Source organism: Scyliorhinus canicula, chromosome 9, assembly GCF_902713615.1.
Source record: "Scyliorhinus canicula chromosome 9, sScyCan1.1, whole genome shotgun sequence".
NCBI lineage: Eukaryota > Metazoa > Chordata > Chondrichthyes > Carcharhiniformes > Scyliorhinidae > Scyliorhinus > Scyliorhinus canicula.
Window position 1 is genome coordinate 156,507,081 of NC_052154.1, and position 144,179 is coordinate 156,651,259.

At 48.5% G+C, this 144,179-nt stretch overlaps 2 protein-coding genes and 1 pseudogene across 2 annotated transcripts; 2 read left to right on the forward strand and 1 right to left on the reverse strand.

Annotated features, from left to right (window-relative positions):
• Positions 1 to 4,046: 4,046 nt before the first annotated feature.
• Positions 4,047 to 85,849, forward strand: si:ch211-210p4.6 (malignant fibrous histiocytoma-amplified sequence 1 homolog). Its single transcript, XM_038806061.1, has 13 exons — positions 4,047 to 4,081; positions 14,531 to 15,416; positions 49,310 to 49,604; positions 50,397 to 50,583; positions 53,081 to 53,141; positions 53,176 to 53,250; positions 55,702 to 55,999; positions 56,095 to 56,198; positions 58,270 to 58,424; positions 61,598 to 61,760; positions 65,021 to 65,137; positions 72,697 to 72,794; positions 85,054 to 85,849. Exons 1-12 carry the CDS (start codon positions 4,066 to 4,068, stop codon positions 72,740 to 72,742), a joined length of 2,403 nt encoding a protein of 800 aa, XP_038661989.1. The 5' UTR covers positions 4,047 to 4,065; the 3' UTR covers positions 72,743 to 72,794; positions 85,054 to 85,849.
• On the forward strand, positions 50,018 to 50,219 carry LOC119972025 (annotated as a pseudogene).
• A 22,503-nt stretch (positions 85,850 to 108,352) lies between the features above and the next one.
• On the reverse strand, positions 108,353 to 135,593 carry irf7 (interferon regulatory factor 7). The gene is made up of 9 exons (XM_038808013.1): positions 134,977 to 135,593; positions 128,951 to 129,125; positions 126,759 to 126,871; positions 123,198 to 123,252; positions 121,051 to 121,188; positions 118,618 to 118,779; positions 115,290 to 115,658; positions 113,502 to 113,614; positions 108,353 to 111,514 (listed from the first exon to the last, which is right to left on the reverse strand). The coding sequence occupies exons 1-9, from the start codon at positions 135,139 to 135,141 to the stop codon at positions 111,347 to 111,349; spliced, it is 1,458 nt and encodes a 485-aa protein (XP_038663941.1). The 5' UTR covers positions 135,142 to 135,593; the 3' UTR covers positions 108,353 to 111,346.
• Positions 135,594 to 144,179: the final 8,586 nt, after the last annotated feature.

A 144,179-nucleotide genomic window follows, 5' to 3' on the forward strand; every position in this document is an offset into this window, starting at 1 on the left:
TGGGGGGGCGGAACAGCACAAACAGCATGTGTTCGAAACTCCGATGAATGCAGCCCAGGGGGTAGGTAGCTGGTGGCCTCAGTGGCCAGGGCACCCGGCCATGGCGGCTGGTATGGGTGCCAGCATGTGGGATTCGACCGTCCCCCAGGGGGGAGGGGCCGGGTTACAGGTGTGTGGGGGGCAGGGTTAGTGCCAGAGGTCCCTGTGCTACCTACTCAACCTGGACACCCTGAGGAGGTTGTGGAGTTTCTTCTGGCACTGCATGCCAGTCCGGACAATGTTGCCCACGGAGCTCACCAACTCTGCTGCCTGCGCTCAGGCGGCGTCTGGCAGCCTCCTGCCCGGGCTGGGGTGCAAGGTCATCCGCCGCCCCTCCACCGCGTCCAAGAGGGTGTGAGGTTCTGCGTCCGTGAACCATGGCGCTGCTCTCCTTGCAACCATCTTGTTGGCTCGGATGGTGAGTATGGGGGGAGGATCATTTATGTGCGGCTGCAGCTTGTCAGCCTCCTGAGTGTCAATCACGGACCCAGCGAATCCGGCACCGGTTTCCATTCGAATTGATTGTGTTCCACGTGACGCCGGTGCTAGCCCATTGATATTAGCAGAATCGGTGCAGGTCTGGCGACGATCTTTCCGTCATGAAAGTCCACGAATTCTCCGTTGGTGTCAGCATTTAGGGCGGGATTCACTGTTGGCCGACGCTGAAATCATGAAATGCGATTGGGCGGAGAATAGTCCCCGACGCCAAAATCGCGATAGGCGCAGGTTTGATGCCAAATCGGGATTCTCCGGCACCCAAAAAATGGCGCACATGTGTCGCTTGCTGCACGCCGTTTATGTCCTGTTGGCATATCATTAGCGGGCCTGATCCTCTCTTCTCTGTGGCCTCTGCGATTCACAGCTGCCGATTTGCCGAGTTCCCAACCACCCGGTTCACTTGTCGTCTCAGCGGGCGGGAACCCGACGTGGAGGCTACGGAATGTGTCCGGCGCCGCCACAGTGGGCCGGGAGCCGTGCTGCTGGCCGGCGGGGGGTTTCTGCGAGTGTTGGGGGGGGGGGACTGGTGGGGAGCGCTATTTGGAAGGTTATGTCTACGCATGTTTTACTGTGCAATCACTGTCGGTCGCGCCATGCAACCCGGCAACTCTCCAGCCATTTATGTCATGGGAGCCGGGAGTTTTACTCGGCAGGTGGCTAGCCCCCCACTGGTCAAGGGATCGGTGAGGGCTCGGCGCCGGTCTTTCCGTCGTAAAATGCCACAGTTCCCACGCCGGCGTCGGCACTTAGCCTCCAAAATGGAGAATCCAGCCCCAGGTTTTAGCGGAAGAGTGTTTGGTGCAGAGGCTGCAGGAGGCAGGCGGGGGGCACGATTCTCCGACCCCCACGCCGGGTGGGAGAATCGCGGGAGTGCCGGGCGATTCCCGCCACGCTGCTCTGGCACCCGCACGCGATTCTCCCATCCCCCCCTAAACGGCGTGCCGCGTTTCATGACAGGCCGCTCGGAGAATTGCCGCTCGCCGTTTCTAACAGGCGAGCGGCGATTCTCCGGCCCGGATGGGCCGAGCGGCCTGCCCAATCCAACTGGTTCACACCAGCGCCAACCACATCTAGTTGCTGCCGGAGTGAACAGCGCGCGAACGCTATGTGCGCGACGGGGGATGATCGAGCACCATGGGGGGTGCTCAGTAGGGGTCTGGCCTGCGATCGGTGCCCACCGATTGGCGGGCCGGCGTCTCTAAAGGACGCACTCTTCCTCCGCCGCCCCGCAAGATCAATCCTCCATGTCTTGCGGGGCGCCCGCAGGGAGGACGGCAACCATGCATGCCCGGGTTGGCGCCGACCAACCTGCACGGGTGATGTCATTTAAGCACCGCCGGCCATATCATTTACGCGCCGCCGCTTTGACGCAGCGCCAAGGCGCGTAATTGACACAGCGCCGCTCCTAGCGCCCTGGGGGTGGGAGAACAGGGGGCGAGTAGCGGCCTCCGACGCCGGAGTGAAACACATCGGTTTTCACTCTAGCGTCGGAACTTAGTCTCCAGTTGGGAGAACTTCGGCCCTAACTTTGGGTGTTGGGTTGGGAAGTGTCCGTGGCTGGGTGAAATGTCGAAGGGTTAAAGTTCTCTTTAACATGGAGATGAGGCTGCAGCTCTGAGCTGTCTGATCTGCTTATATGTCAACTCTGGCCTGATCCAGTGTCAGAAGTATAAAAAAGGAAGAAAATGCTGGTGATTTTGGCGGAGTTGGGAATTCCCATCACCATGGGGCAAAATTCTCCCAACGGGAGACTAAGGGCGGAATTCTCCGCTACCGTGCAGCATCGGGAAGGCCGACGTGAATTCGGCCGAGTTTCACGACGGCCTCGGAGGCCGCTCCTCACACCCTATTCACCCCCCCCCCCCCAGGGGGCTAGGAGCGGTGCTCCGTAAATCTTGGCCGCTGGGTCTTGACGCTTGCATCAAGGCGGCGCGCCGAGAATGACGTGACAGTGGTGCCTAAGTGATGTCAGCCACGCATGCGCAGGTTGGCCGGCTCCATCCCGCGCATGCGCGGCTGACGTCATGACGGCTGCCGGCTCCAACCCGCGCATACGTGGTTGCCATCTTCCCCTCCACTGCCCCGCAAGACATGGCGGCTTGATCTTGCGAGGCGGCGGAGGGGAAAGAGTGTGTCGCTTGGAGACGCCGGCCCGACGATCGGTGGGCACCAATCGCAGGCCAGTCCCCTCACGAGCACGGCCGTGGTGCTCACTCCCCTCTCCGCCCCCCACAAGCCACAAACGAAGATTTGGCGCCATTTTCACGACGGCAGTGACCAGGTGTGGTTGCCGCCAGCGTGAATAGGTCGGGAACGTCAGGCTGCTCGGCCCATTTGGGCTGGAGAGTCGCGTGAAAAACGGCGAGCGCCGATTCTGCGAGCGGGGGGGGGGGGGGGTGGGAGATTCGGGGGGGGGGGGTGGGAGATTCGTTGGGGTGGGGGGTGGGAGATTCGTGGGGGGGGGGTGGGAGATTCGTTGGGGTGGGGGGTGGGAGATTCGTGGGGGGGGGTGTGAGATTCGTTGGGGTGGGGGGTGGGAGATTCGTTGGGGGGGGGTGGGAGATTCGTGGGGGGGTGGGAGATTCGTGGGGGGTGCCAGGGCGGCGTGTCGTGAGTCGCCCGGCCCTCCCGCAATTCTCTCACGCCGCGCGGGGAGTGGAGAATTCCGCCCTAAGTGCCGACGCCGGAGTGAAAACCGTTCCTCGCCCCCCATTCTCCCACCCCCAGGGGGCTAGGAGCGGTGCCGTGTCAATTACCAGCGCCGGGCCTTGGCGCCGCGTCTCGGTGTGCCGCGTAAATAACGCGGCCGGCGGCGCTTAAATGACGTCACCTGCGCATGCGCCGGTTGGCCGGCGCGCGCCCCGCAAGACATGGAGGGTTGATCTTGCGGGGCGGCGGAGGAAAAGAGTGTGTCCTTTAGAGACACCGGCCCGCCGATCGCGGGCCAGACCCCTACTGGGCACCCCCCTGGTGCTCGATCCTCCCTCCCCCCCACCACAGGCCGCACACGCAGCGTTCACACGCTGTTCACGCCGGCAGCAACCAGGTGTGGCCTGAGCGGCCTGTCGTGAAACGTGGCACGCCGTTTTTGGGGGTGGGGGAATCATGCGCGAGCACCAGGGCGGCGTGCCGGGATTCGCCCGGCACTCCCGCGATTCTCCCACCCGGCACTCCCGCGATTCTCCCACCCGGCGTGGGGGTCGGAGAATCGCGCCCATGGCATATTCCTGCAAATTAGTGAATTGCCTCTGTGAGTGAGGAAATAGGAGGGCAGGTCTGCTCAGACTGATCATTTTACCCTCTCTGGGGTAATTTACCCTCTGATAATTTTACCCTTTCTGGGGAAACTTACTCTGATAAATTTACACTCTCTGGAGCAGTTTACCCTCTCTGTGATTTGATCCACACTGGTAGAAGGTCTCTCTCTCCGTGGGCTGGATTTGGTGATTGGCAGTTTGCCACATTATCTTCCTGGGCTCTCCCTCCACGTCAGAAATTCTTTCAGTTTCGTTTCCTATTCAGAGCAGAATGGCCGGGAGAGTGGGTGAGTAAACCAGCTTCGTCCTTCTGGTCCCCTGCCTGTCCCCCTCTCCCCTGCCTGTCCCCCCTCTCCCCTGCCACCCCTTCTCTTCCCCTCTCTCCCCTGCCTGTCCCTCTCTGTCCTGCCTGTCCCTCCCTCTCCCCTGCCTGTCCCTCCCTCTCCCCTACCTGCCCCTCTCCCCTGCCTGCCCCCCCTCTCCCCTGCCTGTCCCCCACTCCCCTGCCTGCCCTTCCTCCTGCCTGCCCCCCTCTCCCCTGCCTGCCCCTCTCCCCTGTCTGCCCCTCTCTCCTGCCACCCCCTCTCTCCCCTGCCTGTCCCCCTCTCCCCTGCATGTCCCCCTCTCTCCTGCCTGTCCCCCTCTGTCCTGCCTGTCCCCTCTCTCCCCTGCCTCCCCCTCTCTCCCCTGCCTGTCCCCTATCCCCTGCCTGTCCCCCTCTCCCCTGCCTGTCCCCCTCTCCCCTGCCTGTCCCCCTCTCCCCTGCCTGTCCCCCTCTCCCCTGCCTCCCCCTCTCTCCCCTGCCTCCCCCTCTCTCCCCTGCCTCCCCCTCTCTCCCCTGCCTGTCCCCCTCTCTCCTGCCTGTCCCCCTCTCCCCTGCCTGTCCCCCTCTCCCCTGCCTGTCCCCCTCTCCCCTGCCTGTCCCCCTCTCCCCTGCCTCCCCCTCTCTCCCCTGCCTCCCCCTCTCTCCCCTGCCTCCCCCTCTCTCTCCTGCATGTCCCCCTCTCTCCTGCATGTCCCCCTCTCTCCTGCATGTCCCCCTCTCTCCTGCCTGTCTCCCTCTCCCCTGCCTGTCCCCCTCTCCCCTGCCTGTCCCCCTCTCCCCTGCCTGTCCCCCTCTCCCCTGCCTGTCCCCCTCTCCCCTGCCTGTCCCCCTCTCCCCTGCCTGTCCCTCTCTCCCCTGCCTGCCCCCCTCTCCCCGGCCTGTCCCTCTCTCCCCTGCCTGCCCTCTCCCTTGCCACCCCCTCTCTCCCCTGCCACCCCCTCTCTCCCCTGCCACCCCCTCTCTCCCCTGCCACCCCCTCTCTCCCCTGCCTGTTCCCCCTCCCCTGCCACCCCCTCTCTTCCGTGCCCACCCCTCTCTCCCCTGCCTGCCCCTCTCTCCCCGGCATGTCCCTCTCTCACCTGCCTGCCCTCTCCCCTGCCACCCCTTCTCTCCCCTGCCACCCCCTCTCTTCCGTGCCTCCCCCTCTCTCCCCTGCCTGCCCCCCTCTCCCCTGCCTGTCTCCCCCCCTCTCCCCTGCCCCTTTTCCGTTGATTGACCCCTCTCCCTTGATAGCTCTGGCGTCTCCCAGTTGCGCTCGATTCTCCCCGTGCCAGTTTTTTCCCCAACTCTGGGCTCTTCCCGCACAAATATCCCTGGCCAGTGCCGGGTGTCCCGGGTCAGTGCCGGGTGTCCCGGGTCAGTGCCGGGTGTCCCGGGTCAGTGCCGGGTGTCCCGGGTCAGTGCCGGGTGTCCCGGGTCAGTGCCGGGTGTCCCGGGTCAGTGCCGGGTGTCCCGGGTCAGGGCCGGGTGTAGCTGGTCAGGGCCGGGTGTAGCTGGTCAGGGCCGGGTGTAGCTGGTCAGTGCCGGGTGTCCCGGGTCAGTGCCGGGTGTCCCGGGTCAGTGCCGGGTGTAGCTGGTCAGTGCCGGGTGTCCCTGGTCAGGGCCGGGTGCCCCGGGTCAGGGCCGGGTGTCCCGGGTCAGGGCCGGGTGTCCCGGGTCAGGGCCGGGTGTCCCGGTTCAGTGTCGGGTGTCCCGGGTCAGGGCCGGATGTCCTGGCTCAGTGCCGGATGTAGCTGGTCAGTGCCGGGTCTGCCACTCTGCTTTTCATGCTGAGCGAGGGCAGCCAATGGGCAGGGGACTGAACTCTGTCCGTGCATCATTTACAGTGAAAGGAATTTTGCCACTCATATTCCGCAGTTTATCCCCGTGCCTCCTTATAGTTCCACAGGGATGGATCCAGTTTGTGGCACATTCAGTGTCTGTCCCTCCCTGTCTGCCAACTTAATAACCCTCCCAGCCTCGCCAGCTCTCTCTCTCTCTCTCTCTCTCTCTGTGGCCTGTCTCCTGCTTCCTGATTTAACAAAGACAACTTTCATAATGGCAACTTGATCAAATTCCTAGCTTGCCAGGATCCCGGATTACTGACGGGCAACTCCAGAGAGAGGGAGTGAGGAGTGCGATTAGTTGTTACTTCAGCAGAACAAGAGTAAGGGACAGAGCAGGAGGAATCTGGGAGTGTTTGGTTAGAGAAGAGAGAGAATGTGTCAGAAGAAACAGAAATAAGGCAAGAAAAGGCAGAATGAGGAGGTATAGGAGAGGGGGAGTGAGGAGACAGAGGAGGGGATATAGGCAGTGAGGAGATAGAGCAGGAGGAGGTAGAATGTCAGGAGATAGAGAGGGAGACAGGAAGTGAAGAGATAGTGGACAGCGAGACGGAGTGAGGAGATAGAGAAGGGGGATTTAGGGAGTTGACATTAAATAGGGGAGATAGGGTGTGAGGTGATGGAACAGGGGGAAATAGGGACTGAGGAGATAGAGGAGGAGGGAATAGGAAGTGAAGAGATAGAGGAGGGGCAGATAGGGAGTGAAGATATAGAGGAGGCGGAGATAGGGAGTGAGGAGATAAAGGAGGGGGAGATAGGGAGTGGGGAGAGAGTGGGGGAGATAGGGAGTGAGGAGAGAGTGGGGGAGATAGGGAGTGAGGAGATAGAGGAGGGGGAGATAGAGGAGGGCGAGATAGGGAGTGAGGAGATAGAGGAGTGAGATGGGGAGTGAGGAGATAGAGGGGGAGATGGGGAGTGAGGAGATAGAGGGGGAGATAGGGAGTGAGAGGATAGAGAGAGATAGTGAGTGAGGAGATAGAGAGGAAGATAAGGAGTGAGGAGATGGAGGGGGAGATAGGGAGTGAGGAGATAGAGGGGAGAGAAGGAGTGAGGAGAAAGAGAGGAAGATAAGGAGTGACGTGATAGAGGAGGGGAAGATAGGGAGTGAGGAGATAGAAGAGGGGCGATAGGGAGTGAGGAGATAGAGGGGGAGTGAGGAGATAGAGGGGGGAGATAGGGAGTGAGGAGATAGAGGGGGAGATAGGGAGTGAGAGGATAGAGTGAGTGATAGGGAGTGAGGAGATAGAGGGGGAGATAGGGAGTGAGGAGATAGAGGGGGAGATAGGGAGTGAGGAGATAGAGGGGGAGATAGGGAGTGAAGCGATAGAGGAGGGGAGGTAGGGAATGAAGAAATAGAGAGGAAGATAAGGAGTGAGGTGATGGAGGAGGAGGAGATAGGAAGTGAGGAGATAGGGAGTGAGGAGATAGAGGGGGAGAGAGGGAGTGAGGAGATAGAGAGGAGAGAGGGAGTGAGGAGATAGTGGGGGGGATAGGCAGTGAGGGGATAGAGGGGGAGATAGGGAGTGAGGAGATTGAGGAAGGGAGATAAGGAGTGAGGTGATAGAGGAGAGGGAGATAGGAAGTGAAGAGATGGAGGGGGAAATAGGGAGTGAGGAGATAGAGGAGGGGGAGATTGGGAGTGAGGAGATAGATGAGGGGGAGATAGGGAGTGAGGGGATAGAGGAGGGGAGATAGGGTGTGAGGAGATAGAGGAGGGGGAGATAGGGAGTGAGGGGATAGAGGGGGAGGTAGAGAGTGAGGAGATAGGGAGTGAGGAGATGGAGGGGGAGATAGGGAGTGAAGAGATAGAGGGGAAGATAGGGAGTGAAGTGATTAGAAGAGGCTGAGGCTCAGCCAGTCTTCACTCAGCACTACCCACCTGAGTCTGGCTGAATGTGTTCTCACATTATACAACTTCTCCTTTAACATCATTCACTTCCTCCACATGAAAGGTGTTGCTACAGATATCCAGAAGGGTCCTAGACTTGTTCTTTGTGGGGTACGTGAGAACATTCCTTGTTCCAGTCCTACTCAAGCTCCCTCTCACCTCTTTTCAGATGATGTATTGATTCCGCTCTCACTAAGAACTGGAAAATTAAATTCCCTATGTTTCTACTTCCGCTCTTTGCCTGGTTCATCTCTGGCCCTTCCCTTCCCTCTTTGACTGTGCTGTCTCCATTTCTAGGGATAGGCTATCAACCTGCACTGTCTATAAAGACTACTGACTGTCACAGCCAGCTCGATTACACTTCCTCTATTCTATTCCATTTTCCCAGTTCCTCAGTCTCTATTTTGGGGAAGTGGTGGCATAGTGGTATTGTTACTGGCATAGTAATCCAAGGACCCAGGGTAACCTCACTCCAAATCCCACCACAGCAATAAAAATCTGGAATTAAAAGTTTAATGGTGACGTGAAAACATTTACGACCATTGTCATAAAACCCATCTGATTCACTGATGTCCTTTTAAGGGAGGAAATCTGTCACCCCCTAATTTATGTTCATTGATATACAATCTCTGATTTACAGTGCCTGATTGCACACTATTTATTTACACTCCCTGATTTACACTGCCTGATTTACGCTCATTGACTTGCACACCCTGATTTACGCTCACTGATTTGCACACTCTTTATTTACACTGCCTGATTTATGCGCTCTAATTTACACTCACTGATTTATGGTCATGGATTTGCACACACTTTATTTACACTCGCTGATTTACACTCCTGATTTACGCTCGTTGATTTACACTCCCAGATTTATGCTCATTGGTTTATGTTCCCTGATTTACATGCTCTGATTTACACTCTCTGGTTTACACTCACTGAGTTACGCTCAGTGATTTACACTCGCTGATTTATACTCACTGATTTTACGTTCACTGACTTACAGTCACTGTTTACACTCACTGATTTATGCTCTCTGATTTACACACTGATTTATGCTCTCCAATTTACACTCACTGTTTTAAACTTTCTGATATCCACTCTCTGATGTACACTCACTTGTTTACACTCCCTGATTTACACTCACTGATTTGCGCTCCAATGATTTACGCTCTCTGATTTACACTCACGGATTTATGCTCCCTAATTTACTCTCACTGATTTACACTCACTGATTTACACTCACTGATTTACGCTCCCTAATTTACGCTCTCTGATTTACACCCCCTGATTTATGCTCCCTGATTAATGCTGTCAAATGTACGTTCTCTGATTTAAGCTCCCTGATTTATGCTCCCTGCTTTACACTCAATAATTTACGCTCTTTGATTTACACTCCCTGATTCGTGCTCCCTGATGAACGCTCTCGAATTTACGTTCTCTGATTTAAGCTCCCCGATTTATGCTCTTTGATTTACACTCACTGATTTATGTGCCCTGATTTATACTCACTGATTTACACTCCCTGATTTACATTCACTAATTTACACTCATTGATTTATGCTCCCGGACTTACACTCACTGATTTACATTAACTGTTTATACTCACTGATTGACAGTCACTAATTTACACTCACTGATTTATATACTTTATTTGCAGCAACTGATTTACACTTTTTGATTTACACTCTGATTTATGCTCCCTGATTTACGCTCCCTGATTTACACTCTCAGATATACACTCTCTGAGTTACACTCTCTGAGTTACACTCTCTGATTTAAGCTCTCTGATTTACATTCATTGATTTATGCTCCCTGATTTACACTCTCTGATTTATGCTCTCTGATTTACATTCCCTGATTTGTGCTCCCTGATTAATGCTGTCAAATTTACGTTCTCTGATTTAAGTTCCCTGATTTATGCTCCCTGATTTATGCTCCCAGATTTGCACTCCCTGATTTACGCTCTTTGATATACGCTCCCTGATTTGTGGTCCCGGATTAACACTCTCTAATTTTTTATGCTCATTAATTTATGCTCAGTGATTCATGCTCCCTGATTTACACTCCCTGATTTACGCTCCCTGATTAACGCTGTCAAATTTACGTTCTCTGATTTATGCTCCCTGATTTACACTCTCTGATTTACACTCTCTGATTTACACTCTCTGATTTACGCTCTCTGATTTATACTCCCTGATTTGTGCTCCCTGATTAACGCTCTCTAATTGTCTAATTGATTTATGCTCATTGATTTATGCTCAGTGATTTACACTTGCTGATTTATGCTCAGTGATTTACACTCCCTGATTTACGCTCTCTGATTTCTGCTCCCGGATTTACACTCACTGATTTACGCTCCCTGATTTATGCTCCATGATTTACGCTCCCTGATTTACGCTCTCTGATTTGTGCTCCCGGATTTACACTCCCTGATTTACACTCCCTGATTTACATTCACTAATTTACACTCCCTGATTTACATTCCCTGATTTGTGCTCCCTAATTAATGCCGTCAAATTTACGTTCTCTGATTTAAGCTCCCTCATTTATGCTCCCAGATTTGCACTCCCTGATTTACGCTCTTTGATATACGCTCCCTGATTTGTGCTCCCTGATTAATGCTCTCTAATTGGATTATGCTCATTAATTTATGCTCAGTGATTCACGCTCCCTGATTTATGCTCAGTGATTTACGCTCCCTGATTTATGCTCCCTGATTTATGCTTCCTGATTTACGCTACCTGATTTACCCTCTCTAATTTGTGCTCCCTGATTTACACTCGCTGATTTACAGTCACTGATTTACGCTCCCTGATTTACACTCTCTGATTTGTGCTCCCTGATTTACGCTCCCTGATTTACACTCTTGATTTACGCTCCCTGATTTACGCTCTCTGATTTACGCTCTCTGATTTACACTCCCTGATTTACGATCTCTGATTTACACTCTCTGATTTACACTCTCTGATTTGTGCTCCCTGATTTACGCTCTCTGATTTATGTCCCCTGATTTACGCTCCTGTTTTACGCTCTCTGATTTACGCTCTCTGATTTACACTCCCTGATTTATGCTCCCTGTTTTACACTCTCTGATTTACGCTCTCTGATTTACATTACCTGATTTGTGCTCCCTGATTAATGCTGTCAAATTTACATTCTCTGATTTAAGCTCCCTGATTTATGCTCCCTGATTTATGCTCCCAGATTTGCACTCCCTAATTTTTGATATAGGCTCCCTGATTTGTGCTCCCTGATTAACCCTCTCTAATTGGTTTATGCTCAGTGATTCACGCTCCCTGATTCACGCTCCCTGATTTACGCTCCCTGATTTACGCTCCCTGATTTACGCTCCCTGATTTACACTCACTGATTTACACTCCCTGATTTGTGCTCCCTGATTGACGCTCTCGAATTTACGCTCTCTGATTTAAGCTCCCCAATTTATGCTCCCGGATTTACACTCCCTGATTTATGTGTCCCAATTTATACTCCCTGATTTACACTCCCTGATTTACATTCACTAATTTACACTCATTGATTTATGCTCCCGGATTTACACTCACTGATTTACATACTTTATTTGCAGCAACTGATTTACACTCTTTGATTCACACTCTGATTTACATTCCCTGATTTACACTGTCTGATTTACACTCTCTGATTTACACTCTCTGATTTACACTCCCTGATTTATACTCCCTGATTTATACTTACTGATTTACATGCACTGATTTACACTCCCTGATTTATGCTCCCTGATTTACACTTATTGATTTACACTCCCAGATTAACGCTCGTTGATTTACACTCCCTGCTTTATGCTCCCAGATTTTCGCTCATTGATTTGTGCTCCCTGATTTACACTCTCTTACACACACTCACTGATTTATACTCCCTGATTTATGCGCCCTAATTTACACTAACTGATTTACACTCATGGATTTTCACTTGCTGATTTACACTCCCTGATTTACACTCACTGATTTACGCTCACTGATTTACGCTCACTGATTTAAGCTTACTGATTTACACACTCTTTCTTTGCAGCAAATGATTTACGCTCTCTGACTTACGCTCTCTGACTTACGCTCTCTGACTTACGCTCTCTGACTTACGCTCTCTGATTTACGCTCTTTGATTTACACTCTCTGATTTACGCACCCTGATTTACGCTCTCTGATATAGACTCACTGATTTACGCTCTTTGATTTACACTCCCTGATTTACGCTCCCTGATTTACGCTCCCTGATTTACGCTCCCTGATTTACGCTCCCTGATTTACGCTCCCTGATTTACGCTCCCTGATTTACGCTCCCTGATTTACGCTCCCTGATTTACACTCTCAGATATACACTCTCTGACTTACACTCTCTGATTTACGCTCTCTGATTTATATTCCCTGATTTATGCTCCCTGATTTACACTCTCTGATTTACGCTCTCTGATATACATTCCCTGATTTGTGCTCCCTGATTAATGCTGTCAAATTTACGTTCTCTGATTTAAGCTCACTGATTTATGCTCCCTGATTTATGCTCCCAGATTTGCACTCCCTAATTTTTGATATAGGCTCCCTGATTTGTGCTCCCTGATTAACCCTCTCTAATTGGTTTATGCTCATTTATTTATGCTCAGTGATTCACGCTCGCTGATTTACGTTCTCTGATGTACGCTCCCTGATTTACGCTCCCTGATTTACATTCCCTGATTTGTGCTCCCTGATTGACGCTCTCGAATTTACGTTCTCTGATTTAAGCTCCCCGATTTATGCTCCCGGATTTACACTCACTGATTTATGTGTCCCGATTTACACTCCCTGATTTACATTCACTAATTTACACTCATTGATTTACACTCTCTGATATACACTTTCTGGTATACACTCTTTGATATACACTCACTGATTTACACTCTCTGATATACACTTTCTGATATACACTTTCTGATATACACTTTCTGATATACACTCACTGATTTACACCCTGATTTAGATTACCTGATTTACACTCCCTGGTTTACATTACCTGATTTACGCTCACTGATTTACACTTGTGGGTTTTCACTCGCTGATTTGTTTTCACTAATTTACACTCTCTGATTTGCTCTCACTGATTTACACTCACTGATTTACCCTCCCTGATTTACACGTACTGATTTCCACTGACTGATTTATGCTCCCTGATTTTCACGCACTGATTTATGCTCCCTGATTTACACTCCCTGATTCATTCTCACTAATTTATGCTCACTGATTTATGCTCCCTGATTTACACTCCCTGATTTACACTCCCTGATTTACACTCCCTGATTTACACTCACAGATTTATGCTCACTGATTTGTGCTTACTGATTTACACACACTTTATTTGCAGCGACTGATTTACACTCCCTGATTTTACTCTCACTGATTTACACTCACTGATTTACACTCAGTGATTTAGATTCACTGAGTTATGCTTACTGACTTACATTCACTGATTTACAGTCACTGTTTACTCTCGCTGATTTATGCTCCCTGATTTACACTCATTGATTTATGCTCTCGCATTTACACTCACGGATTTACACTCACTGATTTACACTCACTGATTTACACTCACTGATTTATACTCTCTGATATACACTTTCTGATATACACTTTCTGATATATACTCACTGATTTACACCCTGATTTACATTGACTGATTTACATTACCTGATTTACGCTCCCTGATTTATGCGCCTTGATTTGCACTCACTGATTTACACTTGTGGGTTTTCACTCGCTGATTTGCTCTCACTTATTTACACTACCTGATTTACACACTCTGATTTACACTCTCTGATATACACTCACTGATGTACACTTTCTGATGTACACTCACTGATTTACACTCCCTGATTTACGTTACCTGATTTACACTCATTAATTGACGCTCCCTGATTTGCACTCAGTCATTTACACACTCTGATTTACTCTTACTGATTTACACTCCCTGATTTTCACTCACCGATTTACACTCGCTGATTTACACTCGCTGATTTACACACTGATTTACACTCGCTGATTTACTCTCACTAAATTTACACACTCTGATTTACACTTACTGATTTACGCTCACCAATTTAAACTCACTGATTTACACTTACTGATTTACTCACCAATTTAAACTCACTGAATTACACTCACTGATTTACGCTCCCTGATTTACACTCGCTGATTTACTCTCACTGATTCATGTTCCCTGATTGTTGCCCCGATTTACAATCTCTTTATTTACACTCACTGATTTACAGTCACTGATTTACAGTCACTGATTTACACTCTCTGATTTACTCTCACTGATTTACGCTCCCTGATTGATGCCCCTGATTTACATTCACTTTATTTACACTCACTGATTTACACTCATTGACTTACACCCCTGATATTATCCTCCTGATTTAAACCCCTCTCCCATCCCAAATTTCATCCTCAACGTTTTGTCAGTTAAAAGTATGACTGGTTGAGGGGATACATAAACAGCTCATTCACTAAAAAGCAATATTCTTGTGGCTAGGAAAGTCAATGTGTTCCTGCGTATTTGTCTTGAACGTGTAACTAGGCAACCTTTATTAAATGTAAGTAAAATGAATTGGGGGAAGGAACATGCTGAGAATTATATCACAGAGAAATTCCAGTTTTATATGAACTTTTGAAATGTGATTGTTTCCCAGAGCAAAAACAGACAGCTGAGCAAAACCCAGAACAAGTTGTGGACTTGTCCAGGCAACGTCTGAAGGTGCTACCTGCAGATATCCTGAAAATGCCATACATTAGTCAGCTCATTTTAGATCGCAACAGACTGAAGAATGTCACAGACCTTCGGAAGTTGAGCAACCTGAAGACTCTCATCATGTCTAAGAATGAGCTGGTGGATTTTCCCTCGGATATTGGCGCACTGCGACACCTTGAAAAACTACATTTAAACCAGAACAAAATCCAGCAGATCCCAGAGGGAATTCTCTCCCAGCTCCCTCGCCTGAAACAGCTTAAACTTAACAACAATCGCTTGACCGACTTCCCAGGAGATCTCGCCTGTTGCAAGGAGCTGGAATACCTCAACCTCTCTCACAACCTTGTAGAGGAAATTCCGGAAACAGTTGCCGCACTCGGAAAACTCGAGGAATTTTACGTCGACAACAACAAGTTGTGTAAACTCCCGTGCGCGCTGTTTGACGGTGGGTGCCTGAGGAAGTTTACTGCTCGGGCAAACCCGCTGAGGGAGCCTCCTGATGAGGTCTGTGCTGGTGGGTTGCAGCAGATCCGCAGTTATTTCAAACAACTCCAGACCAACGAGTCCTTTGAGGACAAACGTGTCAAAACCATGTTTCTCGGAGCGTCCATGGCCGGAAAGTCAACATTGTGTAAAAGCTTGACCAAACGGGAATTGGTGACAATTGCAGAGAACGACAGGACAATCGGCATTGAAATCAATGAGTTTCAAACTGACGATTTCTCCTTCCTGTGCTGGGATTTTGCTGGGCAGCTGGAGTATTATCTGACTCACCACGTCTTCATCACACCACAGGCCCTGGTTATATTAGTTATTGATTTGCACAGGTGAGCTGACGGCCAGGATCAACGCATCACCAGATGTCTGATTTGCTCCGGGCATTGCTTTATATTTAATAGTATTAATTATTTTACATAAGGTATTTTCAGGCACCCCAATACTTCAATGAGTGAACGCAGCTCACTGCATGATACCAAGAATCAGAAACCAGGAGTGCCTCAGCTTCACTTAAAAAAATTCAAGTAATTTAATCGCTTGAGTTAGGTGAAGTAGATCAGCCAGATCTCCTGATGCTAATCAGAATCCCAGTGACCCGTGGTCATTATTCTCTCTCGTCTCATCCTTTTCTCTCTCACTGTCACATGCCTTTCCCTCTCTCCTGGCTCCATTCGCTCCTTCACTTCAGTCCCTTTTCTCCCATCTTCTGTATTTCCTCTACTCACTTTACTTTTATTCTCCGCCAACATTTCTCATTGCCTTCCTCACATTACTTCCCTCACTGTGCTAAAATAAACTGAACTAATCCCATTTCAATCATTTTCAATGTGCATGCGCGTTTAATATTTGCGATAGCCGTGTTCCAGTGTCACAGTCTGAGCATCAATGTTTCCGTGCCCCATTGTTCCTGTGTTACAGAGTGCCAGTGCCACATTGTTCCTGTATTACAGAGTGCCAGTGCCACATTGTCTCTGCGTTACACAGTGCTAGTGTCACATTGTCTCTGTTTAACACAGTGCCAGTGCCACAGTGTTCCTGTGTCACAGAGTGCCAGTGCCACATTGTTCCTGTGTTACAGAGTGCCAATGTCACATTGTTACTGTGTTGCAGAGTGCCAGTGTCACATTGTGTCTGTGTTACAGAGTGCCTGTGTCACATTGTTCCTGTGTCACGGAGTGCCAGTGTCACATTGTTCGTGTGTTAGAGTGCCAGTGTCACATTGTTCCTGTGTTACAGAGTGCCGGTGACACATTGTCTCTGTGGAACACAGTGCCAGTGTCACATTGTCTCTGTGTTACAGAGTGCCAATGCCACATTGTTCCTGAGTTACAGAGTGCCAGTGCCACATTGTCTCTGTGTTACACAGTGCCAGTGCCACATTGTCTCTGTGTTACAGAGTGCCAGTGTCACATTGTCTCTGTGTTACAGAATGCCAGTGTCACATTGTCCCTGTGCTACAGAGTGCCAATGTCACATTGTTACTGCGTTGCAGAGTGCCAATGTCACATTGTTCCTGTGTCACAGAGTGCCAGTATCACATTGTTCCTGAGTTACAGAGTGCCAGTGCCACATTGTCTCTGTGTTACACAGTGCCAGTGCCACATTGTCTCTGTGTTACAGAGTGCCGGTGCCACATTGTCTCTGTGTTACACACTGCCAGTGCCACAGTGTTCCTGTGCCACAGAGTGCCAGTGTCACATTGTCCCTGTGCTACAGAGTGCCAATGTCACATTGTTACTGTGTTGCACAGTGCCAATGTCACATTGTTCCTGTGTTACAGAGTGCCAGTGTCACATTGTGTCTGTGTTACAGAGTGCCAGTGTCACATTGTTCGTGTGTTAGAGTGCCAGTGTCACATTGTTCCTGTGTTAGAGTGCCAGTGTCACATTGTTCCTGTATTACAGAGTGCAAGTGTCACATTGTGTCTGTGTTACAGAGTGCCTGTGTCACATTGTTCCTGTGTCAAAGAGTGCCAGTATCACATTGTTCCTGTTTTACAGAGTGCCAGTGTCACATTGTTACTGTGTTACAGAGTGCCTGTGTCACATTGTTCCTGTGTTACAGAGTCCCAGTGTCACATTGTCCCTGTGTCACGTTGTTCCTGTGTCACAGAGTGCCAGTGTCACATTGTCTCTGTGTTACACACTGCCAGTGCCACAGTGTTCCTGTGCCACAGAGTGCCAGTGTCACATTGTCCCTGTGCTACAGAGTGCCTGTGTCACATTGTCTCTGTGTTACAGAGTGCCGGTGTCACATTGTCTCTGTGTTACAGAGTGCCAGTGTCACATTGTCCCTGTGATACACAGTGCCAGTGTTACATTGTTACTGTGTTACAGTGTGCCAGTGTCACATTGTCCCTGTGTTATAGAGTGCCAGTGCCACATTGTCTCTGTGTTACAGTGTGCCAGTGTCACATTGATCCTGTGTTACAGAGTGGCAGTGTCTCATTGTTCCTGTGTTACAGTGTGCCAGTGTCACATTGTTCCTGTGTTACAGAGTGCCAGTGTCTCATTGTTCCTGTGTTACAGAGTGGCAGTGTCACATTGTTCCTGTGTTACAGAGTGCCAGTGTCACATTGTCCATGTGTTACAGTGTGCCAGTGTCACATTTTCCCTGTGTTACAGAGTGTCAGTGTCACATTGTTCCTGTGTTACTGTGCGCCAGTGTCACATTGTCCCTGTGTTACAGAGTGCCGGTGTCACATTGTCTCTGTGTTACAGAGTGCCAGTGTCACATTGTCCCTGTGTTACAGAGTGCCGGTGTCACATTGTCCATGTGTTACAGTGTGCCAGTGTCACATTGTTCCTGTGTTACAGAGTGCCAATGTCACATTGTTACTGTGTTACAGTGTGCCAGTGCCACATTGTTCCTGTGTTACAGAGTGCCAGCGTCACATTGTTCCTGTATTACAGAGTGCCAGTGCCACATTGTTCCTGTTTTACAGAGTGTCAGTGTCACATTGTTCCTGTGTTATAGAATGCCAGTGTCACATTGTCCCTGTGTTATAGAGTGTCAGTGCCACATTGTCTCTGTGTTACAGAGTGCCAGTGCCACATTGTCTCTGTGTTACACAGTGCCAGTGCCACATTGTCTCTGTGTTACAGAGTGCCGGTGCCACATTGTCTCTGTGTTACACACTGCCAGTGCCACAGTGTTCCTGTGCCACAGAGTGCCAGTGTCACATTGTCCCTGTGCTACAGAGTGCCAATGTCACATTGTTACTGTGTTGCACAGTGCCAATGTCACATTGTTCCTGTGTTACAGAGTGCCAGTGTCACATTGTGTCTGTGTTACAGAGTGCCAGTGTCACATTGTTCGTGTGTTAGAGTGCCAGTGTCACATTGTTCCTGTGTTAGAGTGCCAGTGTCACATTGTTCCTGTATTACAGAGTGCAAGTGTCACATTGTGTCTGTGTTACAGAGTGCCTGTGTCACATTGTTCCTGTGTCAAAGAGTGCCAGTATCACATTGTTCCTGTTTTACAGAGTGCCAGTGTCACATTGTTACTGTGTTACAGAGTGCCTGTGTCACATTGTTCCTGTGTTACAGAGTCCCAGTGTCACATTGTCCCTGTGTCACGTTGTTCCTGTGTCACAGAGTGCCAGTGTCACATTGTCTCTGTGTTACACACTGCCAGTGCCACAGTGTTCCTGTGCCACAGAGTGCCAGTGTCACATTGTCCCTGTGCTACAGAGTGCCTGTGTCACATTGTCTCTGTGTTACAGAGTGCCGGTGTCACATTGTCTCTGTGTTACAGAGTGCCAGTGTCACATTGTCCCTGTGATACACAGTGCCAGTGTTACATTGTTACTGTGTTACAGTGTGCCAGTGTCACATTGTCCCTGTGTTATAGAGTGCCAGTGCCACATTGTCTCTGTGTTACAGTGTGCCAGTGTCACATTGATCCTGTGTTACAGAGTGGCAGTGTCTCATTGTTCCTGTGTTACAGTGTGCCAGTGTCACATTGTTCCTGTGTTACAGAGTGCCAGTGTCTCATTGTTCCTGTGTTACAGAGTGGCAGTGTCACATTGTTCCTGTGTTACAGAGTGCCAGTGTCACATTGTCCATGTGTTACAGTGTGCCAGTGTCACATTTTCCCTGTGTTACAGAGTGTCAGTGTCACATTGTTCCTGTGTTACTGTGCGCCAGTGTCACATTGTCCCTGTGTTACAGAGTGCCGGTGTCACATTGTCTCTGTGTTACAGAGTGCCAGTGTCACATTGTCCCTGTGTTACAGAGTGCCGGTGTCACATTGTCCATGTGTTACAGTGTGCCAGTGTCACATTGTTCCTGTGTTACAGAGTGCCAATGTCACATTGTTACTGTGTTACAGTGTGCCAGTGCCACATTGTTCCTGTGTTACAGAGTGCCAGCGTCACATTGTTCCTGTATTACAGAGTGCCAGTGCCACATTGTTCCTGTTTTACAGAGTGTCAGTGTCACATTGTTCCTGTGTTATAGAATGCCAGTGTCACATTGTCCCTGTGTTATAGAGTGTCAGTGCCACATTGTCTCTGTGTTACAGAGTGCCAGTGCCACATTGTCTCTGTGTTACAGAGTGCCAGTGTCACATTGTTCCTGTGTCACAGAGTGCCAGTATCACATTGTTCCTGAGTTACAGAGTGCCAGTGCCACATTGTCTCTGTGTTACACAGTGCCAGTGCCACATTGTCTCTGTGTTACAGAGTGCCGGTGCCACATTGTCTCTGTGTTACACACTGCCAGTGCCACAGTGTTCCTGTGCCACAGAGTGCCAGTGTCACATTGTCCCTGTGCTACAGAGTGCCAATGTCACATTGTTACTGTGTTGCACAGTGCCAATGTCACATTGTTCCTGTGTTACAGAGTGCCAGTGTCACATTGTGTCTGTGTTACAGAGTGCCAGTGTCACATTGTTCGTGTGTTAGAGTGCCAGTGTCACATTGTTCCTGTGTTACAGAGTGCCGGTGTCACATTGTCTCTGTGTTACAGAGTGCCAGTGTCACATTGTCCCTGTGATACACAGTGCCGGTGTCACAATGGCTCTGTGTTACAGAGTGCCAATGTCACATTGTTACTGTGTTACAGTGTGCCAGTGCCACATTGTTCCTGTGTTACAGAGTGCCAGCGTCACATTGTTCCTGTATTACAGAGTGCCAGTGCCACATTGTTCCTGTTTTACAGAGTGTCAGTGTCACATTGTTCCTGTGTTATAGAATGCCAGTGTCACATTGTCCCTGTGTTATAGAGTGTCAGTGCCACATTGTCCCAGTGTTATAGAGTGCCAGTGCCACATTGTCTCTGTGTTACAGTGTGCCAGTGCTACATTGTTCCTGTGTTACAGAGTGCCAGCGTCACATTGTTCCTGTGTTACAGAGTGCCAGCGTCACATTGTTCCTGTGTTACAGAGTGCCAGTGCTACATTGTTCCTGTTTTACAGAGTGTCAGTGTCACATTGTTCCTGTGTTAGAGTGCCAGTGTCACATTGTCTCTGTGTTACACAGTGCCAGTGTCACATTGCCCCTGTGTTACAGAGTGCCAGTGTCACATTGTCTCTGTGTTACAGAGTGCCAGTGTCACATTGTCCCTGTGTTATAGAGTGCCAGTGCCACATTGTTCCTGTGTCACAGAGTGCCAGTGTCACATTGTTCCTGTGTCACAGAGTGCCAGTATCACATTGTTCCTGAGTTACAGAGTGCCAGTGCCACATTGTCTCTGTGTTACACAGTGCCAGTGCCACATTGTCTCTGTGTTACAGAGTGCCGGTGCCACATTGTCTCTGTGTTACACACTGCCAGTGCCACAGTGTTCCTGTGCCACAGAGTGCCAGTGTCACATTGTCCCTGTGCTACAGAGTGCCAATGTCACATTGTTACTGTGTTGCACAGTGCCAATGTCACATTGTTCCTGTGTTACAGAGTGCCAGTGTCACATTGTGTCTGTGTTACAGAGTGCCAGTGTCACATTGTCCCAGTGTTATAGAGTGCCAGTGTCACATTGTTCCTGTGTTAGAGTGCCAGTGTCACATTGTTCCTGTATTACAGAGTGCAAGTGTCACATTGTGTCTGTGTTACAGAGTGCCTGTGTCACATTGTTCCTGTGTTACAGAGTGCCAGTGTCACATTGTTACTGTGTTACAGAGTGCCTGTGTCACATTGTTCCTGTGTTAGAGTGCCAGTGTTACATTGTTACTGTGTTACAGTGTGCCAGTGTCACATTGTCCCTGTGTTATAGAGTGCCAGTGCCACATTGTCTCTGTGTTACAGTGTGCCAGTGTCACATTGTCTCTGTGTTACAGTATGCCAGCGTCACATTGATCCTGTGTTACAGTGTGCCAGTGCCACATTGTCCATGTGTTACAGAATGCCAGTGTCACATTGTTCCTGTGTTACAGTGTGCCAGTGTCACATTGTTCCTGTGTTACAGAGTGCCAGTGTCTCATTGTACCTGTGTTACAGAGTGGCAGTGTCACATTGTCCATGTGTTACAGAATGCCAGTGTCACATTGTCCCTGTGTTACAGAGTGCCAGTGTACATTGGTCCTGTGTCACAGAGTGCCTGTGTCACATTGTTCCTGTGTTACAGTGCACCAGTGTCACATTGTCCCTGTGTTACAGAGTGCCGGTGTCACATTGTCTCTGTGTTACAGAGTGCCAGTGTCACATTGTCCCTGTGTTACAGTGTGCCAGTGTCACAATTGCTCTGTGTTGCAGAGTGCCAATGTCACATTGTTACTGTGTTAGTGTGCTAGTGTCACATTGTCCCTGTGTTACAGAGTGCCTGTGTCACATTGTCTCTGTGTTACAGAGTGCCAGTGTCACATTGTCCCTGTGATACACAGTGCCAGTGTTACATTGTTACTGTGTTACAGTGTGCCAGTGTCACATTGTCCCTGTGTTATAGAGTGCCAGTGCCACATTGTCTCTGTGTTACAGTGTGCCAGTGTCACATTGTCTCTGTGTTACAGTATGCCAGCGTCACATTGATCCTGTGTTACAGAGTGGCAGTGTCACATTGTTCCTGTGTTACAGTGTGCCAGTGTCACATTGTTCCTGTGTTACAGTGTGCCAGTGTCACATTGTTCCTGTGTTACAGAGTGCCAGTGTCTCATTGTTCCTGTGTTACAGAGTGCCAGTGTCACATTGTCCCTGTGCTACAGAGTGGCAGTGTCACATTGTCTCTGTGTTACAGAGTGCCAGTGTCACATTGTCCCTGTGCTACAGAGTGGCAGTATCACATTGTTCCTGTGTTACAGAGTGCCAGTGTCACATTGTCCATGTGTTACAGTGTGCCAGTGTCACATTTTCCCTGTGTTACAGAGTGTCAGTGTCACATTGTTCCTGTGTTACTGTGCGCCAGTGTCACATTGTCCCTGTGTTACAGAGTGCCGGTGTCACATTGTCTCTGTGTTACAGAGTGCCAGTGTCACATTGTCCCTGTGTTACAGAGTGCCGGTGTCACATTGTCCCTGTGTTACAGAGTGCCGGTGTCACATTGTCCCTGTGTTACAGAGTGCCAGCGTCTACATTGTTACTGTGTTACAGGTGTGCAGTGCTCACATTGTTCCTGTGTTACAGAGTGCCAGCTGTCACATTGTTCCTGTGTTACAGAGTGCCAGTGCCACATTGTTCCTGTGTTACAGAGTGTCAGTGTCACATGGTTCCTGTGTTATAGAAGTGCCAGTGTCACATTGTCCCTGTGTTATAGAGTGCCAGTGCCACATTGTCTCTGTGTTACAGAGTGCCAGTGCCACATTGTCTCTGTGTTACAGAGTGCCAGGGTCACATTGTTCCTGTGTCACAGAGTGCCAGTATCACATTGTTCCTGAGTTACAGAGTGCAGTGCCACATGGTCTCTGTGTTACACAGTGCCAGTGCCACATTGTCTCTGTGTTACAGAGTGCCGGTGCCACATTGTCTCTGTGTTACACACTGCCATTGTCCACAGTGTTCCTGTGCCACAGAGTGCCAGTGTCACATTGTCCCTTGTGCTACAGAGTGCCAGTGTCACATTGTTACTGTGTTGCACAGTGCCAATGTCACATTGTTCCTGTGTTTACAGAGTGCCAGTGTCACATTGTGTCTGTGTTACAGAGATGCCAGTGTCACATTGTTTCGTGTGTGTAGAGTGCCCGTGTCACATTGTTCCTGGTTACAGAGTGCCGGTGTCCAACATTGTCTCTTGTGTTTACAGAGTGCCAGTGTCACATTGTCCTGTGATTACACAGTGCCGTGGGTCACCAATGCTCTTGTGGTACAGTAGTGCCAATGTCACATTGTTACTGTGTTTTACAGTGTGCCAGTGCCACATTGTTCCTGTGTTTACAGAGTGCCAGCTTCACATTTGTTCCTGTATACAGAGTGCCAGTGCCACATTGTTCCTGTTTTACCGAGTGTCAGTGTCACATTGTTCCTGTGTATAGAATGTGCCAGTGTCCAGACATTGTCCCTGTGTTATAGAGTGTCAGTGCCACATTGTCCAGTGTTATAGAGTGCCAGTGCCACATTGTCTCTGTGTTTACAGTGTGCCAGTGCTACATTGTTCCTGTGTTACAGAGTGCCAGCGTCACATTGTTCCTGTGTTACAGAGTGCCAGCGTCACATTGTTCCTGTGTTACAGAGTGCCAGTGCCACATTGTTCCTGTTTTACAGAGTGTCAGTGTCACATTGTTCCTGTGTTAGAGTGCCAGTGTCACATTGTCTCTGTGTTACACAGTGCCAGTGTCACATTGCCCCTGTGTTACAGAGTGCCAGTGTCACATTGTCTCTGTGTTACAGAGTGCCAGTGTCACATTGTCCCTGTGTTATAGAGTGCCAGTGCCACATTGTTCCTGTGTCACAGAGTGCCAGTGTCACATTGTTCCTGTGTCACAGAGTGCCAGTATCACATTGTTCCTGAGTTACAGAGTGCCAGTGCCACATTGTCTCTGTGTTACACAGTGCCAGTGCCACATTGTCTCTGTGTTACAGAGTGCCGGTGCCACATTGTCTCTGTGTTACACACTGCCAGTGCCACAGTGTTCCTGTGCCACAGAGTGCCAGTGTCACATTGTCCCTGTGCTACAGAGTGCCAATGTCACATTGTTACTGTGTTGCACAGTGCCAATGTCACATTGTTCCTGTGTTACAGAGTGCCAGTGTCACATTGTGTCTGTGTTACAGAGTGCCAGTGTCACATTGTCCCAGTGTTATAGAGTGCCAGTGTCACATTGTTCCTGTGTTAGAGTGCCAGTGTCACATTGTTCCTGTATTACAGAGTGCAAGTGTCACATTGTGTCTGTGTTACAGAGTGCCTGTGTCACATTGTTCCTGTGTTACAGAGTGCCAGTGTCACATTGTTACTGTGTTACAGAGTGCCTGTGTCACATTGTTCCTGTGTTAGAGTGCCAGTGTTACATTGTTACTGTGTTACAGTGTGCCAGTGTCACATTGTCCCTGTGTTATAGAGTGCCAGTGCCACATTGTCTCTGTGTTACAGTGTGCCAGTGTCACATTGTCTCTGTGTTACAGTATGCCAGCGTCACATTGATCCTGTGTTACAGTGTGCCAGTGCCACATTGTCCATGTGTTACAGAATGCCAGTGTCACATTGTTCCTGTGTTACAGTGTGCCAGTGTCACATTGTTCCTGTGTTACAGAGTGCCAGTGTCTCATTGTACCTGTGTTACAGAGTGGCAGTGTCACATTGTCCATGTGTTACAGAATGCCAGTGTCACATTGTCCCTGTGTTACAGAGTGCCAGTGTACATTGGTCCTGTGTCACAGAGTGCCTGTGTCACATTGTTCCTGTGTTACAGTGCACCAGTGTCACATTGTCCCTGTGTTACAGAGTGCCGGTGTCACATTGTCTCTGTGTTACAGAGTGCCAGTGTCACATTGTCCCTGTGTTACAGTGTGCCAGTGTCACAATTGCTCTGTGTTGCAGAGTGCCAATGTCACATTGTTACTGTGTTAGTGTGCTAGTGTCACATTGTCCCTGTGTTACAGAGTGCCTGTGTCACATTGTCTCTGTGTTACAGAGTGCCAGTGTCACATTGTCCCTGTGATACACAGTGCCAGTGTTACATTGTTACTGTGTTACAGTGTGCCAGTGTCACATTGTCCCTGTGTTATAGAGTGCCAGTGCCACATTGTCTCTGTGTTACAGTGTGCCAGTGTCACATTGTCTCTGTGTTACAGTATGCCAGCGTCACATTGATCCTGTGTTACAGAGTGGCAGTGTCACATTGTTCCTGTGTTACAGTGTGCCAGTGTCACATTGTTCCTGTGTTACAGTGTGCCAGTGTCACATTGTTCCTGTGTTACAGAGTGCCAGTGTCACATTGTTCCTGTGTTACAGAGTGCCAGTGTCACATTGTCCCTGTGCTACAGAGTGGCAGTGTCACATTGTCTCTGTGTTACAGAGTGCCAGTGTCACATTGTCCCTGTGCTACAGAGTGGCAGTATCACATTGTTCCTGTGTTACAGAGTGCCAGTGTCACATTGTCCATGTGTTACAGTGTGCCAGTGTCACATTTTCCCTGTGTTACAGAGTGTCAGTGTCACATTGTTCCTGTGTTACTGTGCGCCAGTGTCACATTGTCCCTGTGTTACAGAGTGCCGGTGTCACATTGTCTCTGTGTTACAGAGTGCCAGTGTCACATTGTCCCTGTGTTACAGAGTGCCGGTGTCACATTGTCCCTGTGTTACAGAGTGCCGGTGTCACATTGTCCCTGTGTTACAGAGTGCCAGCGTCACATTGTTCCTGTGTTACAGAGTGGCAGTGTCACATTGTTCCTGTGTTACAGAGTGCCAGTGTCACATTGTCCATGTGTTACAGTGTGCCAGTGTCACATTGTTCCTGTGTTAGAGTGCCAGTGTTACATTGTTCCTGTGTTACAGTGTGCCAGTGTCACATTGTTCCTGTGTTACAGAGTGCCAGTGTCTCATTGTTCCTGTTTTACAGAGTGTCAGTGTCACATTGTTCCTGTGTTATAGAATGCCAGTGTCACATTGTCCCTGTGTTATAGAGTGTCAGTGCCACATTGTCCCAGTGTTATAGAGTGCCAGTGCCACATTGTCTCTGTGTTACAGTGTGCCAGTGCTACATTGTTCCTGTGTTACAGAGTGCCAGCGTCACATTGTTCCTGTGTTACAGAGTGCCAGCGTCACATTGTTCCTGTGTTACAGAGTGCCAGTGCCACATTGTTCCTGTTTTACAGAGTGTCAGTGTCACATTGTTCCTGTGTTAGAGTGCCAGTGTCACATTGTCTCTGTGTTACACAGTGCCAGTGTCACATTGCCCCTGTGTTACAGAGTGCCAGTGTCACATTGTCTCTGTGTTACAGAGTGCCAGTGTCACATTGTCCCTGTGTTATAGAGTGCCAGTGCCACATTGTTCCTGTGTCACAGAGTGCCAGTGTCACATTGTTCCTGTGTCACAGAGTGCCAGTATCACATTGTTCCTGAGTTACAGAGTGCCAGTGCCACATTGTCTCTGTGTTACACAGTGCCAGTGCCACATTGTCTCTGTGTTACAGAGTGCCGGTGCCACATTGTCTCTGTGTTACACACTGCCAGTGCCACAGTGTTCCTGTGCCACAGAGTGCCAGTGTCACATTGTCCCTGTGCTACAGAGTGCCAATGTCACATTGTTACTGTGTTGCACAGTGCCAATGTCACATTGTTCCTGTGTTACAGAGTGCCAGTGTCACATTGTGTCTGTGTTACAGAGTGCCAGTGTCACATTGTCCCAGTGTTATAGAGTGCCAGTGTCACATTGTTCCTGTGTTAGAGTGCCAGTGTCACATTGTTCCTGTATTACAGAGTGCAAGTGTCACATTGTGTCTGTGTTACAGAGTGCCTGTGTCACATTGTTCCTGTGTTACAGAGTGCCAGTGTCACATTGTTACTGTGTTACAGAGTGCCTGTGTCACATTGTTCCTGTGTTAGAGTGCCAGTGTTACATTGTTACTGTGTTACAGTGTGCCAGTGTCACATTGTCCCTGTGTTATAGAGTGCCAGTGCCACATTGTCTCTGTGTTACAGTGTGCCAGTGTCACATTGTCTCTGTGTTACAGTATGCCAGCGTCACATTGATCCTGTGTTACAGTGTGCCAGTGCCACATTGTCCATGTGTTACAGAATGCCAGTGTCACATTGTTCCTGTGTTACAGTGTGCCAGTGTCACATTGTTCCTGTGTTACAGAGTGCCAGTGTCTCATTGTACCTGTGTTACAGAGTGGCAGTGTCACATTGTCCATGTGTTACAGAATGCCAGTGTCACATTGTCCCTGTGTTACAGAGTGCCAGTGTACATTGGTCCTGTGTCACAGAGTGCCTGTGTCACATTGTTCCTGTGTTACAGTGCACCAGTGTCACATTGTCCCTGTGTTACAGAGTGCCGGTGTCACATTGTCTCTGTGTTACAGAGTGCCAGTGTCACATTGTCCCTGTGTTACAGTGTGCCAGTGTCACAATTGCTCTGTGTTGCAGAGTGCCAATGTCACATTGTTACTGTGTTAGTGTGCTAGTGTCACATTGTCCCTGTGTTACAGAGTGCCTGTGTCACATTGTCTCTGTGTTACAGAGTGCCAGTGTCACATTGTCCCTGTGATACACAGTGCCAGTGTTACATTGTTACTGTGTTACAGTGTGCCAGTGTCACATTGTCCCTGTGTTATAGAGTGCCAGTGCCACATTGTCTCTGTGTTACAGTGTGCCAGTGTCACATTGTCTCTGTGTTACAGTATGCCAGCGTCACATTGATCCTGTGTTACAGAGTGGCAGTGTCACATTGTTCCTGTGTTACAGTGTGCCAGTGTCACATTGTTCCTGTGTTACAGTGTGCCAGTGTCACATTGTTCCTGTGTTACAGAGTGCCAGTGTCTCATTGTTCCTGTGTTACAGAGTGCCAGTGTCACATTGTCCCTGTGCTACAGAGTGGCAGTGTCACATTGTCTCTGTGTTACAGAGTGCCAGTGTCACATTGTCCCTGTGCTACAGAGTGGCAGTATCACATTGTTCCTGTGTTACAGAGTGCCAGTGTCACATTGTCCATGTGTTACAGTGTGCCAGTGTCACATTTTCCCTGTGTTACAGAGTGTCAGTGTCACATTGTTCCTGTGTTACTGTGCGCCAGTGTCACATTGTCCCTGTGTTACAGAGTGCCGGTGTCACATTGTCTCTGTGTTACAGAGTGCCAGTGTCACATTGTCCCTGTGTTACAGAGTGCCGGTGTCACATTGTCCCTGTGTTACAGAGTGCCGGTGTCACATTGTCCCTGTGTTACAGAGTGCCAGCGTCACATTGTTCCTGTGTTACAGAGTGGCAGTGTCACATTGTTCCTGTGTTACAGAGTGCCAGTGTCACATTGTCCATGTGTTACAGTGTGCCAGTGTCACATTGTTCCTGTGTTAGAGTGCCAGTGTTACATTGTTACTGTGTTACAGTGTGCCAGTGTCACATTGTCCCTGTGTTATAGAGTGCCAGTGCCACATTGTCTCTGTGTTACAGTGTGCCAGTGTCACATTGTCTCTGTGTTACAGTATGCCAGCGTCACATTGATCCTGTGTTACAGTGTGCCAGTGCCACATTGTCCATGTGTTACAGAATGCCAGTGTCACATTGTTCCTGTGTTACAGTGTGCCAGTGTCACATTGTTCCTGTGTTACAGAGTGCCAGTGTCTCATTGTACCTGTGTTACAGAGTGGCAGTGCCACATTGTCCCTGTGTTACAGAATGCCAGTGTCACATTGTTCCTGTGTTACAGTGTGCCAGTGTCACATTGTTCCTGTGTTACAGAGTGCCAGTGTCTCATTGTTCCTGTGTTACAGAGTTCCAGCTTCACATTGTTCCTGTGTTACAGAGTGCCAGTGCCACATTGTTCCTGTGTTACAGTGTGCCAGTGTCACATTGTTCCTGTGTTACAGTGTGCCAGTGTCACATTGTTCCTGTGTTACAGAGTGCCAGTGTCTCATTGTTCCTGTGTTACAGAGTGCCAGTGTCACATTGTCCCTGTGCTACAGAGTGGCAGTGTCACATTGTCTCTGTGTTACAGAGTGCCAGTGTCACATTGTCCCTGTGCTACAGAGTGGCAGTATCACATTGTTCCTGTGTTACAGAGTGCCAGTGTCACATTGTCCATGTGTTACAGTGTGCCAGTGTCACATTTTCCCTGTGTTACAGAGTGTCAGTGTCACATTGTTCCTGTGTTACTGTGCGCCAGTGTCACATTGTCCCTGTGTTACAGAGTGCCGGTGTCACATTGTCTCTGTGTTACAGAGTGCCAGTGTCACATTGTCCCTGTGATACACAGTGCCGGTGTCACAATGGCTCTGTGTTACAGAGTGCCAATGTCACATTGTTACTGTGTTACAGTGTGCCAGTGTCACATTGTCTCTGTGTTACAGAGTGCCAGCGTCACATTGTTCCTGTATTACAGAGTGCCAGTGCCACATTGTTCCTGTTTTACAGAGTGTCAGTGTCACATTGTTCCTGTGTTATAGAATGCCAGTGCCACATTGTCCCTGTGTTATAGAGTGTCAGTGCCACATTGTCCCAGTGTTATAGAGTGCCAGTGTCACATTGTCCCTGTGTTATAGAGTGCCAGTGCCACATTGTCTCTGTGTTACAGAGTGCCAGTGTCACATTGCCCCTGTGTTACAGAGTGCCAGTGTCACATTGTTCCTGTGTTAGAGTGCCAGTGTCACATTGTCTCTGTGTTACACAGTGCCAGTGTCACATTGCCCCTGTGTTACAGAGTGCCAGTGTCACATTGTCTCTGTGTTACAGAGTGCCAGTGTCACATTGTCCCTGTGTTATAGAGTGCCAGTGCCACATTGTCTCTGTGTTACACAGTGCCAGTGTCACATTGTTCCTGTGTCACAGAGTGCCAGTATCACATTGTTCCTGAGTTACAGAGTGCCAGTGCCACATTGTCTCTGTGTTACACAGTGCCAGTGCCACATTGTCTCTGTGTTACAGAGTGCCGGTGCCACATTGTCTCTGTGTTACACACTGCCAGTGCCACAGTGTTCCTGTGCCACAGAGTGCCAGTGTCACATTGTCCCTGTGCTACAGAGTGCCAATGTCACATTGTTACTGTGTTGCACAGTGCCAATGTCACATTGTTCCTGTGTTACAGAGTGCCAGTGTCACATTGTGTCTGTGTTACAGAGTGCCAGTGTCACATTGTTCCTGTATTACAGAATGCAAGTGTCACATTGTGTCTGTGTTACAGAGTGCCTGTGTCACATTGTTCCTGTGTTACAGAGTGCCTGTGTCACATTGTTCCTGTGTCAAAGAGTGCCAGTATCACATTGTTCCTGTTTTACAGAGTGCCAGTGTCACATTGTTACTGTGTTACAGAGTGCCTGTGTCACATTGTTCCTGTGTTACAGAGTGCCAGTGTCACATTGTCCCTGTGTCACAGAGTCCCTGTGTCACATTGTCCCTGTGTCACGTTGTTCCTGTGTCACAGAGTGCCAGTGTCACATTGTCTCTGTGTTACACAGTGCCAGTGTCACATTGTTCCTGTGTTACAGAGTGCCTGTGTCACATTGTCTCTGTGTTACAGAGTGCCGGTGTCACATTGTCTCTGTGTTACAGAGTGCCAGTGTCACATTGTCCCTGTGATACACAGTGCCAGTGTTACATTGTTACTGTGTTACAGTGTGCCAGTGTCACATTGTCCCTGTGTTATAGAGTGCCAGTGCCACATTGTCTCTGTGTTACAGTGTGCCAGTGTCACATTGTCTCTGTGTTACAGTATGCCAGCGTCACATTGATCCTGTGTTACAGAATGCCAGTGTCACATTGTCCCTGTGTTATAGAGTGTCAGTGCCACATTGTCCCAGTGTTATAGAGTGCCAGTGCCACATTGTCTCTGTGTTACAGTGTGCCAGTGTCACATTGTTCCTGTGTTACAGAGTGCCAGTGCCACATTGTTCCTGTTTTACAGAGTGTCAGTGTCACATTGTTCCTGTGTTAGAGTGCCAGTGTCACATTGCCCCTGTGTTACAGAGTGCCAGTGTCACATTGTCTCTGTGTTACAGAGTGCCAGTGTCACATTGTCCCTGTGTTATAGAGTGCCAGTGCCACATTGTCTCTGTGTTACAGTGTGCCAGTGTCACATTGTCTCTGTGTTACAGAGTGCCAGTGTCTCATTGTTCCTGTGTTACAGAGTGGCAGTGTCACATTGTTCCTGTGTTACACAGTGCCAGTGTCACATTGTCTCTGTGTTACAGAGTGCCAGCGTCACATTGTTCCTGTGTTACAGAGTGGCAGTGTCACATTGTTCCTGTGTTACAGAGTGCCAGTGTCACATTGTCCCTGTGTTACAGAGTGCCGGTGTCACATTGTCCCTGTGTTACAGAGTGCCAGTGTCACATTGTCCCTGTGATACACAGTGCCGGTGTCACAATGGCTCTGTGTTACAGAGTGCCAATGTCACATTGTTACTGTGTTACAGTGTGCCAGTGTCACATTGTCCCTGTGTCACATTGTTCCTGTGTCACATTGTCCCTGTGTCACAGAGTGCCAGTGTCACATTGTCCCTGTGTCACAGAGTGCCTGTGTCACATTGTTCCTGTGTCACAGAGTGCCAGTGTCACATTGTCTCTGTGTTGCACAGTGCCAGTGTCACATTGTTCCTGTGTTACAGAGTGCCAGTGTCACATTGTTCCTGTGTTACAGAGTGCCAGTGTCACATTGTTCCTATGTTACAGTGCGCCAGTGTCACATTGTCCCTGTGTTACAGAGTGCCAGCGTCACATTGTTCCTGTGTTACAGAGTGGCAGTGTCACATTGTTCCTGTGTTACAGAGTGCCAGTGTCACATTGTCCATGTGTTACAGTGTGCCAGTGTCACATTGTTCCTGTGTTAGAGTGCCAGTGTTACATTGTTACTGTGTTACAGTGTGCCAGTGTCACATTGTCCCTGTGTTATAGAGTGCCAGTGCCACATTGTCTCTGTGTTACAGTGTGCCAGTGTCACATTGTCTCTGTGTTACAGTATGCCAGCGTCACATTGATCCTGTGTTACAGTGTGCCAGTGCCACATTGTCCATGTGTTACAGAATGCCAGTGTCACATTGTTCCTGTGTTACAGTGTGCCAGTGTCACATTGTTCCTGTGTTACAGAGTGCCAGTGTCTCATTGTACCTGTGTTACAGAGTGGCAGTGCCACATTGTCCATATGTTACAGAATGCCAGTGTCACATTGTTCCTGTGTTACAGTGTGCCAGTGTCACATTGTTCCTGTGTTACAGAGTGCCAGTGTCTCATTGTTCCTGTGTTACAGAGTTCCAGCTTCACATTGTTCCTGTGTTACAGAGTGCCAGTGCCACATTGTTCCTGTGTTACAGTGTGCCAGTGTCACATTGTTCCTGTGTTACAGTGTGCCAGTGTCACATTGTTCCTGTGTTACAGAGTGCCAGTGTCTCATTGTTCCTGTGTTACAGAGTGCCAGTGTCACATTGTCCCTGTGCTACAGAGTGGCAGTGTCACATTGTCTCTGTGTTACAGAGTGCCAGTGTCACATTGTCCCTGTGCTACAGAGTGGCAGTATCACATTGTTCCTGTGTTACAGAGTGCCAGTGTCACATTGTCCATGTGTTACAGTGTGCCAGTGTCACATTTTCCCTGTGTTACAGAGTGTCAGTGTCACATTGTTCCTGTGTTACTGTGCGCCAGTGTCACATTGTCCCTGTGTTACAGAGTGCCGGTGTCACATTGTCTCTGTGTTACAGAGTGCCAGTGTCACATTGTCCCTGTGATACACAGTGCCGGTGTCACAATGGCTCTGTGTTACAGAGTGCCAATGTCACATTGTTACTGTGTTACAGTGTGCCAGTGTCACATTGTCTCTGTGTTACAGAGTGCCAGCGTCACATTGTTCCTGTATTACAGAGTGCCAGTGCCACATTGTTCCTGTTTTACAGAGTGTCAGTGTCACATTGTTCCTGTGTTATAGAATGCCAGTGCCACATTGTCCCTGTGTTATAGAGTGTCAGTGCCACATTGTCCCAGTGTTATAGAGTGCCAGTGTCACATTGTCCCTGTGTTATAGAGTGCCAGTGCCACATTGTCTCTGTGTTACAGAGTGCCAGTGTCACATTGCCCCTGTGTTACAGAGTGCCAGTGTCACATTGTTCCTGTGTTAGAGTGCCAGTGTCACATTGTCTCTGTGTTACACAGTGCCAGTGTCACATTGCCCCTGTGTTACAGAGTGCCAGTGTCACATTGTCTCTGTGTTACAGAGTGCCAGTGTCACATTGTCCCTGTGTTATAGAGTGCCAGTGCCACATTGTCTCTGTGTTACACAGTGCCAGTGTCACATTGTTCCTGTGTCACAGAGTGCCAGTATCACATTGTTCCTGAGTTACAGAGTGCCAGTGCCACATTGTCTCTGTGTTACACAGTGCCAGTGCCACATTGTCTCTGTGTTACAGAGTGCCGGTGCCACATTGTCTCTGTGTTACACACTGCCAGTGCCACAGTGTTCCTGTGCCACAGAGTGCCAGTGTCACATTGTCCCTGTGCTACAGAGTGCCAATGTCACATTGTTACTGTGTTGCACAGTGCCAATGTCACATTGTTCCTGTGTTACAGAGTGCCAGTGTCACATTGTGTCTGTGTTACAGAGTGCCAGTGTCACATTGTTCCTGTATTACAGAATGCAAGTGTCACATTGTGTCTGTGTTACAGAGTGCCTGTGTCACATTGTTCCTGTGTTACAGAGTGCCTGTGTCACATTGTTCCTGTGTCAAAGAGTGCCAGTATCACATTGTTCCTGTTTTACAGAGTGCCAGTGTCACATTGTTACTGTGTTACAGAGTGCCTGTGTCACATTGTTCCTGTGTTACAGAGTGCCAGTGTCACATTGTCCCTGTGTCACATTGTCCCTGTGTCACAGAGTCCCTGTGTCACATTGTCCCTGTGTCACGTTGTTCCTGTGTCACAGAGTGCCAGTGTCACATTGTCTCTGTGTTACACAGTGCCAGTGTCACATTGTTCCTGTGTTACAGAGTGCCTGTGTCACATTGTCTCTGTGTTACAGAGTGCCGGTGTCACATTGTCTCTGTGTTACAGAGTGCCAGTGTCACATTGTCCCTGTGATACACAGTGCCAGTGTTACATTGTTACTGTGTTACAGTGTGCCAGTGTCACATTGTCCCTGTGTTATAGAGTGCCAGTGCCACATTGTCTCTGTGTTACAGTGTGCCAGTGTCACATTGTCTCTGTGTTACAGTATGCCAGCGTCACATTGATCCTGTGTTACAGAATGCCAGTGTCACATTGTCCCTGTGTTATAGAGTGTCAGTGCCACATTGTCCCAGTGTTATAGAGTGCCAGTGCCACATTGTCTCTGTGTTACAGTGTGCCAGTGTCACATTGTTCCTGTGTTACAGAGTGCCAGTGCCACATTGTTCCTGTTTTACAGAGTGTCAGTGTCACATTGTTCCTGTGTTAGAGTGCCAGTGTCACATTGCCCCTGTGTTACAGAGTGCCAGTGTCACATTGTCTCTGTGTTACAGAGTGCCAGTGTCACATTGTCCCTGTGTTATAGAGTGCCAGTGCCACATTGTCTCTGTGTTACAGTGTGCCAGTGTCACATTGTCTCTGTGTTACAGAGTGCCAGTGTCTCATTGTTCCTGTGTTACAGAGTGGCAGTGTCACATTGTTCCTGTGTTACACAGTGCCAGTGTCACATTGTCTCTGTGTTACAGAGTGCCAGCGTCACATTGTTCCTGTGTTACAGAGTGGCAGTGTCACATTGTTCCTGTGTTACAGAGTGCCAGTGTCACATTGTCCCTGTGTTACAGAGTGCCGGTGTCACATTGTCCCTGTGTTACAGAGTGCCAGTGTCACATTGTCCCTGTGATACACAGTGCCGGTGTCACAATGGCTCTGTGTTACAGAGTGCCAATGTCACATTGTTACTGTGTTACAGTGTGCCAGTGTCACATTGTCCCTGTGTCACATTGTTCCTGTGTCACATTGTCCCTGTGTCACAGAGTGCCAGTGTCACATTGTCCCTGTGTCACAGAGTGCCTGTGTCACATTGTTCCTGTGTCACAGAGTGCCAGTGTCACATTGTCTCTGTGTTGCACAGTGCCAGTGTCACATTGTTCCTGTGTTACAGAGTGCCAGTGTCACATTGTTCCTGTGTTACAGAGTGCCAGTGTCACATTGTTCCTATGTTACAGTGCGCCAGTGTCACATTGTCCCTGTGTTACAGAGTGCCAGCGTCACATTGTTCCTGTGTTACAGAGTGGCAGTGTCACATTGTTCCTGTGTTACAGAGTGCCAGTGTCACATTGTCCATGTGTTACAGTGTGCCAGTGTCACATTGTTCCTGTGTTAGAGTGCCAGTGTTACATTGTTACTGTGTTACAGTGTGCCAGTGTCACATTGTCCCTGTGTTATAGAGTGCCAGTGCCACATTGTCTCTGTGTTACAGTGTGCCAGTGTCACATTGTCTCTGTGTTACAGTATGCCAGCGTCACATTGATCCTGTGTTACAGTGTGCCAGTGCCACATTGTCCATGTGTTACAGAATGCCAGTGTCACATTGTTCCTGTGTTACAGTGTGCCAGTGTCACATTGTTCCTGTGTTACAGAGTGCCAGTGTCTCATTGTACCTGTGTTACAGAGTGGCAGTGCCACATTGTCCCTGTGTTACAGAATGCCAGTGTCACATTGTTCCTGTGTTACAGTGTGCCAGTGTCACATTGTTCCTGTGTTACAGAGTGCCAGTGTCTCATTGTTCCTGTGTTACAGAGTTCCAGCTTCACATTGTTCCTGTGTTACAGAGTGCCAGTGCCACATTGTTCCTGTGTTACAGTGTGCCAGTGTCACATTGTTCCTGTGTTACAGTGTGCCAGTGTCACATTGTTCCTGTGTTACAGAGTGCCAGTGTCTCATTGTTCCTGTGTTACAGAGTGCCAGTGTCACATTGTCCCTGTGCTACAGAGTGGCAGTGTCACATTGTCTCTGTGTTACAGAGTGCCAGTGTCACATTGTCCCTGTGCTACAGAGTGGCAGTATCACATTGTTCCTGTGTTACAGAGTGCCAGTGTCACATTGTCCATGTGTTACAGTGTGCCAGTGTCACATTTTCCCTGTGTTACAGAGTGTCAGTGTCACATTGTTCCTGTGTTACTGTGCGCCAGTGTCACATTGTCCCTGTGTTACAGAGTGCCGGTGTCACATTGTCTCTGTGTTACAGAGTGCCAGTGTCACATTGTCCCTGTGATACACAGTGCCGGTGTCACAATGGCTCTGTGTTACAGAGTGCCAATGTCACATTGTTACTGTGTTACAGTGTGCCAGTGTCACATTGTCTCTGTGTTACAGAGTGCCAGCGTCACATTGTTCCTGTATTACAGAGTGCCAGTGCCACATTGTCCCTGTGTTATAGAGTGTCAGTGCCACATTGTCCCAGTGTTATAGAGTGCCAGTGTCACATTGTCCCTGTGTTATAGAGTGCCAGTGCCACATTGTCTCTGTGTTACAGAGTGCCAGTGTCACATTGCCCCTGTGTTACAGAGTGCCAGTGTCACATTGTTCCTGTGTTAGAGTGCCAGTGTCACATTGTCTCTGTGTTACACAGTGCCAGTGTCACATTGCCCCTGTGTTACAGAGTGCCAGTGTCACATTGTCTCTGTGTTACAGAGTGCCAGTGTCACATTGTCCCTGTGTTATAGAGTGCCAGTGCCACATTGTCTCTGTGTTACACAGTGCCAGTGTCACATTGTTCCTGTGTCACAGAGTGCCAGTATCACATTGTTCCTGAGTTACAGAGTGCCAGTGCCACATTGTCTCTGTGTTACACAGTGCCAGTGCCACATTGTCTCTGTGTTACAGAGTGCCGGTGCCACATTGTCTCTGTGTTACACACTGCCAGTGCCACAGTGTTCCTGTGCCACAGAGTGCCAGTGTCACATTGTCCCTGTGCTACAGAGTGCCAATGTCACATTGTTACTGTGTTGCACAGTGCCAATGTCACATTGTTCCTGTGTTACAGAGTGCCAGTGTCACATTGTGTCTGTGTTACAGAGTGCCAGTGTCACATTGTTCCTGTATTACAGAATGCAAGTGTCACATTGTGTCTGTGTTACAGAGTGCCTGTGTCACATTGTTCCTGTGTTACAGAGTGCCTGTGTCACATTGTTCCTGTGTCAAAGAGTGCCAGTATCACATTGTTCCTGTTTTACAGAGTGCCAGTGTCACATTGTTACTGTGTTACAGAGTGCCTGTGTCACATTGTTCCTGTGTTACAGAGTGCCAGTGTCACATTGTCCCTGTGTCACAGAGTCCCTGTGTCACATTGTCCCTGTGTCACGTTGTTCCTGTGTCACAGAGTGCCAGTGTCACATTGTCTCTGTGTTACACAGTGCCAGTGTCACATTGTTCCTGTGTTACAGAGTGCCTGTGTCACATTGTCTCTGTGTTACAGAGTGCCGGTGTCACATTGTCTCTGTGTTACAGAGTGCCAGTGTCACATTGTCCCTGTGATACACAGTGCCAGTGTTACATTGTTACTGTGTTACAGTGTGCCAGTGTCACATTGTCCCTGTGTTATAGAGTGCCAGTGCCACATTGTCTCTGTGTTACAGTGTGCCAGTGTCACATTGTCTCTGTGTTACAGTATGCCAGCGTCACATTGATCCTGTGTTACAGAATGCCAGTGTCACATTGTCCCTGTGTTATAGAGTGTCAGTGCCACATTGTCCCAGTGTTATAGATTGCCAGTGCCACATTGTCTCTGTGTTACAGTGTGCCAGTGTCACATTGTTCCTGTGTTACAGAGTGCCAGTGCCACATTGTTCCTGTTTTACAGAGTGTCAGTGTCACATTGTTCCTGTGTTAGAGTGCCAGTGTCACATTGCCCCTGTGTTACAGAGTGCCAGTGTCACATTGTCTCTGTGTTACAGAGTGCCAGTGTCACATTGTCCCTGTGTTATAGAGTGCCAGTGCCACATTGTCTCTGTGTTACAGAGTGGCAGTGTCACATTGTTCCTGTGTTACACAGTGCCAGTGTCACATTGTCTCTGTGTTACAGAGTGCCAGCGTCACATTGTTCCTGTGTTACAGAGTGGCAGTGTCACATTGTTCCTGTGTTACAGAGTGCCAGTGTCACATTGTCCCTGTGTTACAGAGTGCCGGTGTCACATTGTCCCTGTGTTACAGAGTGCCAGTGTCACATTGTCCCTGTGATACACAGTGCCGGTGTCACAATGGCTCTGTGTTACAGAGTGCCAATGTCACATTGTTACTGTGTTACAGTGTGCCAGTGTCACATTGTCCCTGTGTCACATTGTTCCTGTGTCACATTGTCCCTGTGTCACAGAGTGCCAGTGTCACATTGTCCCTGTGTCACAGAGTGCCTGTGTCACATTGTTCCTGTGTCACAGAGTGCCAGTGTCACATTGTCTCTGTGTTGCACAGTGCCAGTGTCACATTGTTCCTGTGTTACAGAGTGCCAGTGTCACATTGTTCCTGTGTTACAGAGTGCCAGTGTCACATTGTTCCTATGTTACAGTGCGCCAGTGTCACATTGTCCCTGTGTTACAGAGTGCCAGCGTCACATTGTTCCTGTGTTACAGTGTGGCAGTGTCACATTGTTCCTGTGTTACAGAGTGCCAGTGTCACATTGTCCATGTGTTACAGTGTGCCAGTGTCACATTGTTCCTGTGTTAGAGTGCCAGTGTTACATTGTTACTGTGTTACAGTGTGCCAGTGTCACATTGTCCCTGTGTTATAGAGTGCCAGTGCCACATTGTCTCTGTGTTACAGTGTGCCAGTGTCACATTGTCTCTGTGTTACAGTATGCCAGCGTCACATTGATCCTGTGTTACAGTGTGCCAGTGCCACATTGTCCATGTGTTACAGAATGCCAGTGTCACATTGTTCCTGTGTTACAGTGTGCCAGTGTCACATTGTTCCTGTGTTACAGAGTGCCAGTGTCTCATTGTTCCTGTGTTACAGAGTTCCAGCTTCACATTGTTCCTGTGTTACAGAGTGCCAGTGCCACATTGTTCCTGTGTTACAGAGTACCAGTGTCACATTGTTCCTGTGTTACAGAGTGCCAGTGTCACATTGTTCCTGTGTTACAGAGTGCCAGTGCCACATTGTTCCTGTGTTACAGAGTGTCAGTGTCACATTGTTCGTGTGTTCGAGTGCCAATGTCACATTTTTCCTGTGTTACAGAGTGCCAGTGTCACATTGTCCCTGTGTTACAGAGTGCAAGTGTCACATTGTGTCTGTGTTAGAGTGCCAGTGTCACATTGTTCCTGTGTTACAGAGTGCCAGTGTCACATTGTTCCTGTGTTAGCGTGCCAGTGTCACATTGTTCCTGTGTTAGAGTGCCAGTGTCACATTGTTCCTGTGTTACACAGTGCCAGTGTCACATTTTTCCTGTGTTACAGAGTGCCAGTGTCTCATTGTTCCTGTATTACAGAGTGTCAGTGTCACATTGTTCCTGTGTTACACAGTGCCAGTGTCACATTGTTCCTGTGTTACACAGTGCCAGTGTCACATTTTTCCTGTGTTACAGAGTGCCAGTGTCTCATTGTTCCTGTATTACAGAGTGTCAGTGTCACATTGTGTCTGTGTTACAGAGTGCCAATGTCACATTGTTACTGTGTTGCAGAGTGCCAATGTCACATTGTTCCTGTGTCACATTGTTCCTGTGTCACATTGTTCCTGTGTCACATTGTTCCTGTGTCACAGAGTGCCAGTGTCACATTGTCCCTGTGTCACAGAGTGCCTGTGTCACATTGTTCCTGTGTCACAGAGTGCCAGTGTCACATTGTCTCTGTGTTGCACAGTGCCAGTGTCACATTGTTCCTGTGTTACAGAGTGCCAGTGTCACATTGTTCCTGTGTTACAGAGTGCCAGTGTCACATTGTTCCTATGTTACAGTGCGCCAGTGTCACATTGTTCCTGTGTTACAGAGTGCCGGTGTCACATTGTCTCTGTGTTACAGAGTGCCAGTGTCACATTGTCCCTGTGTTACACAGTGCCAGTGTCACATTGGCTCTGTGTTACAGAGTGCCAATGTCACATTGTTACTGTGTTGCAGTGTGCCAGTGTTACATTGGTGCTGTGTTAGGTTTACATTGTCACAAGTAGGCTTTCATTAACACTGCAATGAAGTTTCTGTGAAAAACCCCTAGTCGCCACATTCCAGCGCCTCTTACATAGAGGGAGAATTCAGAATGTCCAAATTACCGAACAGCATTTCTATACGGGTCTTGTGGGTGGAAACCAGAGCACCCGGAGGAAACCCAAGCAGACACAAGGAGAATGTGCAGTCTCCGCACGGACAGTGACCCAAGCCGGGAATCGAACCTGGGACCCTGGCACTGTGAAGCAACAGTGCTAACCACTGTGCTACCATGCTGCCCCAGAAGCATGATAGAGTCCCCCTTTTCCTCTCTTATCACCCCATCAGCCTCTGCATTGAAAAGGATCATCCTCTGCCATTTCTGCCAACCCCAGTATGATGCCACCACAAAACACATCTTTCCCTCATCCCTCCTGTCAGCATCCTGCAAGGACCACTCCATTTTTGACACTCTGTAAACTACTCTGTTGCCCCCAACTCCTCGTCCCCTTCCCTCAACACCTTCCCATGCAATTGCAATACCTGCCACTGTACTTCTTCCCTCCTCGCTGCCCAAGGCCCCAAATATTTCTGTCAGGCAAAATCAGCATTTCACTTGCATCTCCTTCAATTTGGTCTACTGTATTCGCTGTTCCCAGTTCGATCTCTTCTACATTGGGGAGGCTAAATGCAAACTTTGTGCATGCTTTGTGGAACACCTTCGCTCCGTCCACAAGAGTGGCCCCAAACATCCTGTTGATTGCCATTTTAACTCAGCATCTTGCCTTCGTGTCCACATGGCTGTCATTGGCATGCTGTAACATTCCATCGATACCCAAAGTAAACTGGAGGAGCAGCACCTCATCTTCAAATCAGGCACATTACAGCCCTCCGGACTCAACAATGAGTTCAACAACTTTAGATTGTGAATTTTCCTCTCCAATTTGATCCCTTTTTTGCTTTGTTTAGGGTTTTTTTTTTGTCCCAATGCAAACACTCTGCCAAACCCCCCTTCAATTGGCCATCTGGCGCTTGTTCTTCAGCTTTGATTTCACTGGGCATTGAGCTTTGTTCTTCTATCAACACATTCTGCTGTCTTACCTGCATACCACTTTCAGCATCTTCTTTAGTCCTTAATGCTATCAAAAACACTCCCTTTCTCTTGTGTCCATCTTCATTCCTTCCTTAGCTCCCATCTATCCCTGACCTTCTATTCTGCTGCGCATTCTCCACCCACTCCAGCTATAGGTGAATTGGACATTCTGAATTCTCCCTGAGTACCCGAACAGGGGCCGGAATGTGGCTTTTCAGAGTAATGTCATTGCAGTGTTAATGTAAGCCTACTTGTGACAATAAAGATTGTTATTATATCTAACCCATCACATTTCTACCACTCTTCGGCTCTGAAGAAGAGTCATACGGGCTGGAAACGTTAATTCTGTTTCTCTCTCCACGTGCTGCCAGACCTGCTGTGCTTCTCTATCATTTTCTGCTTTTATTTCAGATTTCCAGCATCCGCAATATTCTTCTTTTCTTTGTTAATTCTCAGGTGATTTGCTGTCACTCAATAACACAATCGACTGGCTTGTTATGAGCTCAATGAGTACAGTGCTTCCTGTTTTCTCTCTTTATTAAGACTAAATGTAACGTGGCTGCATCAAGTCAGTGCCTCATGGCTGAGATCATCTGTCTATGGCAAGCCGGGTGGGATATTGAGTACATGATTGCATTTCAATCCAAACAACCCCATCTTCATAACGAACAAAAGACAAATTGGCATGTGCTATCACGTGTAACTGTGAGTTGCACAGGTTAACCACATTACAACAGCTGTTCTTACGCAATCCCAAACTATTCATTATTTCCGTCAGTCTCCGCATATGCATTGCATACATTGTCATTAAGTCATGTCGGTCTCTAAATGGTGTGCATGCGTGTTGTCATTGGGTGTGCTGCTGGGTGATGTTTCCTCTCCGGGAGTGTCGTTCCCGTGGCAACTGTTGATGTTGTTCCATTTCCATTGTTGGGGACCGGTCTGTGAAGGTCATGATGTTACATGACACACCAGTGTCTCTATCTGACAACTGATGCACTATCAATTACGACGAGACGACAGTAGAATGTAATCGAGGCTTTATTACACAGAGATGTGTGGCCTCCTACAGCAGCTGGTGAAATGGCTGCTGTTCAGAGAGCCCACACATTTATACTCCGCCTACTGGGCAGAGCCAGCAGGCAGGGATCTACCCCCGTACCTGTAGTACAGGGGCCTTACCGTAATACCAATATATACAATATAATACAACAGTGGTGACTACCACAGCTCATGTTCGCACTCTCCTGTCATCATCATTCTAACAGTCACCAACCGCTTATCACCTCTCGACCTGACAGAGCCGGCATGTTGAATAGGGCATAATTTTCAGGCCTCGCATGGTGTGGCCTGCCATTGACAGCCAGTGCGATCTTCCAGTCCCGCCGATATCTATGCCACTTTCCATGGCTCGCCGGTCCTGTTGCCAAGCAACTCGCTGCAGGGCGTCACCTTCGGCGGGAGCAGAAGATCTGATCCGCAGGACCGGAGGTGCCGGTCAGCAGGAAGGGTTTGAAAACACTGCCTATTGTGTCTAATGATTCATCAGGATCTTCAGTTGATTTCTCTCCCGTGCCCATGGTGTATAGACTTGTTTTGCTTCTTTCGAGCCAAACACTTGTGTGCACAATGATTTGGCTTCTTGCAGTTAGAACGTTGCTTTCCCCACACTGGACAAGCCTTATTTTCCTTTGTGCGATGTCTTTCACAGTATTTGCATCCTGCCCTTGTCTGTGATCATTCTCCTCTTTTGGCCTGGAATGTATATCAGCATTGTGCCAAGTCTGCACAGTCCTTCCATTAATGTGCTCCAGCTGATGATTTACAACCTCGGCGCTTCTGCACATGTCGATCGATTTTTGGAGAGTAAGTTTCTCCTCTATCAGTAGGTGCCCTTTCACAGTCAGATCTCTTATGCCTAAAACAATCCTTGGTGCAATCTACCGGCGTACCAGTACGTGGTGTTTAAATTGGTGCGCGACATGGCCAGTAGATGCCGGGAGAAGCCTCCTGTGGGCTTCCCAACAGCCAGCATGCCTCCCGGGATCTACGCAGATCTCATGAAGCATCGCAATCAGGATGCCTCCCACAATGGGTATGACCAAGCCTCACACGCCTAAGTCGATCTTAAACCCACTTAGGCATGCTCACCCGGGATCCTACCGGGCTCTCGGCATCTAACGGCCTCCCTAAGGAGTTCCCAGGTGCCCTGCAGTGCTGACCCACATAAACGTGGGCCAGGCAAATGGAATCCAGGGGGTCCCCTGGGCCATCAGAGGACTCTGGGTGGTCAGGGACAGGACAGGGTGGCCCCTGGCTCTCCCCTCAGAATGCAGCCACCTTGGCACAGCTGACACCTCGGCACTGACACCCTTGCTCTGCCAAGATGACCGGGTGGCATCGCAAAGGTGGCAGGAGCATTGCCAGGGTGGCACTGCCAAGGGTCAGGGCCCGGGAGCCATGTCCGGGAAAGGAAGGTGGAGGGATATGAAGAGTGGGGGTTGCAGGGTAGGTAAGAAGGGGTCTCTGGAAGGTTTGGGGTGGGGGGCGGGGTGGTGAAAGGTTGGGGTCCTGGAAGGGTGATGTGAGATAGCCTGAAAAGGGGACCCTCAGCATCCCCATAACGGAGAGTCCACTTGGGGGAGGTGGTGTGGATTAATGCCCCATGTGTGTGGGGGTGACATTGCCCAGGATGGTGTGGGAGGGGGTGTTGGGGGGCGGTGCGGGGGGGGGGGGGGGGCCACAAGCCCTCTTAAATATCGGGGCACCCTTTCAAAATGATGGCCCGCTCTCTGAGGAGCCTGTGTGGCCAGTGAGTTCAGCTCCCCAGTGATGAAAATAATTCTAAGTGTGGGCTTGACCAGGGAAAAACGCCCCTGAGCCCAAAACAGTGACTAAATGTTAGATAGCGGTGCGGAACTAGCCGACAGAATCTGTGGGACACTCCCAGCAAAGCCTGCACGGTAGCACAATGGGTAGCACTGTTGCTTCACAGCTCCAGGGTCTCAGGTTCGATTCTCGGCTTGGGTCACTGTCTGTGTGGAGTCTGCACGTTCTCCCTGTGTCTGCGTGGGTTTCCTCCGGGTTCTCCGGTTTCCTCCCACAAGTCCCGAAAGACGTGCCATTGGGTAATTTGAACATTCTGAATTCTCCTGTGTACCCGAACAGGCGCCGGAATGTGGCGACTAGGGTATTTACACAGTAACTTCATTACAGTGTTGATGTAAGCCTGTTTGTGTCAATAAAGATTATTATGGAAGAAAAAATGACACTTAGAAACATTACCATTAGATTTATTATTTTCAGTTGCTGAATTCATAGGATTCTGCAAACTGTGTTACTACAGACGCATACTGATCAATAGACTCTTTTTTAATCTTGAGTCCTAATGTTGAACACAAACCTTTCATAAGTTACAGTCACTCGAGGTTCAAAGTGGGCCGAAAAGCTTTTTCCTATCTCTTTCTTTTTCTGTTCTTTGCACAGATTTAGGGTGGAATACAATTTGTAGCAAGCTTCCCCAAACGCATTTTTAAAATGTTGCTCCTCATATTGGCTCAGGATTGCAAACTAAATCCATTACAACCTCACACAATGTTCATTACCATTTACGGCAACTCAGACACTGAAGCAGTCCATGTCCAAATGCAGCAAAACTTGGACAATATCCAGGCTTGGACTGACAAGCTGCAAGTAACATTCATGCCACTCAATAACCATCGCCAACAAGAGAGGATCTGACCATTGCCCCTTGACATTCAATGGCATTACCATCGCTGAATCCCCCACTATTAACATCCTGGGGGTTACCATTGATGAGAAACTGAATTGGACTAGCCACATTAATACTGTGGCTACCAGAGCAGGTGAAAAGTTAAAAACCTTGCAGCAAGTACTCCCCTCCTGACTCCACAAAACCTGTCCACCACCTTCAAGGCACAACTCAGGAGTGTAATGGAATACTCTCTACTTGCCTGGATGAGTGCAGCTCCAACAAGACTCCAGAAACTCGACACCGGGCAGTGCAGTGATTAGCACTGCTGCCTCACGGCACAGAGGACCTGGGTTCGATCCTGGCCCCGGGTCACTGTCTGTGTGGAGTTTGCGCAATCTCCCCGTGACTGCGTGGGTCTCATCCCACAACCCAAAAAGATGTGGATTGGCCATGCTAAAATTGCCTCTTAATTGGGAAAAAAAATAATTGGGTACTCTAAATTTAAAAAAAAGAAGCTCGACTCTCCCAGGGTAGAGGGGTCAATTACTAGGGGGCATAGGTTTAAGGTGCGAGGGGCAAGGTTTAGAGGAGCTGTACGAGGCAAGTTTTTTCACACAGAGGATAGTGGGTGCCTGGAACTCGCTGCCGGAGGAGGTGGTGAAAGCAGGGACGATAGTGACGTTTAAGGGGCATCTTGACAAATACATGAGCAGGATGGGAATAGAAGGGTACGGACCCCGGAAGTGTAGAAGATTTTAGTTTAGACGGGCAGCATGGTCGGTGCAGGCTTGGAGGGCCGAAGGGCCTGCTCCTGTGCTGCACTTTTCTTTGTTCTTTGTTCTTGACACCATCTGGGCAAAGCAGCCCACTTGATTGCTCCCCATCTACAAACATTCACACCCTCCACCACTGATGAACAGCGGCATCTACCAGATGCGCTGCAGTAACTCACCAAGGTTCCTTAGGCAGCAGCTTCCAAACCCACGGCCACCACCATCCAGGAGGACAAGAGCAGCAGATACCTGGGAACCCCACCACCTGGAGGTTCCGCTCCAAGTCACTTACCACCTTGACTTGGAAATATATCGCCATTCCTTCACTGTCGCTGGGACAACATCCTGGAATTCTCTCCCTAACAGCACAGTGGGTGTACCTACACCTCAGGAACTGCAGCAGCTCAAGAAGGCAACTTACCACCACCTTCTGAAGGGCAACTAGGGATGGTCAATAAATGCTGGCCTAACCAGCGACACCCACATCCCGTAAATGAATGAGTAAAAAGGTTTTGCTGTGTTAGTGGACAAACTGCCTTCCATTTTGACAAGTTCCAGGAGAGAAAAATTCACAGCCATTGTGTCTCACCCTCCAACTGCAACCTTTCTTTTATTTGCTTTTCCTTTTCAGCAGCTTTTGTTCTGGCAGCTTTCAACAGCCGTGAACATTCCTATGTCCCTCTTTTAGTGGCTGTGCTACAGCTCTTCAAACTCAATCTCAGCTTCATTTCTGACACCATGTTGTGGGCTCAGTGAGTCCAGTGCTTCTTGTAACTCTGTATTCATTCGAACTGAATGTAACATGTGATGCATTATCAATTACGACGAGACAAGAGTAATCAAGGCTTTATTAAGCAGAGATGTGTTGCCTCCTGCAGTTGCTGCCGAAATGACTGCAGCTCGGTGAGCACACACATTTATACTCCGCCTACTGGGCGGAGCCAGCAGGCAGGGACCTACCCCCGTACCTGTAGTACAGAGGCCTTACCGTATTACCTCTCATATACACATTATACAAACAGTGGTGACTACCACATTCACCCCCTGTTAAAAAAGAGTCCAGCGGGAGTGGTGGAAAAACTATTTACTTGGTATGTGAGCATTTTTAAAGTGTACAGTTTGGTGAAAGCTCACAAATTTAGCCGGTCGTGTGCCTTGATCCACCGTTGTGAGCTCCGCAGTCCCGGTGGTGATGCAGGCGCCGGCTTGGTCGCTTGTGACTCCGGGAGTGTGTAGTCCTCATCTTCATCCCCGGGTGGAACCAACGGGAGGACAGATTGGCCTGGAGCAGGGGCTGTGATGAGGTGCGCTGGGAGGAGGATGGGTGGTGCCGGAGCAATTGGAGGGGGGGGGGTGGGGAACCAGTTGGTGCCTGGTCCCTGAGGGAGACTGTGTCTTGGCGGCTGTCGGGGTACACCACATAGGCATACTACGGGTTTGCATGCAGCACCTGTACCCTTTCGACCAACGGGTCCGCCTTGTGGAGATGCTTGCGGAGGAGGACGGGTCCTGAAGCTGCCAGCCACGTTGGGAGTGAAACCCCGGAGGTGGACTTCCTGGGGAAGGCAAAGAGGCGTTCATGGGGGGGTTTCGTTAGTCGCAGTGCAAAGTAGCGATCGGATGGAGTGGAGAACGTTGGGGAGGACCTCCTGCCAGCGGGAGACCGGGAGATTTTTAGACCACAGGGCCAGCAGGATGGCCTTCCAGACCGTCCCATTCTCCCACTCCACCTGCTCGTTTCCCGGGGGGGTTGTAGCTGGTCGTCCTGCTCGAGGCAATGCCCTTGCTGAGCAGGAACTGACGCAGCTCGTCACTCATAAAGGAGGATCCCCAGTCGCTGTGGATGTAAGCGGGGAAACCGAACAGGGTGAAGATGCTATTGAGGGCTTTGATGACTGTGGCAGGCGTCAAATCGGGGCATGGGATGGCAAAGGGGAATCTGGAGTATTCATCGACCACGTTCAGGAAGTACGTGTTTCGGTCGGTGGAGGGGAGGGGCCTTTTGAAATCCACGCTGAGGCGTTCAAAGGGGCAGGAGGCCTTCACCAGGTGCGCTCGGTCTGGCCGGTAGAAGTGCGGTTTGCACTCCGCGCAGACCTGGCAGTTTCTGGTGATAGCCCTGACCTCCTCAATGGAGTATAAGGCAGGTTGCGGGCCTTTATGAAGTGAAAGAACCGGGTGACCCCTGGGTGACAGAGACCATCGTGTAGGGCCCAGATTCGGTCCACTTGTGCGCTGGCAAATGTACCTCGGGATAGGGCATTTGGGGGGGGGGGGGGGGGTGCTCGTTGAGCTTACCGGAGCGATACAAAATCTCGTAATTGTAGGTGGAGAGCTCGATCCTCCATCTCAAGATTTATCATTTTTGATCTTGCCCCGCTGTGTATTATTGAACATGAAAGCAACCCACCATTGGTCAGTGAGGAGAGTGAATCTCCTGCCGGCCAGGTAATGCCTCCAATGCTGCACAGCTTCTACGATGGCTTGTGCCTCCTTTTTGATAGAGGAGTGCCAAATTTCAGAGGCATGGAGGGTGCGGGAAAAGAATGCCTTGGGTCTGCCTGCCTGGTTGAGGGTGGTGGCCAGAGCGACGTCTGAAGCATCGCTCTCGACCTGAAAAGGGAGGGTCTCGTTGACCACTTGCATCGTGGCCTTGGCGATGTCGGCGTTGATACGGTTGAAGGCCTGGTGGGCGTCAGCCGTCAGGGGAAAAACGGTGGACTGAATGAGTGGGCGGGCCATGTCCGCATAGTTTGGGACCCACCCATGACGAGATGAGAATAGAGAGTAATCGAGGATTTATTAAGCAGAGATGTGTTGCCTCCTGCAGCTGCTGCCGAAATGGCTGCAGCTTGGTGAGCACACACATTTATACTCCGCCTACTGGGCGGAGCCAGCAGGCAGGGACCTATCCCCGTACCTGTAGTGCAGGGGCCTTACCGTATTACCTCTCATATACACATTATACAAACAGTAGTGACTACCACAACATGGCTGCTTTCAGTCAGTGCCTCGGGGCAGAGGTTGCCTGGCTACAGCAAACCAGGTATGGCCTTTAGCAGATGATTGCATTTCGATCCAAATGCAGTTAAACTTTTAAGAATGTGCCTCCGGATTGGGCAGACAGTGTAGATCAAAAGGATGGTCGCAGACTCAGAAGATCATTAATCCCCAGCACACAGAATGGCAGGGTCTGGGCAAAGAAACGGGTGTAAATATTGACTGTGAAAAGGCTGAAAAATTAAGCTGAGAGATTGTACAGATGCTTCTTTGTTTAGTCCGTGGGGATAATGCCCCTGACAGGAGATTAATAGTAGAGAGCTGCGTCTACGATAGAGTAGATTATGAGCGCTATCTACTGGCTGTTCATGCGGTGGGATATTGTGGTCCCACGGCGGCACCCAGGAAACCCCGTTGACAATGGCGGGGTCGGTAAATCCCCTGCCGGAGCCGCCTCCGCAGCCGAAAAACAGGCGCCGGGTTGTGAAAGAAGTGAGCTAGGTGATTTGCATAGTCGCTTCTCATTCGCTGTTTCATTTTGTCTTCAAGTGATGCTGGCTATCTCTCCCCAGGTATCGGACAGATGACAAAGATTCCTTTAAGGAGCAGGTTGGTTTTTGGATCAACAATATTTTGATGAGAGTCCCAGATTCCATTGTGCTTCCTATTGGGAGTCACATAGACCTGTGCGATAAGGACGAGGTCCAGAATAAAAAGAAGGACATCGAGGAGAAGATCCTGGAGGTACTGACTGAGAGGGAGGAGAACCTGAAGCAGCGCCTGGACAAGCTAAAGCAGAAAGCACAGTGTGAATTATACAGCGATCAAGTGAATAAACTGTGTGATCTGGCCGAGTACAGTTTAAAGGTGAAGATAAAACTGGATCTGTAAAGTAGGATAGGGTTCATGTTGGATACATTGACCATTTAAAGGGTCTCTGCCTTGGTTCACATGTGCACGCATGGGGGAAATAGCAAAAATCATATAGTTGGAGATTTCAGTGGTTAGCATTGTTGCTTCACAGCGCCAAGGACCCAGGTTTGATTCCCGGTTTGGGTCACTGTCTGTGCGGAGTCTGCATGTTCTCCCCATGTCGGTGTGGGTTTCCTCCGGGTGCTCCGGTTTCCTCCCACAAGTCCCGAAAGATGGGCTTGTTAGGTGAATTGGACATTCTGAATTCTCCCTCCGTGTACCCGAACAGGTGCTGGAGTGTGGCAACTAAGGGATTTTCACAGTAACTTCATTGCAATGTTAATGTAAGCCGACTTGTGACAATAATAAAGATTATTATTATTTTTGCACCCTGGTGCTGGCTTCTCCTGTCAGCTGACAGGTGACATTTATCAACTGTACAGTCAAAGGTTCCAGAGCCATTGGTGTGTTAGAGTAGTCTATCTGCACAGCAGTCTCTCTGTTCTGATGGGAAAACCCTGTTGCTCCAGGCTCTTTCTGACATCAGGATCTTGCTGCTAAGCAGACAATGAGTAAAGTGGGCTTTTGTTACTTGGAGGGATCAATCGTTTTCGAGGTTTACGTTTGGTTAAGGATTTTTGTTTGCATTTTTTGTAATTTTGTATAAAATGTTGGATAACTTTAATTAAAATATTGTTACAAAAAAAGAACAAGGTTGAGCTAATATGGATAACCTTTTCCCTGCAGGTTTTGGACCTCATTCCCATTGACTGTACTCGATACGATGCCATAATCGAGGCTTGGCTACAGATTCTGAAATCAGTTCGGAATAAGGATATTTTCCGGAATGCAGTCCGGAAACTCCCGGTCACTTACAAGAAGGTGGAAGATGCCATTATGGACCTAATTAAAACACCAGACGTTCCAGTCCATGGTAAGAATAACAGTTTACACAATCGTACCCTGTTGGCTACAATAGATTACGAGAACAGAAGAAATAGCAGCAGAGGTAGACATCATCCCTTCACGTCTGCTCTGCCCTTCATTGACATAATAACACTTATACCTCAGCTAGACATTCTGAAATATTCCACCCCCCCCCCCCAATGTCGCTTATCCGCAATCAATAACTCTCACTGGGGTACAGTTTCACAACAATAACTCTCACTGGGATACAGTTCCACAATCAATAACTCTCACTGGGGTACAGTTCCACAATCAATAATTCTCACTGGGTACAGTTCCACAATCAATAACTCTCACTGGGGTACAGTTTCACAACAATAATTCTCACTGCGATACAGTTCCACAATCAATAACTCTCACCGGGGTTCAGTTCCACAATCAATAATTCTCACTGGGTACAGTTCCACAATCAATAACTCTCACTGGGGTACAGTTCCACAATCAATAATTCTCATTGGGTACAGTTCCACAATCAATAACTCTCACTGGGGTACAGTTCCACGATCAATAACTCTCACTGGGGTACAGTTCCACAATCAATAACTCTCACTGGGGTACAGTTCCACGATCAATAACTCTCACTGGGGTACAGTTCCACAATCAACAACTCTCACTGGGATACAGTTCCACAATCAATAACTATCACTGGGGTACAGTTCCACAATCAATAACTCTCACTGGGGTGCAGTTCCACAATCAATAACTCTCACTGGGGTACAGTTCCACAATCAATGACTCTCACTGGAGTATAGTTCCATAGTCATTACCTGTCGCTGGGGTGCAGTTTCACAGTCAATAACTCTCACTCGGGTCCAGTTCCACAGTCAGTAATTCTCACTGAGATACAGTTCCACACACACTAACTCTCACTGGCGTACAGTTCCACACAAACTGACTCTAACTGGGATGCAGTTCCACACACACCGACTGTAACTGGGATACAGTTCAACACACACTGACTCTCATTGGGGTACAGATCCACACACGCTGACTCTCACTGGGATACAGTTCCACAGGCAGTGACTCTCACTGGGATACAGGTCCACACACGCTGACTCTCACTGGGATACAGTTCCACAGGCAGTGACTCTCACTGGGGTACAGTTCCACACACGCTGACTCTCACTGGGATACAGTTCCACACACACTGACTCTCACTGGGATACAGTTCTACACACACTGACTCTCACTGGGATACAGTTCCACACACACTGACTCTCACTGGGGTGCAGTTCCACACACACTGACTCTCACTGGGATACAGTTCCACACACACTGACTCTCACTGGGGTGCAGTTCCACACACACTGACTCTCACTGGGATACAGTTCCACACACACTGACTCTCACTGGGATACAGTTCTACACACACTGACTCTCACTGGGATACAGTTCCACACACACTGACTCTCACTGGGGTGCAGTTCCACACATACTGACTCTCACAGGGATACAGTTCCACACACACTGACTCTCACTGGGGTGCAGTTCCACACACACACTGACTCTCACTGGGATACAGTTCCACACACACTGACTCTCACTGGGGTTGCAGTTCCACACACACTGACTCTCACTGGGGTACAGTTCCACACACACTGACTCTCACTGGGATACAGTTCCACACACACTGACTCTCACAGGGATACAGTTCAACACACACTGACTCTCACTGGGATACAGTTCCACACACACTGACTCTCACTGGGGTACAGTTCCACACACACTGACTCTCCCTGGGGTACAGTTCCACACACACTGACTCTCACTGGGGTACAGTTCCACACACACTGACTCTCACTGGGGTACAGTTCCACACACACTGACTCTCACTGGGATACCAGTTCCCACACACTGACTCTCACAGGGATACAGTTCAACACACACTGACTCTCACTGGGATACAGTTCCACACACACTGACTCTCACTGGGGTGCAGTTCCACACACACTGACTCTCACTGGGATACAGTTCCACAACCACTGACTCTCACTGGGTACAGTTCCACACACACTGACTCTCACTGGGGTACAGTTTCCACACACACTGACTTCTCACTGGGATACAGTTCCACACACACCTGACTCTCACTGGGATACAGTTCCACACACACTGACTCTCACTGGGATACAGTTCCACACACACTGACTCTCACTGGGGTACAGTTCCACACACACATGACCTCTCACTGGGATACAGTTCCACACACACTGACCCTCACTGGGGTATGGGTTCCACACACACTGACTCTCACTGGGGTACAGTTCCACACACACTGACTCTCACTGGGATACAGTTCCACACACACTGACTCTCACTGGGATACAGTTCCACACACACTGACTCTCACTGGGATACAGTTCCACACACACTGACTCTCACTGGGATACAGTTCCACACACACTATCTCTCACTGGGGAATGGTTTCACAGATGCGATTCTCAGTTTTGTATTGTTTTTAACAGGAGCTGTAGATCTTGATGAATTACTGAGGATGATAAATCTGCACAACATTGACAGTCAACAGTTGAAATACATTTTGTTTACTTGCATCGCTTGGGTTAATTGTGTGGTACCAGGAGGTACAGACTCTGGAAAGGATTGTGTTCCTGAAGCCGTCATTTCTGATTACCCTGTTTTCAGGTGAGGCTTAATCTGGGAATCCTATTCCTCTTTTCATCATTCATAAAATCATAGAAGTTGATATCACAGAAAGAAGCCTTTCTGTCTCACCTGTTTGTGGCAGTTCTTTGAATGATTTGTTTTCTACAACAGCTTTGCAATTTTTTACTCTTCAATTGCATTTCCAGTGACTCTCTGAAAGTTCCGGTGCAATCTATTCCACCATCCCTTCAGGGAATGCGATGGGATCGTAATAACGTTCCACATGAAGAAATTGCTCCTTATTTCCCATCTAGTTATTTTGCCAAACATTTAAATCTCTGAAGTCTGGCCCGCCACCCAGGGGAACGTTTCACCTATTTATTATATCAAAATCCTTCATGTTTTTTGAACATCTGTGTTAAGTATCCCTTAACTTCCTGTACCCTTTGGAGAATGATCGCAGCTTCTCCAGTTAACACTCTCTCTTAAACAGGCGAAGCTGAACAGGTTCAACAGCATGAGTCCCCGCCCACCCTACCCCCGTCCCACACCCAACATCCAACCTCGTCACCAGTCATATTTAAATCATCATCACACTTGCAGTGTGAGGAAGGGAGCGTACTGAGGGAGTGCCATGCTGTCAGAGGATCAGTACTAAGGGAGTGCTAATAGTAATAATCATCTTTATTGTCACAAGTAGGCTTACATTAACACTGCAATGAAGTTAATGTGAAAAGCCCCTAGTCGCCACATTCCGGCGCCTTTTCAGGTACACGGAGGGAGAATTCAGAATGTCCAAATTACCTAACAGCACGTCTTTCAGTACTAGTGGGGGGAAACCGGAGCACCCGGAGGAAACCCACGCAGACACGGTGAGAACATGCAGACGCCACACAGACAGTGACCTAAGGAGGGAATAGAACCTGGGATCCTGGAGCTGTGATGCAATGGTGTTAATCACTGTGCTAATGTGCCGCCCATGGTGGTACACTGTCATAGGGTACACTGTCAAAGATTTATTACTGAAGAAGCATGAAACTGTCAGTGGGTCAGTACTGAGGGAGCATTGTACTATCGGAGGGTCAGTACTGAGGGAGTGCTGCATTGTTGAAGGGGCAGTACTGAGGGAGCATTGCACTGTCAAAAGGGCAATGCTGAGGAGCGCTGTACTGTCAGAGGGTCAGTACTAAGGGTGCGTTGCACTGTTGGTGGGTCAGTACTGAGTGGTCACTGCACTGTCAGAGGGTCAATACTGAGCGAGTGCTGCACTGTCAGAGAGTCAGTATTGAGGGAGCGCTGCACTGTCAGAGGGTCTGAGGGAGTGCTGCACTGTCAGAGGGTCTGAGGGAGCACTGTATTGTTGGAGGGTCAGTTTGGATGGAGGACTGCAATATCTTTTGAATGAGGTGCTCAAGTGAGGCCCCATCTACCTTGTCAGGAGGATTGAAGGGATCCCATGCCACTAATGGAAGCAGAGCAGGGGAGTTACCCTGGTGCCCTAGCCATATTCATCCCTCAACCCAACACCACTAAAACAGATTAAATGTTCTTTATCCCCTTGTTTGCTATGGGATCTTGCTGTCTGCAACTTTGTAAGTTACCGCAGTTCAAAAAGTATTTCATTGACTGTAAAGTTTCTTGAGTGTTGTTGGAGCTGCACTCATCCAGGTAAGTATTCCATCCTGATCCTGACTGGTGCCTTGTAGATGGTGGACAGGCGTGGTGACTTACTCCCCGCAGGATTCCTAGCCTTTAGGGCGGCTGTGGCTGCTGGCGCTGCTGCGTTACGGCTGCAAGGACCCACGTTCGATCCCGACTCCGGGTCACTGCCCGAGTGGAGTTTGCACATTCCCCCCATGTCTGTATAGGTCTCGCCCCACAACCCAAAAAGTTGTGCAGGGTTGGTGACTTGGCCATCCTAAATTGCCCCTTAATTGGGAAAAACAAGAAGTGGGTGATGCGACCATCAATTCACATGAGACGATTAGTAGAAGTGAACAGTGGTTTTAATAAGCTAGACCTGTGCCTGCCTGTGGCTGCTCTGTACTGAGTGCTGCCTACTGTCTGCAGATTTATATACCACCTCTGAGGGGGCGGAGCCCACAAGGGCATCAATGGGAAATCCATTGACAGCAGTGGGACCCAAAAGGTGGCAAGGCAGGCCGCCTCCCGCCATCGGGGAACACACTATGAAAGTGCAGAGAAAATCGCCCACATTAACTCTGTTTCCCTCTCCACAGGTGCTACCAGACATGCCGCTTAGTTCCAACACCTCAGTTTTTATTTCAGATTTCCACCACCCTCAGCGTTTTGTGCCGTAGAAACATTCCTGTGTTGTTTGTTCCGCGGTGCATTTTGTATATGTGAAATAATGTGAGTGGTGATAACAGACACAAATGGGAATGCTTTGATGCAGTTGTCACTGAGTAATTGGAAGGTGAGGGTCAAGGTTCTGCCAACCGGGAATCACATTCCAGTTAAGTTCTTTGTTATTCCAGATGATTGTCCGCCATGATCTGCTGCAGCAGCTGAACAACATCCCGGCCAAACACATGAAGAAGGAATCGGCCTTTAAACCAGACAAGCAAAAATGGATCAATGATTTTCAGGCTAAAGCTACTCTACATCATAAAGCCATAATAATCCTGGTCAAGCATCAGCTAAATGGTAAAGAAGATCTGCATGATATTGCAGAGGACATGCTTGGAGACGAGAAAGGGAATGGTAAACTATTCCAAATATTGGAATATTTTGATATTTGTCTTTCTTCAAAACCCAGGCCTTGAATCCTGATGCAAGTGTGTTCAGACCAGGCTCCCCATGGTCGCCATCAAGGAATGCTCCACTCTCACCTATTTATTCCCAAGGTACTTGACTGATGCAAAGGCGGTCTCAGAAAAAATGGAACGGCGACAGTAACGATGATCTACACACCCAAGCTTTCTTCTTGCCGGAAATTCCACAAGGATTTTTCCACAGGTATTGCCGTTCACGACTTTTTATTTTTCCCTTCTGTTGAATGGTGATAGGTGCTTGGGAAGGGGTACACGAGGAATGGGTTCTGGATAGTATCGTTCCCATTCTGTATGACTTTTAGATGATGAGGGTGAAAGGTGGAGAAAGGAACATTCAGCCATTGAATATGATCATGACTGATCCTTCATTCCCCTGCCCAGCCAAAGCAACAACATCCCTGCAATCAATCTGCTCAGCCCGGTCAGAATTTTATACATCTCAATTAGATCCCTTGATCCCCTCACATTCCTCTAAATGCCAGTAAATACAGGTCCGGTCACGTTAACACGACAGTTCTAACATGAACTCGTTTCTCTTTTCAGAAGTATTGGGCGGAATTCTCCGCTCCCGGGAAAAATCGGGAGGGCCGTCGTGAACTCGGCCGAGTTTCACGACCGGTCTCGGAGGCCGCTCCTCGCCCCCTATTCTCCCTCCGGCGGGGCTAGGAGCGGCGCTCCGTAAACTTTCGGGCTCGCCGGGCGGTTGCGCCGAGAGTGACGCGACGGTGGCGCCTATGTGATGTCAGCGGCGCTTGCGTGGGTTGGCCGGCTCCAACCCGCGCATGCGCGGCTGACGTCACGACGGCTGACAGCTCGAACCTGCGCATGCGCGGTGGCCATCTTTCCCATCAGCCGCCCCACAAGACGTGGCGGCTTGATCTTGCGGGGTGGCGGAGGGGAAATAGTGCGCCCGATTGAGACGCCGGCCCGACGATCGGTGGGCATCCCCTCCCGAGCACAGTCGTGGTGCTCATTTCCCCACCAGGCCCCATACAAGCCCCAAAACGGCATCTCACGGTGATTTCACGACGGCAGCGACCAGGTGTGTTTGCCGCCATCGTGAAACGGTCCGTGAACGGCATTCCGCTCGGCCCCTCCAGGTCGGAGAATCGCCGGTCGCCGTGAAAAACGGTTGAGCGGCGATTCTTTCGAGCGGGGGGGTGGGAGTAATCGCGGGGGGCGCCAGGGGGTCGTAAAATTAGTCAGGGGGCCCTCCCGCGATTCTCCCACCTGGCGTGGGGAGTGGAGAATCGCGCCCATTGTCTATCATGCGGGACAGCATGGTCGCATAGTGGTTAGCACTGTTGCTTCACAGCTCCAGGGTCCCAGGTTCGATTCCCGGCTTGGGTCACTCTGTGTGGAGCCTGCACGTTCTCACCGTATCTGAGTGGGTTTTCTCCAGGTGCTCCGGTTTCCTCCCACAGTCCAAAGATGTGCAGGTTAGGTGGATTGGCCATGCTAAATTTCCCTTAGTGTCCAAAACGTTAGGTGGAATTGCTGGGTTATGGGGATGGGTGTGAAGGGCATGGGCCTACATAGGGTGCTCTTTCCAAGGGCTGGTGTAGACTCGATGGGCCGAATGGTCTTGTCCTGCACTGTAAATTCTATGATTCTATTTTTCTACCTTCAGTATTGGCAGTTCGGCTTCTTATCAAGTTTGCATTAAATAATTTAGATGGCTTTTCAAATCAGCTTTCTCTTAATATATTTTGTTTCTTTTAAATAAGTAAAGCACCATTGCAGTCATGTTGAAAATAGATACATTGAAGTAATGTTGATTAAATCATGTGTGCATCAATTACACACTTCAATTTTAAAATTCTCATCCTTGTTTTTCAGATCCCTCCTAAGTCTGGAATCTACTCCAGCCCCACAACCCTCCGCAATCTTTGCGCTCTGCAATTCTGGCCAACTGAACATCCATGAATTCAATTGGTCTATCATTGGCAGCCATGCCTTCAGCTGCCTGGGCCCGAAGCTCTGTAATTCCCTCCCTAAACCTCTCTGTCTCTCTCTGTCTCTCTCTTGTCCTATATGGCCCTCTTATAGATCTATCTCTTTGATCAAGCTTTTGTTACATGTCCTAATATCTTCCCCTGTGGCTCAATGTCAAATTTTATTTGATATTGCTCCTGTGAAGTGCCTTGGCTAATTTTACGATGCTCAGGGTCTCTGCCTAAATGCAGTTGTTTTTGTTGTTGTTGGCGTGTGTCAGTAAAAATCGTCTTCCTAATTCCCATCTCTGCATTTCACAGGGTAATAATTAAATTGTGCAATTTTATTTATTCTCACTGGGTTGGAAAAGAGCGATGCCTGCTGGTATGTAATGGGAGGAAACTCCTCCTGAAAGAACACAATGAAGAAGCCAACAGTTACATTGAGTTCCGCTGCAAGGGAAATGGAGAGAACGGTAGGTCTGCTCCCATCTTTGGGCAGCACGGTAGCATAGTGGTTAGCACAATTGCTTCACAGCTCCAGGGTCCCAGGTTCGACTCCCGGCTTGGGTCACTGTCTGTGCGGAGTGTGCACTCCGTGTCTGTGTGGGTTTCCTCCTTGTGCTCCAGTTTCCTCCCACAGTCTAAAGATGTGCAGGTTAGGTGGATTGGCCATGCTAAATTGCCCTTAGTGTCCAAAATTGCCCTTAGTGTTGGGTGGGGTTCTGGGTTATGGGTATAGGGTGGAGGTGTGGGCTTGGGTGGGGTGCTCTTTCCAAGAGCCGGTGCAGACTCGATGGTCCGAATGGCCTCCTTCTGCACTGTAAATTCTATGATCTTTAGATGTTGGTCTGCCTTTTTGTGAATTAACAAGACCGCTACAATTAAACCTTATATAAACTGATGTGCCTGTTCCATTCGTTTCAACCTGAGTAAAACCTTCAGTAACGTAGCAAAGGGAAATTCACCCCAACCCTGACCGTATTTTTTAAATATACTCTACTGTCTTCAGCTGGATGAGGCTAGTATGAAAATGCTGGATGATCAGACAGGTTCAATATTCATTGATCACAACAGCTTGCCTTTATATAGCGTCAGTAACAAAGTAGAATGTTCCAAGGTGCTTCACCTTATGGGACAATATTAGACACCAAGCCGCATAAGGGGGTATTAGGGAAATGACCAAAACCTTGGTCCAAGTGGTGGGTCTCAAGGAGAAACTTAAAGAAGGAGGGGAGAGAGTCGGAAAAGTTTAAGGAGGCGACTCCAGAGCTCAGAATCAAAGTAGCTGAAGGCACAGCCCACCAATGGTGGGGCGATGAAAATCGGGAATGCATAAGATGCCAGAATTGGAACAACAACTTGCATTATGCAACACTTTTAACTATAATTTGCAAGCTTGGGGCTATCAGGGTGGGCTTTTTGAGGAGAAGGTGATGAGGGCACATTTGAAGCTGAGCGGGACAGTACCTGAAGAGAAAGAGCTGGTAACAATATGAGCTAAGGTGGGGTCAGAAAGGGAAGTTGTGTGGTCAGCAGTTTAGTAAGGATTGACTCAATGGGAACAGTGTGCTTCTTGATTTTAAAAAATAAATTTAGAATACCTAATTCATTTTTTCCAATTAAGGGCAATTTAGCGTGGCCAATCCACCGACCATTGCACATCTTTTCGGTTGTGGGGGCGAAACCCACACAACATGGGGGAGAATGTGCAAACTCCACACGGACAGTGACCCGGGACTGGGATGGAACCTGGGCTCTCAGCATCGTGAAGCAACAGTGCTAACCACTGCGGCACCAGTGCGTGCTGCCCTAGCGTTCCTGATTTTAACCATTGGGGGCCATGACTTAGCTGCCTGGCTCCTAACTCTGAAATTACGTCCCGAAACTCGCCGCCTTTCTATCTCTCTTTTTCCTTTAAGACTCTCCTAAAAACCTCCTTCTATGAGAAAGCCTTTGATATCTCCTTATGTGAATCATCCGCGATAGTTTGATGATGTTCCTGTGAAGCAGCTCAGACATTTTACTATGTTAAAGGTACTACAGAAATGCACGCTGTTGTTGTGTCTGTGCCTCGGTATCAGTGATCACTAGGTAATAGAGCAGGAGGGATGGTGAACCCACTCTTTGTACAGTATGTGAGTTGTTCCTGTGGTGAGTTCCTACATCAGCCAGAAGCACGAGGGGAAGACAATCTATCTCGCTTTGACCCAGATAGTCCCGCTGTCAGGAGTTCCTTATTTAATTTCAGGATTTACTCGTCAGCTTTTTCTTAACTGTTTTGGCAGAAAAGTGCACATTCCATAAATAATAGGTTATTTTCCGCCTGTTGTCAGCACCACTCTGAGCAGCTGCAGATTGTAGCTTCCTCACTCTGTGTCTTAGCCCCTGGCACAATGCCAGGCCCTCATTTACAAAATTCTGCTGCCGTGAACGAACGGAGAATTCCGTCCAGTGGGAGAGAGACAAAAACAGTGGCTGAGAGAAAGAAGTACAGAGCGTGACAGCACCAGCAAGAAACAGAGAGATGAAGCAAAGGGGAATAGAGAAACAGAAAGAGATTGAAAAAGAAAGAGAGACAGAAATAAACGGAGACAAGAGAGACACAGCGGGAGACACTGAGACTGAGAGAGAGGGAGACTGAGACCATAAGAACACAAGACATAGGAGCAGAATTAGGCATTTTGGCCCATCAAGTCATTCAATCATGGCGGATATGTTTCTCATCCCCATTCTTCTGCCTTCTCCCCACAACCCCTGATCTAGAGAAAGAGTCAGAGAGAGATAGAATGAGAAAGAAAGAGATACATAAACTGACAGAGCGAGTGAAAGTGAGACAGAGAGACAAAGGGAAATACATAGAGATGGTGAGTGACAGAGAGACAGAAGGGCAAAGCGTGAGAAAGACTGAGATAGATGGATAGGCAGGGACAGAGAAACTGACAGAGAGATAGGGAGCTGTTGATTTTCAAACACTGACAATCTCTTACAAAATCAAAATGCTTTGGATGCTGGAAATCAATTAAAAACAGAAAATGCTGCAAATACTCAACAGGTCAGGCAATATCTGGGGAGAGAGAAACAAGTGGTTCAGGTCGAAGACCTTTCGTCAGAATTCCAAATTCATTGTCATGTCCAAGGTGTTAAAAACAAGGGTGGGACCGAGTCCAGAGGTGGCGATTTTCAGAGTGTTGGAAGATCCAGGAATCCAGGAGGAGAAAGAGGCAGATGTTCTGGCCTTTGGCTTCCTTGGAGCCCGCAGACGGATATTATTGGCTTGGAGGGACTCAAAGCCCCCGAAGTGAGTGACCTGGCTAACTGACATGGCTAGCTTTCTCAGTCTGGAGAAAATCAAGTTCGCCTTGAGAGGGTCAATGTCAGGATTCGTCCGGAGGTGGCAACCGTTTGTCGACTTCTTTAGGGAAAATTAACTGTCAGCAGAGAGGGCGGAGGGTTAGGGTCTAGTTTGGTTTACATTAGTGTGTAAGAAAGGTGGGACCTGTGAGGGAGGAAGGCGGCCTCCTTTGCACTATGTTTATATTTGTATGTACGCTGTTTCTTCTGTTATTGTTATAAAATCATAAATACCTCTATAAAATGTTTATTAAATAAAAGAATTCAAATTCATCTCCATTTTTTGGTATTTCAGACTTTGAGGGGCAATGGTGCCTGATTATGACGGCCATTCAGAAAGTGGAGAAATTGATAGAAGAGTGGCCAGGTCTCCATTACTCACTGAAAACGCCATGCAGAAACCATGATTGTGAGCATTACTTTGACTGGCCGGATTTAGATGAGAAAGAAAAGGACATGTAAGTTTTCATCTCAGTGACTATGCATACCTAAATGCCTCAGATGGGTGTTCCCAATGATTGGCAAATTGGTCTCAGAATGTTTCATCACATGGGAGAAATGCACCAGTGTTATAACATGGAATGACTCAGAGAGGCAGTGAACACTGTGCAGCAGTAAATAAGAATTTAAATTAAGTTAATAAGACAGGAAATAAAAAGCTAGTCTCAGTAACAGTGAACAATACAACTCCATCAACAGTGGTGCAGTGGTAGCATAGCTGCCTCACGGCGCCGAGGTCCCAGGTTCAATCCTGTCTCTGGGTCACTGTCCACGTGGAGTTTGCACATTCTCCCCATGTTAGCATGGGATTCGCCCCACAACCCAAAAGATGTCCAGGGTAGGTGGATTGGCCACGCTAAATTGACCCTTAATTGGAAAAAAATGAATTGGGTACTCTAAATTTATTTTTAAAAAGGGGTGGGTAACAAATGCTGGCCCAGCCAGCGATGCCCACATCCCACAAAAGCTGCAAAGTATCTGGGAGATATGCAAGGTTGGTGTCAGACGATATGATGAAATGTGGTATTCCCAGGCTCTAAGGCTCAATTGGACGCAGGGACTCTCCCCAGTCCAATGCTTCCGGTTATCCGAGAAGAAAAAATGGACCTCAGCTTCCTAGAGGGCAGAGAGCAAAATAGCAAAGAAAGTTAAACTGAAACCTCGGGTTAGGCCGCAGCTAGAGTATTGTGTCCAATTTGGGCACCACACTTTAGGAAGGATGTCAAGGCCGTGGGGAGGATGCCAGAGAAATTCACTAGAATGGGACCAGGGAAGAGGGACTTCAGTTACATCGAGAGACAGGAGAAGCTGGGTTGCTTTTCTTGGAGCAGAGAAGGTTAAGAGGTGTATACAAGGTGCTCAAATCATGAAAATATTTTTTTTAAACATTCTATGTCATAGAACTAGGGTTTGTTAGTTCTATAAATATATAATGGATGATACGCATGACGTGCCATATCTTTGAATAGGGACAAGAGGGGTCTTAGGGGTTGTTTGGGGGATCAGAGCTTAATGTAGAATCATAGAATTTTACACCACAGAATGAGGCCATTTGGCCCATTGTGTCTGCAGCGGCTCCCGAAAGAGCTACCTAGCTAGTCCCATTCCCCATCCCTACCTCCATAGCCCTCTAAATTCATCACTTTCAAATATATATCCAGCTCTCTTTTGAAACCTCCTATGGAACCTGCCTCCACCACTCTCCCAGGTAGTATGCCAAATCACAATAACTCTCTGAGTACAGACGTTTCTCCTCATGTCACTCCTAGCTCTCTTGCTGACCATCTTGAAATTGTGACCCCCTAGTCACTGACATACCAACTAGTGGAAACAGAATCCCCTTCTTTATCCTGTCATTGTTCAGAATTTTGAACACTTCAGTAAGGTCGTCTATTAATCTTCTCTGCTCCAAGGAGAACATGCCCAATTTCACCAATCTTTCCTTGTATCTAAATTCCGCATTCCTGATATAATTCTCGTAAATTTCCTCTGTGCTCTCTCCAGGGCTTTAACATCCTTCCTTAAATACGATGCCCAGGACTGAACATAATACTCCAAATGTGGTCTGAACAATGATTTGTAGGAGTGTTGCATCACGCCCTTGCTTTTAAACTCTATGTCTCTATTTATAAACTCAAGGCTCCAGAGTCTTCTTAACAACTGTTCAACTTGCCTTGACACTTTCAGAGAACTATGCACTTGAACCTCAAGGTCCCTCTGCTCCTATACTCCCTTCAATGTTGTGCCATTGACCCTGTATTGTCTCCCCATGTTTTTTCTTCCAATTTGCATTACCTCACATTTCTCTGCATTGAAATTGAAATGAATTAAGATAGCAGACATAGGGCGACATACGTTGGCATGGACATGAAAGGAAATGGGGATTGTTTTGGTGGCATACCTTGGTGTGGGGTCACATGGGGCCTTAGGGAGTGGGTTGGGGGGGGGGGGGGGGGTCATGCCTTGACATGGAGGGTGTGAGGAGGCCCAAGGACACCTCTGAGGGGCCATGAACCATGACTCTTTGAAAAACTGGCCCGATTCCATGTAAATTGCAGAGGATTAGGGAATGCCTATGCCCCCACTGGAGTTGACTAGGTTTGGTGTACAGGATGCAGACTCACCACCCAAACCAGGACACCCTTAAAAGGCACTCCCAAAAATTATGAGCCCCGGGAAGGGGGATCAGGAATCACGGAATTGGGACCCACACGCCATTTTTAAAGAGCTTCTGAGTCCATCCCAACTCCGCAATAGACTGCAGCAGTTCAACAAGGCAGCCTCACCACCACCTTCACAAGGTGAAATAAGGATGGGCAATGAATGCTAGCCTAGCCGGTGAAGCCCAAGCCTTTGCATTAATTTTTTTAAAAGCTTTAGAAGGGAGTTGACAGGGTAGATATTGAGAGGTTGTTTCCCATGGCTAAGGAATCTAGAACACTGGGTACAGTGTCAGATAACGGGATCATTTAGGACTGAGATGGGAAGCAATTTCTTCCACTTGAGGGGTGGTGTATCATTATCTCCCCCACAGGTTTGCCAATGCTTCATTGTTCAATATATTTAAGGCTGAAATAGACAGAATTTTGGTCTTCCAGTGAATCGAGATGTAAAGGGCGAGAGTGGAAAAGTGGGATTAAGCCAAATGATCAATCATAGAACATAGAACATAAAACGGTACAGCACAGAACAGGCCCTTCGGCCCTCAATGTTGTGCCGAGCCATGATCACCCTACTCAAACCCACGTATCCACCCTATACCCGTAACCCAACAACCCCCCCCTTAACCTTACTTTTATTAGGACACTACGGGCAATTTAGCATGGCCAATCCACCTAACCCGCACATCTTTGGACTGTGGGAGGAAACCGGAGCACCCGGAGGAAACCCACGTACACAGGGGGAGGACGTGCAGACTCCGCACAGACAGTGACCCAGCCGGGAACCGAACCTGGGACCCTGGAGCTGTGAAGCATTTATGCTAACCACCATGCTACCCTGCTTCCAACCAGCAATCATGATTGTATTGAATAGTGGAGCAGCCTTGAGGGGCCGTATGGTCCAATCCTGTTACTATTTCTTGGGTTCTAATGTTCTCTTTCAGATTCACATCACATCCTCCCACCCTTCCTTTATTCTAATCCTATTTGAAGATTGCTTGCTTTTATTTACCCAGGCCAAGCTATTTAAATGCACGTGTTGTTGTTGTTATTAACAGTGAGCAGACGTCGGAGGAGAAGATAAAAACGTGTGAAAACTGCGGTGAAAATTTCCAGACCGAGCCTGTTGTTCTGCATGAGTCGAGGGTCGCGGGGTCAGAATGGGGCGACTGCAGGTCAGTGATAGTCCCCCACTATTCCGGAGAGATGATGCATGCAGACCGCTTTCTCGCATCATAAGTTTGTCCTGTTACGTTTTGTACCTTTCATGTTTTCAGGACATCTCAAAGCCCTTTACAACCGTTTATAAAATGTAGCCAACGTTATAATGTAAGGCATAACACTTGCCAAGCTGCACACAGCAAGATCCCACAAGTAGCAATGTGCTCAGATCATCACACAGCACGGAAGGAAGGTATTCAACCCACCGTTTGTGTGCTCGTTCGTTGAAAGAGCTTTGCAATTGGTCCCACACTCCACTCTTACCCCATTGCCTTGAAAATCTTTCCAAAGTGACCAATCTGTTTCAATAATGTTGATTAAAGTATAAATAATGGCCAGTATGTTGGATACTGATATGTTATCTGAGTTGGTCTAACATCAACTGCAACTGGATGCAGTGAGACTCGAATCAGGGGCGAAATCCCGTCCCCGCTGTGGCAGAAATTCTCCGCCACCCGGGAATTGGCGGGGGCGGGAAACACCACCTGCTGATCGGCGAGCCCCCTGCGGCGATTCTCCGGCCCGCGATGGGCCGAAGTCCCGCCGCTGGGAGGCCTCTCCCGCTGCCGTGGTTTGAACCACCTCTGGTGGCGGTGGGATCGGCGGCGCGAGCAGGCCCCCGGGGTCCTGGGGGGGGCGCAGGGCGATCGGACCCCGGGGGGTGCCCCCACGGTGGCCAGGCCCGCGATCGGGGCCCACCGATCAGCAGGCGGGCCAGTGCTGTGGGGGCACTCTTTTCCTTCCGCCGCCGCCACGGCCTCCACCATGGCGGAGGCAGAAGAGAATCCCCCAGCACGCATGCGCCGGTGGTGATGTCAGCGGAAGCTTGACGCACCGGCGCATGCGTGAACCGTCAAAGACCTTTCGGCCAGCCCCGGCACCAGGCGGCGGGCGTCAAAAGCCGCTGGAGCCGGTTTGGGCGCCAGTCGGTGTGGTGCCAACCGCTCCGGCACGGGCCTAGCCCCTCAATGTGAGGGTTTGGCCCCTAAAGGTGCGGAGAATTCCGCACCTTTGGTGAGGCCGATGCCAGAGTGGTTGACGCCACTCCGCTACGCCGGGACCCCCCCGCCCCGCCGGCTAGGGGAGAATCCCGCCCCAAGCTTCCGACACAGAAGATGGTCCAACACTGTTCTATTGAACTTGCTTGTTGCTGTACATAATCTGCTGTGGGTTGACACTCTTAACCTAACTGATAACCTAAGACTGGCTTGACCAGACTAGCTCTCTGTCACATGGAGAAGGTGCTCATGGCCTTGTGCACTCTAACTATCTCTGTAGCTGTATCCAATGAGAAGCGGCAGAGTCTAATGCCTCGTGTGTTTTATAGTGGTAGTGTTCTGTCTGGTGATTGGTTGTTCTGTGTCATGTGTGTTCATTGATTATCCTGTGTGTCAATCACTGTCTGTCTGCATCTCATTATATCCATGAGTGGATATTATGACATACACTAGAGAAGACTCCCTTCTCTTTGCAAAGTGCCATGAGATCTTTTTCATCTGCCTGAGAGAGCAGAATGGGCCTCAATTTAAAATCTCAACTCAAATGCAACTTCTCGAACAGTGCAACACTCCCTCTGTATTGATCCAACGATGGTACAGCACTCCCTCAGCACTCCCTCAGGACTGGCCCAATGTCAATTCAGCAATCCCTCAGGACTGGTCTAGTGACAATGCAGCACTCCCTCAAGACTGCTCCATGTCAATGCAGCACTCCCTCAGGATTGGCCTAATGATAGTGCAGCACTCCCTCAGCACTGGCCCAGCAAAGTGCAGCACTCCCTCAGGACTGGCCCAGTGACAATGCAGCACTCCCTCAGGATTGGCCAAATGATAGTGCAGCACTCCCTCAGGACTGGCCCAGTGACAATGCAGCACTCCCTCAGGACTGGCCCAGCGACAATGCAGCACTCCCTTAGGACTGGCCCAGCGACAATGCAGCACTCCCTCAGGACTGGCATAGCAACAGTGCAGCACTCCCTCAGGACTGGCCCAGCGACAGTGCAGCACTCCCTCAGGACTGACCCAGCGACAGTGCAGCACTCCCTCAGGACTGACCCAGCGACAGTGGAGCACTCCCTCAGGACTGGCCCAGCAACAGTGCAGCACTCCCTCAGGACTGACCCAGCGACAGTGCAGCACTCCCTCAGGACTGGCCCAGCAACAGTGCAGCACTCCCTCAGGACTGACCCAGCGATAGTGCAGTGCTCCGTCAGGACTGACCCAGTGACAGTGCAGCACTCCGTCAGGACTGTCCCAGCGACAGTGCAGTGCTCCCTCAATACTGACCTTCTGACAGTGCAGCACTCCCTCAATACTGACCCTCTGACAGTGCAGCACGCCCTCAGTACTGACCCTCTGACAGTGCAGCACTCCCTCAGTACTGACCCTCTGACAGTGCAGCACTCCCTCAGGACTGGCCCAGCGACAATGCAGCACTCCATCAGGACTGGCCCAGCGACAGTGCAGCACTCCCTCAGGACTGGCCCAGTGACAATGCAGTGCTCCCTCAGGACTGACCCTCTGATAGTGCTGCATATATGCACTGTGTTGTAATACTGTACAAAGCTATGGATCTAGGACAGAATTTTATGGCCCCATTGTGGTGGGAGCGGGACCATAAAATGTGGCAAGCTATTCAAAAGTCCACTGACTCCAGTGATGTGGCTTTAAAATTCCACTCCACGAGCCAGCAAGTGAAATTGCACTGGATGGCACCTTATTTGCTGGTGCTGGGATTATGGGCTGAATGGCCTCCTTCCATGCTGTAAATGTCCAGAATTTAATGAAATTAGAAGCTTGGATTGAACCGCTTGGTTCACTCTGAGACCATGAAAAGCACGGGTGGATGGACTTTTGCATTGCTATGGAGTTGGTCTGTGGGGTCTGTGAGATTGTTAGGGCCTGTGAGGCTGTGGAGGCATGTGAGGCTGTGGAGGCATGTGAGGCTGTGGAGGCCTGTGAGACTGCGGAGGCCTGTGTGACTGCGGAGGCCTGTGTGACTGCGGAGGCCTGTGTGACTGCGGAGGCCTGTGTGACTGCGGAGGCCTGTGTGACTGCGGAGGCCTGTGTGACTGCGGAGGCCTGTGTGACTGCGGAGGCCTGTGTGACTGCGGAGGCCTGTGTGACTGCGGAGGCCTGTGTGACTGCGGAGGCCTGTGTGACTGCGGAGGCCTGTGTGACTGCGGAGGCCTGTGTGACTGCGGAGGCCTGTGTGACTGCGGAGGCCCGTGTGACTGCGGAGGCCTGTGTGACTGCGGAGGCCTGTGAGACTGCGGAGGCCTGTGAGACTGCGGAGGCCTGTGTGACTGCGGAGGCCTGTGTGACTGCGGAGGCCTGTGTGACTGCGGAGGCCTGTGTGACTGCGGAGGCCTGTGTGACTGCGGAGGCCTGTGTGACTGCGGAGGCCTGTGTGACTGCGGAGGCCTGTGTGACTGCGGAGGCCTGTGTGACTGCGGAGGCCTGTGTGACTGCGGAGGCCTGTGTGACTGCGGAGGCCTGTGTGACTGCGGAGGCCTGTGTGACTGCGGAGGCCTGTGTGACTGCGGAGGCCTGTGTGACTGCGGAGGCCTGTGTGACTGCGGAGGCCTGTGTGACTGCGGAGGCCTGTGTGACTGCGGAGGCCTGTGTGCCTGCGGAGGCCTGTGTGACTGCGGAGGCCTGTGTGACTGCGGAGGCCTGTGTGACTGCGGAGGCCTGTGTGACTGCGGAGGCCTGTGTGACTGCGGAGGCCCGTGTGACTGCGGAGGCCCGTGTGACTGCGGAGGCCCGTGTGACTGCGGAGGCCCGTGTGACTGCGGAGGCCCGTGTGACTGCGGAGGCCCGTGAGACTGCCGGGGCCCGTGAGACTGCCGGGGCCCGTGAGACTGCCGGGGCCCGTGAGACTGCGGAGGCCCGTGAGACTGCGGAGGCCCGTGAGACTGCGGAGGCCCGTGAGACTGCGGAGGCCCGTGAGACTGCGGAGGCCCGTGAGACTGCTGGGGCCCGTGAGACTGCTGGGGCCCGTGAGACTGCTGGGGCCCGTGAGACTGTTGGGGCCCGTGAGACTGCCGGGGGACTGCGAGACTGCCGGGGGTTGCGAGACTGCCGGGGGCCTGCGAGACTGCCGGGGGCCTGCGAGACTGTGGAGGCCTGCGAGACTGCCGGGGCCTGCGAGACTGTTGGAGGCTGCGGAGGCCTGCGAGGCTGCGGAGGCCTGCGAGACTGCGGAGGCCTGCGAGACTGCGGAGGCCTGCGAGACTGCCGGGGCCTGCGAGACTGTTGGGGCCTGCGAGACTGTTGGGGCCTGCGAGACTGTTGGGGCCTGCGAGACTGTTGGAGGCTGCGGAGGCCTGCGAGGCTGCGGAGGCCTGCGAGACTGCGGAGGCCTGCGAGACTGCCGGGGCCTGCGAGAATGCCGGGGCCTGCGAGACTGTTGGGGCCTGCGAGACTGTTGGGGCCTGCGAGACTGTTGGGGCCTGCGAGACTGTTGGGGCCTGCGAGACTGCCGGGGCCTGCGAGACTGTTGGAGGCTGCGGAGGCCTGCGAGGCTACGGAGGCCTGCGAGACTGCGGAGGCCTGCGAGACTGCCGGGGCCTGCGAGACTGTTGGGGCCTGCGAGACTGTTGGGGCCTGCGAGACTGTTGGGGCCTGCGAGACTGTTGGAGGCTGCGGAGGCCTGCGAGGCTGCGGGGGCCTGCGAGACTGCGGAGGCCTGCGAGACTGCCGGGGCCTGCGAGAATGCCGGGGCCTGCGAGACTGTTGGGGCCTGCGAGACTGTTGGGGCCTGCGAGACTGTTGGGGCCTGCGAGACTGTTGGGGCCTGCGAGACTGTTGGGGCCTGCGAGAATGCCAGGGGCTGTGAGACTGTTGGGGCCTGCGAGACTGCCGGGGGACTGCGAGAATGCCGGGGGCTGTGAGACTGCCACGGTCTGGTAGACTGCCGGGGGCCTGTGAGACTGCGGAGGCCTGTGAGAATGCCGGGGGCTGTGAGACTGCGGAGGCCTGTGTGACTGCGGGAGCCTGAGACTGTGGGGAATGAGCAGAGGAGTGGGATTCATTAGAAAGCTCTTTCAAAGAGCTGATCAAGGTACATCAAGCCTACAGGCTCAAAAGCAGACATTTCGGCCCACATCTGCATATGGGCCTCTTCCCTCCCCTTTTCACCTTGTAACATTGGGCTAGATTCTGGGATGGGGAGGCGGTGGCGTGGCGGTATTGTCACTGGACTAGTTAACCAGAGACCGAGAACTCTGGGGACCCAGATTCAAATCCCACCACATGGTGAAATTTGAATTCAATAAAGATCTGGAATTAGAAGTCTAATATAACCATGAAAACATTGTCAATTGTCGTAAAAACCCATCTGGTTCACTTTCTTTAGGGAAGGAACATAATAAGAACATAAGAACTAGGAGCAGGAGTAGGCCATCTGGCCCCTCCAGCCTGCTCCGCCATTCAATGAGATCATGGCTGATCTTTTGTGGACTCAGCTCCACTCTCCGGCCTGAACACCATAAACCTTAATCCCTTTATTCTTCAAAAAACTATCTATGTTTATCTTGAAAACATTTAATGAAGGAGCCTCAACTGCTTCACTGGGCAAGGAATTCCATAGATTCACAACCCTTTGGGTGAAGAAGTTCCTCCTAAACTCAGTCCTAAATCTACTTCCCCTTATTTTGAGGCTATGCCCCCTGGTTCTGCTTTCACCCGCCAGTGGAAACAACCTGTCCGCATCTATCCTATCTGTTCCCTTCATAATTTTATATGTTTCTATAAGATCCCCCCTCATCCTTCTAAATTCCAACGAGTACAGTCCCAGTCTACTCAACCTCTCCTCGTAATCCAACCCCCTCAACTCTGGGATTAACCGAGTGAATCTGCCATCCTTACCTGGCTTGGCCTATATGTGACTCCAGACCCACATCAAAATGGTTGACTCTTAACTGCCCCTTCAAGGGCAATTAGGGATGGGCAATAAATTCTGGCATAGCCTGCGACTCCCACATCCCATGAACGAATAAAAAACAAATCTCCGTTTGGGAGGCTCCGCTGGAGGAGAATGCACTCATTTGATGATCCCCCTGGGAGCACAACTTGGGATGCAATTCCATATCCCTTGTCATGCAAATTTATACATGGTGCTCCCCAAGTAAGGGAACACGACTTGCCCTCCTCACATCTCCTATTGAGGGAGACCCCCTCCCCATCCCACAGGGACCCATTTAATAGAGAAATCCCTGCCCAGGGACCCCTGTAATAGGGAGACCAACCCCCAGGGACCCCTGTAATAGGGAGACACGTCCCAGGGACCCCCTGATTAAAGGGACCCCCTTGGATCACTCCTTCCTCCTGCAAACCTCTACCCCCCCCCCCCCCCCCCGCCCCACTAGCTGCAAGCCATTCATAACTTTCTAGTAGTGGTCTGTAATTGACAGCTTCCACAAACCAGCTGCAGCCTTGATTCATTCATATCCCGTCGTGGATCAGTGACTCTAAGTGGTGAAACCCCAATGTTTACAAACATTAACCAAAGAGAGGTAAGTGCATTCTAAGCGCTAAGTACATTCCAATCGCTCAAGCATTTGATTGCAATGCATATACCTCTCTTTGATGTAGTTATTGTCTCCAGCTTCCAGACAGGGGTCTCTTTTCTGAGGGGCGGGTCTGTGGGTGGGGTCCTTCTAGTCTTTGTGGGGTCTCTCTATTTTGGGGGTCCTGGAGGGATGTCCCTATTCATGGGGTCCCTGGGGGGTCTCTCTATTAAGGGGATCCTGGGGAGGGAAATGAGGGGAGTTACCCCCTTGGCCCATAGCAAGGTCCATTATGCCAGGGCCACTCTGGTAGAGTGATCCCTGTCCACCTGATTCCCGGCTCCGGTGACCAGAGAATTACAAAAGACCAGAGCATAGGGTGCCTGGCCCGCTACATGGATCCATTTACATCCTCCCGCTGGCGCGTGGGTATGAACCTCGATTTTGGCGGTAGCGTGGGGTCAGAGCATCACGTTCAGATTGGCGCCCGCTGCCGATCCTGATTTCGCGATTCTCAGCCGCATCATGGACCCCGATACCGCCGTTGGCCGACTGATAATTCACCCCCAAGTGTGGGGAGTAGAATAAGGGGGGGGGGGGGGTTGTTGGGGGCTGTAGTAGGGGATGTTGTGGGTGGAGCAGGGGAGTGTTGGGGGCTGCTGTGTGGTGGAGTGGGAGAGTGTGATGGTGGAGTGGGGAGTTTTTGGCAGGAGGCAGGTGGGGTGTTTTGGAGAGTGTGGTAGCAGAATGTCGGCGGTTTCATGTGGAGAATAGGAGTGTTGAGGGACTATACAAGGGCAGTGGGTTTGGAGTTGGGCTGCGCAGTTTGGTTAGGAGAGGGTGGGGATTCTTTGGCATAGTGGGTGTGTCTAGTTTGATGGGGAGTGTTAGGGTTATTCAGGATGAATTAATAAACCAAATTATTTTCCTAATCCATAATAATCTCCTGACTCCATTGTCTTCCAGTTCATGGGCTAAAGTTAATCGCCTTTGATTTTACAGATGCAAAGAGCCCCCCGACTCAACAGAATGTCCACAACACTTATAACGTAACTGGAAACTTTGTCAGTGGTTCCTGTACAGTGAACATAGAGGAACAGGTAAATCTATCATTTTGGCTGTGATGGAACTCTGTCTGAAGGACATGTCCGAATCCTCTGAGGGTATTCCATTGCGTGCTCCTCTTATTGCAAATCTGCATCTCACGCTCGACACATTGAGATCCATGAATGTCAGAGAACTCTACAATCAGCACCAACATAAAGCGATGCCAGTGCTTGAGGGTGATGTGCTGTTCCCAGGACCTGGGGTAGAATTATTTGAGGTCAGGCATAGAACAAGACATGGATCCCCAGCAGATTGCTCCTGTGTGATGGTCTCGTTCACATTATCGGCCTTGGTGGTCTTTTCAAGTAAGATTAAGGATCGGACGATCCAAAACCTGTTTGTAAGAAGAACTAGGAAATCTTTCAAGCCTGTCTGAGCTGGAGTTAAACCTGAAAACACATGAAGGACATTAGTGAACACATTGCCCATTCAATCTCCCAAGCAATTGAGACAAGTCTCTGGCTCCTGTATCAAGTTACTTATATTTTTAAGTGTGACACACAAGTCAGAAAGTGTTTGCTCGGTGAACAATTTCTGGCGAGAAAAATATAAATTTCTGGGAGAATGATTGGGGGAGCCAGTGGATGTGGTTTATTTGGACTTTCAGAATGCTTTCAACCAAGTCCCACATAATAGATTATCACGTAAAATCAAAGTGCATGGGATTAGGGGTTGTTGCGGGAGTTTCGTATCTATTCGGCTTTAAGTGTTCCTTACTCCCCAACTGACCAGACGACAATTAAAAGTTTCAATTCAAGAAATTTATTCCAGCTATAGCAGAAGAGGAGTCTGCACGTCCTCCCTGTGTGTGCGTGGGTTTCCTCCGGGTGCTCCGGTTTCCTCCCACAGTCCAAAGATATGCGGGTTAGGTGGATTGGCCATGCTAAATTGCCCGTAGTGTAAGGTTAATGGGGGGATTGTTGGGTTACGGGTATACGGGTTACGTGGGTTTAAGTAGGGTGATCATTGCTCGGCACAACATCGAGGGCCGAAGGGCCTGTTCTGTGCTGTACTGTTCTATGTTCTATGTTCTAGGTAAGCATCCACTATGTGGCTTACCAGCTCCCCTTTCACAGAGAATACAGAGAATCACAGAAAATACAGTGCAGATGAGGCCCTTCAGCCCATCAAGTCTGCATCGACACATGAAAACACCTGACCTATCTACCTAATCCCATTGGCCCACACTTGGCCCATAATCTTGAATGTTATGACGTGCCAAGTGTGTTCCTGGTACTTTTTAAAGTATGTGAGGCAACCCATCTCTAAACTGCAGGGGATGGGTACAATCGAAATGTGGAGCTTTTTCAAGGAACAGCTACTGCATGTCCTTGATAAGTATGTACCTGTCAGGCAGGGAGGAAGTTGTCGAGCAAGGGAGCCGTGGTTTACTAAGGAAGTTGAAGCACTTGTCAAGAGGAAGAAGAAGGCTTATGTTAGGATGAGACATGAAGGCTCAGTTAGGGCACTTGAGAGTTACAAGTTAGCCAGGAAGGACCTAAAAGGTGAGTTAAGAAGAGCGAGGAGAGGACACGAAAAGTCGTTGGCGGATAGGATCAAGGAAAACCCTAAGGCTTTCTATAGGTATATGAGGACAAAAGAATGACTCGAGTAAGATTAGGGCCATCAAGGATAGTAGTGGAAAGTTGTGTGTGGAATCAGAGGAGATAGGGGAAGCATTAAATGGATATTTTTCGTCAGTGTTTACACTGGAGAAAGACAATGTTGTCGAGGAGAACACTCAGGTTCAGTCGACCAGGCTAGATGGAATTGAGGTTCAAAAGGAGGAGGTGTTAGCAATTTTAGAAAATGTCAAAATAGATAAGTCCCCTGGGCCAGATGGGATTTATCCTAGGATTCTCTGGGAAGCCAGGGAGGAGATTGCAGAGCCTTTGTCCTTGATCTTTATGTCGTCTTTGTCGACAGGAATAGTGCCGGAAGACTGGAGGATAGCAAATATTGTCCCCTTGTTCAAGAAGGGGAGTAGAGACAACCCTGGTAATTATAGACCTGTGAGCCTTACTTCGGTTGTGGGTAAAATGTTGGAAAAGGTTATAAGAGATAGGGTTTATAATCATCTTGAAAAGAACAAGTTGATTAGCGATACTCAACACGGTTTTGTGAAGGGTAGGTCATGTCTCACAAACCTTATTGAGTTTTTTGAGAAGGTGACCAAACAGGTGGATCAGGGTAAAGCTGTTGATGTGGTGTATATGGATTTCAGTAAGGCGTTTGATAAGGTTCCCCACGGTAGGCTATTGCAGAAAATAAGGAAGTATGGAATTGAAGGTGATTTAGCGGTTTGGATCAGTAATTGGCTAGCTGAAAGAAGACAGAGGATGGTGGTTGATGGCAAATGTTCATCCTGGAGTTCAGTTACTAGTGGTGTACCGCAAGGATCTGTTTTGGGGCCACTGCTGTTTGTCATTTTTATAAATGACCTGGAAGAGGGTGTAGAAGGATGGGTTAGTAAATTTGCAGATGACACGAAGGTCGGTGGAGTTGTGGATAGTGCTGAAGGATGTTATAGGATACAGATGGACATAGATAAGCTGCAGAGCTGGGCTGAGAGGTGGCAGATGGAGTTTAATGCGGAAAAGTGTGAGGTGGTTCACTTTGGAAGGAGTAACAGGAATGCAGAGTACTGGGCTAATGGCAAGATTCTTGGTAGTGTAGATGAACAGAGAGATCTCGGCATCCAGGTACATAAATCCCTGAAAGTTGCCACCCAGGTTTAATAGGGCTGTTAAGAAGGCATATGGTGTGCTAGCCTTTATAAGCAGGGGGATTGAGTTTCGGAACCACAAGGTCATGCTGCAGCTTTACATAACTCTGGTGCGGCCACACCTGGAGTACTGCGTGCAGTTCTGGTCACCACATTATAGGAAGGATGTGGAAGCTTTGGAAAGGGTTCAGAGGAGATTTACTAGGATGTTGCCTGGTATGGAGGGAAGGTCTTACGAGGAAAGGCTCAGGGAATTGAGGTTGTTTTCGTTAGAGAGGAGAAGGCTGAGAGGTGACTTAATAGAGACATATAAGATAGTCAGAGGGTTAGATAGGGTGGACAGTGAGAGTCTTTTTCCTCGGATGGTGATGACCAACACGAGGGGACATAGCTTTAAATTGAGGGGTGAGAGATATAGGACAGATGTCAGAGGCAGTTTCTTTACTCAGAGAGTAGTAGGGGTGTGGAACGCCCTGCCTGCAATAGTAGTAGACTCGCCAACTTTAAGGGCATTTAAGTGGTCACTGGATAGACATATGGATGAAAATGGAATAGTGTAGGTCAGATAGGCTTCAGATGGTTTCACAGGTCGGCGCAACATCGAGGGCCGAAGGGCCCGTACTGCGCTGTAGTGTTCTATGTTCTATGTTCTACCACCATCCCAGATAGTGCAATCCAGACCATCATCACCTTCTGGGTCAAAAAGGTTTTTCATCACATCCCCAAAACCTCCTGTCCCTCACCTTGAAATTGTGTCCCCTCGTAATTGACCCTTCAACTAAGGGGAACAGCTGCTCCCTATCCACTATGTCACTCATAATCTTGTGCTCCTCGATCAAGTCGCCCCCTCGGTCTTTGCTCCAACGAAAATCCAAGCCTACCCAACCTCTCTTCATCTCTTAAATGTTCCATCCCAGGCAGCATCCTGGTGAATCTCCTCTGCACCCCGTCCAATCCAATCACATCCTTTTTATAATGTGACAACCAGAATTGCACACAGTATTTCAGCTGTGGCCTCATCAAAGTTCTCTCTTGACCTCCCTGCTTTTGTAATCTATGCCTCGATTGATAAAGGCAAGTGTCCCATATGCCTTTTTCACCACTCTATTAACCGGTCCTGCTTTCAGAGATCTATGGACAAACACGCCAAACACCCTTTGTTCCTTGGAACCTCTCAGTTCAAGGCCTTTCATTGAGTACATCCTTGGCAAAGTTCTCCTTCCAAAGGGTATCACCTCATACTTTTCAGGGTTAAACTCCATCTGCCACTTATCAGCCCATTTTACCATCCCAGCCATATCTTCCTGTAACCCAAGACACTAAACCCCATTGGTAACCACCCTGTTTTTGTAAATTCACCACTCTGTCTTAGAATTCCCCCTATACCAAAATGGGCCGATATTCCAAATGGTGAACAGGGATTCTCACTCCCTGACTCCGATGCAGGCTTCTGTGGGTGCTATTCAGGTCAAACTATATTTCCAAGTTATTCCCCGGTATAACCCATACCTTCACCGAAGAATTTTACCTACTTACCCCTTAATAGCATCGATGTCCTGGGTCCTGCGTTATTAAGGAAGTGAAGTAAGCTAATAACCACTTTTTCAGGTTAAGTTATTTTATTATTATACTTTTTTTTCCTTAAGTTGCAAACACTTTCTTTACAGAAAGGAAAAACGATTAGTGATTCTGGATGCTGCTGGTTTGTTGTAGGGACCTTCAGACTCTCTCTCTCTCTCTTGTAGTTCTCCTCCCCTTCTCTCCTGTTGCTGTTTCTCTGTTCTCTGTGTTCTGTCCTCTGTCCTCCCCATTGCTGCTGGTTTGTTGTAGGGACCTTCAGACTCTCTCTCTTTTAGTTCTCCTCCCCTTCTCTCCTGTTGCTGTTTCTCTCTCTCTCTCTTTTAATTCTCCTCCCCTTCTCTCCTGTTGCTGTTTCTCTCTCTCTCTTTTAGTTCTCCTCCCCTTCTCTCCTGTTGATGTTTCTCTCTCTCTCTCTTTTAGTTCTCCTCCTCATTCTTGCTGGCGTTGATCTTCGAGCCTTCCACCTCCTTGAGGGGAGCGGAGCTCCCCCGGGCCGCGCCCCGGCCGTCAGCTGTTGCTGCTTCGTGTTCTGCTGCTCTCTGCTCCTGCCTCGCGCGTGGGGGGAGGGGGAGGGGAGCCCGTGCTTAGTGCTTTTTGGCGGGAGAGATCGGGACCTCCGATAGGGGATGGGCTACGGGGCTTAAAGGGGCATGGTGGGACACAACCAGGGCAATGGGTCCCCCTCCCTTCAGTACATCACAGTGCTTCAACACAGCACAAAGAAATCTATGCAAACTCTCTTTTTCTTTTTCCCTTTCTCCTGCTGCAGGTTGTAATAACAATTCTGACAGACTGAAATTGACTGCATTTTTGACAGAAGAGCTGGCCAGTTTCTGCTCTTTTCAGCTGCCACCAACCTCTTGTGGGATCTTTCCCTGCACTCTCCCAGACCAGATATTGGCAGACTTCTATGCTTCAAATGACACATTCTGTATTTTCCAGAACACCCCGTCTTGACATTTGAAACATTACTATAATTTGGTTTATTTTCCCCTCATCCAATTGTACTAACATACATCCCCGATCTTTGTCATTTGTATGCATATCACAGACCAGTGTCAATAAGAGTCTTGTTTTCCGTTCCAGTCCAATTACCGTGAACCATAGCCATAGCCGCTCAGGAAGGTAACACAATAGCTTTACGTGTGTTCCACTACCTCCAAAGCATTTTACTTCCTTGGGATAGCAGCACCGTAGAAGCTTCCTCATGTCCCTTAGAACCAGCACACAACTCAGTTCATCAGTAACCAAAAGATCTTTTGTCCATCACTGGCAGTTACGTGTCCCATTTTTCCGTCGTCCAAATTGTTTTCCATTTCTGATTGGAATGGGGTAATTATAATATCATGTACCACCCACTGATCCCCTTGTTTTATTAATTTAAAATGTTCAATTGATCCTGCTTGTATTCCTAACTTCCCCATTAATGTCTAACATTGTCGTGAATCATGTAAGTCTGTCAACCTCTGGTTTACATGAGAGAATATCTTTCTGACAAAGTGTATATTTTCCATTACAGCATTTGCAAAACCACATTGAACCGTCTCTTTTTCAAACAAATTCTCCCTATTGTTAAATACATAGTAAAAATTTTAAGTCTTATCTTAACACATTACTCATTACCTAACCACACAAATAGACTGTGTGTTACAACTTTACATATTTTCAACTGTTATCACAATTTAAATACCAGAAATAAGGTACAATATCGAAACATCCCTTCTTGGCTTTGGGAACAATAATTATTACATACTAAATATGGCATATAAACAACATCAATATTATTTGTAATGTACTATATAGTTAAATCAAGAAAACACACTAAACTACCCCTCTATTAAAACATTCACACAGTTTAGAAATGCGGATCAAGTTCTTTAACGACACACATACCCCCCTTATCATATATATATAACAGTCCCTATCAATTTACATGAAAAAAATTTTTTTTTTTTAATAACGATTACAGCTCTTCAATGCAATATTGTTTTGCTGCATTGGTAACAATTTTCCCGCCGTGGTATCAAGCTACAAAAATTCTTAAACTATTGTCATTTATCATATTGGGGTTCCTCGTCAGTCGCTGTTATCTGCCGAGACCCTTAATAATTCCACCGCGTAGTACATACTCCATGGAGACCGCAGATCACCCATCAGCTAATGTCCAGTTAGAGATGTCTGACCGGAGGTTTCACTGTCCAGTTATAATTTGATATTTTAATTTGTTTCTAACCGGTAAAGTTTTCCTCCGGGTTCTGTCATTTAATTCCCTCAAATATGTAGCCAATTGTATCATTAGTTTCCCCCCCAATCCTGTCTAAAGGATTCCTCTCTGGAGTGTAGTTCTCTTCCTTCTTGTGAACTGGTTCGTTATTTATTTTTTCCATCTGAAAATCAAATGAACAGATCAAGGGTGGAGAGGGCCCTATTCTTTAATTTGTACTTTCTATTTTCATTTGGATTATCCCAGAAGTGCCCTCTTCAGGACTTCCGGATTTCTTTTGCCACCATTTCTTTTTGAACTGGTTTATTTTCCTTATCATTGATGTACATCATACAATTAAAGCCTGTTAAGCCTCCTCCTTCTGTCATTGCACCCCTGAGTGAGAAATTGTGATACAATTTATTTTGCTCCAGATACTATGCTTCTCTAAGTCAACTGTATGTGTACCCAGAATCTGAACAATCTTGTCTTTACATTTTACAGCTTCACAGATTATTTTCCCTGCAGTCTCAGTGGGTAGCTTCACCCAAATTTCCTCTGTATTATCAATTGGTTTTAATATTTTTATTTTCTAAAGCTCCTTCTTCAAGGTATTTAACATTCTAAACATCATTATTTCTGCATATGATTTTGTGTGATCACCAGGCACTAGGACCCTGCGGAGCCATGCAGTTTCAATTTCAACGCAGCAATTTCAAAGTCTGCAAAGCAGCTGACTGCTGCCTGCTGTTTATAACTTCCAATTTATGTGGAAAATCGGCTTTACAAAATACAACTTTTTTTTTAAATACAAACATTAAAGGAAATTCACAATTCCTTATTAGACATACACATTCATCCACTCAGATCTTGGATCTCTACTCTGTAGGATTTCACAAATCCTTATTAAACACACACATACACATTTATCCACTGAGGTCTTGGACCTCTATTCTGTAGGGTTTTAGTTATTCTTAACAAAATTTTGAGACCCCTCCATGCGGTTAAGTTTCACTTCTGCAGGAGTTTTTTTGCCTCTGTTAAGCTTTTCTACTCTTGTTTCATTGTTTCAACTCTCTTGACCATGTTTCAGAGCAAGAGGATTATTCTCATTGCCATTTTTCGGAATTCAAGTTCTGTTCCTGGTTGTCCCTTTCAGTTGCAATCTGAAATTAAGGATAAGTACCCTTTCTGGGCCCTATCCAAGGCTGACTAAGGCACTATCTTCCTGTTTTAGTTAAGGGCCGATTGGTTATTGGTCTCTGAATTCTAGGCGTCCCCATTTTCCAGAAAATTTTCCGCACAATCTGCCTTACTCTAAGGATGATTTATTTTTTGGGCTCCTTTTACCAGTAATGGATGCAAGATTTTTAGTGCTGTCACGAAGATGTCTTGCAGACTTTCACTCAGGGTCAGCATCTTCTAGTCTGCTGATTCACACCCAACCTGAGTTTCAGTCCCCTCGATCCACAGAATATCCTTTCCAGACTAAACTCGGCAGGTAAAGTCTGACTCACACATAGACCAGAAACTTCTAATATTCTAGCCTTTGTGCCGGTTAGAAACTTCTAATATTCCAACCGTTTCTTGGGAACTAGAAACTTCTAATATTCTAGCCCCCATTCTGCTCAGCTAGAAACTTCTAATATTCCAGCCTCGCTTTACCTAGAAACTTCTAATATTCTAGGCCTCCACGCTGGATGCCATGGAGAAAGCAAAAAAAAACAGGCTGGGCGTAATTATGGGCTTCTGCCCCACGTTGGGCGCCATGTTTTTGTAAATTCACCACTCTGTCTTAGAATTCCCCCTATACCAAAAAGGGCCGATATTCCAAATGGTGAACAGGGATTCTCACTCCCTGTCTCCGATGCAGGCTTCTGTGGGTGCTATTCAGGTCAAACTATATTTCCAAGTTATTCCCCGGTATAACCCATACCTTCACCGAAGAATTTTACCTACTTACCCCTTAATAGCATCGATGTCCTGGGTCCTGCGTTATTAAGGAAGTGAAGTAAGCTAATAACCACTTTTTCAGGTTAAGTTATTTTATTATTATACTTTTTTTTTCTTTAAGTTGCAAACACTTTCTTTACAGAAAGGAAAAACGATTAGTGATTCTGGATGCTGCTGGTTTGTTGTAGGGACCTTCAGACTCTCTCTCTCTCTCTTGTAGTTCTCCTCCCCTTCTCTCCTGTTGCTGTTTCTCTGTTCTCTGTGTTCTGTCCTCTATCCTCCCCATTGCTGCTGGTTTGTTGTAGGGACCTTCAGACTCTCTCTCTCTCTTTTAGTTCTCCTCCCCTTCTCTCTTGTTGCTGTTTCTCTCTCTCTCTCTTTTAGTTCTCCTCCCCTTCTCTCCTGTTGCTGTTTCTCTCTCTCTCTCTTTTCATTCTCCTCCCCTTCTCTCCTGTTGCTGTTTCTCTCTCTCTCTCTCTTAGTTCTCCTCCCCTTCTCTCCTGTTGCTGTTTCTCTCTCTCTCTCTTTTAGTTCTCCTCCTCATTCTTGCTGGCGTTGATCTTCGAGCCTTCCACCTCCTTGAGGGGAGCAGAGCTCCCCTGGGCCGCGCCCCGGCCGCCAGCTGTTGCTGCTTCGCGTTCTGCTGCTCTCTGCTCCTGCCTCGCGCGTGGGGGAGGGGGAGGGGAGCCCGCGCTTAGTGCTTTTTGGCGGGAGAGATCGGGACCTCCGATAGGGGATGGGCTACGGGGCTTAAAGGGGCATGGTGGGACACAACCAGGGCAATGGGTCCCCCTCTATTCAGTACATCACAGTGCTTCAACACAGCACAAAGAAATCTATGCAAACTCTCTTTTTCTTTTTCCCTTTCTCCTGCTGCAGGTTGTAATAACAATTCTGACAGACTGAAATTGACTGCATTTTTGACAGAAGAGCTGGCCAGTTTCTGCTCTTTTCAGCTGCCACCAACCTCTTGTGGGATCTTTCCCTGCACTCTCCCAGACCAGATATTGGCAGACTTCTATGCTTCAAATGACACATTCTGTATTTTCCAGAACAACCCAGACAATCTCTGTGTCACCTGCAAACTCTTTCTACCCACTCTTTCCCCCCCCCCCCCCACCTCCTGCCCCCCGCATAGTCATCTATGTCGTTTACATAAATGACGAATAATAGGGGCCCCAGCACAGTTCCCTGTGGTATACCACTGGAAACTTATTTCCAGTCACTAAAGCAGCAACCATCTGTCATCATCTTCTGACTCCTACAACTAAGCCAATTTTGATTCCACCTTATCAAATTAGCCTGGGCTTGATTCTCCGTTCTGGAGACTAAGCACTGATATTGTTGTGTTGACTTTGACTTCTGCCATGTGCGGGGGTCACCCTGTTAGCAATATAGTTAGTTAATGGGAGCGGAGAAGGGACAATGTCTGCTGTATCAAGTTACTTATATTTTTAAGTGTGACACAGAAGTCAGTAAGTGTTTGCTAGGTGTACAATTTTCTGGCTAGAAAAATATCAATTTCTGGGAGAATGATTGGGGGATCCAGTGGATGTGGTTTATTTGGACTTTCAGAACGCTTTCGACCAAGTCCCACATAAGAGACTATCACGTAAAAATAAAGTGCATGGGATTAGGGGTTGTTGCGGGAGTTTTATATCTATTTGGCTATAGATTGTGATTGGTGTGTAAGCTGTGTGACTACATCCTTGCTATAATTAATATAACAAGGGTCCTTGAATGCTTATCTGTAGACAGTTTGTGTTGTAGAAACTGGTTTCTTATCACTAGTTTCTGTCTTTAAAAATTTATCAATTAGCAAGCAGCAGCCCATGTGAGCCTGTTAGGCTTTTATTTAAACCTGCATGATTTTTAACCCTTTCAGCATAGTGTCTTGAGATGGATAGAAAACTGGTTGGCAGACAGGAAACAAACAGTAGGAATTTTTCCAAATGGCAGGCAGTGACTAGTGCAGTACCGCAGGGATCGGTGCTAGGACCCCAGCTATTCACCATATATATATTAATGATTTAGATGAGGGTACGAAATGTATTATCTCCAAATTTGCAGGTGACACAATGAAAATGAAAATCGCTTATTGTCACGAGTAGGCTTCAATGAAGTTACTGTGAAAAGCCCCGAGTCGCCACATTCCGGCGCCTGTCCGGGGAGGCTGGTACGGGAATCGAACCGTGCTGCTGGTCTGCTTGGTCTGCTGTAAAAGCCAGTGATTTAGCCGAGTTAGCTAAACCAGCCCCAAAGCTGGGTAGAAGGATGAGCTGTGAGGACGATGCAGAGATCCTTCAGTGTGATTTGGGCAAGTTGAGTGAGTGGGTAAATGAATGGCAGATGCAGTATAATGTGAATAAATGTGTGGTTATTCACATTTCCCCGATTCCCCGCTGGGTCACTGTCTGTGTGGAGTCTGCATGTTCTCCCCGTGTCTGCGTGGGTTTCCTCCAGATGCTCCGGTTTCCTCCTGCAGTCCAAAGAAGTGTAGGTTAGGTGGATTGGCCATGATAAATTGCCCTTAGTGACCAAAAAGGTTAAGAGGGGTTATTGGGTTACGGCGATAGGGTGGAAGTGAGGGCTTAAGTTGGTCGGTGCAGACTCGATGGGCTGAATGGCCTCCTTCTGCACTGAATGTTCTATGTTGTTGTTCTATGTTCTCCATTTTGTTAGAAAAAATGGAAAGGCAGATTATTATCTGAATGGCTATACATTGAGAGAGAGGAATGTACAACGAGACATTGGTGTTCTCGTACACCAGTCACTGAAAGTAAACATACAGGTCCAACAGGAGGCAAAGAAGGCAAATGGTATGTTGGCCTTCATAATGAGGAGGTTCGGGTTCAGGAGCATGGATGGCCTGCTGCAATTATACAGGGCCTTGGTGAGGCCATACCTGGAATATTGTGTACAGGTTTTGTCTCCTTAGTTGTGGAGGGATGTTCTTGCTCTGGAAGGAGTGCAGAGGAGGTTTACCAGACTGATTCCTGGGATGGCAGGACTGATGTATGAGGAGAGATTGAGTCGGTTAGGATTGTATTTGCGGGCAGCACGGTGGCGCAGTGTGTTAGCCCTGCTGCCTCACATCGCCGAGGTCCCAGGTTCGATCCCGGCTCTGGGTCACTATCCGTGTGGAGTTTGCACATTCTCCCCGTGTCTGCGTGGGTTTTGCCCCCACAACCCAAAGTTGTGCAAGGGTAGGTAGGATTGGTCACACTAAACTGCCTCTTAATTGGAAAAAATGAATTGTGTACGATAAATTTGTAAAAAGAAAAAAGTGTATTTGCTGGAGTTCAGAAGAATGAGGAGGGATTGCATACAAACCTATAAAATACTAACAGGGCTGAACAGGGTAGATGCAAGAAGGATGTGTCCATTAGTGGGACTATGCAGAACCAGGGGTCACAGTCTGAGGATTCGGAGTAGACCTTTTAAGACAGAGATGTGGAAACATTTCTTCACCCAGAGAATGGTCAGCCTGTGGAATTCACTCCCACAGAAAGTAGTTGAGGCCAAAACATGTATGTTTTCAAGAAGCAGTTAGATATAGCATTGGGGCAAAGGGGATCAAAGGATATGGGGGAAAGGCAGGATCAGGCTATTGAGTTGGATGATCAGCAATGATCATAATGAATGGCAGAACAGGCTGGAAGGACTGAATGGCCTCCTCCTGCTCCTATTTTCTATGTTTCTATATTATATTCCATTTTGGAGATATTTGTGTTAATTTGTAAGCACGGAAATTTGAAACCTAATATAATGAAATTTTCTATCTCCACAGGAATTCCATCATGACTCCTAACCATTCCAGAGAAAATGATGATAACATTTATCCATTGCTGGAGCCGGAAGTAAAATATTGACAGACTCGGGGCAACCCAATGTGCTTTTCTTTATCTCTATGCCACACCTGGAAAGAATTCAGTGGCACCACTCTCTGACCATGGCGCTCAATCCAGACCCGACTCCAGTGGCCCTGTGAATGTTGGCACGTGGCTCTGTGAAATGATTGGGGGAAGATTTATCAGCACTGGGAGAGAATGAAGGCAACTGAACACATTCAATTCAATGAGATTCTTTGTACAAAACAGTTTTAGTTAGATAGATCTTGTGGCAATTTGAATCTACTTTTTGAGGCTGCTCAGTGTCTCTTTCCTCATTTGATCCTCAAAAGCTGGTGCTGGGGACTGTCTGTGTTATGACCCTCACGAGACGCGATCGATCCCCCTGTGGAGCTCGTGGAATATGAGATCCCCCGCTGATGGGCAGAGGCCTAACAGCGGGGCTTGTTAATTCCCCGAGATTAAAGTCAACCCAAGAGGGTGTCGGCGTCTCAGGATGGTCCCGGCTGAGATTCGGAGTGTTGCTTAGTTACTGTATTTTCTAACTGTGAGTGGGAAATAAACTCCTTTTGACTTGCGCTTTCGGGGCTCCTTGTTGACTACAATAGTATGTAAAGGACCTCCATTCACCCCTTTTATTGTGTGGAGGTTACTGTAAACACGCAATATGAATATTTGCTGCTGTTGTCCATGATCTCAACTCATCAATAAACCTGCGATCCCGAATTCAATGACAGAAAGAATGCAGTAATCGTCAGATCCATGGGCCCTCCGATATTTACGCTGAGGGATTTGCGCGGATATTCATTGGTTTCAAAACCTAGAAGCAGTGGCTATCTCCCAGGGCCTGCCAAGCTAACGGCAGGACCTGATTAACATTTCTATATTGCGTTGCCCTGTCAGCAAGCCAGATTGAGAGGTTTTCAGCAGCAAGTTAAAGCTGAGGAATGGTGAGGAGAGAGTGGCAGGTGGGGTATTCTTGAGTTGGCTGGAGAGATTGGGGGAAGGAAGGATTAGATTAGGGAGATCACCAGGAGGGCAGCATGGTAACATAGTGGTTAGCACGGCTGCTTCACAGCTCCAGGGCCCCAGGTTCGATTCCCGGCTTGGATCATTGTGTGGAGTCTGCACGTTCTCCCCGTGTCTGCATGGTTTCCTCCCACAGTCCTAAGATGTGCAGGTTAGGTGGATTGGCCATGGTAAATTGCCATTCGTGTCCAAAAAGGTTAGGTGGGGAAACTGGGTTAAGGTGGAGGCGTGGACTTGGGTGGGTTGCTCTTTCCAAGGGCCGGTGTAGACTCGATGGGCCGAATGACCTCCTTCTGCACTGTTAATTCTGTGATAACATAAGAACATATGTAATGAGAGCAGGAGTAGACCACATGGCCCATCGAGCTTGCTCCACCATTTCAATACAATTGCGGCTGATTTTAGGTCTCAACTCCATTTTCCTGCCCGCTCGCCAAATTCCTTAATTCTGTGAGAGACCAAAAATCTCACCCTTAAATATATATATTTATATAAATTCAGAGTACCCAATTCTTTTTTTCCCAATTAAGGGACAATTTAGCATGCACCTACCCCACACATCTTTAGGTTGTGGGGGCGAAACCCATACAGACACGGGGAGAATGTGTAAATTCCACACGGACAGTGACCCAGAGCTGGGATCGAACCTGAATTCTCAGCGCCATGAGGCAGCAGCCCTTAAATCTATTCAATGATGGAGTACCCGGAACCCTATGGGCCGGAGAATTCCAATGATTCACAACCATCTGAGTGAAGAAATGTCTCCTCCTCTCAGTCCTAAATGATCAACCCCTTATCCAGAGACTACACCTCTTTTTTTTACTTTTATGTTTCTTATTTATTATAAGAGTTTGAATGCAGAAGGCAGTTATAAACTAACCATGCTAGGCTGGGATTTAAATCAGAGATAGGCTGGGCCACGTCAGGATGGCAAGTTTATTCCGCAAAAGAGACAAACATCCCGAGAGCTTCAAAGCCCCTTTTATTTATCACATTTTTAAATTATTTAAAATTCACCAGATACCATTGATTTCATGTGTCCCCCCCAGATTATTATTAATCCAAGCCTCTGGATCACTAGTCCACTAACAGAACCACTACGCTAACATACCCAGGAATGGACATGGATATGCTACGTCTACATTGTCAATCTGTCAACACAGAATAAGGGCCAGTGGGTAAGGTGTGAGGCAGTCAGCACTCATGAGACCTGTACCGCTCTGCTAGTTAACTCCCCAGAATGCATACCCCCATGATCAGTGCCCCATGGACCCATACCTCAGCGAGGGTCAGTGCCCAGGGAAACCGTACCCCACTGAGTGTCAGCAGCTGCAGGAGAGGGGAGTAAAATTAATCATCACAAACCAGGTAGCTGTGAGCTGTCACTTTAGGACGTCCTGCTGCTTATTATGCAGGCAGCTTTTGAAACACAGTCTCCATTTCTCATTCTCCCATAACGTGAGTTCGATCTTAGTACAAGACTGGGTCTGGTACTTGCCCTACTGCAAATGGTTCAACCTTGAAATATAGTCGCATCTCTCCATGCTAGCAGCCTGCGAGAGAGAGAATGGGACAGAAAGAAGAGGACATAAAGAGAGCAGCAAATGCGCAGGTGGCATAACCTGCTGAATGGAGAGTGATGTATAGAGATCCGAATAAAAATGTGATCAAATAGTTCAAGATGAATTATATATTTGGCATGAGAAACATTGTCATTGCTTTACAGGTAAGCAGTACTGGTGGCAAACTTAAGTGGGTCGGTGCAGACTCGATGGGCCGAATGGCCTCCTTCTGCACTGAATATTCTATGTTCTAAACTCAAGAGCTTTATATGTACAATATCAGGTGGTTTGCATGTCCCTGTATGAAGTTGCCATCCTACAGTTCACCATTTAATTTGATTAGCAAATGTCTGTTGCATCACACTGCCCGTTGTGTTGATCCAGATCAAGTGGTTTAGTGGTATTGTCCCTCTATCCAGGGCAATGCTCCAGGAACCCAGGTCCAAATCCTGCCACTGCAGATGGTGAAATTTGAATTCAATAAATATCTGGAATTAAAAGTCTAATGATGACCGTGAAACCATGCCGATTGTTGTAAAAAAGACCCCATCTGGATCATAAATTTCCTTTAGGGAAGGAAATCTGCCATCCTTACCTGGTCTGGCCTACATGTCACCTGGTACACAGCAACGTGGTTGACTCTTATCTGCCCCTTCAAAGGTGATTAGGGGTCGGCAATAAATGTTGACCTAGCCAGCGATGCCCACAAATAAAAAAATATAGTGGACGCTGTAGTGATATCATGGTTGTTTTGTAATTCACCGATTCACCACTAGGAGTCTTATTAGTATATAAGTGAATGTTAGAATCATGTGACCTCTCAGACTGACTGGAGGGCAGTTGCTTTTGCTTGATCTTACTGTTATTCATCTGTTGCTTTGTATATAGTTTACCCACAGTTACTGTTAATAAATCGTTTATAGCTTTAGCTACAAATAGTTTTGTAATATAACTCAGGCCATCCGACAAGAACATTACATGGTACTAGGATTGGATGGTATTAAACACTGACAAAAAAACTATCAGCCTGCCATGAGGTCCACAGAGATTTGAAGATTTTGCAGACTGCAGGAATGAACTACATGGAGTCGTTGAAGCCACCAAAGAGTCTCAGATTTCATGGTAATGTGGACAGCAACTGGCATATGTTTAAACAACAATTTAATCTGTTTCTTACTGCAGTAAATTTAGAAGATCAATCAGATTCGCGTAAGGTAGCAATGCTCCTAACAGCGGCAGTGCCCAAAGCAATTATTGTGTTAAATAAGTTTAAATTTGCAAACGATGAAGATAGTGAAGTTTGATAAAGTAATTTGAAGATTTCATTGCAGCCCCAGATAAAATGAAATTTATGAACACTAATGTGTTTAGATCACATTTACAGAAGAGTCCATACATCATTTCATTACTGATTTAAAGTTAAAAGCTAAAACCTGTCATTTTTCTGTGGTGGGATCTTCCATGATTCGGGACCAGATTGTATTTGGTGTGAATGAAAATAAGCTGAGGGGACGGCTGCTGAGGGAATTGAAGCCGTCTCTGGAACAAACAATTAAGATTTGTCAGGCTCACGAGCTAACAGCACAGCATTCTAAAATGTTTCTCCGTAACGGTGGCGTCTTCTTGGCGGAAAAAACTCCGGTTGTCGCCCTTTTCCCCAAAATTGTGGGAAACGTCCGAAAAAAGACAGGAAAGTTCCTGGAGCTCTTCGCACACCAATGAACAGGTTAAAGATCACGACAAAGTATTTCTGTGTAAACAACGTGGTCAAAGGCACAAATTAAGGCAGTGTCCAGCATTTGGCAAGTTTGTTCCAGATGCAAAGAAAAAATCACTTTGCTCAGAATTGATACTCTAAACTCAACTCCAGATCAGTCAGCACAGTGGAAGACACAGTCTCCAGTGAAGAAACATTATTGTTTGTTGGAGTAATAACAGAGAAGAATAATTTTTTGGAGACATCAAAAAATCCTCCAGCACTTAAAAACGTGCAAACTGATACTCCATTTAAAATGAATGCGGTTGATGAGGGCAAATGGCTGTTACCACTTGAAGTGAATGGTACAGTGGTCCAATTGAAGTTATGATGTGAAGATGCCGGTGTTGGACTGGGGTGGGCACAGTAAGAAGTCTTACAACACCAGATTAAAGTCCAACAGGTTTGTTTCAAACACTAGCTTTCAGAGCACTGCTCCTTCCTCAGGTGAATGAAGAGGTATGTTCAAGAAATATATGCACAAAGTCAAAGATACAAGACAATGCTTTGAATGCGAGCATTTGCAGGTGATTAAGTCTTTACAGATCCAGAGATAGGGGTAAACCCCAGGTTAAAGAGGTGTGAATTATCTCAAGCCAGGACAATTGGAGGATTTTGCAAACCCAGGCCAGATGGTGGGGGGGGGGGTGAATGTAATCGACATGAATCGAAGGTCCCAATTCAGGCCGTACTCATGTGTGCGGAACTTGGCTATACGTTTCTGCTTGGCGATTTTGCGTTATCGCGCAAGAACTTGGAGAACGCGTAGCCGGAGGTCAGAGGCTGAATGTCCTTGATTGCTGAAGTGTTCCCTGACTGGAAGGGAACATTCCTGCCTGGCGATTGTCGCGCGATGTCCGTTCCCCTGGTTTAGCTCACTGGGCTAAAAAATTGCTGGCTTTTAAAGCAGACCAAGGCAGGCCAGCAGCATGGTTCGATTCCCGTAACAGCCTCCCCGAACAGGCGCCGGAATGTGGCGACTAGGGGCTTTTCACAGTAACTTCATTGAAGCCTACTCGTGACAATAAGCGATTTTCATTTCATTTCATTTCATCCGTTGTCGCAGGGTCTGCATGGTCTAGCAAATGTACCACGCTTCGGCACATTCTTTCCTGCTGCGTATGAGGTAGACAACGTTGGCCGAGTCGCACGAGTATGTACCGCCTACCTGGTGGGTGGTGTTCACACGTGTAATGGTGGTACCCATGTCAATGATCTGGCACGTCTTGCAGAGATTGCCATGGCAGGGTTGTGTGGTGTCGTGGTCGCGTTTCTGAAGGCTGTGTAGTTTGCTGCAAATAATGGTTTGTTAGAGGTTGCGCGGTTGTTTGAAGGCAACTAGTGGGGGTGTGAGGTTGACCTTGGCAAGATGTTCATCTTCATCGATGCCATGTTGCAGGCTGCGAAGAAGATGTCGTAGTTTTTCGGCTCCGGGGAAGTACTGGACGACGAAGGGTACTCTGTCGGTTGTGTCCCGTGTTTGTCTTTTCTGAGGAAATCGGTGCGGTTTTTTGCTGTGGCGCATTGGAACTGTCGATCGATGAGTCGAGCGCCATATCCCGTTCGTACAAGGGCATCTTTCAGCGTCTGTAGATGTCCATTACGCTCCTCCTCGCCTGAGCAGATCCTGTGTATACAGAGGGCTTCTTTAATGTGTTTGGGGTGGAAGCTGGAGAAGTGGAGCATCGTGAGGTTATCTGTGGGCTTGAGGTAAAGCGAAGTGCTGAGGTGACCGTCTTTGATGGAGATGTGTGTGTCCAAGAATGCAACTGATTTTGGAGAGTAGTCCATGGTGAGTCTGATGGTGGGATGGAACTTATTGATGTAATCATGTAGTCGTGGGTCCAAAGGAAAAAAATGTCATTGATGTATCTGGTGCATAATGTCGGTTGAATGTCCTGTGCGGTGAGGAGGTCTTGTTCAAACTTGTGCGTGAAGATGTTGGCATATTGAGGTGTGAATTTGGTTCCCAAGGCTGTTCTGTGCATCTGGATAAAGAACTTGTTGACGAAGGTGAAGAGGTTGTAATCCAGAATGAAGCGGAAGAGTTGCAGAATTGCATCTGGAGATTGGCAGTTGTCGGTGTTGAGTACTGAGGCTGTTGCAGCAATGCCGTCGTCATGGGGGATGCTGGTGTAGAGTGCCGGGACGTCCATTGCGACGAGAAATGTTCCTGGTTCAACTGGTCCATGGGTGCTGAGTTTCTGTAAGAAGTCCGTCGTGTTGTGACAGAAGCTGGGCGTTCTTTGTACGATGGGTTTCAAGATGCCCTCGATGTAGCCAGAGAGGTTCTCACACAGGGTCCCATTGCGTGATACGATAGGACGACCTGGCGTGTTGGTCGTGTGTATTTTTGGGAGGCAGTAGAGATCTCCAATGCGGGGAATACGTGGGATGTGAGAACGTAGGGTGCTCTGAAGGTCTGGATCCAAGGTCTTGATCAGTCTGTTAATTTGGCGGGTGTGTTCCTTGGTCGGATCTGCGGATAACTGTCTGTAATGTTCCTCGTTGTTCAGTTTTTGGGATACTTCTTTGCAGTAGTCCGTTCTGTTCAGTATGAAGGTGGCCCCTCCTTTGCTGGTTTAATGACAATGTTGCAGTTGGTCTCGAGAGTGCGGATGGCGTTGCGTTGTGCTTGGGTGACATTCGGGGCTGTCTTGTGAATACGACTGATGAATCTGGCATTGACACGAGCCCTGACTGCTTGAGCATACATCAAGTCTAGGGCATTGGCCTTCCGAAGGGATCAAATTCAACTCTTTTCTCTCTGGTTGCTGCACGGCAGATCTCTCGGTCTGCTGTTTCGGTTCATTGGTTGACTCATTGGGTTCGCTGTTGGCCTCTTGTGGTTGGTGGAAGAACTCCCGGAGCTTCATTCGCCTGATGAATTCCTCCGTGTCTGCCGCGAGACTGATGGGGTCCAAACTGAAGTTAGACACTGGTGCCAAAGCCAATTTAATCATCATGACTGATTTTAAAAATCTAAAAATTCAGTCAATTCGAAGAAATCACAAAATATCTCTGAGAGATTATAATGGTTCAAGCATTAAATGTTATGGTGCTTGTGATTTGAGTGTGATGGTGAAGAACACAGTTTATTCTGACCCATTCTATATTGTATCCGAGGGCTTGGATTCATTATTAGGTGATCATCCTGTGAAGTATTCGGTCTAGTGCAGTTGGTATGTAGCATCCACAACGGATTGGATCAACACTCCAATGATTCTGAGAACATTATCAGCAAATTCAGTGATGTGTTCACAGGTTTTGGTACACTACCATTCACTTACAAGATATAATAATAATACTCTTTATTATTGTCACAAGTAGACTTAAAGAGGATGAAAAACCTGTGATACAGGCAACAAGAAGAGTACCGACACCTCTGTGGGATTGCCTCAGAAAGGAGCTCAACAGAATGACAAAATTAAAAGTAATCAGAAAGGTAGAAGAACCTACCGACTGGATAAACTTCATGGTTTGTGTAAAGAAAAAGAATGGCAATATTTGCACATGCATGGATCCTAAAGACCTTAACAAGAATATCAAAAGAAACAGTACCAAATACTAAAGCCTGCGGAAATCACATCTGAAATGGCTGATGCACAATTCTTAATGAAATTTGACGCATCTCAGGGTTTCTGCCAACTAAAGTTAGAGGAACAAAGTACAAAATACTTCACTTTTAATACGCCATTTGGATGGTACTTCTTTCTGAGAATGCCATTTGGCATAATTTCGGCATCAGAAATTTTTCACCGTGCCATGGAGCACATAATCAAAGTCATCGAAGGGGTACGTAGATGATATCATGGTTTGGGGCTCAACCATAGAAGAGCACAGTACGAGGTTGCTTAAAGTTCTAACGAGCGTCAGAAGAAATGGGCTAAAGTTCAACAAGCAAAAGTGCCAATTTGGAGTAACTGAGGTCACAGGCGCGATTCTCCGCCCCCCACGCCGGGTGGGAGAATAGCGGGAGGGCCTCCCGACATTTTTAACGCCCTCCCGCTATTCTCCACCCCCCAGGTGGAGAGCGACGATTCTCCGAGGCCGATGGGCCGAGCGGCCAGGCCTTCACGCCCGTTTCAACACGGCAGCAAACACACCTGCTCGCTGCCGTCGTGAAACGGGCGCCAGATGCCCATTTGGGGCATCTGGTGGCCTGATTAGCACGGCAGTACCACGGCCGTGCCAAGGAGGGCATAGGCCCGCGATCGGTGGGCACCGATCGCAGGCCGTGCATCCGTAATGGACGCACTCTTTTCCCTCCGCCGCCCCGCAAGATCAAGCCACCACGTCTTGCGGGGCGGCTGAGGGAAAAGATGCCAACTGCGCATGCGCGGGTTGGCGTTGTCCAACCTGCGCATGCACGGCTGACGTCATCGGCCGCATCAGCCGCCTTGACGCACGGGGCCACGCTCCTAGCCGCGCCCAGGAGGGAGAATCGGCCATGGAAGTCCCACTGCCTGTCCCACTGCCTGTCCCACGGCAGCCTTTACGATTCTCTGCATTTGCGGAGAATCACGCTCCACATTCCTAGTGGTAAGCTCTCACCGTCTGGCATTGAACCTGACCAGGACAAAATCCAAGCAATTCTTAAATGCCAAAATCACATGACAAGAAAGCCATTTTAAGATTAATGGGTATGATCATTTTCATAGGGAAATTAATCCCAAATATGTCAGCAAAAACAACACACCTACATGATCTGCACAAGGCAATGGATTTCACTTAGACTGAGCAACATGAACAAGAGTGGAAGAAGCTAAAGACTTCACTAACCACTAAGGCAGTTCTCACATTTCTAACCCATCTAAGCAGATTAAAGTGTTAACAGACGCGTCCAAAGATGGTCTAGCAGCAGTTCTTTTGCAACTCGAGCATGACAATTGGAAACCAGTAGCGTATGCATCACGATCCATGACGACAACAGAGCAGAGGTTCACTCAAATCAAAAAAGAATGCCTGGGTTTAGTTGTACGCTTGGAGAAATTCCACGACTATGTCTATGGGCTTCCAACTTTCACAGTTGAGACAGATCATCGTCCTTTGGTTAACAACATCTAAAAAAATCTCAACCAGATGTCTCTGCGCATTCAGAGGTTGAAGATGAAGTTACAACGCTCTGACTTCAATCTCATCTATACGCCAGGCAAATATTTGTTCTGAGCAGATGCATTATCGAGAACACAGATACAAAGTATTAGTACTGAGATTGCTGAGGATGTAGATCTGCAAGCCAATCTTATTTCCACACTACTATCAGTATCAGATAAGAAACTATGTCAGATCCAAGAAGAGACCAGGACGGATCAAACTCTTCAAGAGGTGATGAGGAACATCAACTCACACTGGCCCAGAGGTCAATGTATGGAGTTCTAGAATATAAGATCTGAACTCAGTATCATTAATGGAGTGGTACTTCGTTTGAACACTATAGTCATACCTCAATCTCTTTGCAAGGATGTACCAAAGAGGGTACACGAAGGATATCTAGTGATTGAAAAATGCAAACGGAGAGCTTGCGACTCTGTTTACTAGCCAGGTATAAACCAGGATATTGACAGGAGGTCAGTTGTTGTGACACATGCCAGACGTAATGTTGCAAGCAAACAATCGTGCTGTAATGTTCTTGTCGGATGGCCTGATTTATATTACCAATGCAAATATCTGATATACCTACGGCACCATGCAGAAAGTAGCTGTGGATCTCTTTCACCTACGAGGGAAAGATTATTTAATGATCATAGACTATTTTTCAAACTATCCCGACATGGTGCTATTGTCAAGCATAACAGCAAGCAGTGTACTACTGCATACCAAGTGAATTTTTGCCAGACATGGAATTCCGCAAGTTGTCGTGAGTGACAATGGTCCTTGTTTTAACTATAAAGAGTGGTAACACTTTGCAGTCACGTGTGATTTCAATCACCTCACGTTGAGTCCGTTGTACCCTCAAGCCAATGGAAAAGCCGAAAAAGGTGTACATGTTGTTAAGTAATTGTTGAAGAAAGCAACGGACAGCCATATCTCGCACTATTGAATTACCATTGTCACATGGTAGATCGGCAGCAGAGATACTCATGAATAGAAGGTTGCAGACCACACTTCCATACTTGGCAAAGAAGGAGGAGAATGCAGTTGTCCTGCAGGAAATGCAAAACATTAAAACAAAACAAAAACAGTTTTATGATAAAGAGTCTGGAACTTTACCACTCCTGAGTAGTGATGACATTGTGAGAGTTGAAGATTCTGGCAATTGGTCGAAAAACATCATTGTACTTAAAGAAGTAGCACCTCGTTCCTACAATGTACAGGCAGAGGGTGGGTTGGTTTTACAAAGAAATCGTCACGCACTCTTGAAAACCAGAGAAGACTTTGACAACAACGCGATGGATGACGGATCTACGTCAGAATCCGTTCTGGAGCCTGAGAATGTCCCAGAGAACATTAAATCTACAATTTCTGAGCAGCAAGGTCAAACTTTGAGAGAGAGAAGATAACCTGATCAACTCAATTTGTAGATTTTGACTATCCTATATATATATTTGTTAAATCAGTTGAATATTTAAAAAAAATAATAATACTATTAGACTCACAGGCTCATGAAATCACAAGTAAATATCATGGGTGTGTTGTAATTCACTGACTGACCACTAGGAGTCCCATTAGTATATATAATAATCATCTTTATTGTCACAAGTAGGCTTACATTAACACTGTAATGAAGTTACTGTGTAAAGCCCTAATTGCCACATTCCGGCACCTGTTCGGGTACACAGGGGGAGAACTCAGAATGTCCAATTCACCTAACAGGCACGTCTTTCGGGACTTGTGGGAGAAAACCAGAGCACCGGGAAGAAAACCCCGCAGACACGGGGAGAACGTGCAGACTCCGCACAGACAGTGACCCAAGCCGGGAGTTGAACCAGGGACCCTGACGCTGTGAAGCTACAGTGCTAACCACTGCGCTACCGTGAAGTGAATGCTGGAGTCTGGTGACCCCTCAGACTGGAGAGAAGTTGCCTGTGCTTGATCTTACTGTTATTCATCTATTGCTTTGTATATAGTTTACCCACCGTTAATGTTAATAAATTGTTTATAGCTTTAGCTACAAGTTTTCTTGTAATATAAATCAGGCCATCCGGCAAGAACATTACAGCGCGATTTAACTAAATGGGAACCATGTCCCATAGCGAGCACGTTTAGATGTTTCTTTCCCCTGAGTTCACAGCAACAAGAAACACAATGCTATTGAACAGTACTCAGGGAGCTTCAGTGAGGAACGCATGGCAAAGGCCGCTCATAGCACCGTTCTCTGCACTGAGGAGCTCCACTCACCGGCTTTCCTCAATGTAGCAAGAGATCAGAATGCCATTTTTAAATAGCATGACCCCATATCCCCCACAAGCCCCAACTCACTATGGGGGGTTCCCTGCCCCGCCACCTCAGGATGGAAAATGCCAGCTTGGCACCTTCGCAGTGCCAGGCTGGCACCCTGGTGACACTGCCAGGGTGCCAAGCTGGCAGTGCAAGGCTGCCCAGGTGGCACCAGGGTACCCCCCCCCACCCAAAGCGCATGCACCTGAGGGCCGCCGGTCCCCATTTGTGCAGCCCAGTATTGAACAGCGCTCGCCTGAAATCGCCAAGGAAAAGGGGATAGATACCAATGCCTCGGGTTCCTCGGGAAACTATTATAATGAGACTAGCTGTCTCACTCTATCTAATATGCAGATTTGCCAAAAAGTGATCCCGCCCATAATGGGATGGATTTATATCGTAACACCTCGCGAGATCATGCTAGATTTTGCAAAGCGTTACAAGTGGGCTAGTGGGAGAGGGGTCTCCCGGCATCTGTCGGCCATGTTGTGCCGCGACGTGTTGTCTTTCATAGTGTGACGTGGCCATTCGATCGTGCCCAGTGCATGTGCACTGTTTGCTTGGCATTTACCCATTATTCTCCTGACTGTGGCACCAGGCACATGAGTTGAGTCATTTAGGCATTTGACCAGGTGATATGTTACCCGTGTTGCCCCAGGACACTAAGGGCAATTTAGCACGGCCAATCCACCTAACCCGCACATCTTTAGACTATGGGAGGAAACCGGAGCACCCGGAGGAAACCCACGCATACACGGGGAGAACGTGCAGACTCCGCACAGACAGTGACCCAAGCCAGGTATAGAACCTGGGACCCTGGAGCTGTGAAGCAACTGTGCTAACCACTATGCTACTGTGCTGCCCTTTGTTGCTTTTGATGTTGTCAATGTTGTTTTTTTGATCTCTCCAGAGCCTTGTAATCTTTGTAATCTCCTCCGGTTTTTCAAATCTCCGAGATCCCCCCACTTCTCCAAATCTGGCCTCTCCAATGACCCCGATCTTTTTTTAAAATAGTTTTTAAAATTTTAGAGTACCCAATTCTTTTTTTTCCAATGAGGGGGCAATTTAGCATGAGTAATTCACTTATCCAGCACATCTTTATATTGTGGAGGTGAGACCCACGCAGGCACGGGGCGAATGCGCAAACTCCACACGGACAGTGACCCAGGGCTGGGATTGAACCCGGGTCCTTGGCAACATGAGGCAGCGATGCTAACCATTGCGCCACTGTGCCACCCCACAATGATACTGATTTTAATCGCTTCACTATTGCCTTCTACTACCTGGGCCCCAAGCTCTGGAATCCCCCCCCCCCCCCCCCCCCCCCCTTCTCCTCCCCCCCCCCCTCCCCCCCCCCAATAAAAAAAACTCTCCATCTCTTAACTTCTCTTTCTGCCTTTAAAATGTCCCTTAATTAAACCGTATCTGTTTATTGGCTATGCTTTTAGCCACCAGCCCTATATTACCTGATGTAGCTTGCTTTATAATGCTCCCGTGAAGCTCCTTGGGACAGTCCAATATGCCATTTCAATGTCAATTTTTGTTACTGCTGTTGTGCAACGATTCTGACCCAGACCTGTTATCACCTGAGACAGAGTTCACTCTCACTGTTAGAAATGGATTCTCCCACTTCAGTGAACTTGCTGATCTAATATCACCCTGCTTGAATTAGGACGACTGTATTTTCTCTGTGCTTAGTCGGTGTCTACTCGTGCAATATCTTTGCAAACATGTTTGTGGCACCTGTGCCGTGACAGCAGGAAGTTCTGGACTCGCGGACAGGACTAAACTGCAGACAGGAGATAGCACCAGGAAATGGTTTCAAAAATAAATGTCTCTGTGTCGTTAAATCGCTTTCTTGGGTTTCTGCAAAAATAAAAGAGAGAAAACTCTGGATAAAGAAACAACTTTTCTCACCAGATGGCACTGCTGTCTCTGATATCTTGATTTCTGATAGTTTGAGGAAGGTGAGGTGCTGAATCACCGAATCATGACAGCACAGAAGGAGGCCATTTGGCCCATCACTGGCTCTCTGAATGAGCATTCTACCTGGTCCCATTCCCCGGCGTTATTCCCATAACCTTGCACTGTCTTCTTTTTCAGATAGCAATCCAATTCCCTATTGCATCGTTCAACTGAACCTGCCTCCACCACCCTCTCTGGAAGTTAGCACTGTTGCTTCATTGCGCCAGGGTCCCAGGTTCGATTCCCAGCTTGGGTCACTTTCTGTGTGGAGTCTGCATGTTCGCCCTGCGTCTGCATGGGTTTCCTCCGGGTGCTCTGGTTTCCTCCCACAAGTCCCGAAAGACATGCTGTTAAGTGAATTGGACATTCTAAATTCTCCCTCTGTTTACCCGAACAGGCACCGGAATGTGGCGACTAGGGGCTTTTCACAGTAACTTCATTGTACTTGTGACAATAAAGATTGTTATTGTAAGTTCAATCCAGACTCGAACCATTGTCTGAAAAAAATCCCTCAAATCACTTTTTCTCCTTTTGCCAATTATTTTGAATCTGTGCCCTCAAATTCTCGATGCTTCTTGAATGGAAACAGCTTCTCACTATTTACGCTGTCCATACCCCTCAGGATCTTCAATACCTCTATCAAGTTCCCTCCCAGCCTTCCTTTCTCCAAGGAAATCAATCCCAACCTCTCCAACCTATCTTTCCCATGGTTAACCATGGTTAATCTAGCCCCATCGTGGAATCTTTTTTCCTCACTGGGATATATTTTTGTTGGGCGTCATGAACTATTTTCATAAACGTCTGCCATTGTTAATCAACCATCTTTTCTGCTAAACTGCTTTCCCAGTCCACTCCAGCCAACTCTACCACCATTCCTTTATAATTTCCCTTATTTCAGTTTAGCACAGTTAGATAGAACAGTACAGCACAGAACAGGCCCTTCGGCCCTCGATGTTGTGCCGAGCAATGATCACCCTACTCAAACCCACGTATCCACCCTATACCCGTAACCCAACAACCACCCCCCCCCCCCCCCACCCCAGCATTTATGCTAACCACCATGCTACCGTGCTGCTCAGTTGTTTCTGACCCAAGTTTCTCACTCTCAAACTGAATGCTAAATCTACCATGTTATGGCCACTGTTTCCTCGAGGATGTTTTCTCAGATTGTTTACTAAACCGGCTTCATTACTCATTACCAAACCCAAAATAGACTGATCCCTGGTCGGATCCACAACATATTGCTCTAGAAAACTGTCCGAATGCATTATGAATTCTTCCTCATGGCTACCTCTGCCAATTTGATTTTCCTAATCTACATGATGATTAAAGTCACGCATGATTAAAGCTGTCTTTTTTACAAGCCATCATTAAGTCCTGATTTATTCTCCATCCTATAGTATAGCTACTGTTAGGGGCCTATAGATGACTCCCACCAGTGTCATCCTCCCGTTATTAATGTATTACCTCCATCCATATGGATTCTACGGGCTGGATTCTCCGATTTGGAGACAATGTCCCCACGTCCGGCATGGGAAAACTGGTGCAAAACGTCCACCGATTCCCCGTTTTGCTGGGGGTTAGCAGGAAGGCAGCGTAGGGCACCCAGCTCTAGCTGCCAATACGGCTTGGAGAATTGCCTAGTCCATGGCCGCGCATGCGCACAGTGGCGGCCTGCAGCGGCCGCGCCGTGCTTCATGGCGGATTCCAACCGCGGGCCCGGCCCGCGAAATAGTCCCCCCCCTTCGGCCGGCTTGTGTGCCCTGGACCGTCCCACCACAGTGCCCCCAGCCCCGAATAACGTTCCCCCCTGCCCGCAGATCGACCCTCCCCCGACTGTGGTGGTGCTGGACTGAGTCTGCAGTCACCACGCTGAGTTCCCGATGGATGAGGCCACACTTGCTCCGCACCGTCGGGAACTCAGTGGGTCGGGAATGGAGCATCGGGGGGCAAGGCCTCAGGCAATGGCCGTGGCTACGAGTACGCCGCTTTGGAGGGTCGCAAAAGTGGCGCCACCTCCGATTCTGTCGGGAATTTGGATTCTCCGGCCCGTCATTGAACGCGACCGGAGAATCCAGCCCTACATCTTCCAATCCAAGATCATTTTTTGCTACCATATTTATTCCATCTCATACTAACCACCCTTGTCTTTTTGCCTCACCTTATGAAAGTTGCATATCCCCGAATATTTGGCTCCCAGTTTTGATCTCCTTGGAATCACGTCTCTATAATGGCTGTAACATCATACACGTTAACCCCAATTTGTGCCGTTAATTCATTTATTATGTGTCTAAGACTACGTGCATTTAAGTAAAGAGCCATTAATTTTGTCTAATTACCATTTTTTCCCTTTTTGATCCTATTTGCTGCTGTTGAAGTTTTTTCTCCACCCTGTCCCTGCCTGTAACACTCTAGGTATCAATAGCTCTTAAATAGCTGTCTTATAATGCTGTCATATCCTTTTGCTTTGTAAGCTTATGTATCCCCTCTCCAGAACCACCCCCCCCCCCCCAACTATTTCTTTTAAAGCCCTCTCTCTGCTTCCCTAGTTATGGGGTTTTCAGGATGGTCCCAGCATGATTCAGATGTAGACCATCCCAACGCGACAGCTCCCACTTTCTCCAATACTAATGCCAGTGCTCCATGAACCGGAGCACATTTTTCCCCCACCAACCTTTGAACCATGTATTCCTCTCTCTAATTTCATGTGCCCTATGCCAATTTGCAGGCAGCTCAGGAAATAATCCAGCGGTTCTTAGTACCTATTTCCTCAAACTCGCAATGCGGAACCTCTTTCCACCTAAGTCATTGGAGCTACATGGACCACAACAAAGAGATCCCCCCCCCCCCCCCCCCCCCCCCCTCCCACTGCAGGTTCCTTTCCAGCATGGAGCAGATATCCCAACCCCGGCACTGGACAGGCAACAAAACCGTCTGGACTCTTCCTCCTTGCTACATAGAAAAGTGTTGTCTGCCTCACTATACCATCTACTACTTTCTTGTGTGCTCTCCTCACTTGAATGGCACCCTGGACCACAATGCCATAGTCAGTCAGCTTCAGCCTCCACTCTCATCCAAGTGAACCTCAAGCCTGTTGAAGAATTGCAGAGGCTGACACCCCTGCCCCCTGGGTCCCCTGACCTGCCTCAGCTGCAGTCACATCCTCCTGCCCCTGACCGCTTTCCAAACCGGTAGATTCTATCCTAAGGGGTGTGACTGCCTCCCGAATAGGTAACTCTCACCCTTCCTGATGTGTCACTGTGTTCACAGCTCAGCCTCCAGCTCAATGACTGAGCCGAAGCTCCTCAAGCTGCACTTACTGCAAACCGGCTTGCCCTGTGTACCACTAATATGCATGAGCTCCCACATATTGCAGCCCTACACATCACTGTCCTACCGTACTTATGTGGCAGCATTCTCCGTTCCTGAGACTAAGTGTTGACGCCGGGGAAGGATTAGTGGACTTCTACGACAGCAAAACTGGTGCCACATCTGGACTGATTCAGTGATCCTTGAGGGGCTAGCACTGGTGCCATATGGAACATGATCTATTCCAATGGAAAACGGTGTCGGATTCTCCGGGGTTGGGATGAATACTCAAGAGGCTGACAAGCTGTAGCCGCATATTAGCTCTCCACTCCCCACGCACGCTCAACCCAGCTAACAAGCTGGCACTGGTTGTGCTGGAGCATGCCCTTCCGTTGATGGGTCAGCTGAGGCTAGATGGTACCTAGGAGGGGTGGCCTTGAGGGCACCCATATGACCCATGGTGCCAGGTTTGCAATGGGCAGTCAGCGGCATGCACAGCCGCATGGCTGCCTGGCAGGCTGCGGTGATGGTGTTTCTTGTCCGTCCACCCCGACCCACGCAAACATGGGGAGAATGTGCAAACTCCACATGGACAGTGACCCGGGGCCGAAATCGAACCCGGGTCCTCAGCGCAGTGAGGTAGCAGTGCTAACCATTATATTTATTTCCTTCTAGATATTTGTTAATCTTAACAGAAACTCCAGTCCTATTTTAAACCTCGGAATATAGACCTTGACCACTTACAGGATGTTCACCAGATACTCACCAACGGTTCAGCTCCTCTCCTGCAGAGATGCAGAAACTAATGTCTACAGTGTGAAAAAGTCAGAAAAACAAAGGAGTCTTGCACTCTCCTCTACACTTCTCACCAAACTTCCACGCTCTGTCCAAAGCCACACTCAGTGCTGGTCACACAGAGAGTGAATTTATATCTTCTGGACAAAGGGACCAGCTGAGCCCAGGTACAGTAAAGACCAGTTGAAGCTGCTGTCCCATATTAATTAGCTCTTTCAGTTGCTGCTCTTCCCCCTACTTAGGCCCGCTGGATTAGATTTACAAAATAAACAAAATAAAGTTTGTTCAGTACAAATTCAAACAATATTAGTTGTTCAGAAATGTTTAATTTTACATTTCCCTCTGCTCACCAAACTTCCACACTGTCTGAAGCGGCACTCAGGACACTAGTACAGTGACTGCACAGGAGACCATTCAGCCCATTGAATGTGTGCTGTCACTCTGAAGGAGCAACGCACCTACCTGCCCCCACCACAAGTCCCACCCATTCTTCCTTTTCAGTTCATTATCAGCTTCCCTTCTGATAGTCCCGATTGAACCTGCCTCAGATTTCACCCAGTCACCGTGTAAAAATGTTTCTCCTTGTATCGTCATGTTTTTTTGTGGCCAATTATCTTAAATCTATGCCCATTGGTTTTGTTTTATAGTGTAACTGTCCAGTGCCAAGGGACAATGTATTTGTGTTATAAGTGATGTGTTAAGCGGGTTGGTTCGATGTTGACTGCAACTGGATGCAGGGAAGCTAGAAACAGACGTCTTAACACCGGAGATGATCCAACACGGTTTTATTTAACTATGAACGGCTGTACATGTTCAGCTGTGGGTTGACACTCAACTAATCCTACTGACGACCTCCTACTGGCTCAACCAGACCGACTAGCTACCACATGGCAATAATGTCCACTGACTTGCACACTCTGACTTTCTCAGTGTCTGGGTCCCGAAAAGAGCAGGAGTCTTAATGCCCTGTGGGCTTTATAGTCTTGTCTGGTGATTGGTTGTTCTGTGTTGTGTGTTCATTGGTCATCCTATGTGTCAATCACTGCCTGTCTGCATCTCATTATATACATGAGTGGGTATTTTGACAATAAGGGGACATAAAAATACAAGTAGAGGTTGTTGAGTCCAGGTCAACATACCCGGTGAAGCACTGAGGGAGTGCTGCACTGTCAGAGGGTCAGTACTGAGGGAGTGCTGCACTGTCAGAGGGTCAGTGCTGAGGGAGCACTGCACTGTCAGAGGGTCAGTACTGAGGGAGTGCTACACTGTCAGAGGGTCAGTGCTGAGGGAGCACTGCACTGTCAGAGGGTCAGTACTGAGGGAGTGCTGCACTGTCAGAGGGTCAGTACTGAGGGAGTGCTGCACTGTCAGAGGGTCAGTACTGAGGGAGTGCTGCACTGTCAGAGGGTCAGTACTGAGGGAGTGCTGCACTGTCAGAGGGTCAGTACTGAGGGAGTGCTGCACTGTCAGAGGGTCAGTACTGAGGGAGCGCTGCACTGTCAGAGGGTCAGTACTGAGGGAGTGCTGCACTGTCAGAGGGTCAGTACTGAGGGAGTGCTGCACTGTCAGAGGGACAGTACTGAGGGAGTGCTGCACTGTCAGAGGGTCAGTACTGAGGGAGTGCTGCACTGTCAGAGGGTCAGTACTGAGGGAGTGCTGCACTGTCAGAGGGTCAGTACTGAGGGAGTACTGCACTGTCAGAGGGTCAGTACTGAGGGAGTGCTGCACTGTCAGAGGGACAGTACTGAGGGAGTGCTGCACTGTCAGAGGGTCAGTACTGAGGGAGCGCTGCACTGTCAGAGGGTCAGTACTGAGGGAGCGCTGCACTGTCAGAGGGTCAGTACTGAGGGAGTGCTGCACTGTCAGAGGGTCAGTACTGAGGGAGCGCTGCACTGTCAGAGGGTCAGTACTGAGGGAGTGCTGCACTGTCAGAGGGTCAGTACTGAGGGAGTGCTGCACTGTCAGAGGGACAGTACTGAGGGAGTGCTGCACTGTCAGAGGGTCAGTACTGAGGGAGTGCTGCACTGTCAGAGGGTCAGTACTGAGGGAGTGCTGCACTGTCAGAGGGTCAGTACTGAGGGAGTACTGCACTGTCAGAGGGTCAGTACTGAGGGAGTGCTGCACTGTCAGAGGGACAGTACTGAGGGAGTGCTGCACTGTCAGAGGGTCAGTACTGAGGGAGTGCTGCACTGTCAGAGGGTCAGTACTGAGGGAGTGCTGCACTGTCAGAGGGTCAGTACTGAGGGAGTGCTGCACTGTCAGAGGGACAGTACTGAGGGAGTGCTGCACTGTCAGAGGGTCAGTACTGAGGGAGTGCTGCACTGTCAGATGGTCAGTACTGAGGGAATGCTGCACTGTCAGAGGGTCAGTACTGAGGGAGTGCTGCACTGTCAGAGGGTCAGTACTGAGGGAGCGCTGCACTGTCAGAGGGACAGTACTGAGGGAGTGCTGCACTGTCAGAGGGTCAGTACTGAGGGAGTGCTGCACTGTCAGAGGGTCAGTACTGAGGGAGCGCTGCACTGTCAGATGGACAGTACTGTCAGAGGGTCAGTGCTGAGGGAGTGCTTCACTCAGAGGGACAGTACTAGAGACATAGAAGATAGGAGCAAGAGGAGACCTTTTGGCCCTTTGAGCCTGCTTCACCATTCATCATGATCATGGCTGATCATCCAACTCAATAGCCTAATGCTGCTTTCTCCCCATAGCCTTTGATCCCCTTCTCCCCAAGTGCTACATCCAGCCGCCTCTTGAATATATTCAAAGTTTTAGCATCAACTACTTCCTGTGGCAATGAATTCCACAGGCTCACCACTCTTCGTGTGAAGAAGTGTCTCCTTATCTCTGTCCCAAATGGTTTACCCTGAATCTTCAGGCTGTGACCCCTTGTTCTGGACACACCTATCATTTGTAACATCTTCCCTGCATCTACCCTGTCTAGTCTGTTAGAATTTTCTAAGTCTCTATGAGATCCCCCCTCATTCTTCTGAACTCCAGCGAGGACAATCCCAACCTAGTCAATCTCTCCTCATATGAAAGTCCCGCCATCCCTGGAATCAGTCTGGTAAACCTTCGCTGCACTCCCTCGAGAGCAAGAACACACTTCCTCAGAGAGGGAGACCAAAAATGCACACAATACTCCAAGTGTGGCCTCACCAAGGCCCTGTATAATTACAATAACACATCCCTGCTTCAATACCCAAAACCTCTCGCAATGAAGGCCATTAACCTTCTTTACCGCCAGCTGCACCTGCATGCTTACCTTCAGCGAATGGTGCACAAGGACACCCAGGTCCCGCTGCACACTCCCCTCTCCCAATTTACAGCCATTCAGGTAGTAATCTGCCTTCCTGTTTTTGCTTCCAAAATGAATAACCTCACACTTATCTAAATTATACTGCATTTGCCATTGATTTGCCCACTCACCCAACCTGTCCAGATCTTGCTGTAGGATCCCTGCATCCTCGTCACAATTCACCCTCTCACCTAATTTGGTATCATCTGCAAACTTTGAGATGTTACATTTTGTTCCCTCATCCAAATCATTAATATATATTGTGGATGGCTGGGGTCCCAGCACCGATCCCTGTAGTATCCCACTGGTTACTGCCTGCCAATTTGAAAAGGACCCATTAATTCCTACTCTTTGTTTCCTCTCTGCCAATCAGTTTTCTATCCACCTCAATACATTTCCCCCAACCCATGCGCTTTAATTTTGCAGAATAATCTCTTATGTGGGATTTTGTCAAACGCCTTCTGAAAGTCCAAACGTACCACATCGACAGGCTCCCCCTTGTCAACTGTACTGGTTACCTCTTCAAAGAATTCCAACAGATTTGTCACTGAGGGAGTGCTGCATCTTAGAGGGTCAGTACTGAGGGAGTGCTGCACTGTCAGAGGGTCAGTACTGAGGGAGTGCTGCACTGTCAGAGGGTCAGTACTGAGGGAGTGCTGCACTGTCAGAGGATCGGTACTGAGGGAGTGCTGCTCTGTCAGAGGATCGGTACTGAGGGAGTGCTGTGCTGTCAGAGAGACAGCAGTGAGAGAGTGCTGCGCTGTCAGAGGATCGGTACTGAGGGAGTGCTGCACTGTCAGAGGATCGGTACTGAGGGAGAGCTGCATCATCAGAGGATCAGTACTGAGGGAGCGCCGCACTGTCAGAGAGACAGCAGTGAGAGAGTGCTGCACTGTGAGAGGGTCAGTACTGAGGGAGTGCTGCATCATCAGAGGATCGGTACTGAGGGAGTGCTGCACTGTCAGAGAGACAGCTGTGAGAGAGTGCTGCGCTGTCAGAGGGTCGGTACTGAGGGAGTGCTGCGCTGTCAGAGGATCGGTACTGAGGGAGAGCTGCATCATCAGAGGATCAGTACTGAGGGAGTGCTGCATCATCAGAGGATCAGTACTGAGGGAGTGCTGCACTGTCAGAGGGACAGTACTGAGGGAGTGCTGCACCGTCAGAAGGCCAGCACTGAGAGAGTAATGCGCTGTCAGAGGATCAGTACTGAGGGAGTGCTGCACTGTCAGAGGGTCAGTACTGAGAGAGTCCTGCAATGTCTGAGGATCAGTACTGAGAAGTGCTGCACTGTCAGAGGGTCAGTACTGAGGGAGTGCTGCACTATGAGAGGGTCAGTACTGAGGGAGCGCTGCACTGTCAGAGGGTCAGTGCTGAGGGAGCACTGCGCTGTCAGAGGGTCAGTACTGAGGGAGTGCTGCACTGTCAGAGGGACAGTGCTGAGGAAGTGGTCCTATCTTTTAAATGTAATATTATACCAAAGATTCAATGATACTCTTCAGAGATATATGGAAGAAGTGTAGTTTGATGAACCAGATTTTTGTCTCATCACTGTGGGATCCTATTGATCATCAATTGGCTTTGGTTGACTTGGGGACATACTGTGTGAACTTCTGGGTCTGTTGAAATCCACTGGTCATTCACCCGGTTACGGGCCTAGCCCCAGGAATACCGGCTGCATCCCGGAGTACTGGCCATGCTCCCAGAATAGCAGCCAGGCCCAGGAATACCGGCTGCATCCCAGAGTACTGGCCATGCTCCCAGAGTATCAGCCAAGCTTCAGGAATACCGGCTGCATCCCAGAGTACTGGCCATGCTCCCAGAGTATCAGCCAAGCTTCAGGAATACCGGCTGCATCCCAGAGTACTGGCCATGCTCCCAGAGTATCAGCCAAGCTTCAGGAATACCGGCTGCATCCCAGAGTACTGGCCATGCTCCCAGAGTATCGGCCAAGCTTCAGGAATACCGGCTGCATCCCAGAGTACTTGCCATGCTCCCAGAGTATCAGCCAAGCTTCAGGAATACCGGCTGCACTCCGAAAACACTAATCCTCGTTTCTGTAATTAAAAGTGCTCGAAGCACAAACATTGCACCTTAAATTATGCATAGGTTTACTGAAAATAACTACTGAATCCAAGGAAACAAGGGGCTCGCAATTTTTCTCCATGTTTTAATAAACTAATAAAATTTTAAACAGCAAACAGGTATAAAATATACAGATGTAGACATAGAGGAATATATACATTTCACCCTTCAAACCTCAATGAGAAGATTCAAGCTTTGCTGGGCTGAGAAAAGGGATTTTTCAAAGTGCAGACGTTGAAGGGGTTTGGGTGGCGGGGGATATTTGACTGTAGGCGTTGTCTCCTCATAGTCAGTGAGAAAACAAATGCCATTTGGAATGTGCATCTTCTTCATTGTGCTCCCCCACCACCCTCTTTATATTTGGATGATGTTAAATGCAGTCAGCAGGTGTCCAGAATGCACACCGCCCTCCCCACGGCCCGGGGGAGACTCTGGCACCCGGATTGTAACCAGTGCTGAATGTCGATTTAACGCAGATTACCTTGCACCAAAACCAAGAACCATTCTGTACCTGGTGTGTGCACCACAGCACGAGTGGAACATTGGATACTTGGGGAATTCAGTTTAGAAGTTCATCAATGCCCTGATCTCCCTGCAGCTCAATAAACTCCTTCCCAAATTATTTCATTGGAAAATGGAGTCATTGTATATCTGCTACCAACGTCTGGTAGAACAAGTTAGCTTGTTTTGGGATCTATGCTCCCATGACTGAATATAGAGCAATTTCTATCTCCATTAATAAGCACCGATTCCATTCCCAAAGCCAATTTGGGAACCTTGATCAGGCTGATTTTATGAGCGACCATGTAACCAAATCGCTAGTGTCTACCCGTGCCCTGATATAGCCAAGGGCAGATTCTGCTCTGACCAATGAGCAACAAGCTTAAATGGAACCCAATCAGCCTGTTCCCGACCTAATTTTAAAAAAAAGTGACGTTTGCATTGATGATCCGCTGTTGTCTTGGGCCTGAAAACAGGCACTCCACATGCCAGCTGATCAACGGGAATGGTATACCCCTTTCCCATAACCTCTTACCCCACCACTGCCCACCTGGTCAACAGGGAAGGACATGGGGTGAGCTGTATAAACAAATGATAAGTGCATCAATCACAGAAAGATTAAAATCAAGTGAGTGCAGAGGCCCGTTATACAGGCAACTGTAAAATATCAACAATCTGCGAAATTGGATCAGATACTTGATACTTGTGCAAATTCCCATCTAGGAATCTCTGGAACTCATGCTTAATATAATGCAATATTCTCCAGATTGATGTTTACCCTGTCACACAGCGCTGATCTGATCAGATCAATACAGGTTGGTCCTAATTCACAGTTTATACGGAAGCCCTTAAGTCGTTTGTTGTAAACATTTCTAACTCCGCCCTACCCGAGGACTATTGACTCTTTGTAACCGTCACTCTCTGAAAGTTCAGGGGTGAGGTTACTGTTCCTGAATTCAAGCCATCAATGAGCAACATGAGTGAAGGCCTCACTGATGAGATGGATGGTCAGGTTTTCTGCTTTAACTCTTAAATTATTTTTAAAATTATTGACTCGCATGGCCATAAAAATATTGAACTACATTAAAAATAAAGTTTTCAAGCTTGAAGATTGCCTCTTACTCACTCCCTGATCAATGGATTCTGCCTTGAAATTTATTGGTCAGGATTAACCTACAATCAGTTTGTGAGAAACTGATGCCACTTCATTATGACAAAGACGCACGCTCTCTGTCTCGTGCTGAAAAAGGAAGTTATCATTGAATCGGGCAGCATATTCAGCCCATCGAATCTGTGGACTACTTCTCAGAAAGATACTCAGACTTTAGTAACTAATATTTGAAGAGGTGGTTTTCAAGGCATGCAGTGTAAACTCTTACTCCACCCATACTACAGACCCTGAACAGAGTGAGATTTGCAGACTGGAGTTAATCAACTTGCCACAGAAGAACACCTCCACCCAAATTTCGGTGCTTTTTATAAAACTACAAAAAACAGGCACCGATGGGCCTTCGGAATGGCTCTGGAACCTTCTGTTTTTTTGAGATTTCCAGAATTTGCAGTTCTCCCTGCCTCCCCCCCGCCCTCTGTTAAGTAATCCCCAACTGTTCAGCGTGCCAGTCATTATTTTGCAATTAATGGTGTTAAGAGATGGTGGACTCAAATGAGTCCATGTGGGAATTGTGTGTAAGTGTGGGTGCACGTGTGTCTGTGTGTGTGTGCACACATGTGTGTTTGTGCACGTGTGTGCGTGCATGTAGAAATGGGGCTGAGACCAAGAAAAAGTAACCTCCAAGTGTTACAACTACAAGTAGGAAACTCTGCATTTCCAGCTCACTTAAGAGGCGACTCCTTCCCACTCTCGGTCCAACAACATAGTGACCCCCCCCATATATCCACTCCAGAATTATTCATCAATATTTGTGGGATCCTGCTGTGCACAAATTGGTTGCCAAGTTCCCTACATTACAACAGTGACTACACTTCAGACCTACTTAATTGGCTACATAGTACTCTGGAAAATCCTGAAGGTGTGGAAAGAAGCTACTCAAATGCGGGGTATTCTTAATCCTTGTTTCCTGTTCCCCACTTGAGCAGCACGACTGTGTGTTTTGTTACCAAGAGCTGCTTCTGCTCCTGCCTGCCTTTCATGTTAATGACACTGTAGAGAACCACATGCTGGTTTGAAGTTTTGTCTTCTGTGCGCTGCTTTCCTTTATCAGCAAGAACCAGATGAGAGAGAAGCAACTTCTGATCCAGCTTCTCAAACGCTTGCAAATAGACCAAGATCCTTGACTAGTAACGAGAAAGAAGCACGGTGCGATAAGCATTCCTCCGCGGTCCAGAAGATTAAGCTGAAGGTTCGCCCAGAGTTCACAGTCACAAAAGGTTCGAAAAATAAAGTGGCAGGTTCTGGAAGATTCTTCTGGATAAGCATTGTAGGAATTGTGTCAGAATACTTTTAGCTATGCATTTGGGTGGGATGAAGAGGAAGCCTACATAACAGGTTGACAAGTGTTGATAGTTGAAGCCCGTTTCTTGGGACCAGTGCTGCAGCAACACTAGCTCCATTCCATGCTTCCCAATTCATTGACTAAAGCCATGAAGTTCTCGATGGAGGACGTGTTGGAACTGTTGGAGATCTGCAGACTGACATTCTCACTGGTTAGTGAGGATGCTCCACCTTGATGGGCCTTTTCGATCAGCAAGGTGCACAGTTTTGGAACAACCTGAGAGTTGGAAACAGAAGAAAGAATGAACACATTGAAGGGATGAGGTGCAGCTGCTCAAAGGAAAAAACAAACGTCTTCAAGTTCTGTCAATGGTGAAAATAATTAGGGCTGTGTTTTTAAGTAATGTCACGTTTAAACATTAGATGTCTTGGGATCTCAGAGTGTCGAGCCTGGGTTGAAGTGGGGTTGTTAGTAGAGGGAGGCCTCAGCTTCCCCTCCTCCAGAGAATCAAGTAAGAATGCTCTCTTTGTAGAATCATAGACTGATATAGCATAGAAAGAGGCCATTTGGCCCATTGTGCTTGACCCAGCTCTAAAGAATCCAATTGATCCTACTCCCCTGGTTTCGCCTCCAGAGCCATTGTCATGGAGTCATAGAGTTTTACAGCATAGAAATAGGCCCTTTGGCCCATCATGTCTGTGCCGGCCTTCAAACACCTACCGATTCCGTTTTGCATTTTCTAGCACTTGGTCCGTAGCCTTGCATGCTATGGCGTTTCAAGTGCTCATTTCTATGCTTCTGCAAAATTTTCTCCTTTTAATATTTCGCAAATTCCCGCTTGAAAGTTACTATTGAATCTGCTTTCAACGTCCCTCAGACAGCGCTTTCCAGATCATCACAAATTGCGGTATGTACAAACAGAAAACAATTCTCCTCATCTCTCCTTCAGACCTTACAGTCTCTCCATACCACTGACATCAGATTCACTCAATCCCTCATCCCCAGTAACATTCTCGTAAACCTCCACCATTCGCTCTCCAAGGCCTTCACATCCTTCCTGAATCCTGGTGTACAGAACTGAACATAGTACTCCAGCTGAGGCAAAACCAGTAACTAAGTGTTTAGAATCATAGAATAGGATCATAGAATCAACAGTGCAGAAGGAGGCCATTCGGCCCATCGAGTCTGCACCGGCCCTTGGAAAGAGCACTCTACTCAAGCCCACACCTCCACCCTACCCCTGTAACCCAGCAACCCCACCTAACTTTTAGACACTACAGGGAAATTTAGCGTGACCAATCCACCTAACGTGCACATCTTTGGACTGTGGGAGGAAACCTGAGGAAACCCATGCAGACACGGGGAGAATGTGCAGACTCCGCACAGTGAACCAAGCTGGGAATCGAACCTGGGGCCCTGGCGCTGTGAAGCAACAGTGCTAACCACTGTGCTACCGTGCCTAGAATAATAATTTTCAAAAATCTGGCCATGAATTTTTGGGAGTTCAGACCATTGTATAGTTCCAACTCAGAGTGTTGTGTGACTTGGAGGGAAACCTGCAGGCTGTGCGTCTGCTGCCCGAGGTGCTTGGCGGTGTGGGTTTGGAAGGGGCTGCAATAGAATCCATTCAGGATGGGAAGTCATCCCATCAATTAAAACCACCCTGACCTCACACTGCTGTGAGTGGGGATCTGTCGTAAACCCCTGCCAAACGGCTAACTCCCCACAGGGAACAACTTCAGTTTTTCTTTAGTAGATTTTGAAAACCAATACAGAAAGTAGCAGCCCAGGAAATGAAGGGCATAGAATTATGTAGTAAGGTACAGTACAGAAACTGGCTACAGTATTAAATCCAACTAGTACATACCGGTGTTAATACACAAGCTTCCTCCAATTCAATTTCATCTGTCAATTTCAACTGAATCTGCTGTTCCTTTCCTTGTTATATATTTATTTAGCTACCCCTTAAATATATTATCTGTACGATCCACCTCAACCACTCTATGCAGTAGCGGGTTCCATGTTTCTGGGTATGATGAGCTGGTTATTTATCATATTCCTGTTTTTAGGATCGTCTGCACACTGGTTCCGCATTTCCAAATTGCAACAGGGATTACATTCCAATCAATGTTTTATTTGTTGCAAAGTGCTTTGGACCATCCACCGGTTATGAATGGCACTATATAATATACAAGTCTCTCTTAAAAAGAGAAAGAGAGATATCCGCAGAGCTCGCTGTTGGGATTGGCGAAGACTTTCTCACCTTGACCAGGATGAGCTTCTTCTTCTTAGTTTCCAACTCGAATCGTTGTCCAAAGCACAGCCAGATGGAGCACTGTGGCACTCCACGTTTCTGCTGTGTGAAGTCGATTAATTCTAAAAAAAAAAGATGACACATTTTAACGGTCCCATTTTTAACTGCGGGTCGACATTCAGAGGACAGGTTTTCAAGGGGAAGTTTAACCTAATCGGCCATTAGGAACATGAAATTGGGGGTGGCACAGTGACACAGTGTAGCACTGCTTCATCACTGCACTGAGGATCCAGGTTCGATCCCAGCCCTGAGTCACTGTCCGTGTGCAGTTTGCACATTCTCCCCATGTCTGCGTGGGCCTCACCCCCACAACCCAAAGATGTGCAGTCTAGGTGGATTGGCCACGCTAAATTGCCCCTTAATTAGGAAAAAAAAAGAATATAGGTATTCTAAAAGTATTTTAAAAAAACATGAAATTGGAGACAATACTAGATTCATGCAACCTGCTTGATCTTATGTCTCGATGAGGAGTTGGGCAGGGTGTAAACTCAGCATCCCTTTCACTTTTTCATCCCAGACAGATTGTGGACAAAGTGGGTTATAAAATTTAAGGAGAGACTGTGGTGTAGTGGTAATGTCACTGGACTAGTAATCCAGAGGCCCAGGCAACTTGGGGTTCAAATCCCACTACAGCAGCTGGTGGAATTAAAATTTGCCACACGTTTTATGTAGTCTTCATCGAATAAATTTGGATTTAAAAGTTTGGGTAGGATTCAACCCACCCCCACAGTGTGTTTGCTGGTGATAGAGGAAGCTCGCCATTGGCTGTTGGGCGGATCTTCCAGTTCCGCCGATGATCCCACCGGTGGGAAAAATCCCACCCGAGTCTTAGTTATCAGCCATTGTCTGGTTCACCTTTAGGAAATCTGCTGTCCTTAACCAGTCTGGCCTACATTTGACTCCAGACCCACAAAAATGTTGACTCTGAATTGACCTCTGAAATGACCCAGCAAGCCACTCAGTTCAAGGGAAATTTGGGAAGGGTAAGAAATGCTGGCCTTACCAGCGATGGCCATATCCCATGAAAGAATGATTTAAAAATACTCACCATGTTCTCAATTCTTCATTTTCCTCATTGGAAAACACAGAGGTAGTGGGAGGATTGCAATTAACAAAGGCTGATCAGCAGTCTGAAAGGCTGCCATGTGAACATACCTACTATGGAGGTTCCTGTCTCCATAGCTCCCCCCCACCCCGGACTGTGTGCAGCTCAGATCGCACCTGGGCTGCACTGCGTGAAATTCTTTCTAAATGAACTGATTTTTATTTCAAGGCTTTTCCCCAAATTTGAGGGGGAGTTCTTTGAAGTGCTGAGCCTGTTGCATTTATCCAGCGTCTCTGGGGAATGAGGAAGGCATTAAAAACATGTACGGGTAACTGTCAGCAAGCACAGTCCTCCAAAAAAAACCACAAGTCTCTGACTACATAAAACGTGTGGCTATTAAAGAAAGTTGAATGGGATGTTAAAAACAGGAGTAAAGGTCACAGGGAGTGACACTTGGGCAGTGGTGTCATGGCAGAATGTGAGTTAGTCCATGTGTTGGGAAGGCCTTAATCTTGGGTCAGGTCACAGGGAAGGAAAGTGGGGGGCGGGGAGGGGGGGGTTATGAGAGGGGGGGGGGAAACTCTCCAAGGCGAGGGTGGGAGACTGAATCATCTCTTCAACATTTGGGAGTTACGTGGAAGCCAGGGTTACTTAACGCTCTACAACAGAAACCGAATCAGCAGGTAACTTACCAATTAAAAAATTTTTCAGGCTGAATAGTTTGATCTCCTCATTTCGGTTCAGTTTCTGTGAACCCTCGTTCTCTGATGCTTCTGATCCAACCCAAAAGACTTGGCACTTCCCCAGTCTCTTGCCGAAAAGATCTCCGTTCTTATGCTCCAGAAGGAGGCCTCCTGCCACGTTTGACAAGAGGCAATTGGTGAACCTTTTCTGTTGGAAATCATTTATCTCCTCTGTACTTGGGAACTTGACAGGCTGTAGCTGAGCAAATCCCCCATTCTCTTCATCGTAATACAGCTGACAGCCCAGGCTGTTGCTAACCGTGCTTTGAAGGACTTCTTTGCCGCGGTAGTAAATGGTAATGTCAAAATCTCTCGGAACTGCACAAAGAGGAAGAGGTTCAATCAGCAAATGGTTTTGATTTTACCCGGTGATAATTTCTTCAGAGTGAGCATGGAGCAGATTCAGTAATCAGAATGATACCAGGGCTAAATGGGTTTCATTCTGAGGGTGGGCTACTTTTACTCCCTCGAGAATAGACGATTGAACGGTGATCTAATGGGAATGTTTAAAGGATTTTGTGGGGCAGATGGAGAGTCCAAAACAAGGGGACACCACTTTTAAAAATAGAGCCGGCACTTTTCAGGAGTATATCAGTAATAATAATCTTTATTATTGTCACAAGTGGGCTTAGATTAACACTGCAATGAAGTTATTGTGAAAATCCCCCAGTCGCCACACTCCAGCGCCTGTTCGGAACACGGAGGGAGAATTCAGAATGTTCAATTCACCTAACAGCACGTCTTTCGGGACTTGTGAACATAGAACATAGAGTGCAGAAGGAGGCCATTCGGCCCATCGAGTCTGCACCGACCCACTTAAGCCCTCACTTCCACCCTATCCTCGTAGCCCAATAACCTTTTTGGTCACTAAGGGCAATTTAGAACATAACAGCGCAGTACAGGCCCTTCGGCCCTCGATGTTGCGCCAACCTGTGAAACCCTCTAAACTATTCCCTGATCGTCCATATGCCTATCCAATGACCATTTGAATGCGTTTAGTGTTGGCGAGTCCACTACTGTTGCAGGCAGGGCATTCCACGCCCTTACTACTCTCTGAGTAAAGAACCTACCTCTGACATCTGTCCTATATCTATCTCCCCTCAATTTAAAGCTATGTCCCCTCGTGCTGGACATCACCATCCGAGGAAAAAGGCTCTCAATGTCCACCCTATCTAATCCTCTGATCATCTTGTATGCCTCAATTAAGTCACCTCTTAACCTTCTTCTCTCTAATGAAAACAGCCTCAAGTCCTTCAGCCTTTCCTCATAAGATCTTCCCTCCATACCAGGCAACATCCTTGTAAATCTCCTCTGTACCCTTTCCAATGCTTCCACATCCTTCCTATAATGAGGCGACCAGAACTGCACGCAATACTCCAAATGCGGCCGCACCAGAGTTTTGTACTCATGGCTCCGAAACTCAATTCCTCTACCAATAAAAGCTAACACACCGTACGCCTTCTTAACAACCCTCTCAACCTGTCCAAAGTCCAAAGATGTGCAGGTTGGGTGGATTGGCCATGAAAAATTGCCCTTAGTGTCCAAAATTCTATGATTAACCTAGGACAAAAGTTCGGCACAACATCGTGGGCCGAAGGGCCTGTTCTGTGCTGTATTTCTCTATCTATCTATCTATCTAACCTGGGTGGCAACTTTCAGGGATCTATGGACATGGACACCGAGATCTCTCTGCTCGTCCACACTACCAAGAATCTTCCCATTAGCCCAGTACTCTGTCTTCCTGTTATTCCTTCCAAAATGAATCACCTCACACTTTTCTGCATTAAATTCCATTTGCCACCTGTCAGCCCAGCTCTGCAGCTTATCTATGTCCCTCTGTAACTTGTAACATCCTTCTGCACTGTCCACAACTCCACCGACTTTAGTGTCATCTGCAAATTTACTCACCCATCCTTCTACGCCCTCCTCCAGATCATTTATAAAAATGACAAACAGCAGCGGCCCCAAAACAGATCCTTGTGGTACATCACTAGTAACTGGACACCAGTCAGAACATTTCCAATCAACCACCACCCTTTGTCTTCTATCAGCTAGCCAATTTCAGATCCAATCATGGCCAATCCACCTAACTTGCACGTTTTTGGACTGTGGGAGGAAACCGGAGCACCCGGAGGAAACCCACACAGACACGGGGAGAACGTGCGGACTCTGCACAGACAGTGACCCAGCGGGGAACCGAACCTGGGACCCTGGCGCTATGAAGCCACAGTGCTATCCACTTGTGCTACTGTGCTTTCCTCCTTGTGGTAGGAAACCGGAGCACCCGGAGGAAACCCTTTCTGAATTCTCCCTCTGTCTACCTGAACAGGCGCCGGAATGTGGCAACTAGGGGCATTTCACAGTAATTTCATTGCCAGTTGTGAAATAAATATTATTCTTATACAAGCCTCTAAACTTCTTTGTGAGAACTAATAATGACCCGTACAGTTATATAAAACCTAGACGGCTACATTGAATTAAGATACAGATCTGTCATGATCTAATTGAATGACAGAATATGCTGGAGGGGCTGAATGGTCTCTTCCTATTCATTTGTTTCAAACAAAAGCCGGCAGGTTTTAATGCACCTTGTGGTCGTTCTGGGAGGGAGTTTGTGTCGTTCCCCCAAACCATTGAAGGCTGGGCGACAGTACAAAGATGGTCTTAACTGCTACTCTAGCTCTGGATGCTGAGGGAAGTGGATGATCATGCCATGGTGCCGTTCAGATTTGGTCTCGAGACTGATGACCAAGACCTATTGACAGAATTAAGGCAAAATAGGCCATCATTTCACCCAGTCCGTGCCCAGGTTTTCCTTCACTCAGAAAAGGCTGCAGAAATGTTGGCCGATAATCCAGACTGGCACTCCTACTGCGGGACTGAGGGAGCGCTGTGCAGCTGGAGGGGCAAATCTGAGGGACAGCAACACTATCAGATATTAAAACCAAGGTCCTATCTGCTCTCAGTGGTATGATAGATCACATGGTTCTATTTGAAAAAGAATAAAGTTCTCCCCAATGTCTTGTCCAGTATTTATCCCCCCACCAACATCATGAAGAATCAATTACCTGGTCAATATCACATTGTGGCCTACATTTCAACAGTGGCTACACTTCAAAAGTACTTAATTAACTATAACGTGCTTTGGATGGTCTTTGGCTCTGAAGGGCCCTATAGAAATGTAAGTCTTTCTTTACTGTCTAAAACTGTCTAAAATAGAAAAAGCAAAGACAGGATGAGTTGATACAGGGTTCGGCTGTTGTTCTGTTTGACGTACATTGTTGGAAGAGTTGAGAAGGGGCTGCAGTCACGATCGGTGCTCCGGGAGCTGGATTCAGCAGGAGATCTGGAACAGGAATCTGGACTGGCATCTCCTGGGCCACATTCTCCATTATGTGGGACTGTGGGACATGGAAAGGCTCCCAGTGCTGGTCCAATACTTGGAACAGAAAAACGGTGATTCTAATTGTTTAAACACGTCAACGTAACATGCAATATTTACAGCATTCTCTCCAAACAATGTCTGATGGGAGGTATCTCAAGTTGAAATCAAGCAAATATTAATGGGATGTAGATCTCTGGGTGTGACCAGAGGAAACTGCCTCTCTGTTGGACCGCGATTTAAGGTCAAACCACACACAAATCACAGCCTCCCTGTTTCTGCTGGTCAGAGCTGCAAACCCTGGCTGGATTCTCCAATTCCTGAGCCACATGTTTCACCGCAGCGCGCTGTTCCCTGGCGGTGGAATTCTGTCTTCTCGCCGCTTGCCAATGGGATTTCCAATTGAACTACCCCATGCCGATGGGAAACGCACAGGCGAGGTTGCGCTGCTATTCCTCCCCGTTTCTCAAACCAAACAGCTGATGGGTAGCACCGTGGAACAGTGGGTTAGCACTGTTGATTCACAGCTCCAGGGTCTCAGGTTCGAAACCCGCTTGGGTCACTCTCTGTGTGTGGAGTCTGCACGCTCTCCCTGTGTCTGAATGGGTTTCCTCCGGGTGCTCCGGTTTCCTCCCACAGTCAAAGACGTGCAGGTTAGGTGGATTGGCCATACTACATTGCCCTTAGTGTCCAAAAAGGTTAGGTGGGTTACAGGGATATGGCGGAGGTGTGGGCTTAAGTCGGGAGCTGTTTCCAAGGGCCGGTGCAGACTCGATGGGCCGAATGGCCTCCTTCTGAACTGTAAATTCTATGCTTAATGACATAGACATAGAACTGTACAGCACAGAACAGGCCCTTCGGCCCTCGATGTTGTGCCGAGCCATGATCACCCTACTCAAACCCATGTATCCACCCTTAACCGTAACCCAACAACCCCCCACTTAACCTTACTTTTTAGTACACTACGGGCAATTTATCATGACCAATCCACCTAACACACACATCTTTGGACTGTGGGAGGAAACCGGAGCACCCGGAGGAAACCCACGCACACACGGGGAGGACGTGCAGATTCCACACAGACAGTGACCCAGCCGGGAATCGAACCTGGGACCCTGGAGCTGTGAAGCATTTATGCTAACCACCATGCTACCGTGCTGCCCCAGACGTAGAATCATAGAATTCCTATAGTGCAGAAGGAAGCTGTTATAACCTGCCTGCTTACCATTGGCTGGGGACTAATGACAATCCCACAATCCTGTGGGAGTATGAGCTTCCCCAAAGAGGGGGGGCGGAGAAATCATTAGCAGACTCCCTGCATAAATAGAGCTGGCCAGTTTGGAACCAGCAGCGAGAGAGGAGTTAGCTGCAATGGAAGTTGCTGCTGTTGTATATATATATATATATATATATGTTATTGTAAATAAATGTTATTTCTTTGTATCCTGAAGACTCGTGCTGGATTCTTCGTGGCCCCCACAAAAGAAGCCATTTAGCCCATCGTGTCTGCATCGACCCTCTGAAAGAGCACCCTACCTAGGCCCATTCCCCTGCCTGATCCCCTTAACCTCACCTAACCTGCACATCTTTGGACTGCGGGAGGAAACAGGGCACCCGGAGGAAACCCACACAGACATGGGGAGAACGTGCAGACTCCCGGAATGGAACCCGGGTCCCTGGCGCTGTGAGGCATCAGTGCTAACCACTGTGCCACCATGCCATATAGCCCGAGTCAGCTCAGTGCTGCATTAAGGCACACTGAGTAATGATAATTGACACATTCAGCTTCGTATTTACTGGCGTGGGGAAAGGAGTGAGCCTCGGGACACCCCACCACCCTGCTTGGGATCTCTGCAGCTTCCCCCTGATGAAATGGGCTCCTTGCAGCTTCATAGTCCAGATCCTGTGCTGGACAAAAGTTTCCTGTCTCATGTCAGTCATTCTGCACCTTGTGCATCTTTCTGAAGGATCGGATCAGAAGTGGTAAAGGCCGGTGGTTTTAAAATCCCCCATACCCTCATGGAGAATGTATCCAGCAAGGGACTGAAGCAGTCAGAGAGAAAGCCCCAGTGTACAATTCGACCGCAGCAGCTACAAGTTTTTTCCCTGTATCCAAGTCAAGGCCCATATCCAGTTGGTAAGAGGCGGAGGGGCGGGTGGGGGATTTACAGTAGTGATGACAACCTTCACTTACAGGCCGAAGCCTAGATGGCAGGTCAATCACACATTTAGTTATATCTAAAGCCCTCTGACCCATATCCCATTCCTTGGTTCTGGTTCTAGCCATTTCTGGTGTTACTGTTTGACTCAGCAGCTCTATTTACTCACCACTGGGAACAACCTGTGCTGGGGACACACCGAGAATATCCTGGGGAGGGGTGCCCAGAGGCACCTGTAGATTGCCGTGTCCGTTCATCATCGGGCTAAAGAAGCCAACTGCATTTAATGGGTCAGGAGCCACTTGGTCTTCAAGGGAACAAAAAAAAGTTTGTTTTTGAATATCACATTTGTTACAGCACCCGGGGCGAGTGCACGGTTGATTCCAGCCCCACAGACCCCGGAGTCCCAAAACAAGCCAATTAACCAATAATTTGTATAAAGTTTACACAATCCTTGGCCCCTTGACTACTCAATAAATTATGGCCACCAGGTTTGAATGTTGAACACAAGTAACTATTTATTTATAACAGAAATAAAGTTGAAATATGCAATCATCGTAACAGAATAACAGCCAGCTAATCTATTCTGCCCACTTCTACCATCCCACCCTCTACCCAAACACACATAAGGCAGACAAAAACGGAGAGGAGGAGGGGTAAATAAGAAGGATTAAGATGAACAGAGAGAATCCTTGCTTCTGATGTTGAAATCGTTACAGCAGGCTGTCTTCCAAGGATGCTTCGGAATTGAAGCCACGGGTGTAGTGTTAGAGATGATCTTCTGGCAGCAGCAATCAGTCAGTACTCCCAGACAATATGATTTTCTCTGGAGAGGCACTTTAACTTTAATCAACCTTGGGTTTTCATTCAAAGGAACAGCCTCAGGCCTGTTTAGTTCTTATTTGTTTTCAATTCCACCAGAATGACCAACAGCCTTACTGAGGTAAGAACTAGTTCCCCACACAAGATTTTAAAAGGGTTTTAGACATCTGAACCCTTCCTGTAGCTGGTGGCTCGGCCGGAAATTGCTCGCAGTTCAGTCTGGCTGTGCAGACAGAGATGTTTTTAACTCGGATCTTTAGAAAGAATCCATTAGATGAGAGAGAAATCAGTGCAGAGACCCTCCAGGGCGGAGACCCAAAATTAAAGTAAAAGAGAAAACGCAGTCGCAGAGGAGAAACATTCCAGAGAAAACCCTGATCAATTGGCAGGGGCCATTGACGAAGCCCAGCAATTCAAAACAGCCCCATGGCCGACAGCCAAGTTCATTAAGGTGTGTCAGCACCGATCTTCCTGGAATCCTCTGATCAGAAATGTAAACTGCTTCTTGCAACCTGCCTTGCCTTAGGGTCATAGGTCAACCCTCAGTTTACCAGCCACTCAAATTAAAAGGTGATGTCCATCTTAAAGGCATAGGTACATTAATTGTCCATGTACAAACATTGAAGTGGCCAAAAGAATAACAGAAATTAAAAGGAGAAAAAAGGAACAGACAGAAATTAAACAGAAGTATCCTTACACATTTCACAATATCCCAAAGCGCAGCACAGTCAGTGAAGCACTTCTGGAGTGCAGTCAATCTACCAATTTTCAAACTCTCACAAGCGTCCAACTGCTGTATCATTCTGGGGAATCTGTGCTGCACTCCCTACACGGTCAATCCAACCTTCTTGAGCTCCAGCTGTTAACACGGTGCTCCACATGAGGCCTGACCAAAACTCTCTATAACTGTAATGTTACTTTGAGGTAGAAACTGGGAATTCGGGACCCAAGGAAACAGGCTGGACATTAACCGGGTAGGGTTGTTTTGCCGGATGGGTAGGGTTTTGCCGGATAGGAGAATTTCTGGGGAAACAGAGTTTCAGTTTGAAAGGCTGCATCTCTTCAGATGCAGTTTCAATTCCACACCCTGAGTCTCCTCGAGACGTTCCCTGGATGGAGCTCAGCCCAACATTCCAGTCAATTGGGGAAGCATGTTGGAGTAGGTAGGTCCCATCCACAATCCCGGGTTTTGGCGGGGCTCCTGATCCTTTTCAATGGGCTACTGTATGGAAGGGGTGTGGTAAATGGGATGAAGCTGGGAGTTGTGTGTGTGTGTGTGTGTGTGTGTGTCGGGGTTCCGTGTGCAAGCACTTTGGCCCACAAGCTGCGCTGTAAAGGCACTTTACACGCTGCTTGGAGCAGTCTTCAGCTCCCTCCAGCTGTCGGTAAGGAATGTCCAAATGTATGTCCCACTGGATTATCCACTCCATAATTTCACACAGCCCAACTTCACTAACATAACATAGAACTTGTATCAATGAGAAAAATACTGACCTGCAAGACCGTCCGTCAGATTCATTAATCCAAAATGTGGAATGCATTCATCCACCTAGTTCAAAAGAAAGAATGGGGAACATCTGTATTTTGGTCTATTAGTAATCCCCAATCATCAAGCTCTTCATCAGACCCTGCCAAACTTAGCTCAGAACATGAATAAACTCACATTGGTTATATCATTAATGAACGTGTTTATCAATCAGTTTCCAATCGCTGTGCCGGTGGATCTTTCACTGTGTCACTCCCTCCCTCCCATTTGATTCAGAAGATTGTGGGTTCAAGTTCCACCTAAGAGACTTGAGCACACTGCCCAGCCTGGCGCTCCCAGTGCAGTACCGATTTTTTCACACTGGGTTATGATTGGAGTTGAACATAGAACATACAGTGCAGAAGAAGGCCATTCGGCCCATCAAGTCTGCACCGACCCACTTAAGCCGTCACTTCCACCCTATCCCCGTAACCCAATAACCCCATCTAACCTTTTTGGTCACCAAGGGCAATTTAGCATGGCCAATCCACCTAACCTGCACGTCTTTGGACTGTGGGAGGAAACCAGAGCACCCGGAGGAAACCCACGCAGACATGGGGAGAATGTTCAGACTCCGCACAGACAGTGTCCCAGTGGGGAATTGAACCTGGGACCCTGGCACTGTGAAGCCACAGTGCTATCCACTTGTGCTAATGTGCTGCCCAGTACTGTAAATAATGGATTGTTTGTTCATTCAGAGAGACAATTAGTTTGCTTTAAAAAGATATCTGATCAAGTAGAAAGCTTTGTACTTTCTCCAGACATCAGGTAGGGTAAATAAATTAAACATTGGCTCCGACTATCTGTTCTTTTGATCCATCGCTATTACATAAACACGCTCACATAATTCCAGCTTCAATCTTTTTTATAAATACCACTCCCAAGACATGAATACTACTGAAATAAAGGCGGTTTGTCTACCGGGCACACGAGATGAAGTGGGGGGGGGGGGGGGGGGGGGGGGTGTGCGAGGGCCCTTGGAGAAAATTGACAGAATTTATTAGCTCACCTTGCTGAACTATCAAGAGTTTTAATCCAAGGCGAGGTTCAGTTTCAAAGAGCCTACCGACCATCGCATGTCAAAAACAATCCGTTATCTGATTAACTGTTGACTAATGTCTTAACACCTGGGACTAACATGAATTAATTTTATCAGTGAGGAGTTTCCTTTAGCATCAGAGTAATGATAGATATATCAGTGACAAACAGAACTGATGTCTTAACTGCCTGGGACTAACATGAATTAATTTTATCAGTGAGGAGTTTCCTTTAGCGTCAGAGTAATGATAGATATATCAGTGACAAACAGAACTGATGTCTTAACTGCCTGGGACTAACATGAATTAATTTTATCAGTGAGGAGTTTCCTTTAGCGTCAGAGTAATGATAGATATATCAGTGACAAACAGAACTGCAGTCGACAGTCACTTATTTTGTCTCAACATGGGGGAGATAACAACAAGGCTGGGATTTCTTTTCCCTGTAGCGTAGGAGGCTTAGGGGTGATCTGAGGTCTATAAAATAATTAGGAGCATCGATGAAGTAGATAGTCAACATATTTTCCCAAAGGTAGAGGAGTCTAGAACTAGAGGGCATAGGTTTAAGGGATGAGGGGAGAGATACAAAAGAGACCAGAGTTGAAATTTCTTCATACAGAGGGTGGTGAGCATCTGGAACAGGCTGCCAGAGGCAGTGGTAGAGGCGGGTACAATTTTTTCCTTTAAATAGCAGCTAGACAGTTACATGGGCAGGGTGGGTATAGAGGGATATGGGCCAAATGCAGGCAAGTGGGACTAGCTTAGTGATAGAAATTGGTTGGCATGGACAAGCTGGGCCGAAGGGCCTGTTTCCATGCTGTAAACATCTATGACTCTATCTCCTAAGTAACATACAGCAGGATTCATCACAAAAATAACTGAAGTGTGTGATTTTTTTTTCTTTTGAAACAGTTTACCCATTGATTGAGGTCCTTTCTCATATACACTTTGATTGCAATCCTTAGTCAAATACACTTGCTTCTTTCTACATCGGTGTAATTGTTTTATTTGCGAATAATTCTGAGTGTTGTTTTTAACCTGCTGCATACTGCCACATGCTCTGCACCTAATATTATGTAAGACGTGAAATCCTATAGTGCTTTTCACAACCTCAGGAATGTCATGTAGGAAATGCGGCAATTTACGCACAGCAAGATCCCACAAACTGCACTATCATAAATGAACAGATATTCTGATTTTTAGTAACGTTAATTGAAGGATAAATATTTGTTGGAACACTGGGGAGAGAACGCCCCTGTTGTCCTTCAAAATCACACAATGAGATCTCTTACATCCATCTGCGAGAATGCAGACGAGGCCTCAGACTAGCATTTCATCAGAAAGACAGCACTTCACACAGTGCAACATTTCCTCAGTACTGCGCCCTTGTCGATAAGGGTGGCACTCCCTCAGTACAGCCCAAGAGTGTCTACCTGGATTCAGTGCTCAAATTTCTAGAGTGGTATCCTCATCGGCCTGTCTCAGAGACAAGAAGGATGTCACCTTTGAGTCTTGGCCGAGACCGTGGTGCTGAGCAACTGGGTCAGATCGCCTTCTGCTTGACGGAGATTGGGAACTTGTGGGTCGAGTGGTTGAGGTGTTTAAAATCGTATCAGGGTAGATCGAGAATGTTGTTTCTCATTCAGCTGAGCAATTAGAAGGTAGCAGCAAGTCCAAAAAGAGCTAAGCCTGTTTAAAGATGCACCCCGAAATAATAATAATAAACAAGTCAAAGTCATAGAATTTACGGTGCAGAAGGAGGCCATTCGGCCCATCGAGTCTGCACCGGCTCTTGGAAAGAGCACCCTACCCAAGCCCACACCCCCACCCTACCCCCATAACCCAGTAACCCCACCTAACACTAAGGGCAATTTGGACCCCAAGGGCAATTTAGCCTGGCCAATCCACCTAACCTGCACATCTTTGGACTGAGAGGGGAAACCGGAGCACCCGGAGGAAACCCACGCACACACGGGGAGAACGTGCAGACTCCACACAGTGACCCAAGCCGAGAATCGAACCTGGGACCCTGGAGCTGTAAAGCATTTGTGCTAACCACGATGCTACCATGCTGCCCAATCGCTTATTGTCACAAGTAGGCTTCAATGAAATTACTGTGAAAATACCCTAGTCACCACATTCCAGCGCCTGTTCGGGGAGGCTGGTACGGGAATTGAACCCGCGCTGCTGCCTTGTTCTGCATCACAAGCCAGCTGCTTAGCCCACTGTGCTAAACCATCCCCTCTTAGTTTGCCAGGCTAAAGATTCTAAGAATGTGGAATATTCCCCAGAGCCATGGGTCTAAAATCATTTGAAAGAGAGACAGTTACTGAGGTGCGGAAAGCAGCTGACTATTGTTATCCAGAGCTCTCAATGTGTCAATGACCTACTGCGGGATCACTGCTTCCTGTTCCATGTTCAGATTCCTAACGTGTTAACAGATTTCCTGATGGATCAAAGCTCAGCACATTGGAGTCCCAGATCCCATTGTACCTGAAGTTCAAAGGACTGATGGGGGTTGTAGAGTGTGAAGTCGGGCTGGGCCGGGCTGGTCTCAGGACTGATGTAGAGTCTTGATTCTAGGTTGTCATCCTCCTGCAGAAGATCTGAAATCACAGCATCGAGAAAAGATTTTAACATCAAACCATCTTTTTGTTTTGCATTACCTAGAGTCAAAGAACGATGCAGCACAGGAGAGCATTCAGCCCATTCAGCTGGTGTTGGCTCTTTGAAAGAGCTGTCCAGTTAATCTTACTTCACTGCCCTTTCCCCACAGCCCTGCAAATCTTTTTCCTTTCCAAGTATTCATCCAATTTCCTTTGAAAGTTACTGTTGAATCTGCTTCCGCCACCTTCCTGAGATAGCGCATTCTTCCCAACACCTTCAATCTGTCTCCTTTGGTTAGCGACCCTTTTTGCCACTGGAAACGGTTTCTCCTTATTTATTGCATCAAAACAATTTACAAGGATGGATTCTCCATTGTCTGACACGGGTATCGGGATTCCCAATTGGGCAAAGAATGGCAGATCACCGAAAAAACCTGTTACAATGCTCCGCTGCTGATTCAGATGCACATTCAGTTTTAGCACCCTCCACTGATGCGGCAGCAGCTAATCCAGCAGGTGGACTTTGATGCAAGGTTGGCCAAGTATCGCCTTGGCGTGGTGGAGCCCAGGGGGAGGTTAAGGCACTGATAATGTGCTCCTCTGTCACTGCCAGGCTGTAGGGGGAGGATCCTGGGAGCTGGGTGGGCTTGGGCTGTGAGTGAGGTGTTGACCGCAGGAAGACATTCCCCCTCCCCACACACTTATGGGGGTGCCGTGTCTGATCTGCCCCTTCAGCCCTGGGTAACCTGAAGATTAACCTTGGCATGGCGATCTCAAGCAGCCCTATGCTCAACAGCATCCTCCTGGTCTGAGTTTTTAAATCTCTGATGTGGCCTCTTCACCCTGCACTGTTCTGCCTCACAACTAATGAGCAGTCAAGGCAGTTCAGTGAAGAATTAAGGCAGAACTTCTGCTCCCTCAGAGAAATACCTTTGAAACACCAGCTGTTACAAATGTCAGCAGCTTCCTAGGAAGCTTCAAGTTTCAAATCACCTGACAGCCTTTGAAATGCTAAACATCCATTCAATTTCACAGAGCAATAACTCATGAGCCTGTGATTCTCTGTCTCATGGTTCAGACATTGCTGCTTGGTTAATTGTTTATTTATCTTTCCCTTCACACTTGAATGCATCTCAAGTGCGAACCACAATGTTTATAAACACACTTGCTATGATTGACAGCTCCTCACCACCTCAAAATAAGCTAAGTGCTTTCACTGTGAAAAAAGAGGAAGGGATGCCACTTGGCTCCGATGACCTGGGAGGCACCCCAGGTGCCATGGCGAGGTCACTTACGAGATTTAATGGCCTCGTCGCGTCACTGAGTCAGGCACGATGAGGCCGTCCGATCACGCACATTGTTTTAAGCTTTAATAAGATGATGTAGTTAATGGGAGGAGCCAGTGACTGAAGCAGTCAGGTGTTGAGCTTCAGTTCCATTAAAGACTTCACTCTGGACAGAGCAGCAGTTTCTCTCAAAGTAGTTTTGTTAAAAAATATTTGCCTGTGAGCAGAACAGCAGTTTCTGAAAAGGCTGGCAGGTTAAACAGTAGTTTGACACGGGCAAGAATCTGCAAGCTGGTTCCTGAAGGTTCTCTCTCTCAAAGTGGCATATCCAAGTATTTCTGAGTTGGTTAACTATATTTATAAGTAGATTTTGAACTGGGATGGGTTTTGCTTGAGTAGAGATAAAAGATAGAAGTTAGGAGTTAGTGTTTCATTGTCATTGTTAAGCATTGTTTAATGGGTAATTGTAAGCCATTTTCTCGTATGATGTTAAAGTTATTTTAACTCTGTTAGGAATCACTCCTGGAGTGAAGTATCCTTTCCTCATAGTCTTACAAATTAAATAAAATATTGGAGGTTTCTGTCTGGTATCCTAGCAACTGATGGGGTCTTGTTCGGGATCATAATACACACAAACAGATATCCACAAGAAAAGGGCAGGCCATTAGCACTGTAGCCTGTTCTGATATTCAATGAAACTATTGCTAATCTATCAGTGACCTCTGCGCATCTCAGTTCTTTTCTGTGAAATAGAACATTTAAGACTGAGCCTAAGCACATGGGTGATACGTACTAGGTGCTGCATTGGCCTTCTGGTTGGTGATGGCGTAGACTTTATGTGGGTCTGAAGACTCCTTTGAATTGTCATCAATCAAAGTAAAGGAATCATTACTGTTGAGGGCGCACCGGAAGTTAGTTTTCCATTTTCGAGGACCTTCAGTGAATTTCCCACTCACAATGGCCCAAGCCTGAAAAAAGAAAGGGCACAATTCTTACCAATCAGCAACGGTGGAGAATACTAGTGTGGAGACAGAGCGATGCTCCCTCCGTATTGCCCCTCTGAAGCAGTACGGCGTTCCCTCTGTGCCGCCCAACTGACATATTATGGCACACCCTCCATACCGCCATCCAACACAGAATGGCGCTTCCTCCATATCGTCCCTCTGACGCACTGCGGCATTCCCTCCATACTGCCCCTCCGACACAGTATGACGCGACCTGCATACTGCCACTTTGACACAGTACAGTCCACCCTCAGTACCGCCCCTCCGACACAGTACAGTCCTACCTCCGTACCGCCCCACCAACGCAGTACAGTACGGTCCTCCCTCAGTACCGCCCCGCCAATGCAGTACAGTCCTCCCTCTGTACTGCCCCTCCGACACAGTACGGTCCTCCCTCAGTACCACCCCTCCGACACAGTACGGTTCTACCTCCGTACAGCTACTTCGACACAGTGCGGTGCTCCCTCTGTATCACCCCTCCGACATTATATGTTGCTCCCCCGTATTGCCCCTCCAACACAGTACGGTGCTCCCTCCATACAGCCCCTCCGACACAGTACGGTGCTCCTTCTGTATCACCCCTTCGACACAGTACAGTTCTCCCTACTGCCCCTCCGACACAGTATGATATTCCCTCTGTACTGTCCCTCCGACACAGTACTGCGCTCCCTCCCTATCACCCCTCCGACACAGTACGGTATTCCCTCTGTAACGCCCCACTGACAGAGGGCAGTGCTCCCTCTGTACTGTCCCTCCGACACAGTACTGCGCACCCTCCCTATCACCCCTCCGACACAGTACGGTATTCCCTCTGTAACGCCCCACTGACAGAGGGCAGTGCTCCCTCTGTACTGTCCCTCCGACACAGTACTGCGCTCCCTCCCTATCACCCCTCCGACACAGTACGGTATTCCCTCTGTAACGCCCCACTGACAGAGGGCAGTGCTCCCTCCCTATCACCCCTCCGACACAGTACTGCGCTCCCTCCCTATCACCCCTCCGACACAGTACGGTATTCCCTCTGTAACGCCCCACTGACAGAGGGCAGTGCTCCCTCTGTACTGTCCCTCCGACACAGTACTGCGCTCCCTCCCTATCACCCCTCCGACACAGTACGGTATTCCCTCTGTAACGCCCCACTGACAGAGGGCAGTGCTCCCTCTGTACTGTCGCTCCGACACAGTACTGCGCTCCCTCCCTATCACCCCTCCGACACAGTACGGTATTCCCTCTGTAACGCCCCACTGACAGAGGGCAGTGCTCCCTCCGTACTGCCCTTCTGACACAGTACGGTGCTCCTTCCATACCGCCCCTAAATAGCCATTGGCATACCTCCCACGACAGTGGATATTGCAGTTGCTGACAGCTGTGCCAGGGGTTTGGGCGAGCTGGCAAGCAGCAATCTGAATGTTTCACTCACCTAACAAGCTGCTAACTAACCACAGGGCAGCAAAGTGACTCCACCAGATTAACAACATGTTTAAACAGCGATAGGCCTAGACAGGCTGCTCTTTGATATTTTGATGACGACTGTTTGGATAAAATCAACCGACGAATCTTACTTAGAAACTGCATATGTATGCATGGGAGGAACTCTAACTGAGACACAAACCAAACTTTTTACAGAACCTTGCTAACAGATGCCAGACTGCTGACTATGGAAGGTCAATTTGTGCAGTTTCAGAGCATGGCAGCTTCTTGAGCTGATAATCAGTCTTACTAAACCTTAAAGGAAATTTCAATCATGTTCATTTTCAAAAGTCCTCTAGCTTTGATGGTCAGCGCCCGATCGTGGGCATGGTGGCTCATCACTACCTGACAAGACGCAGGTCCTTCGCTAACAACTCGCTGAGTGGTCCAGAGGAGGGTTCTCAGTAATCATCCTGTCTGAACCAGGGAGCAGAGACCAGGGGGCATCCCTTCAACCGGTCTGCAGGCAGGTATCATGTACGTGCCAAGGCAGCAAGCGATGTCATGTTTTATTTGAAGCACTGTACAGCAAGGCAACATTTACAAGCTGTGCTGTGCAGTGCGGTCCGCTCGTTCAATAGAGTTCACAGAATATTCCCCACTGAGGTTTGCCGGTTGGTCAGACGTTAGTGCTGACGCTAATCCACTGATTTTCCATGTTTCACACCAGTATTAATTAAAGCAACAATCTTTGAGAATGACAGGCTTCCATCAAAGTTAGAATTTAATTAAAGACAGCGTCAACCTCAGAGTACACTCCTTAAAATCAAAACAATTCAAACACAAAACCCAAACAATTTGAAAAGAAATCCCACAAGGTTAGACCCAATGTCTGAAAGCCTAGTGTTTATATAGCATCCACCATGACAATAAGGCATCTCAAAGTGCTTTACAGTCATTGAAGTGTTTTTGAAGTTAGTAATAAAGCTGCAGGAAACCAGGACTATGCCAGTTTGTGCACAAACAGCAGTGAGATTAATGATCAGGTAATCTCTCAGGAAGTGGTTAGCATTGCTGTCTCACAGCGCCAGTCACCCGGGTTCTATTCCGAGCCTGAGGTGGCTGTCTGTGTGGAGTTTGCACGTTTACCCCATGTCTGTGGGTTTCCCCCAGGTGTTCCGGTTTCCAAACGCAGTCCAAAGACCCGCAGGTTAGGTGGACTGGCCATGCCAAATTGCCCCTTAGTGTAGAAGGATATGTAGGTTAGTTGGGGGTCACGGGGATTGGGCAAGGCAGTGGGCCTGGGTGGGGTGTTCTTTCCGAGGGTCGGTGCAGACCCGATGGGCTAAGTGGCCGCCTTCCGCACTGTAGGGATTCTATGACTCTATGGTTTGAAACTGTTGGGTGCAAACATTGGCCAGGGCACCATGCCATAATCTCCCGCTCTTCTTCAAATCAATGTCACAGTACCTTTATATCCACGAGTGGGTGCCTCACTTTAACATCTCATCAGAAGACTATCCCTACTGAGAGTTCAACTCTCCCTCAGTACCGACCTGAGTGTCAGTACCGAGGCACCCTCCAAGTGCCGGTAGCGCGGCATTATCCCACTGTCAACAGAGGGAAAGTGCAGTGCTCCCTCAGTACTAACCCTCTGACAGGGCAGCACTCCCTCAGTACTGACCCTCTGACAGTGCAGCGCTCCCTCAGTACTGACCCTCTGACAGTGCAGCACTCCCCCAGTACTGACCCTCTGACAGTGCAGCGCTCCCTCAGTACTGACCCTCTGACAGTGCAGCTCTCCCTCAGTACTGACCTTCTGACAGCACAGCACTCCCTCAGTACTGACCCTCTGACAGTGCAGCATTCCCTCAGTACTGACCCTCTGACAGTGCTGCACTCCCTCAGTACTGACCCTCTGACAGCACAGCACTCCCTCAGTACTGACCCTCTGACAGTGCAGCGCTCCCTCAGTACTGACCCTCTGACAGTGCAGCACTCCCTCAGTACTGACCCTCTGACAGTGCAGCACACCCTCAGCACTGACCCTCTGACAGTGCAGCACTCCCTCAGTACTGACCCTCTGACAGCACAGCACTCCCTCAGTACTGACCCTCTGACAATGCAGTGCTCCCTCAGTACTGACCCTCTGACAGTGCAGCACCCCGTCAGTACTGACCCTCTGACAGTGCAGCATTCCCTCAGTACTGACCCTCTGACCGTGCAGCACTCCCTCAGTAACAACACTCGGACAGTGCAGCACTCGCTCGGTACTGACACTCAGACAGCCTGGCACTCCCTCAGTACTGTCCCTCTGACAGTTCAGAATGTCCTCAGTACTGACCCTGACAGTGCAACACTCCCTCAGGACTGCCTCTCCGACAGTGCAGCACTCCCTCAGTACTGATCCTTTGACAGTTCAGTACTCCCTCAATACTGACCCTCTGACAGTGCAGTGCTCCCTCAGTACTGACCCTCTGACAGCGCAGTGCTCCCTCAATACTGACCCTCTGACAGTGCAGCGCTCCCTCTGTACTGCCCCTCTGACAGTGCAGCGCTCCCTCAGTACTGACCCTCTGACAGTGCAGCGCTCCCTCAGTACTGACCCTCTGACAGTGCAGCACTCCCTCAGTACTGACCCTCTGACAGTGCAGCACTCCCTCAGTACGGACCGTCTGACAGTGCAGCACTCCCTCAGTACTGACCGTCTGACAGTGCAGCACTCCCTCAGTACTGACCCACCGACAGTGCAGTGCTCCCTCAGTAACAACACTCGGACAGTGCAGTGCTCCCTCAGTACTGACCCTCTGACAGTGCAGCACTCCCTCAGTACTGACCCTCTGACAGTGCAGCGCTCTCTCAGAACTGACCCTCTGACAGTGCAGCACTCCCTCAGTACTGACCCTCTGACAGTGCAGCACTCCCTCAGTACTGACCCTCTGACAGTGCAGCGCTCCCTCAGTACTGACCCTCTGACAGCACAGCGCTCCCTCAGTACTGACCCTCTGACAGTGCAGCACCCCCTTAGCACTGACCCTCTGACAGCAGAGCACTCCCTCAGTACTGACCCTCTGACAGTGCAGCACTCCCTCAGTACTGACCCTCTGACAGTGCAGCACTCCCTCAGTACTGACCCTCTGACAGTGCAGCACTCCCTCAGTACTGACCCTCTGACAGCACAGCACTCCCTCAGTACTGACCCTCTGACAGTGCAGCACTCCCTCAGTACTGACCCTTGGACAGTGCAGCACTCCCTCAGTACTGACCCTCTGACAGCACAGCGCTCCCTCAGTACTGAACCTCTGACAGTGCAGCACTCCCTCAGTACTGACCCTCTGACAGTGCAGCACTCCCTCAGTACTGACCCTCTGACAGTGCAGCACTCCCTCAGTGCTGACCCTCTGACAGTGAAGCACTCTCTCAGTACTGACCCTCTGACAGTGCAGCACTCCCTCAGTACTGACCCTCTGACAGTGCAGCACTCCCTCAGTACTGACCCTCTGACAGTACAGCGCTCCCTCAGTACTGACCCTCTCTGACAGTGCGGCACTCCCTCAGTACTGACCCTCTGACAGTGCAGCACTCCCTCAGTACTGACCCTCTGACAGCGCAGCGTTCCCTCAGTACTGACCCTCTGACAGTGCAGCACTCCCTCAGTACTGACCCTCTGACAGTGCAGCACTCCCTCAGTACTGACCTTCTGACAGTGCAGCACCCCCTCAGTACTGACCCTCTGACAGTGCAGCACTCCCTCAGTACTGACCCTCTGACAGTGCAGCACTCCCTCAGTACTGACCCTCTGACAGTGCAGCACTCTCTCAGTACTGACCCTCTGACAGTGCAGCACTCCCTCAGTGCTGACCCTCTGACAGCGCAGCACTCCCTCAGTACTGACCCTCTGACAGCGCAGCGTTCCCTCAGTACTGACCCTCTGACAGTGCAGCACTCCCTCAGTACTGACCCTCTGACAGCGCAGCGTTCCCTCAGTACTGACCCTCTGACAGTGCAGCACTCCCTCAGTACTGACCCTCTGACAGTGCAGCGTTCCCTCAGTACTGACCCTCTGACAGTGCAGCACTCCCTCAGTACTGACCCTCTGACAGTGCAGCACTCCCTCAGTACTGACCCTTGGACAGTGCAGCACTCCCTCAGTACTGACCCTCTGACAGTGCAGCACTCCCTCAGTACTGACCCTCTGACAGTGCAGCACTCCCTCGGCACTGCCCCTCTGACAGTGCAGCACTCCCTCAGTACTGACCCTCTGACAGTGCAGCACTCCCTCAGTACTGACCCTTGGACAGTGCAGCACTCACTCAGTACTGACCCTTGGACAGTGCAGCACTCCCTCATTTCAGCCGGGGATCTTAGACACTTTTCTCAATCCGGGCAGCTCTGTCGTTCATACCTTGAAGATGCTGTAATCATTCTCACACAGGTCCTGCCTGCCGGCGTGTTTCCAGGGAATTCGGAATATCGCCTTGTTGAGGTCCAGCCAACACAGCCCGTGGTAACAGCCGCCGTTCACCTGCTGGATTAGCCAGGGTCTGAACTGTGGTTTCTGGTTGTTCATTGTGCAAACAACAAAGTGATAAGGACAGGGGGGTGGGGGGCTGCTGGTTAACGTTTCACAGGCAGGGGAGCAGTGAATTTTACAATGGGACTAAGGTACAAGGCATCAGTAAATGCACCCCCATTCCTCCGGGCAAACGCAAGATAGACTTCTACTTGCAGTGTCTTCAAACTGCTGCACAACAGTCTACCTGCCTTCAATTCGACAGCAGCCCGGGGCTGCAGCCTGTTATATACAGTGGGCTGGGCTGCAGCCGTCACTGTTACATCACAGGTTAGCACAAGCCCCAGGCGTCTGCAAAACCCCCTAGAGGAGACGGTTCACCCTTCCCTCTTTGTGGTTTAATCAGCTCACCACACATCTAACAGCTTCGGATCAAATACTCCGGGGGGCGGCAATGCAAACTTTCCAAATATGGCAGTCCACTGTCCTTTCTTAGAAATCACGTGGACTCGACTCCAGTTTGTAGACGTTTTTTAAGTTTCACTTTCTATCGCTGCTCTACGTTGATCCAAACAAAAATTGGAGCGTGTGTAATTGTTCCGGAAGCTGTAAACTGTACTGCCATCCAGTTTAACAGGCGTGTGACCAGTCCCCCAAACCCTCCCATTCCAGCCCCCAAACCCTCCCATTCCCACCCATTCCAGCCCCCAAACCCTCCCATTCCAGCCCCCAAACCCTCCCATTCCCACCCATTCCAGCCCCCAAACCCTCCCATTCCCACCCATTCCAGCCCCCAAACCCTCCCATTCCAGTCCCCAAACCCTCCCATCCACACCCATTCCAGCCCCCAAACCCTCCCATTCACACCCATTCCAGCCCCCAAACCTTCCCATTCCAGTCCCCAAACCCTCCCATTCACACCCATTCCAGCCCCCAAACCCTCCCATTCACACCCATTCCAGCCCCCAAACCCTCCCATTCACACCCATTCAAGTCCCCAAACCCTCCCATCCACACCCATTCCAGCCCCCAAACCCTCCCATTCACACCCATTCCAGCCCCCAAACCCTCCCATTCACAGCCATTCCAGCCCCCCATCCACACCCATTCCAGTCCCCAAACCCTCCCATCCACACCCATTCCAGCCCCCAAACCCTCCCATCCACACCCATTCCAGCCCCCAAACCCTCCCATTCCCACCCATTCCAGCCCCCAAACCCTCCCATTCCAGCCCCCAAACTCACCCATTCCAGCCCCCAAACCCTCCCATTCACACCCATTCCAGCTCCCAAACCCTCCCATTCCAGCCCCCAAACCCTCCCATCCACACCCATTCCAGCCCCCAAACCCTCCCATTCACACCCATTCCAGCCCCCAAACCCTCCCATTCACACCCATTCCAGCCCCCAAACCCTCCCATCCACACCCATTCCAGTCCCCAAACCCTCCCATCCACACCCATTCCCGTCCCCAAACCCTCCCATCCACACCCATTCCAGCCCCCAAACTCCTCCCACACCCATGCCAGTCCCCAAACCCTCCCATCCACACCCATTCCAGCCCCCAAACTCCTCCCACACCCATTCCAGTCCCCAAACCCTCCCATCCACACCCATTCCAGCCCCCAAACCCTCCCATTCACACCCATGCCAGCCCCCAAACCCTCCCATTCCAGCCCCCAAACCCTCCCATTCCCACCCATTCCAGCCCCCAAACCCTCCCATTCACACCCATTCCAGCCCCCAAACCCTCCCATCCACACCCATTCCAGTCCCCAAACCCTCCCATCCACACCCATTCCACTTCCCAAACCCTCCCATCCACACCCATTCCCGTCCCCAACCCTCCCATCCACACCCATTCCCGTCCCCAAACCCTCCCATCCACACCCATTCCAGTCCCCAAACCCTCCCATCCACACCCATTCCCGTCCCCAAACCCTCCCATCCACACCCATTCCAGTCCCCAAACCCTCCCATCCACACCCATTTCAGCCCCCAAACCCTCCCATCCACACCTATTCCAGTCCCCAAACCCTCCCAGTCACACCCATTCCCGTCCTAAAACCCTCCCATCCACACCCATTCCCGTCCCCAAACCCTCCCATCCACACACATTCCAGTCCCCAAACCCTCCCATCCACACCCATTCCAGTCCCCAAACCCTCCCATCCACACCCATTCCAAAGAACAAAAAAACAAATAACAACGAATATTACAGCACAGGAACAGGCCCTTCGGCCCTCCCAGCCTGCGCCGATCCAGATCCTTTATCTAAACCTGTCTCCATTTTCCAAGGTCTCCTTCCTTCTGTTCCCCGCCCGTTCATATATCTGTCTAGATGCATCTTAAATGATGCTATCGTGCCCGCCCCTTCCACCTCCGCTGGCAAAGCGTTCCAGGCACCCACCACCCTCTGCGTAAAAAACTTTCCACGCACATCTCCCTTAAACTTTCCCTCTCTCACCTTGAAATCATGACCCCTTGTAATTGACCCCCCCCAATCTTGGAAAATGCTTGTTGCTATCCACCCTGTCCATACCTCTCACAATTTTGTAGACCTCAATCAGGTCCGCCCTCAACCTCCACCTTTCCAACGAAAACAATCCTAATCTACTCAACCTTTCTTCATAGCTAGCACCCTCCCTACCAGGCAACATCCTGGTGAACCTCCTCTGCACCCTCTCCAAGGCATCCACATTCTTCTGGTAATGTGGCGACCAGAACTACACGCAGTATTCCAAATGTGGCCTAACCAAAGTCCTATACAACTGTAACATGACCTGCCGACTCTTGTACTCAATACCCCGTCCAATGAAGGCAAGCATGCTGTATGCCTTCTTGACCACTCTATCAACCTGCGTTGCCACCTTCAGGGTACAATGGACCTGAACTCCCAGATCTCTCTGTACATCAATTTCCCCCAGGACTCTTCCATTGACCATATAGTCTGCTCTTGAATTTGATCTTCCAAAATGCATCACCTCGCATTTGCCTGGATTGAACTCCATCTGCCATTTCTCTGCCCAACTCTCCTATCTATCTATATTTTGCTGTATTCTCTGACAGTCCTCCTCGCTATCTGCAACTCCACCAATCTTAGTATCATCTGCAAACTTGCTAATCAGACCACCTATACCTTCCTCCAGGTCATTTATGTATATCACAAACAACAGTGGTCCGAGCACGGATCCCTGTGGAACACCACTAGTCACCTTTCTTCATTTTGAGACACTCCCTTCCACCACTACTCTCTGTCTCCTGTTGCCCAGCCAGTTCTTTATCCATCTAGCTAGTACACCCTGAACCCCATACAACTTCACTTTTTCCATCAACCTGCCATGGGAAACTTTATCAAACGCCTTACTAAAGTCCATGTATATGATATTTACAGCCCTTCGCTCATCAATTAACTTTGTCACTTCCTCAAAGAATTCTATTAGGTTTGTAAGACATGACCTTCCCTGCACAAAACCATGCTGCCTATCACTGATAAGTCTATTTTCTTCCAGATGTGAATAGATCCTATCCCTCAGTATCTTCTCCAACAGTTTGCCTACCACTGACGTCAAGCTCACAGGTCTATAATTCTCTGGATTATCCCTCCTACCCTTCTTAAACAAAGGGACAACATTAGCAATTCTCCAGTCCTCCGGGACCTCGCCCGTGCTCAAGGATGCTGCAAAGATATCTGTTAAGGCCCCAGCTATTTCGACCCTCGCTTCCCTCAGTAACCTGGGATAGATCCCATCTGGACCTGGGGACCTGTCCATCTTAATGCCTTTTAGAATACCCAAAACGTCCCCCTTCCATATGATAACTTGACCTAAAGTATTTAAACATCCATCCCTAGCCTCAACATCCGTCCTGTCTCCTAAACCCTCCACACCCATTCCAGTCCCCTATACCCTCCCATCACCATTCCAGTCCCCAAACCCTCCCATCACCATTCCCATCTCCAAACCCTCCCATCACAATTCCAGTCCCCCAAACCCTCCCATCAACACCCATTCCAGTCCCCAAACCCTCCCATCCACACCCATTCCAGCCTGCAAACCCTCCCACACCCATTCCCGTCCCCAAACCCTCCCATCCACACCCATTCCCGTCCCCAAACCCTCCCATTCCCACCCATTCCAGTCCCCAAACCCTCCCATCCACACCCATCCCATCCCCAAACCGTCCCATCCACACCCATTCCCGTCCCCAAACCCTCCCATTCCCACCCATTCCAGTCCCCAAACCCTCCCATTCACACCCATTCCCGTCCCCAATCCCTCCCATTCACACCCATTCCAGCCCCCAAACCCTCCCATCCACACCCATTCCAGTCCCCTATACCCTCCCATCCACACCCATTCCAGTCCCCTATACCCTCCCATCACCATTCCAGTCCCCCAAACCCTCCCATCAACACCCATTCCACTCCCCAAACCCTCCCATCCATACCCATTCCAGTCCCGAAACCCTCCCATCCACACCCATTCCAGTCCCCTATACCCTCCCATCACCATTCCAGTCCCCAAACCCTCCCATCACCATTCCCATCTCCAAACCCTCCCATCACAATTCCAGTCCCCCAAACCTTCCCATCAACACCCACTCCAGTCCCCAAACCCTCCCATCCACACCCATTCCAGCCCCCAAACCCTCCCATCAACACCCATTCCAGTCCCCTATACCCTCCCATCAACACCATTCCCATCCCCAAACCCTCCCATCCACACACATTCCAGTCCCCTATACCCTCCCATCCACACCCATTCCAGCCCCCAAACCCTCCCATCCACACCCATTCCAGCCTCCAAACCCTCCCACACCCATTCCCGTCCCCAAACCCTCCCATCCACACCCATTCCCGTCCCCAACCCTCCCATTCCCACCCATTCCAGTCCCCAAACCCTCCCATCCACACCCATTCCCATCCCCAAACCCTCCCATCCACACCCATTCCCGTCCCCAAACCCTCCCATTCACACCCATTCCAGCCCCCAAACCCTCCCATCCACACCCATTCCAGTCCCCTATACCCTCCCATCCACACCCATTCCAGCCCTCAAACCCTCCCATCCACACCCATTCCAGTCCCCTATACCCTCCCATCACCATTCCAGTCCCCAAACCCTCCCATCACCATTCCCATCTCCAAACCCTCCCATCACAATTCCAGTCCCCCAAACCCTCCCATCAACACCCATTCCAGTCCCCAAAGGTCAGAAGTAGGGTGATTGCTGATGATTGTTCAATTCTTAGTACCATTGGGCAAAATTCATGTTCGGATTGAGAAGTATCAAGCAATATTCACCCCATGCAAGTGTCAGGAAATGACCACTTCCAACATAATGGAATCTAACTATCTCTTCTTGACATCCAAACTTAATTGGAACAACATTATAAGTACTGTAACTGCAAAAATGGCTCAGAGGCTGAAAATTCTGCAGAGTGTAACTCATGGGCAGCAAAGTAGTAGCACAGTGGTTAGCACTGTGGCTTCACAACTCCAGGGTCCCAGGTTCGATTCCCGGCTTGGGTCATGGTCTGTGCGGAATCTGCACGTTTTCCCCGTGTCTGCGTGGTTTCCTCCGGGTGCTCCGGTTTCCTCCCACAGTCCAAAGATGTGCAGGTTAGGTGGATTGGCCATGCTAAATTGCCCTTAGTGTCCAGAAAAGGTGAGGAGGGGTTATTGGGTTATGGGGATAGGGTGGAAGGGAGGGCTTATGTGGATTGGTGCAGACTTCTGAACTGTATGTTCTATGTTCTATACCTCTGACTCCATAAAGCTTCTCCACCATCTATAAGGCACAAGTCAGGAGTGTGATGGAATACTCTTGCCTTGATGAGCACAGTCCAAAAGCAACAAACTTGGCAGCATCCAGGAAAAAGCAGTCCACTTTATCCGTACCACATTTAACCCCTTAAACATTCACTTCCCCAGAAGCCAACACACAGCGTGTACCATCTACAAGATGCGCTTCGGAAATTCACTAAAGCACCTTCGACAGCACCTTCCAAACCCACAATCTCAACCCACCTAGAATGACAAGGGCAGCAGATGCATGGGAAGACCACCATTTGCAAGTTCCTCGCTTAAGCCATACATCAGCCAGACTTGAAACGATACAGTTGTTCCTTCATAGTTACTGCGTCAAAACCTTTTAAATGTATACCTGCACGACATAATAATAATCTTTATTGACACAAGTAGGCTTACATTAACACTGCATTGAAGTTACTATGAAAATTCCCTAGTCGCTACAATCCAGCGCCTGTTCAGGTACACAGAGGGAGAATTTAGAATGTCCAAATTACCCAACAGCACGTCTTTCGGGACTTGTGGGATAGACTGCAACAGTTCAAAAAGGTGGCTCTCCATCACCTTCCTGGTGGAAGTTGGTGACAGGCTGTAAATGCTGGTCTTGCTAGCAGCAGTCATATCCCAGGAATGAGTAAAACTAAACTTCCAAGCTGTGCATTTGGGTGCTGGTACTCCTTCTTACCTCTCAGTCAGAAGGTTGAGAGTTTCAGCCCCTCTCGAGCCCCCCAAGTGGGACTCGAAGATAAAGCAGTTCCTCGATGGACTGGACATGCCAGTCGTGGGAGAGGATATAAATTGGGGACGAGAAGCACTATTAGAACTGGGAGAAGTCATGGAGAGCATCAACTCCATGCAGACACGGAAGGCCCCAGGTCCAGATGGATTCCCAGCGGACTTCTATAAAAAATACGCGCCAGCACTGGCCCCGCATCTGCGGGAGATGTTCACAGGTTCGCTAGCAAGGGGCACTTTGCCTCCAAGGCTAGCAAAAACCTCAATCTCACTGATACCCAAGAAAGACAATGACCCAACTGAATGTGGGACCTACAGACCCATTTTGTTGCTCAACGTGGACGCGAAAATACTGGCCACGTTCCTGGCCAGGCGACTGGATAATTGCATGCCAGAGGTGGTCGCAAAGGATCTTACCGGCTTTGTTAATGGTAGGCAGCTAACATCGAACATCAGGTGCCTTCTGAACGTGATAATGACCCCATTTGGAGAGAGGACACCTGAGGTGATCAGCTCCCTGGAGGCAGAAAAGGTGTAGAATGGAAGCACCTCATAGAGATATTGGAGTGGTTCAGGCGTGGAGCAGGGTTCACCGCCTGGTTGAAGCTCCTGTACAACGCTCCCATGGCGAGAATATGGACGAATACCTCCAGGTCTAAGTATTTCCTGCTGCACAGAGGCACAAGATAGGGATGCCCATTGTCCCCGCTGCTGTTTGCCATCGCGGTCGAACCACTAGCGATTGTGCTCAGGGTGGCAAAGAATTGAAAGGGGATCCAAAGAGGAGACAGAGAGCACAGAGTCTCGCTCTATGCAGATGACCTGCTCCCCTCCATCTCGGACTCACAAAGCAGCATGGAGGGATTCATGGTGCTCCTGAAAGAGTTTGGAGCCTTCTCGGGCTACAAACTCAACCTGAGCAAAAGTGAGAACTTCCCAGTGAACCCGCAAGAGGGAGGGACAGAGCTGGAGGGACTGCCATTAAAACAGGCCCAAAACACATTCCGCTACCTGGAGATCCAAATCGCCCACAACTGGACACGGATCCACCAATGGAACCTGACCAGTCTGCTGGAGGAAGTAAAAAAGGACCCGCAGAGGTGTGACACATTCCCGCTCTCCCTGGCAGGGAGAGTGCAGACGATCAAGATGAACAAACTGCCCAGATTCCTCTTCCTCTTCAGATCCATACTGATCTACATCTCCAAGGCCTTCTTCAACTCATTAGAAAAGCTGACCATGGTTTTTTTGTCGGGGTGGGAGTAACCCTAGGATCCCCAAAAAGATACTGCAGAGAACGAGAATCATGGCGGACCTAACCCTCCCAAATCTGCAATATTGCCACTGGGCGGCAATTACGGAAAGGGATGGATAAAGGAGGCAGAAACCGAGTTGGTGCGAATGGAAGAAGGCTCCTGCAGAGGGGCCTCCCTCGGGCCCTGGCCATGCCTGCCCTCCTATTCCCAGCAAACAAAGAATCAACAAGCCCAGTGGTGATAGCAACACTCTGGTCGTGGAACAAACTGTGACAGCACTTTGGATTAACCATAATGCCCTTAAGGCTCCCTTCTGCAACAACCACAGGTTCATGCCAGCTATAATGGACGTCATCTTCAAAAGATGGAGACACGATGGGGGGGTGGTGGCGTCGACAGTTAGGGACTTCTACACAGACAACAGATTGACAACACTTGAGGAATTAACAGAGAAGTTCCAGTGATGGGGAGAAATGAGCTAAGATACATGCAGGTCAAAAACATCTTACAGAAGGAAATAAAAACGTACTTATGACCACTGCAACAATCGCTGTTAGAGGGCTTACTGGACGTGGACACCTTAGGGAGGGGGACCTGCAGCAATCTGTTTGGCCGACTAATAGGAAGGACAGGTACACCACTGGACATCAGTGGTAGGGAAATTACTGGAGAGAATTCTTCGAGACAGGATCTACTCCCATTTGGAAGCAAGTGGACGTATTAGCGAGAGGCAGCATGGTTTTGTGAAGGGGAGGTCGTGTCTCGCTAACTTGATAGAGTTTTTCGACAAGATCACAAAGATGATTGATGCAGGTAGGGCAGTGGATGTTGTCTATATGGACTTCAGTAAGGCCTTTAACAAGGTCCCTCATGGCAGACTGGTACAAAAGGTGAAGTCACACGGGATCAGGGGTGAGCTGGCAAGATGGATACAGACCTGACTAGGTCATAGAAGGCAGAGAGTAGCAATGGAAGGGTTCTTTTCTAATTGGTGAGCTGTGACTAGTGGCGTTCCGCAGGGATCAGTGCTGGGACCTTTGCTGTTTGTAGTATATATAAATGATTTGGAGGAAAATGTAACTGGTCTGATTAGTAAGTTTGCAGATGACACAAAGGTTGGTGGAATTGCGGATAGCGATGAGGACTGTCAGAGGATACAGCAGGATTTGGATCGTTTGGAGACTTGGGAAGAGAGATGGCAGATAGAGTTTAATCCGTACAAATGTCAGGTAATGCATTTTGGAAGGTCTAATGCAGGTAGGGAATATACAGTGAATGGTAGAACCCTCAATA

Bases quoted from the DNA above. Each gene is read 5' to 3' on its own strand.
- si:ch211-210p4.6 (XM_038806061.1), top strand. The intron at 15,417-49,309 runs GTGAGCTGACGG...ATCTCTCCCCAG, and splicing joins TTAGTTATTGATTTGCACAG to GTATCGGACAGATGACAAAG. The intron at 56,199-58,269 runs GTATTGCCGTTC...TGCATTTCACAG, and splicing joins CCACAAGGATTTTTCCACAG to GGTAATAATTAAATTGTGCA.
- irf7 (XM_038808013.1), bottom strand. From the start codon at position 135,141: ATGAACAACCAGAAACCACAGTTCAGACCCTGGCTAATCCAGCAGGTG. The intron at 121,189-123,197 runs GTCAGTATTTTT...GTTCCCTTGAAG, and splicing joins TCTGACGGACGGTCTTGCAG to ACCAAGTGGCTCCTGACCCA. The intron at 115,659-118,617 runs GTACGTCAAACA...CTCTTTGTGCAG, and splicing joins TTCTCAACTCTTCCAACAAT to TTCCGAGAGATTTTGACATT.